The sequence below is a fragment of the Pinus tabuliformis genome, chromosome X, assembly GCF_031772625.1.
Source record: "Pinus tabuliformis cultivar Carrire ecotype Pingquan chromosome X, CPIR1, whole genome shotgun sequence".
In the NCBI taxonomy this organism is placed as follows: Eukaryota; Viridiplantae; Streptophyta; class Pinopsida; order Pinales; family Pinaceae; genus Pinus; species Pinus tabuliformis.
Window position 1 is genome coordinate 459,658,569 of NC_142308.1, and position 144,179 is coordinate 459,802,747.

The window sequence follows — 144,179 nt, forward strand, 5'->3', positions numbered from 1 at the left end:
ACTAAAAATATAGGTCCTAAAATAGATTATTACAAAAATAGATGAGGAGGTTTAAACGACCTTCCTCAGATTATGCAAAATGAAACTAAAATAGAAATAAAATAATGTGACTAACTCCTTTACATGTGATCCTTCAGATCGCAGATGTCTGTCATTGGTTTGAGTTGTGGCGGTTGGCCGATCGCAGATTTCAGTTGCCCAGTAAACACGACATCTGTCAATGCTGGCACCATTTTCTGTGTGGAAGTGGTTAGGAAACGCATGGTCATCCACTAGCTATAGGTCTTAACTAAGAATTGTCAGTATGCTTCCTAGTTCAACTTGCTCATTTGTCTGATCACCTCCTCCCTTTCCTTTGCTGCTTGTCTCCATTGCTGCTCCAGTTGATTGGAATTTGGAAGAAATCCTGGTATAGATTCAACAACCAGGTTGTCGCCCATGTGGATTTTCATTAATGGATTCAATGATGCTATTTGCTACTGCTGTCGTGACCACTGTTGCCCTTTCTGCTTGCTTGATTCAAGAATCCCAGTCTGTAAATATAATTTCTTTATGTGACTCCTCCAGTTTTGGCAAATCAACCTTTCTCCCATCTTTTGATTCTTGCCAGGTGATAAAGTCAGAAATCCTTTTATGGATTTCATCATACTCAAGCCTCATGTCAACGACTTGGCTTGTTATCTTATCACTGATCTCGCAGTAAGGATTTACTTGCGAGATTTCTTGGCACAAAAGTTCCTTTTGTTGCATTAGTTGGGCGTTAAGGCTGAGTGCTTCTTTTACGAACTGATCAATTTGTGGATTGTCCTTATACTTCTCTATCATAGCTTGAATTCGTGCGTCCTTTTCTGCTAGGCTGGCCTGATGTTGTATTTGCATCTATTCAAATTCTTGCTGTAGTTTGGCAATTTGTAACTTTACTTGTTGGTTAGATTTTTTATTGCTCTAATTGTTATTCGAACAACATGATATTTTGTTCTTTCTCTTTTAGCAGCATTTGAACCTCGGTTGCTTTATCAATAGTTTCCGTAGCATAGGATCCTGCAAATTGCAACAGTCTCGTAAGGTTCTCAGATGGGTCCATGGGTGAATCTCTCCAGACAATATCCATTGGTTCATTGTTGGGAGTGGTGACAACTGCAACATCCAACTTTCTTTTCTTCCTCTGCCTTTTGATGACAACTTTATGGGTAGGGCTATAAAACACATCTAAGGGAGGAATTTCCTCAACTCTTAAAACAATTTCAAAAGTAGGGGTGGTAGGAATGAGCTCTATATCTTGAGTACTTACAATTTTATACTCTATAACCTCTTGAGTTGATTTGTGCTGTGGAGTCTGTACTTCAGATGTTTGTTCTTCTGTATGGAGCTTTTTATTCAAATTCTTCCATTTTTTTTCTAAATCAACAACTGGAGGTTTTTCCCACTGGGTGGAGGTAGAGTGAATTTCAACCTATTCCTTCATCGAGGTTTGCTCGACTGCTTTTTCTGTAGTTTCGGCCATGTCTCTCTTAGACTCTTTGTTTTTACTACCCCCATTTTGGGACTGTTGCTCTGAGTGATGTGACTCATGGGTAGACTTCTCCTACGACTTTTCTCTGGAATTATCTTTAGAATTTTCTCTGGAGCTTTCCTCTAAGCTTACACTGGGAGTTGGCTCCCTTATTGGTTCAATCTGTAGCAGGTCCAATGGGACCCGTAATAATCTCCTCTCTTTGTATTCGTGGAAGGCCTTAAGATCATCTGGGGCAAAAAGTAGTGAAGCCATATGATTTACTTCTGAAAATGTCTCCTTTTATAGGAAGAGGTCATTGAATAGATCTTCCTCATGGGTGAATACTTTCACTTTCACCATAGTAGAGAAGTCTTTGGCGATGCCATTTAGGTCATACTGTCTTCCTGGAAATGTAGCCAATTTCAGATATTTCAAAATCTCTACTTCCTTACATGCATGTCCAAAATCGTGCAATGCAAACGCACCACATTGCAATGGAAATGTAGGCCAAATGGAATTTTTATGTTCCTTCAATCCTTTGCTCAGCCCACCTTCTCCTGATGTTTGGTAGACTATCTCCCTAGCCATTAACTTATCAGGGACATAGTATGGGAGGACATGTGGTGAAGCAATGCTCCTGAATACTCTGATATATGTAAATGTATCCTCCCTAAAACATCTGGCTACAGGTAGGATATCTACTTCAGCTTCTCTAGAAAATCTAGGGGCATTCCCGTTGTAGACCTATTTATGAATAGACAACATAACCCCTCGACAAATTCTGTAAAAGTGGGGGTGAAATTGAGACTCCCACATATTCTTATGATATATATGAATGGGAAGTGGGTCATTCACATTCCACTTCCATCCCATTATAAGAAATTTGGAACCAAAACTGATAGCGTCCATTATATAGGCACTCATGAAAAATGGAGGGTAAACCCTATAAGAGATACTCCTCTTTCTCCTATACTCTATTATGGCTTTTGCCAAATTATCAGGAAAAATTTGGGCCCAATTCATTATTGTTGCATTTACAGCTGCATCTATTAATGGCAACCATTCTGGGGAAAATTTGGTACTATCGGGCTTGTCGAACATTCTACATAGCATGGCTGCTGCAAAACTATGAGGGGGAGCTATAGATGCTGTAGAATACATACCCGATTTATCCTTTTTGATCTTGCCTTCATTTTGCGTCTAGGTTCGTGTAATGTCTGTTGGGTCTTCATTCTCCTTAGCAAATTTCTTGAGGAACTGTTTGTTGTAGAACACCTGTGGCTCTAGCAGATTGTACATAAGTTGCAGGTTTTCTGGTGAAAAGGATCCCATAACCTCCTGCTTGCTATTCTTAAATTCTCTGTCTGAGACATCCACATGATCAATTATCCACTTGACCATATCTGTATATGGAATTATCTTTGGTCTCGCGGCTATGCGGTGCAGAAATGAGCACGCCGTCTCGAAGATGGAGGCGTCTGATGAAGCATGACCATCAGCTGTGGCCTTTGTTACTAGAAGTCTTGGTTGCTCTTCTAATAAATCATACATGGTTTCCCACGTAGAGGTTCCTCTGTCTCTCTTGCATGTAGTATCAGAGAACAAAGGAGTCATTTATGATTTCTCAGACGTGGCTACCTTTCCCTTCTTTGACATTGTTCTCGACGACTCTTTCTGTGGATTTTCCCTGAAAATGGAGCAAAACAGAAGCTATCAGATATACAAAGATAAGAATGAAGAATGCAGATAAATTTGAAAAGATGACAAGAAAGAAGTTTTTATTTGAACGCAGGTGAGAAGATATCGTATCACATTAAATTGTCTTTCAAATGTAAATGCTATTAACCCTTACTAAATGCCCACTAATAGTTCCGTATCCCCAACTTTATTGCTCATTAATGCTCTGCATCATAAGTCAGGGAAGAGAGTTTTAGGGTGGCGAGCCTTTAAACTGCGAAAACACTGATTTTGCGATTGCGATGCAATATCGCAAATTACATCATTGCATCATGATTATTGAGCTTTCTTTAACGTTTCTTAAGTTTTTCGAGATGCGAGATGCGGGCCGATGATTATCGGTTTCAAAGGATAGCTTATTTGTCAGGATTTTCTATGTAAATCCCTTTTTCCTTAAGTAGCGGTTTTGAGTGCTTGTTTATAACATATTTCGGAATCGGGTCTGGGACTTCAATCGCATTTCACAATTTCACATGACGATAAGGTTTCAGGCTCCTCTTAAGTGTTCTTAATGCGATGCGATAAGGGAGATTGTGTCATTGCAATATCGCATATCACATGGTTTAAGATACTTTGTTAAGGCACGCTCCTTGTGAGTGGTGATTTGCGATGCGTGCCTCATTTTAATAAGAAATGCTTTAGAACTTAGTTCATATGGGAAACCCAATAGTTTCGAGGTTTTAGTGCGGTGTTCTTTTTTGATTGCTTTTCGCTAGTTTTGGTGGATAACAAGGCTTTTGACACGCTTGATCGTGCGATATGCGAAAAGGCGGAGATTTGCTAGCTTTTTCAAAAGGTTTTATTTTGATATCTTGCTTCATTCCAAAAAATTAACAAGAAAAATCCCTAAATGCTAAACTTATTTTTGGAAGGATTTTTTAAAGGGTCCCCATTTATTAATATAATATTGACTATCACTATTAATGAATGGGGGGTTGTTGAATAGCACAATAGTACCTTGATAGGGGGATTCACCTTTCCATTGATGTCAAAGGGGGAGAAGACAGAAATAAGGAAGAGCATTGATCGCAGGGGAAGTATATGTGTTGACATCAATGAAAAAGGGGAATATTTTTTAATGGTGTTGTCATTGATGTCAATGTCGGTTCTTGAACACTCTTAATATACATCATGATTACATAAGTGGAAACCTTCAATCGACAAATAGCCCTGGAAGGATTGCTGGAAACCCTAGTAGCCCCACACTTGTTGAATATTTTGAGGATGACTGTCAATGAATTTACTTTTGATACCTTCGTCATTTAATCATTCTCATTTTATGTTTCTGATGATAGGTTGCATGCCAGGCGCTTCCTCTCAGTTGTGGAGATATGTTAACTCAAAGTTAGGGCACCACAATGCATGGGATATTTCTTTTATTTTGGATTTCGCCAATGCCAATGACAATCAATATATATATATATATATATCTAATGCTTCATGGAAAACAAAGTAATGAGAAGCATGGTTAAAAAAAATAATGTGGGCTTTATGAATAATATGGATATGGTTCCTTGTTCAAAATCATGGTCATTGATATCAAAAAGCGTGAAATTATATTTTTGTGACCCCTAAATAATATGGCCAGATCTGAATGAATTTATAATGACTCAGGGTTTCAACTTTATTAATAACAATATGGTTAATGGTCTTTAGTCCATGTGAACCGACCCAAGAAAAACTATATAGATGAAAATTAATGTGTTGACATCATACAGACATACACCTACATCTCCTAATTGAAGCCACTCAGGGATCAATCCGACCTTACTGGAAGGTACTGTAATATAAGCATAAGTCCAAACCTATACTAATTACTGTGATTGTGTTAGTGAAGTGATATGAGTTGTTGATGTGGTCAAGAAATTTGCAAGGAGGATGGTTAATCAAGTGTCCTTGATAACATATAACAAGGTATGGTTTACAATTGTTGATTATCATAGCCACAATACTGTTATCCTATTCTGAAGGCATATTTTTAAGACTCATCTCCTTCAACAAGATAGAGGACTGAGATTAGTTAGTTGAATATTTCATTCGGTGAGGGTTGCAAAACTATTTAATTAACCCTGTGCATTAATCATCAATGACATGAATAAACAAGGGTTTGGAAGTTAAATAGGGATAGAGGCACAATATATACTTTTGATGCCTTTCTATGGAATAAGTTGTTTGTTTGCAACATGATTTTGTAGTCAGGGTTTTATGAGTAGCTCCATTGACTGAAGTATACAAAACTATAACAGTTGTATTACAAGGTATCAACATCTACAGGAAGATACATCAACATATTTGTAAGTAGTCTCATTATTATTATTGCTTGTGGAAAGTCCCAGAGGGGAAACTCAATTGGTGATCGAAGTAATGTGAAAATTGTGAAAACTAAGAGATCCAAGTTTCAAATCCCCCCAGTCGACATTCATTGTATCAAAAGGCACATATGTTCAAAAACTTCTTTGTCATTATTACTTTACAACAATTTGGAAGAAAGAATCCTTGGTCATCAGTTTGAACCTTGCAATAAGTGTTTCACTAGTGTTTCATTTTTAATAAGGATTTTAGTGTTTATTGCAGTAAGGGTTCACTGTACATTTGAAGTACATCAACAATAAGGTTTAGGGTCACTATAACATCTATTCAATAATAAGTGTTTCATGCTCACATAATCTAGCAACAATGTTTGAAGAAGTCTTGAAGACATTCTGTAGTAAGAGGTTTAGTGATAAGGGTTTCATTGTTGTCTTGCAAAGGGTTAATTGCCAAACAATTTTCATTATCATTAATTTGCAATAGTTTGTCTTAGATGTATATGAAAAAGGGAAAAGTTTGATGACATGTTCATGTTGACGACAAGCTCCAGGTTTGATCTATTTGCATGTAGAGTGCATTTGCATAAGTTCACTACAATATGATGATTTTGGTATGAACAACTAGGGTTTTGTTGCAGTCTATTGGTTCAACATCATATGATCCCAAGGTCATCAATAATACAACCTACAGTTGGGAATATGTCAGATTGGTGGCATCTAGGTCTATGCTCGTGGGCATAAGTCAACAATGGCAGTACTACAAGATTGTGATACTAGAGCATATTGTTGCAAGACATTGTGTTAATCAATTAAACATATTACTGCTAAAGTTATTAACATATATATCAATAAGACGACTAGTATTGGTAACCATTGTGAAGCTAGGGTTTTAATTGCAAAAGTTGAAGTACAACATTGCGATTGACATCTAGGGTTTGATCATTGAACATGAGAAGTTGTTACATCTGCTGACGACTTTATGCCAGTACTAAAAAATGAATAAATCCAATAGAAAATTTGATGATCATTTATTATATGGAGTAAAGGGGATACAGTCTGAAAATATATGAAACATGGTATGCTAGTGTGATTCGAAGGTTGGAGCCTTCAGGGAAAGTGGTAGCTTGTTGATCAAGGTGGCAGGGTGGTGCAAGGTAGGAGATTGGAGTCTCCTTCAGGTCAGAGCTTGAGAAAAATTCAGGGTGACAGGGTGGTGCTAGGGTAGGTTGGAGCCTGCATGGGGCGTTGGAGGGTCCTTCCGGTCGAAGCTGGTAAACAGGGTGTTGGAGCCTATAAACTAGGGCATTAGAGCATCCTTCCGGTTGGAGTTGGTAAAATAATGCATTGGAGAGTCCTTTCAGTTGTAGCTAATAAATTAGGGGGTTGGAGCCTCCTTCTAGTTGTAGCTGGAGAATTTTGAAATATGGAGCTTTCCATTGATGTAATATTGAAAAGCCATATGTTAAGAAGCGTTTGGTGGTTTTTCTCTCGGAAAGGTTTCCACCTAAAATTTTGGTGTCTGCAATATTTGATATTGTGCATTGTTGAATGGTGTTGATTTATGTATTGATCCGATCCTTATGATAATTAGTGCTCTAAAAAATAAAATTAATTAATTGAATAGAAACACTGATTCACTCCCCTCTTAGTATTTTCAACAAAATTGTTCTCGAAGAAATTTTTAATTTTATAGGAATGTGTTTTTTTTTTGAATGCATAAATGAGATTTTAGAGATATTGATAGCACTAGTATTATCACACATGATGTGCATAGGACAATCACTAGTTTCTTGAAGATCCTTGATATTTTTCTTCATTCATAAGACTTGAGTATGCCATGATAATACTGTAATATACTCTGCCTCAACTATGGATAGAGAAATAGAGGTTTTTTTCTTGCTAAGTTAGGGGACCAAACTATTGCCTAAAAAGAAGCCCCCCCCCCCACTTGTGCTCTTCTTATTATCAACACTTCCAGCCCAATCTGCATTTTTATAAGCTCTGAGAGTAAGATATGTGCCCCTTGGATACCATAAACCATAAACTATGGTGCCTTGTAGATATCTTAATATCCTTTTGATTACATTCACATGAGTTTCTTTTGAGTTTTATTGAAATTTGCCCACCAAATCTATTGCTTGCATGATATTCGGTTTTGATGCTATGAAGTAAAGAAGGCTGTCAATCATGAACTTGTACATGGCGTGATTTAATTATGGAGTCTCATCATCCTTACTGAGTTGGTATCATGTTGTAATGGGAGTGTTCATGGGTGCATAACATTCCTTATCAAATTTCTTTAATATTCCTTTAATGTACTTGGTTTGAGAGAAAAATATGCCTTTTGTTTTCTTATTGACGAACCTGGATACCAAGATAGAAAGACAATTCCCTCAGCATAGACATTTCAAACCCTTGCATGTGAGTTGCAAAACTATTTCTCATAGGGTCAACATCACTGTTGGGGAAATTATATGTGTTATAATTCCAAAGTTAAATTATCAATCCGAGACTCGTAAGCTTTGAGGCACAAGCGTAGGTAACATAGTATTAGAGTGTCTAACCTAAACTAACATCATGAAATCTGAAATCTATTCCTAAATTAAGTATGGAATTTCTATTCCTAGTTTGAAACTAATCTATTGATAAAAACATGCTCAAACAAAGGAATAAATCTAATCAAATGATGAACTAATTAAAACTTACTGAGAACTAATGAGTGCTATTTGATTCAAAACAACTCAACATGTAAAATCCTAATCTAGTTTCTCACACAACACAATTTATTAACAAACTATCTTTAATTCCATAAAATGCAAAATCAACAAATGATTAAATATGATAATTACTCTATTCAAACTAAATTCTACCAATCAACTAAAACAGAGCAATTTTGAGTACAGAACACAACTACTGGAATCCTGAGTACAGAATGCAGCTACATTAATCTTGAGTACAGAATGTAGCATGAGTACAAAATGCGGCTACAGGAATCCTGAGTACATAATGCAACATGAGTACATAATGCGACCTGAGTACAAAATGTGGTCTGAGTACAAAATGCGGCCTAAGTACATAATGCAGCCTGAGTACAAAATGTGGCCTGAGTACAGAATGCAGCGTGAGTACAGAATGTGGTTGAGTACCGAATGTAGCCGAGTGCAAAATGCGACCGAGTACAAAATGAGATCAAGTGCTTACTCCACAACATGCAACGTGAAACCAACAACAATGCACTCACTGCCCTCTACTCAAATTGCTGCCCTCTACTTAGATCTAGAAAACATAAATGAATCTAGAATATGAATTGAAGTGATGGAATTCTAAAAACTATTTAGTAAACAACTTGGAAATGAAATATAAATCTATTGAATGAAACAAAACACACTTCCTAAAACTATTCCCGGGATCACACCATAAATCAAGAAGCAATTACATAATATAAAATGCAGAAATAAATTGAGCCCCATGGGGGTAGGCGAGTTGGTAATCACAATGCGGTGAAGTTCGTTAGAAAGGCGGGCTCCGTACTGAAGGTCACGAGTTCAAATCCCCCGGACTAGCCCGGAAGCTGTGGAGAGGGGCGGGCGCAGTTTCCCAGGGGTTATAGTGGTAGCGGTCAGAATTGACCCTGTGTAACGCGAGTTGCGAGGCTGCTCCAGTTGCTGATTCCTCTATAATAAAAAAAATGTAGAAATAAATTGACAAAAAAATTAAATCTAATTCAAACCATTTTCAAGGAATAAAAATATAATAGGTAAAATGAAATAAATACTAAAATTCACACTTACATAATCTAAGTTAACCCTGCAAACACAACGGATTCAGGCGACCCTTCTTGTGCATGTGCTGTAGGTAAAATCTCAATTCAAAAAATAGACACCAAAGCTACAACAACTTCATCATCCTCATTTCATCCAAAAACAAAAGTTTAATATACAACAACCTTGTAGTTGTGCTTCCTCTACTACGTAACTCCTCTATGTGTAACCTGCAACTCTTGTGTGTAACTCTCCTCTATGTAAATATCCCTCTACATACTATGCTTTCACAATTTGAGATCCAAAACTGAAGGATCTGATATTAGCCAAATGCCAACAAAATTACAAAAATACATTTCAAATGATGTTTTTGGAATTGGTTATGCCAAATTTGTCTTGGGAAATCACATGATCCATGCATAACATGGTTGAGATATAGAATATCTGATTGCAACTTCATATATTAGCTTGAAAAAGAAACAAAATAAATCTTCAACCCGAAATATATGGAACCGTGGCTGACCCGAAATCGTGGCGGACCTGAAACCGTCAAACCCAACGATTTTGTACTTAACTCAGAATTTCGGCACCGATTATGTACTTAAGAATTGCGTTGACCATAACTTCTTCATGATGACGAATTTTGACAAATGATTTCTAGGCTACCTGAATGAGGGTACTTTTAAAAATCTCTAAGTATCAGAATCACAAGATTCTTCTTCATTTGATCACCAATTGAGATTTTAATCTACAACCATTATGTACTTAACCTGTAGAAACTAGTTTAATTGACTTATGAAGAATTTTGACAATGAACCCCTGCAGTAAATAAACTTGGAAAAACCAACATTAGGAAATCATAGAAAAGTCATCTCTAATAATTTAAAATTTAGGAAAACTAATGATAATCAACCACGAAGTGTAAGATATGAATTGGCGGCAAGTTGTGGAATTATGGTATGAAATGAGTTAAAAATATAGGAATTTAGGTTATGAATAATGGTATTGTATGGTGGAAAAATGGGCATATTTGAGGCCCAACATCCCCCCATGCCTATGGATTTTCATGTCCTCATGCAAACAAATCCCTTGCTCATTTACAGATTCTTGACATTATTTTGTAGATGCTGGTTCTTGTGGGACAACATTGCTTTAATATTTGGAGGTGTTGGTTCTTGTGGAGAAACACTGCTTGAATATTTGGAGGTGTTGGTTCTTGTGGAGCAACACTCTTCACATTTAACATATCATACTAATTTACTGAGCAATACAAATTGAGGACAAGAAAGGGATGGATGAGGAAGAGATGATGGATGAAATGAGGTGGTGATGGATATGGTAAGTATGTGGATGGGTGCTTGCATACTCTGTCATCGCAAGGCCAATGCTTATAGGTGGTTTCCTTTATCATTTCATGACAGTAATGACTTCATCCTCCGAATATAATTCTTTTTATCATGGGAGGAGAAGACACTATAGAGATTGCCTTTATTAATATATCATAAGGATTTTCTTTTAACATGGTCTTGTAATCAGAGTATAAGTATTTTTATTATGAGTGGAAAATGGAAGGAAAATAGAAGGATAATGATTTATGAAAGATAAAATGCATGGAATGAGAAGTGGTGAATCATTAAGTTTCCTAAACCTTCTAATGAATTAGAGAATCTTAAGCCAAATTTACCTCAAGTTTTACCTTTATTGTTGATGTGCTTGGTGCTGCAGGATGAAGTGGAAGATGAATTGGATGGAGCTGATGTGACTACTGATCTGGCCTGCTGAAGAAGGATGAAGGATGAAATGAAGGTCCCCTTCTCCCCCATGCCTGAGGAGTTGTATGTCCCCAAACAACTGAGGAAAGGTGACTGCTATTGCAAATGAATGGCCATGATGCTATATGGAAGCCTGTATTGAAATGAATATACTGCTGCAAATGAAAATGGAAATGTTGATACAAAAATCCAAACTGCTACAAACCTGTGTTGAGATCACAAAACCATATAGTATTCAATCGCTTCACATGCATGTGCAATCTTGCATATGTAAATAAATGGTGTTGATGTCGAACATAAGCAAGAATCATTGGATTACTGGCCATTGAGGAGATTGTTAACCAATGCGAGATATCCCACCTTTGATGTCAATGGGAATCAAGGCACTAGGTACATTCTACCATCCATTAATGGATTTTTCAAAGTTGAATGGACTGCAGAATTCATCCACCAAGAAATATTGATGTATTTCCTTAGTAGGTGACAAGGATACCCGCCATTAAGGCATTCAGGCTCCTAGTTACCTTATCTAACCCTAACCTTGATCCCAAATAATGTGTTGATGTCGATGGGACAAGGCTTGTTGATAGGTGGGCCTTAAGGGATCCCACATAAACCAACCCGAGTATAAACATAATGATTTGCAAGATACATGATTTGCAGAACTCATACAAATTTACAAACTTTATTGGGAACTTTTCCCGCCAGTTACCTGGTTTTCAAGCAAGGTTCATGCCAAGTTGCACCATACAAGCTGGTTTTCACAACAAGGCTTATTTTTCTCTTTACTATTCTATTTATTTATTACAATGCAAACTTTCCTACTCTATTGTAGAAAATAAGTCCTCCTTTAAGTGAAAGAGTACTTCCAATGAAGCCATGTGTGGATCAGGTACAAATATATATTCATGCCTAGATTTAACATATAAACTTTAGAAGGTACATGAGCATGAAAAATCAACAGTTTTGAAAGATGTGATACAAAGAGTATTTGAAGATGAGAGTGGTACTTTGAATGGATTATGATTTGGAACCAATGCTCGATGTAATCCTGATGGTATTGGTCCATTTCTTGATTTGGACCACTCTAACAACCCTCCTCGTTCATGCCAGACAAACTTGGATAATTGGTCTCAGGAATGCATACAAGGCTTGCTGTTGGGTATGGTGAAAGTTCTTCGATCTCATGTTCAACAAAATGCTCCCCATCGGATTTGGTACATGAGTTATCGATCTATTTGGTAGATAGGAAAGAGGAATCAAGAGAGACTTCCAAATCCTTTTCTGGTTGTGGAGAGATAGATAATTTCCTGAATGTGGTTAGGATGAACTCTTCCTGAGAGGCAGATATCCCCACTACCGCTAGGATTTGAGAAAGTACTTCGAGGGAAATTCTTCAAGATCTCAATAGTTCCTTGAATTTATTTTGCTAGTTGATGATCCCTGTCTTGCAACATGGATTAGTACCTGGGGGTTCTTACAACACCCCAAAAATGTTTTATCTTTAAAGAGCTTGAATTTTTAATCTAAATGAATTAAAACTAATTACAATAAAACTCACCAAACTTGCTTACTTGGACAACCAAACTTTGGAGCAACCCCACCATAGTGGATGCATGGCTCTTCACTCACGTCTTACCATACACTCTCTGCCCTCTAGTTGCCCTGCAACTAAGATCACACTGAAAACTTGTGAAAGAAACTATGCTCTAATCCCTTTAGCACCTCCCCGATAATGACGCCAAAAATGTTGGGGAAATTATATGTGTTATAATTCCAACATTAAATTATCAATCCGAGACTTGTAAGCTTTGAGGCACAAGTGTAGGTCACACAAGGTTAGAGTGTGTAACCTAAACTAACATCATGAAATCTGAAATCTATTCCTAAATTAAGTATGGAATTTCTATTCCTAGTTTGAAACTAATATATTGATAAAAACATGCTCAAACAAAGGAATAACTCTAATCAAATGATGAACTAATTAAAAATTATTGAGAACTAATGAGTGATCTATTTAAATGAGTTCTATTTGATTCAAAACAACTCAACATGTAAAATCCTAAAGCTAATTTCTCACACAATGCAATTTATTAACAAACTATATTTAATTCCATAAACAGCAAAATCAATAAATGACTAACTATGATAATTACTCTATTCAACTTAAAAAATCATGACATGCTTAATTGAAATCACACAACTTACGCTTCCAAACTAAATTCTACCAATCAACTAAAACAGAGAAATTCTGAGTATAGAACGCAGCTACAAGAATCCTGAGTACATAATGTGGCTACAAGAATCCTGAGTACAAAATGTAGCCTGGGTACAGAATGCAGCCGAGAGAAGAATGTGGATGAGTTATTAATCCAAAACCTGCAAAGTGAAACAAACAAAAGTGCACTCACTGCCCTCTACTCAAATTTCAACTCTCTACTCAAATCTACAAAACATAAATGAATATAGAATATGGATTGAAGTGCTGGAATTCTGAAAACTATTTAGCAAACAACTTGGAAATGAAATATAAATCTATTGACTGAAACAAAACACATTTCCTAAAACCATTCCCGGGATCACACCATAAATAAGGAAGCAATTACATAATCTAAAATGCAAAATAAATTGATAAAACAATTAGATCTAATTCAAACCATTTGCAAGGAATAAAATTATAATAGGCAAAATGAAATAAATACTAAAATTCACACTTAATCTAAATTAACCCTGCAAACACAATGGGTTCAGGTGGCCCTTCCTGTCCATGTTTTGCAGGTAAAAGCCCAATTCAAAAAATGGGTACCAAAGCTACAACAACTTCATCATCCTTTATTCATCCAAAAACAAAAGTTTAATATACAACAACCTTGTAGTTGTGCTTCCTCTCCTACGTAACTCCTCTATGTGTAACCTGCAACTCTTGTGTGTAAATCTCCTATATGTCAATATCCCTCTATGTAACTCTCCCTCTCTATACTATGCTTTCACAATTTGAGATCCAGAACTCAAGGATCTGATCTTAGCCAAATGCCAACAAACTACAAAAATATATTTCAAATTATGTTTTTGGAATTGGTTATGACAAATTTGCCTTGGGAAATCTCATGATCAATGAATACCATGATTGGGATATAGAATATTTGATTGCAACTCCATATAGCTTGAAAAAGAGACAAATAAATCTTCAATTCAAAATCCATGGAACCGTGGCTAACTCGAAACTGTGGCGGACCCAAAACCATCAAAACTAGCGATTCTGTACTTAACTCAGATTTTTGGCACCGATTATGTACTTAAGAATTGCGCTGACCATAACTTCTTCATGATGACAATTTTTGACAATCAATTTCTAGGCTACCTGAATGAGGGTAATTTGAACAAGCTCCAAGTCTCAGAATCACAATATTCTTCTTCATTTGATCACAAATTTAGATTTTAATCTACAAGCATTATGTACTTAACATGTAGAAATTAGTTTAATTGACTTATGAAGAATTTCGGCAATGAATCCCTGCAGTAAATAAACTTGGCAAAACCATCATTAGAAAATCATAGAAAAGTCATCTCTAATCATTTAAAAGTTAATAAAACTAATGATAATCAACCATGAAGTGTAAGATATGAATTGGCAGCAAGTTGTGGAATTATGGTATGAAATGAGTTAAAAATATAGGAATCTAGTTTATGAATAGTGATATTGTACAGTGGAAAAATGGGCATATTTGAGGCCCAACAATCACTTCCAAAAATTATTTCATCCACATAGAAACAATGATTAGAAATTTATCTTTTTTAGTTTTGATGTAAAGGTTACTACCTGTTGCCCCTGTTTTGAAGCATTGTTGCTAAAGATATTTATCCAATATGAAGTACTAGGCCCTAAGTTCCTATTTTAAACCATACATAGATTTCTTCAATATGCACACATATTCCCTATCTTATGATAGCTGAAATCCATCAGACTATCAAACACATACTTCTTCTTGTAGTTATCCATTTAAAAATGTTGATTTTACATCCATCTAATAAACTTTAAGCCCTTAAAACATGCAAAGGCCAAGAACATCTTTAGTGCTTCAAGTCTAGCTACTAGAGCAAAAGTTTATTTGATGTTCATACATTCGACTTATTTATATCATTTATATATAAGTCTTGCTTTATTCCTTACTACTTGTCCATCTTCTTTTAGTTCTGTAGTCCCATTTGGTTCCAATCACATTCTTGTCCTTAGGTCTTGGAACATATTCCCATGTCTCATTCGTTTCAATCTGATTTAGTTCTCCATTCATAGCCTTAACAGAATTTTCATCTTGACTAGCTTGAGAAAAATTTGAGGTTCTATTAAGGGTAGCATAGTTGAGTTATCATGGGTTATTGTGATAACAAGCTTCATTATGGTTTCTAGTCCTGTTTCCTTATCTCCAAGAATTTGCTTATTTGTATAATTTTTTTGAACACACTTGGATGGAGTTCTTGGATGCAATGAATCACCTTCTCTTTATTTTTCATCATTCTCTAGATAATTGGTTGTGGCTAGGTTTGAGGCAACACTTCATCTATTTTTACATCAATGCACTCAACAAACTTTCTTATCCTTTTGTTGTAACATCTATATCCTTTGCTTCTATATGCATATCTAAGAAAAATTCATTCATCAAATTTGGAATCAAATTTCCCAAAATCATCATCATTTATCTTGATATAGCATTTGCTTCCAAATACTTCGAATTGTTTGACAATGGTTGGTCTACATTTCCATAGTTTGTAAGGTGTTTTAATATCATTTACTCTGATTTGATCTAGACTATACAAGATATATATTATTTTGTGAATTTCTCCCCAAAATATTTATGGTAATTAAGTTTCAAAGGGCACGGTTCTCGCCATTTCCTACATTGTTCAATTTTTTCTTTCGACCACTCCATTTTTTTTGTAGTTCTTGCAATAGTTAGTTGTCTTTTAATTCCATGATGTTCACAAAAACTATTGAATACATTTGAAGCGAACTAACCTCCTCTATAATTTCAATGGCATTAGATTTTTAGATCAGTTTCATTTTCAACCAAAGCCTTGAAAGCTTTGATTTTTTCAAAACCATCATATTATTCTCTAAGGAAGGTAACCCATATCATTCTTATATAGTTATCAATTAACAACATGAAATACTTCTCACTTTTCAATGTTTGAGTCTCGGTTAGTTGTTATGAAAATAAATGTATAAAAATAATATAAATCATAATAAATAATAATAATGATTAATTAAATAATAATTAGTAATGAAGAGACATGTTTCTAAGTACATGACTGTTAATGAAGGGGCACCCGTCCTGGTATATAAGTGGGACCTTATTTGCAATCATATCCAAACATTCTTATACGAATATATTGTTCATTCCATGATGGACGTCCTTGTATTCCAGATAATTTGAATATTCTGTTGTGAAATGAAATTTGTTCATAACATTTGGTATCATAGATGTTTGATTCTCTAGCCGCTCAAATGTTTCACAAAACTAGTCTGATTTGGCCTTTGGCCATAATTATTTGTTAAGTTCGTTGTTGTTCATTTGAGGCTTCTAGCCACATTAATTATTGAGGTTCTAAATTCCACCATCAGGGCTTTGTCCATTAAAAAGAAGAAGAGAAAAACAAAATTATACATATTATATAAAAGAGAAATAAAAAAGAAAAAAAGGTTATTAAAAAAAATATATTATAAAAAAAAAAGTTATGTATAAAAAAACAAAAACAAAAATAAAAAATAAAACAAAAACAAAATAGAGTTAAAAAAATGAACAAACACTAGGCCATCAACTGCCTATGTAGGAAGCCCCTTCATTCCCTGCTCCACCCGACAAGCCTTCCATAGCCATTTCTACCCCATAGGAGACCGTTGTGTTATCGAAAAATACAATGCTTGATACGATAACGATGAGAGACCACTACTGTCACTCGAGACACTTCACTGCATATATTCATATGTGAACCTACTTCCCTAAATCCCTTGAATTCTTGGTTGTGGAAAAACTAACTCAATGTAATTCTTTTCGTATCCACTGTTGTCTCCATTTTTATCGTTGCTGACTGCTAATCGTACATGACCCAACTTCCCACTTTCTAGTCATTTTTATACCTAAACGACAATAGAAACTATCTCTGTGCTATTCCATAGCCTCATCCAAATAAATAGTCGTCCTTAGAACTAGGGGTCACTTCATAGGTTCATACAATCATATTCGCATGAAGAAGACAACCAATTTGTGAGATGTGACTATTGAGAAGTAGCACTTAATATAATAAATAATTAAAATTAAATTCAAAGGGTTAGAGATAATCCAAAAGTTTCAAAACAACACGCCTCTTGGTTGAAAGAAAACGAGTGATTCATATTAATTAAAATAAAGAGAAGTCACACACACACACACACACACACACATTAGAGGTTCGTAGGTGGTAGCACAATTGGGAAAAACCATGTTTGAAACCCGTTGTGTATCCAAGTGATCAAAAGTTCAATCCCCCTAGACATGTCTCGCCAGCCGAACTTAAAAAAATGGAATATATATATATATATATATAAAGAGTTAAAATGCAGTGAAGAAAAAACAAAAATATGCAATCCATAAGAAAACATGGTTTCTTTTCAAAAATTCTTTTTTTGTTCAGAATGATATTCTAATTGTCAAGAGTCATTTAGAAATGAAAATGTTGTCTGTGAAAAATGTCACAATTTTTTTACTGTAGTTGAATATAAAAGTGACACACACAAATAATTGTTAGAAGGAGATATAGAGTTTTATGAAGGGATAAAACAATTAATGGCGACACTTCAGCGACAAAAGATAGAGTTTGAGGCTCAATAATTAAACAAAACAAAATCGAATATGCAAATTGAACACCCAGCATCGCTCCTACAAGACAATGTAATCTAGTATGTCGAAAAATTGCAGTTGGAAGATAAATAGATTTCACATATTAAAAACCTAGAAGACAAAATAACCAAACTTTAGCAAAACAAGAAATCTAAAACAAAAATATAAAGATTAATAGGATATGCATTACAAGGAAGTAATAGAAAATGACAAAGAAATTTTGCACTTTAGAGGTGAGAGTGAAAAATTACTTGAACAAGTCAAGAAGGCTAAGGTTACAAAGAAATAATTCAAGAAGCAACTATGTGAACAAGAATAAGAAAATTTATGCTTAAAGAACCTTAATCAAAGCTTATTAGAACAAATCAAAATTTTAAAAGATGAGGAGAAAGATATTAAGAATAATGTCAACAATTCCAAAAAGAAGAGATTTATCATCTAAAGAATCATAATCAAAACCTACTTACATAAATAAAGAAGCTTAAGAGTGATAATAAGTCGCTAAAAGACAAGTTAGAACACACTGGCTTATTCAAGAATAAACATCAAAATATTAAAATGTGCAAATTCAAGTTGAAGAAAATGGAACAAACACTGATCTAGTTAATACCACAATTCAAAATTATCCCAATTCAGTTGAAGTGAAGATGTACTCAAAAGTTGTAGTTCAAAAGACAAAAATTTCAAATGAAGATCCAACAATTAACCAAATGACTCATTAGAGGAAATTTCAGCTTAAAAGTGTTGATCTAGGAAGATTCTAAAAGGTCAAATTTTCAAATTCATCAAAACTCAGTGAAACCTATCTCAAATCAAGGAGCTCGTTTTTTGAATCCAACAGCATGAACGACACCTCAATCCGACACCATATGCAAAAATTATGACCCAATGAAGTTTTCAACAAATAATTAATTTTTTTCAGGGTAAGACCCATAAGATGCTACATGGCAACTAACATCAGTAGTACAAATGTTGATGTCAGTAGTACGGATGATGACATCAACATGATGATGTGGCATACAATGAGTATATGACCAAGTAGGGGATGACATGTGGTAAATGATGTTAGATGTACGAATGATGATGTCAATGGCCCAATGAGCGGTATAAACCAATCAGAATGCACCAAGTGGCACCCAGTTGGCTGCTGATCGTTTCACTAACTGAGTGATGTTTTGGAACTTATCGATGGAATAAATTGACCAAATTATTGCGTGTTTAATTTATCTGGTAACCCATAAAAATCTGGTGATGGTTTTGGTGGGCTTCCATTTCAAAATAGTTGTCTATATATATATATATATATATATATATATATATATATATATATATATATATATATATATATATATATATATATATATATATATATATATAATGATCTGCGGGTCGCCCAACTGGCAGACCCACATGCCCTAGTCAAAACTATCGTATATATATAAACAATGGACACCAATGAGAGTCGAAGATAAACAACTAATTAATGACACAAACAACATCAACAAACATGGATTGAACCTAGGTATCCCTAGATCTATTTCCAATGGCTGCCAACACACCACATAGGTGGACTTTGATTGGCCTGCCCCTCAAAATTATTTAAAGATTGATCATTCGACCAACGGGGAGAGGGAGGCGAATGGAAGTGCAGGAGGCTAAGAACTAGAGAAACCAAGAGTGCCATAACAAGGTGGGTTCATAGTTCGAGATAGATTTTGTAGGGACTATTCCACAAGAATATTCCTAGAATATTATTGCATGGAATCTATAGATAATCTTTTAGATTCCCTACAACTCCAAGGAATGCAGTAACATAATTGGGTCGAATTTATATTCAAATTTCATGAAATTTCACCATGATCCAGCTGCGCAGTCTATTTTATGATTTGAGCAGTGCATTTTCAGGCCGTCCCTAGAATTGGAGGTATAAGGTGTAATTTTTTCCATGTATGCATTTTTAATTTCATTGAGATTAATGTAAAAGACCTTCCTTCTTTGAGCAGGGCCTAGAGACGTAGCCCACACTAGGTGAACTCCGTTATCAATTTGTGTATTCTCATATTTTCATGGTTACCTATGTTTATCTTCCTTTTTGATGTGTATGCACTTATGGTTATCATGCTATTTTATATGCAATTCTAAATGCATCCTTGAAGTAAAAAGATGTGAATCAAGTTTGGTATCATAACATGTCTTCTTGATGTGGATTGCATGAGTGAATTTTAACTAGGAACAAGCTCCAAAATGGTGAAGGTAAAATTAATTCCTTTGATCTAGAAGTGGGGTATATCACGAAGCCGAAAAATGGTAGATGAATATGCTTGTTTGGAGGAAGAGCAAGATTTTCTCAAAGCCTTTTCAGCATGGTCAACAAAGTTGGAAAATTGTTTGTAGAGTATGAGAATACATTGGAAAATAAGGTGAAGAAAAAACTAAACGATCGCCTTGATAAATCTAGGAGAAGGAGGAGAGCCTCCAGAACCCCCATCACTGTCTACCAGTGAAAGCTCTTCTTCTTATTCTTCTTCTTATCATTCTAACAAACAACATAGGAAAGCTTCTAAGAAGCCTTTTTTTAAGCTTGATGTAAAGTTTGATTTTTCTACATATAATGGAGAATGTAGTGTAGAGAAGTTAAACAATTGGATTAGACAGATTGAAGTATATTTCTAGATTCAACAGATCGAGGAAGATGAGGCCAAGATATAGTTAGCATCTCTTCGACCGAGTGGCACTGTTCTCGTCTTGTGGGAGGGAAAGCTTCAGAAAGGTAGTAAAAAGTTGGCTAAAATCCTTTCATCATGGTCTGATTATGTTTTTTCATTGAAAGATCAATTCTATCCTTTGGTCAAGGCAAGGAAAGGGCCAAAGTTTGTAAAGTTTCAGAAAATAATTTAAGAAACAAGATTTAAAATTTGGCATTCCATTACATTCACATGAGACTGTAACAAAGTATATTGGTGCATTACATAGTTATATTAGGCATTCTTTATTTTTGTTTGAGCCTACTACTATTGATGCAGACAGTGTGAAGGCCATCCATCTTGAAAGAAGGGGTAAACATGACAAGGAAGATCATCCCAAGAAATCATCATCCAAACCTCATAATGGAAAATTCAAAGGAAAAGGCAAGGGAAAGGACAAGAAGGAAACTACAACCAAGAAGGAAGAAGGAGGAAAGCCATCTTGTACACATTGCAAAAAGGAAGGCCACGATGATGAACATTGTTGGAAGTTGCATCCAGAGTTGAAGCCAAAGAGATTTGGTGGAAAGGGCAAGCAAAAGATGGTGGAAACTATGAAACAAGATCTTGTATCTGACTTCAGTGATGAGACATAGATCACCACAGTGGGTATACAAGGTAACCATTCTCTTCATGTTAATACAAATTATGAAATGCATTCAAGTTCAAGTTATACAAATGAGTCTTGTGTTGATGGTCGAAAGAAAAGTGAACTGTTCCAGATTAGGATTATGGTGAAACATACTAAAGTGGAAACCTTATTTGAACTAGGCTCTCAAGTAAACTTTAATTCATAATCCATTGTTAAAAAGTTAGGGTTGGAGACCAAGCCTCATCCAAAACCATACCCTCTTGGCTGGGTATGTGATAAAGCAAAACTGCATGTAACCAAGCAACACAGGGTTAGGTTTATGATTGCATCAAAACTTGTAGATGAGTTTTATCTTTATGTTGTAGCTTTGGATATCTATGGGATGGTGTTGGGGAGTCCATATTTGTATGACAGGAAATAAATTTTATTTTGGCATGAAAACAAATGCCATATCAAGAAAGGTGAGGTGGAGTATATTGTCAGGGTTCATTGTGTGAAGATCAGTGAAAATCTTGTTAGTGCAGGTCAAATGAAGATATTGATCAACTGTTGCATGATCATGGTTGTGAGAGAAAAGGATGTAGAAGCATAAGAAGCTTTCCAATGTTGTGTTCCCACTCACAAGAAATAATTGTATGAAATTATTTATAGCTATGGTGGGGTTTTTCAAGAATGAAGTGGGTTGGCTCAAAAGCGAGAGATCCAACATGAAATTCATCTTCAATAGGATGCTCCTTTACCCAATATGGGTATGTACAGGTTGTCAGTAATTGAAATGGTGGAGATCAAGAAATAAGTCCAGGAATTGTTGAACCAAGGAGTCATAAAACCTAGCTATTCTCCATGTGGTTCACCCATAATATTGGTGCCAAAGAAGGATGGTACATGGAGGATGTGTGTGGACTATTGGGAAATCAACAAAATTAGAGTAAAAAATGCTACCTCTCCCTCAAATTGATGATTTATTAGATCATTTGAAAAATATTGTCTATTTCACAAAATTGGATTTGTGCAGTGGCTATCATCAAGTTAGAATTGAAAAACAAGATCTATGGGAGATTGCATTCAAGACAAAACATGGGTTGTTCGAATGGTTGGTAATTCCATTTGGACTGTGCAATTCTCTGACCACATTTATGAGGGTGATGAATGATATTTTCGGACCTTTTCTTGATGATTTTGTGCTTGTGTATCTTGATGATATACTTGTTTTTAGTAGATATTGGGAAGATCATGTGAAACATGTTAAAAAGGTGCTTGATGTTATGCAAAAAGAAGAATTGTATGTAAAAATGTCCTAGTGTGAATTTGGTAAGACCTCTTTGGTTTACGTAGGTCATATTGTTGGAGGTGGATAGTTAAAAATAGACCCTTTAAAAGTTGATGTGATTGTGAAGTAGCCTAAGCCTACCAATGTTACAAAGGTTCACAACTTTTTAGAGGTAATGCGATATTGGAGGAGGTTCATTGCCAACTTCTCCATCATAATATCTCCCTTGCATGCTTTGACAAGTGTGAAACAAACCTTTTAGTGGGGAGGAAAGAAACATAAGGCTTTCAATACCTTGAAAGAGAAGATTAGTACTCCACCAATTTTGGCTTTGCCTAACCTCCAACAAAATTTTGAAATTGAAACAGATGCTAGTGGTTACAAAATGGGAGCAGTGTTGATGCAACAAAGGAAACCTGTATGTTACATGTTATAAAATTTCTCCCAAGATTTTGTGAATTATCCCACTTATGACAAGGAGCTATATGCTTTGGTGCAAAGTGTGAAGAGCTGGAAACACTACTTGATTGGTAAGGAGACAATCATTCATAGAGATCACCATCACTTATAGTACCTCCAATCACAAACCAATTTGCATAAGGCACGTCATTTTAGGTGGATGGAATTTCTTCAGTCGCTTTCAATGGGTAATCAAATACAAAAAGGGAACTAGCAACAAAGTAGCATATATGCTCTCTCGCCGTGCTATTTCTGTATATATTATTTTGCAAAATGATTCTTTGTCTCATGAAAGTTATGTTGAACAATATGCTATTGATGAAGATTTCAAGGATATTTATGAGAAGCTAACCCATGGATCACATGTAGACAATTATCATTTGTAGGGAAAACTTTTGTACCATCTTGGAAAACTTTGTATTCCCACCAATGAAAGAATCCATGTAATCAGAGAAGAACATACTTCTCTTGTGTCAGGTCATTTTGGTGTAGGGAAAACTTTGTGTCATTTGAAAAGGTTCTGTTATTGGCCTCACATGAAAGACATTGTATCAAAATATGTAAAGGGATGTGTGATGTGTTCTGTTTGCAAGCCCACTAATAGAAAATTGGGGCTCTACACACCACTCCCTGTTCCTTGTCGTCCTTGGGAAAGTGTGTCTATGGATTTTGTCGGTGGTTTTCCTATGTCTAGGAAAGGTCATGACTATTTGTATGTCGTAGTGGATCGATTTAGTAAGATGTGTATCTTAATTCATTGTAAGAAGTAGATAACTGCAAATCAAACTTCTCAACTCTTCTTTTAGTATGTGTGGGTCCACTTTGGGCCACCCACATCCATTATATCTGATCAAGACTCCCAATTCCTTGGGGAGTTTTGGACAAGTTTTTGGAGAATGATGAACACCGAATTGAAGAGGAGCACAACATTTCATCCATAGACTAACAAAAAAACAAAGGTTGTGAATCACATAATGATACACTTTCTTTGAGGCTATTATGGCAAGCATTCAAAGTTATGGGTTGAGCATCTTCCTTATGTGCAACATGCATACAATAGGGCCATGCATTCATCCACCCAAAGCTCACCATTTGAGACATTGTTTGGATACTTTCTGAAGGGTCCCTTAGAAATGGTCTTTGGGAACGACGAGGATCAAGTGAACAAAGTGACAGGGACAAGGCATGAAAGTTCATTCAGTTAATCCAAATGATTCACCAGGAAATGCAAGAAAACTTGGAGAAACGTCAAGCTCAATATATGGATCGACATGACAAGCACTAGGTTGATCACCAATTCTAGGTTGGAGACATGGTGTGGCTCCATATCAACAAGGATGGAATGAAAGGGGAAGGCAAGAAATTGAGGCCAATTCGATATGGTCCTTTAACCATCTTGGAGAAGATTGGAGACAATGTTTTTCATCTTGAATTGCCAGCATACACGAAGATGTATTCAATGATGAATGTTGAAAACTTGAAGCTCAATGTGTCTCCTTTGATCATGGACATTAAGAATATTGGATAGGTTCCTTCAGTGAATGATTTTTCATCAATGTACTTAGACAAGCTACCTAAAGACATCATTTTTGACAGGAGGACTATGACTTCATGATGAGGGGACGTGGAGTGCATTTGTATTTTTTTGAAGGGGATGCATCCAAGTAAGGTCCATTGGATTGAAAAGGATAAATTGAGGGAGAAATTCCCTCACCTTCAAGTTGGATGATAAGGCTTTTGGAGGCCCAAAATCTCATTAGTGGGGAGGAATGATCTAGGAGGATCCTAAGAGGCCAAATTTTCGAATTCCTTGAAAATCGGTGAAACCTATCTCAAAATAAAGAGATATTCATTCTGAATCCAAGAACATGAACGTCACCTCAATTCGACACCGTATGTGAAAGTTATGGCTTGCTAAAGTTTTCGACAAACAACTAAAATTTTTGTAGGGTGGGACCCACATGATGCCATGTGGAAATTGATGTCAACATTATAGATGATGAAGTCAATAGTATGGATGTTGAAATCATAATGATGATGTGGTAGTAGGGTCAGCAGATAGAAAATCAATGGATGACACATGGCAGATGACATCAACCATATGGATGATGATGTTAACAATCCAATCAGTATCGCAGTCCATGGTACAAACCAATTAGAACATGCCACGTGATGCCCAATTAGCAGCCAATTGTTTCACTAACTGAGCAAAATTTTGGTAGTTATCACTGGATGGAATGACCAAATTGTTTCCTATTTAATTTGTCCGGTAACCCATAAAAATCCGATGATGGTTTTGATGGGCTCCCATTTTAAAATAATAATAATAATAAAAAATATATAACAGTGGGCAGGCCACCCAACTAGAGGACTTGCGGGCACAGATCAAAACCACAATATATATATAAACAACAAACACTGGTAGGAGTCAAACCTACCCGACATGGTCACCGAAAAGTTCATCGATAGTACCAAAACCAATGCTAAACAACCAATAAATGACATAAACAACATCAATGACTACAGATTGAACCCGGGCCTCCCGTGACCTATTTCCGGTGGCTGCCAACACACCATAAGGGTGGAATTTGATTGGTTCGCCCCCCCAAAATTATTTGAAGACTAATCATTCGACCAACACGGGGAGGGAGGCATGTAGCCTTGCAGGAGGATAGGAATGAGTAGAACCAGGAGTGTCAGAATAATATGAGCACATAGTTCGAGATATATTACATATGGAATATTTCACTCCGATAGGGAATCTATAGAGAATCTCTTAGCTTCCCTAGAGCTCCAAGGATCATAGTAACATAACTGGGTAGAATGCAACTGTGTAGTCTATTTTCTACTTTAAGCAATGCATTTTCAGGCCGTCCTTGGAATTGGAGGTCTAAGGTGTAATTTTTTACCTGTATGCATTTTTGATTTCGTTGAGATTAATGCAAAAGACCTCCCCAGTTTGAGTAGGTTCGAGAGATGTAGCCCACACTGTGTGACCTTCGCTATCAATTTGTGTGTGGTCATATTTTCATGGTTGCCTGTGTTTTTCATCTTCTTTAATGTGTATGCACTTATGGTTATCATGCTATTTTATATGAAATTCTAAATGCATCCTTGAAGTAAAATGATATGGAACAAGTGCTCATGAGTTTTTAGTGTAATTTCCATGTCATAATATGTAAACTAATCAAAATCATTTAAATTTAAAAAGAGGTACATGTAAATACTGTGGAGGGAAAAAAAAAAGAAAAACTACTTTCTTTTTTAATTGTATTTTTGGCTTATCTCCTTATAGGTTTACTCAAATTTCAATTGTAGACACTCGTTGGATGTGGAATTAAATTCCAAATCTAATGAGTACCCATTATGCATACCTTTAAAAAGACCCACATTAATAAAAAATAAAGATAGATTCAAAAACGTGTTCACATTGGATGTGGAATTTAATTCTGCATCCAACGAGTGTTTACACTTTAAATTTGAGTAAACTTACAAGGAGATAAGCTAAAAATACAATTAAAAATATAGTTATATCATTTTACCTCCAAAAGTCATAATTTTTGTTTTATTATTTTTCCTTAGGAGGTCACTTTTATGCTGAAATCTCCTCTAATGGCTGCACCTGAAAGAAATCAGATACCTCTAGTAAACCAAGAAATTTCCACAAATAGTTTAAGGGGAAATCAGATCACAAGAACTCCTTACAGATGATAAAAGTAGACATCTCAACCAGTTTGGAAATCTATATCATTCAGATAAGAATCAAGTAACTTATATTTGAAAGAATATCGATGTTACTGTAATCGAGTCTTGTGATAACAATTCATCTCGAGTTTCCAGTAATTGTAAGATTCCACAAAAGATTGATTTAGGATGGTTAGATCCCTTCTTAGTTCGACAATTTTGTTGATCACTTAGTGGATCCTATCATATTGTATCAATGAAGATGAGAACCCCAAGAATTTAGAAGGATGCAAACAAATTACAAGACAAAGAAACAATGACACACTTCCTCATCAATAAGATTTGAGGACAAAGTTTTTTTAAAGGGGAAGAAAATGTTATGCAAATAAATATATAAAAATAATAATATTGATTAATTAAATAATAAATAGTAATGAAGAGGTATGTCTCTAAGGACATGAATTTTCACGAAGGGGCACTTGTCTAGTTATATAAGTGAGCCCTCATTTGTAATCATATTCCATCTCACTTGTATTCAAACATTCTTATATAAATATATTATTCATCCCATGATGAACATTCTTATATTCTAGAAATGATGAATATTATACTGCATATACAAACTTTGTTCATAACATTGGTCCATAGAGGTTTGTATGGATGAGTTCCATAGGAGTGGATGTAGAATATTCTTTTGTTTTGAAAAAGACCTTAGTTTATCTTTCCTATTGGCATGCAGATGACATAGTGTGGTTTTGATATCTTCGACATGTCCTTCACAACCCATGTTTTTGTAACCTTTACTAGATTATTAAAATTGACGTGTTCCAATCTTCTGCGCCACAGTAAACTCTCTTATATCTTTCCTATACAACATTTTTCTCTTTTTAATCCATCAATAATGTTACATTGCCTAACGTTTTGTTAGCCTTTGCCACCAAATTTCTTATATCGACACTTCTAATTTCACATATTTTGGAATTAAATGTGAGATCATATCCTTGATCATACATTTTACTAACACTCAGGAGATTATGTTCCAGTCCTTCCACATACAAAACATTATGAGCTTTATTTTTTCCATTGTCTATGTTGATTGTGCCTTTCCCACCTATTCTTGTAGATACTTTGTTACCAAGTATTACCTTGTATCCATCCTCTTCCTTTAATTTAATGAATGTATTCTGATCTTCTATCATATGTCTTAAACATCCAATATCAACATTCCATTTGTTTTATTTCTTTTTGAGCATATAACATAAGAATGCACTATTCCTGCTTCTCTTGTTCCTTTTTCTATACTATTGGACGTTAACTTCTTAGGATACATTCTTCCTTGCCTTGGTTTCGAGCCTTGTTTAGACTGCTTCTACAATCTAATTCTTTGTGCCCATAGTTGTGTCATATGTAGCATTCAATGTAATTCAACAAAGGAGAAAAATAATTGTATTTTCTAATACCTCTTTCATACGTATCTTTAGAATTGTTGTTTAAATAGTTTTTCAATGGAGTTCTAAGAGATATTTTCCTTCACTAATCTCTTCTTGCATAGGCTCCATTATCCGTTGCTTTATGACCAAAATTATTACATGTATAATAATATCCATAAAAGAAATTTTGGTACTTCGATGTGTATTACCTGCTGAAAATAACGACTCTATTGAATCTACTTTATCTACTTTCTTTTCCATAACAATGCTAATCCATAGATGTATTGGTGCCTTTTAGCATATTTGCATGATTTCCATATATATATATTTTGATTTCGTTGAATATCTCTTAGATTTTTTTTGAATGATTCAACCTTGTGGTGGTGGAAGAAGATTAATGAATTTATTGTTTCTTTAAAATGTTATTGAGTGCATCTGCATAACTAGTGGGTTTCATGCATCCCTTTTCCATTGTTGTTGAGTTGGACTCTCCCTTGATGTTCTTTGGCTTCTCTTCATAACCAAGACCTGTCTTTACTAATGGATATATTTGACAGCTGAGGATGTTATCTAATGACTCAATATCTTTTATTAGCCTTAAATTTTGGTTCAGATGATCTAATACTTTTTCTTTTCCCTTTCTCAAAAAGAAAATTTCTTTTTCCAACTTATCACAGTGTTCTTCCTTTTCTTTCAACTATTTTGACATAATTTCCTTTCTTATTTTGATTTCTTCTAGTTCAATTTTCAGAAAAATGATTGTATCTGTATCACATCCTTTATCCTTATATTCTTGCAGCTGCTATTCTAATTGATTGACGTTTTTCCCTAAACATATTAACTCTTCTATGGAACTTATGAGTTATGTATTTGTAGGTTTTAATCTTGTACATAAATTACCTGCATACGAATTCCAAAAACATAAAATAAACAATGGTAGGAATATAAAACAAATACACAAAGCTTTTCCCCTGGATCCCAAAACTGGGACTACTAGATTGATTTTTCGTTACGTTCCTTTCAATGTTCCAATACATATATATACATGCTGAAGCATTCATAAAACCCAATCCATTAACCCTGGATTAGAACATAACCGTAGTTCCCTTGACCAGATCTACAAAATACCATGAGAAGAAAACCATTATGCCCAAAACCATGTGAAAAACCCATGCACAAAACCATAGGTAGGTCTGCAGGGGGGCTACCGCCCCCCTAAAACCCCCCAACAGGGGGGGCTACGACCCCCGTATGACCCCCTTGATGCACCCAACACAATGAACAACGGGGTCTAACTCACCCTATTGTGACTCACTGCGTGTGCGACTAGTCGTGGAAAGAATATAACACACACCCAACAACCCCAAAATACACATTTTCTGTTAGGATATTCTGACACATAGGAATTAGTTAAGTACAACTTGGTCTAGTATAGAGTTAGGTAAAGTGTGTTTCTTTACTATGTACATTTTGTAACTTACAATCCGACGGTCACGATATCTAGTGATCAGACGGTTCATTCTCTCCTCGGTATTACCGACACTTGATCCGTGGCTTAACACCCGATTGGTCCATGATATCTATTTAAAGAGCATGGTGGGTCATTTGTAGGGTAATCCGTCTATGAGAGAAGCATATGTAAATTTTCATTCTTTTATTAATAAATTGCCTGAAGTGGCCGCGTTGGCTCAGGCTGTGGACTGTTTCCCTCTTTGAGGGTTTTAACCACGTCAAAATACTGGTGTATTGATCTGTGATCTGTTTGTGAGCGGTGTCCTTTGGTGTTCTGTCTGAGGAACTTACCCTGTAAATTCCTACATGGTATCAGAGCTATTTGAGGGCTGCGTCCGTTGGTGATCCAAATCTGAAGCCGGTAGAACTGCATCCGACTACCGTTTCCTAGATCTACTGTTTCTGACTGCTTTCGGGCCGAGAGGACTACTCTGTTGTGTTGGGAGCATCTGTTCCAGTGAGGAACCCCTTTCGTTTCACGCGAAAAGGTTTCCGGTAGCCCTAGCTGCGTCATTTTTAAGATCTGGAGGTATACAATGTTTATTTGCAGTTTACAGTTATTTTCTCTCTGTTTATTTCGGTTTTCAGTTTATTTAGCTTTTTTATTACCGGATCTATACCTTTCATTTCTGTGTATGCTCTTTGCCCTGCGACTCTGTGCAATCTGGGCAAATCAGAAACAGAAAGGAAGGATTTTTCTCATGCGTATGCTCTTTTCCGCTGCGCCTTAGTGTGATCTCGGAAAATCAGAAACATTGAGGAAAATATTTAGTTTCCGGCTAAAGCTAACTTCGAGCCGCAAGGTTCGTTTTTGAAAATATTTAGTTTCCGGCTAAAGCTAACTTCGAGCCGCAAGGTTCGTTTTGAAACTTTTTGTATAACTCACTTGGTGCAAAGATAATTTATGAGAGTAGAGGTCTTGGGTTCAAGTCTCCATTTTGTGGGGGCGGATTTTTCATTTCCGCACATTCCCGCACTTCGTCGGCGACTTCATCAAATTTTCTTCAAAAAGCCATGACTTCTTCATCCGGAAGTCGTTTTCAGAACCGTTTTTTTTGAAATAGCCTAATTTTTCGAGATCTTTCCATTGAAACACTTAGTTTCAGCATCTATAGCTTCAGTTTTTTTTTTTTAAATGGAAAGTACATGCCAAGTTATTCTTGACAGCACCAATTACTTCCAGTGGTGGTCCTACATTGTGGATTTACTTAGAAGTAAAGGTCTTTACAGAATAGCCACAGGCTAAAAGACCAAACAGAAAGATGAAGACAAGGCAGCTAAATGGGAAAATAGGCAAGACCAAGCACGTGGGTTGATAGGGATGTCTATTTCTCCAGATCTTAGATTCCATATTGCAGAACTTGATACTCCTGATGAAGCAATGAAACAGATTACTAAAGTATTTGGAATTAAAAATGAACTTAAAGCCCATCAACTTGAAAATGAATTGCTTACATTGGACCCCAATAATTTTCTTGCATTGAAGATTTTTTGTCCAAGTTCAAGACCCTTAGACTTCTGTTGGAAGGTGTTAAGGTTAAGAAAGAAGATAGTAGCCTTATCTACTCCATTCTTACTAAGTTGGGACCAGCCTATTCTGTGTTTGTTTCCACCTTCCATTCTACAAGAGAAGCCTTCATTTCTCAAGGACAAACCTACAAGTCCCCTTCCTTTGATTCCTTTTGTGATTCTTTAATAAGAGAACTAGAAAAACTCTTACACCTTGGTCTTCTTCATCTTGGAAACTCTTCTAAGAAAGCGTTAGCCGCCCAGCAGCAACCAAATCCAAAGAATCCTAAGAAGTTGTATCCTAAAAAGAATGGTCCTATACCAAACAAGGGTCCTAAGCAATTTCAGCCTCAAAATGAAAAATCATTTCAACAAAATGATAAGACAAATAAAAACAAAGGGAAGAAGACTGATAGACATTGCAACTTTTGTAATCGAGATGGCCACTTAGAATCCAATTTCTTTAAGAAGATGGAAGCCTTGGAAGCAGCAATGAAGAAGCATAACATCCATTTGGAGCACTCTTCAACTTCAACTTCATCTTCAGGAATGGCACTTTCTGCATGTGGTTGTCAAGCATCTCAGTTTGGCTATGCACTAAATGTATCTTCTTCTCATTCTCATGAGTGGCTCATTAATTCTGGAGCTTCTTATCACATGGCCAAAAACAAAGCCATGTTTTCTTCTTTAAATGATTGTAACACCAAAAATATATATGTTGGTGATGATAGATCTCTTAGTGTTGTAGGGACTGGAACTGTTCATCTAGACAATGGTCAGTTTAATGATGTATTATGTGTTCCAACCTTATCCTGCAACCTTCTATCTGTATATCAGATAACCCATTCAGGTGAAGGTAAAATCGTTGAATTTTCACCTCACGATGTTGTAATTAAGGACCTAAGAGATCCTAGAGAGATTTTAGCTACTGGCATTGTTGATGATTCTACAAGGCTGTATAAGTTTCAAAACTTTGGGTCATCAAATCTTCCCTCAGTATTTGTTGCTCATAATGATGAAGTGAGCAAACTTTGGCATGAGCGGTTTGGTCACTTAAACTATTGCTCTCTTTAGAATCTATGTAAAGAAAATATGGTGACAGGTCTTCCAATGGTATCTTGCAGAGATGGTGTTTGTTCCTGATGTGTACTCGGAAAACATCATCGAGACAATTTTGAAAAACGTGCCTCTTGGCACGCCTCAACCCCTTTACAGCTCGTGCATAGTGATTTATGTGGTCCACTTCCAGTTGCTTCATTCTCTGGCTACAAGTATTTCTTAACTTTCATTGATGATTTCTCCAGACGCACTTGGGTATACTTCTTAAAACTCAAGAGTGAAGTATTTAGCATGTTCTTGGCCTTTAAGACCTTTGTTGAAAAACAATCTGGACATCAAATTCTTAAGCTAAGATCTGATAATGGCGGAGAATATGTTAAAAACACATTCATCAACTTTTGCACTGAGAATGGAATTCAAATGCAACATACTGTTCCATATACTCCACAACAAAATGGTGTAGCTGAAAGGAAGAATCGCACCTTAAAGGAAATGGCTAATTGTATGCTTCAATCTAAAGGACTTAGTCTTAATTATTGGGCAGAAGCAATTAACTGTGCAAATTACATAATAAATCGCACTCCTACTAAGGTTTTAAAGAATATCACTCTAGAAGAAGCATGGAGCTCAATCAAACCAGATGTAAGTCACTTTCGTGTTTTTGGAAGTGAAGCATGGGCCCATATTCCAGATGAGAAACATAAAGCTTTAGAACCTAAGAGTGAAAAATGTATTTCTGTTGGATATTCTGAAGATGTCAAAGGATATAGACTTATTCCAATTAAGTCCAAAAATGTTATCATTAGAATAGATGTAAAGTTTGCTGAAAATATATCGGCCTGCGAGCCTAGTTCGGCGGATGTGCCACCTCTCCCTATCTCTTCTACTTTTGAAAATATTTCTTCTTCAGATGATGAAAGCGAGGATGAAACTCCTCCCCCACCTTCTCAGGATCCTCCTTCAGCTCCTCAGCTTCCAAAATGGGTCCGTGCTACTTGGGATGCAGCAGGTGATCTTGCCGGTGATCCTACAGATCAGTGACGTACATGTTCTCAGTTCGAGAGAGCCTCTTCTTTACTGGCTCAAGCTTTAGTGAATTATGATCCTGACACCTTTGCAGAAGCTTTAGGCCATCTAGATTGGGAAGCAGCTAAATGAAGAATATCATTCATTATTGGCAAATGATACATGGGATCTTGTTCCCCTACCAAGGGGATGAAAAATTGTTAGATGCAAATGGGTTTACAGAACCAAGTATGGACCAGATGGGAAAATTGATAAACATAAAGCTCGTCTTGTTGCTAAGGGTTTTTCACAAGTTGAAGGCATTGACTATACTGAAACCTTCTCCCCTGTTGCCAAAATGAACTCTATCCGCCTTATTCTTTCCCTTGCTGCCTCTTTCAAATGGGAAGTCCATCAGATGGATGTTAAATCCGCCTTCTTGCATGGGGACTTGCATGAAGAAATATATATGGAACAACCTATTGGCTTTATACAAACAGACTCTAGCCTTGTATGTCGGCTTAAGAAATGCCTTATGGTCTTAAGCAAGCTCCTCGAGCTTGGTATGCCAAAATGGATAACTTTATTTTAGAAAATGGCTTTTCTAGGTGTCTTTCTGACAATATTGTCTACACCAAGAAAGTGGGCAAGTCTCTTATCATTCTTGTTCTTTATGTTGATGATCTTATCCTGACTGGTAGTGATCCCAACCTTATAAACCATGTGAAGTCTAGCCTTAAAAGGAAGTTTGAAATGACAGACTTAGGACACTTACATTATTTTCTCGGTCTTCAAGTATTGCAATCCAAGGAAGGTATTTCCCTTTCTCAGTCCAAGTATGCCTGTGATATTCTATGCCATTTTCACATGGAAGACTGTAAGCCAGCCCCTTCTCCCTTTCAGTCTGGAGTCAAACTTTCAGTCACTTGTACTTCTCCTGAAGTTGATGCTACCTTATATCGTCAACTTGTAGGAAAACTTTTGTATCTAACCCATACTCGTCCTGACCTTTCCTTTGTCGTTGGCCTTGTTGCTCGGTTTATGCAAAACCCACATGAAAGTCATTGGAAAGCAGCTAAAAGAATACTTCATTATGTTCGAGGTACAGTTCAGTTTGGGATTCATTACAGTGCCGAAGCAGCTCCTCTATTGGTTGGTTTCACTGATTCCGATTGGGTTGGTGACGCTGATGATCGGAAGTCTACTGCAGGTTATGTGTTCACTCTTGGTTCAGGACCTATTACATGGGCTTGCAAGAAACAAGGTGCCATTTCTCTTTCTTCAGCAGAAGCAGAGTATCGTGGTGCCGTAGAAGCTAGTAAGGAAGCCTTGTGGCTTCGTTAGATCCTGTCAGAGTTTGGCTTTCAGCAGCAACATCCGACTACACTTTGGTGTGATAATCAAAGTGCCATTCAACTATGCAAAGATCCAGTCCAACATCAGCGTAGCAAACACATTGAACTGCACATGCACTTCATCAGAAAGCTCATTCATGACCATGTTCTTGAAGTGCAATATTGCTCAACAGATGATCAAGTTGCAGACATCTTTACAAAGGCTCTCACAGAGGCGAAGTTCACTAAAATTCGATTTATGGTTGGAGTTCAGGAAGTTGTCACTAAGGGGGGATAGGCTCTAGTGCCTCCTTCCTTCTCCTATTGTGTCATATTTGTAAATCCTTCAATCCTATCCCAAGTTGTTCTTAAGGGGGGATGTTAGGATATTCCAACACATAGGAAATAGTTAAGTACAACTTGGTCTAGTATAGAGTTAGGTATAGAGTTAGGTAAAGTGTGTTTCTTTACTATGTACATTTTGTAACTTACAATCCGACGGTCACGATATGTAGTGATCGGATGGTTCATTCTCTCCTTAGTATTACCGACACTTGGTCCGTGGCTTAACACCCGATTGGTCCATGATCTTTATTTAAAGAGCATGGAGGGTCATTTGTAGGGTAATCCGTCTATGAGAGAAGCATATGTAAATTTTTATTCTTTTATTAATAAATTGCCTGAAGTGGCCGCGTTGGCTCAGGCCGCGGACTGTTTCCCTCTTTGAGGGTTTTAACCACATCAAAATACTGGTGTATTGATCTGTGATCTGTTTGTGAGCGGTGTCCTTTGGTGTTCTGTCTGAGGAACTGTTTGGTCAATTTAGTGTGTTCTAAATTGCTATTTAAAATGTCAATCCGGGATTCGTAAACTGACGAAGTGAAGTGTACTATATGTACAAGATAACCATTTCCTTAGTCTTTTGTCGTTTTTGAGTTTTTTTAGTTTGTTTTTGGATTTATCTTTCCCTAATTTATGATGGCGAAAATGAAAGTTAAGTATGGATGGTAATGGTGATTTCTACAGTGATTTTCCAAACTTGAAAGTGTTCAAAAAGAAAGCTTTAAAATAACTGTAATGAAATCAATTCTTAAGAGGAAGTAAATGTATCAAACAATGAACTAATGACAATGGCCCAGTATCCTTGCTGCTGCATGAAAAAGAAAGTAAAAACTGAACTTAAGGCAACTCAAAAACTAAAAGCAAAGTAACTAATTCACACTACTTCAACTCTTCTGATCCTTTACCCTTCAGCTCAATCTACCTTATGGGAAGCAATCATGAACAAGTTAAGCAATATGATATCTAAATTGCAGGAAATTAAATTGCATAAAGGAAACTAATCACACTACTTCAACTCTTCTGATCCTTTACCCTTCAGCTCAATCTACCTTATGGGAAGCAATCATGAACAAGTTAAGTAATATGATATCTAAATTGCAAGAAAGCAAACTAAATCACACTACAATAAGTAATATTCCGATTCCTTACTAATAGAGTCACTTGACTATAGAAAGAAACCATAAACAAATGAGTAGTATGATGTCTAAGTAGCAGAAAAATAAATAAGCAAAACACAATTTGAAAAAATGACAGTGCTGGAATTTAACTTCAGAAAATGAAAATTAGCAGGAAGGACAAGATGATCTCATATGTCAGTAGTTGTCAAAAAGATGAAAATTTGCCCGGGCTACCTAAGAAAACCTGTAGAAAAGCATTGATCAACTGACAGCTATAAGAAAATATAAATGAAAATGTAAACAACAATGAATTAAAAACATCAAAACAACATGTTATATACAAGCTAATGATTATGAAAGCAGAAACATAATAAAATCAAATGAAAACTACACAGGGCTTTAGTGCGCAGGGGCCCTCTGCCACCTCAGCCAATCAACGAACAGTCACAAAAACGAGCTCAGGAAAGTAGTCTTCTCATGTATTAAAGCAACAACAAAATATGTAAAACAGAGTGCAGTGGGGTGATAATAACAACAGTTCAAAAATTACATCTCCAAAAGCTTCTACACAGCGTTTATCAACGCGTTATTTATAATGAAAAAGTGTTGTAACTAACTAACTAAATCCTATGCTGTTAACTGCGTTGCCAGAGACACGTAGATCTCCTCAGCCCGAGATCTAGCGTAATGGTCATCATGTCCATTAAATCCTCGGAGTGGTAGCTGTTGGATTCAGGTTACGGGGTTGATCTCCAGGTGTGCCTATATCTCCGCGAGTTGAGGACTGTGCCACGTAAACTTTCACGTGCTCAAAATAGAGACGTGCCACCGCTAAATTCCTTGGTTGGATTTGCCTTTGACCCTTGTTGACCGTGACCTTTTATGGATGATTTGGCTGATCTGAAGGGACACGTTCCATGTACCCGTCACCTGTAGCTTGCCCATGTGGCTCATTTCTTCATAGGACACCTGTAGCATAGCCTTTAACAAAATGGCTGCGGAAACCTGTGCTGGCTGCGGAAACTGATAAGTTTCCACAGCTGCCTGAACAAAAATCTAAACGAAACAACAGTCATAAGCATAGTTAGAAAACCATGTCAGAAGCTCTTTTTAGACTATAATGCAATGATTTAACAGCTTGGTGGATGAATTAAGTGGAAAAAGAAGGTTGAGAGGGTGTATAGGAAGGTGCAGGTTTGAGGCTCAACATACCCCCACTGTGAAGGTGTTGCATGTCCTCATGCAACCAAAATTTAGTCATTTCCCTCTAATCCATATGTTCTTAGGCTTCTACTAGGACATCTAACCCTCTTTTCTTCTTCTTGGGTGCTAACATCATCCTGGGTTTCCTGACTAGACATTTGAACTTGAGATTAATCAATGCTCTGCTTAACTTTTTGCACTTTTTCTTCAGTTTCCTGTTTTTATTTTGCCACAGTCCTAAATGGAGCATAGTGTTATCATGGACAATCTTATCTACCTTGCTCTGCTCTTTCAGTGCTTCATTTTCCTGTTTGATATGCCTATTTAGGACTTCTAATTCAAATACCTCCTGTTTCAAAGATTGAACTTGTGCATCTAGTGGCAGAGTGGTACTCGGTCCTGCAGCTGATTGTTCTAAGGATTCCAGGTAGTTATATACCTCTTGCTGATTAGGATCTACCTCAGGTGTCTTTCTCGAACTAAGCTCAAAATTTGGTGGAGGAGGAGGACTGCTCTCTCTTTCCGGCCGAAAAGGGCTTTCATCATGTGGAGGACTTGGTTCAATGCTTGGCTGAGCTGGAGATTTCTCAAGTGTCTCTTCACCTAAATCAATAAAGTGAGGCTGTTTTTCTTGGGTTTTACTCACCTTTCCTCTTAGCCTAGTGCTCCTCCTTAAGTATGGACTAGTACTCTTTTCTTGTGTACTCTGTTTTCCTTTTTGCTTTTTCTTTGCTATAGCAGCAACCTGAAGATGTACTAATATTTCTGACAGTGGTTGATAATCCTCCTCTATGGATTTCTCAGGGGATGGATAGACTTCTTGGATGGTTCTTTTGCCTTTTTCTTTCTTCTGTTTCTTGCCTTTAGCTTTATCTTCTTCTTCTTTTTGGTCAGTTTCTTGAGTTTCTATAGTAGGGGAGTCTTGGACTGTAGTGTTCTTTTCTCTCCTCCTACTTTTCCTTGGAATCTTTGGTGGACTACTTCCAGAGGCCTCAGATGGCTCTTGGAAGTAGTTTCTTATCAAGAATTGCTCCCAAGTATCTTTAGTTTTCTTCAGCTGGTCCTCAATAAGAATTTTTATGAGCCCATGATGGTATAGATGAGGTTCAATGTTGCCTATGTGTTTTTGAACTGTAATACTCATCTTTTTCAAACTTAACAGCAGAAAATGAGGCAAATTAAGAGTGTGACCCTCTAGGAAATTCATCATTAGTCTAGCATGATACATATACATAGAACCAAAACGTCCTTCACACGTGATAAATTTCTGGATAACTAACAGTAGACTAGACCATTCCTCTTTTAGTGCATGAACAGGGATGCCTCTTGTAAATACGGTGGTATCCATACCTTGGTTTTGTAGCATGATTCTCCATATCTGATCGTCCACACTTCTATTTTTAAACCACCTTTCACCTTCCTGAGGTAGGCCCGTGGCAGCTGCTACTGTGGCCTCGGTCACCGTGAACTTCAAGTCTCCAATCTCCACTGTTTGACCATCAAAAGACCGTGCAAAAGCTTTGGTCACCTCCTTGTTATGGCCTTTAAACTTTTGGATAAATTGTAACCATATGGCTTTCTTCAACAATTCCTTAGTTTGAGGATAACCTTCCAAGTATTTCGGTCCTTCTGGCTCTACTCTCAGTAATTTTCCCATCCTCTGTTTTAAATTTCAACTGAGAGCTCTTCTACGGATGAGGGTTCAGAGAAAGAAATGGCTCGGTTACAGGGTTTAGGATAGAATGTAGTGGCTGCAATAGAAAATGGAGAACAGGGAATGGAAGTACCTGAATTACCGGAGGAACAGAGGGTGAGCAGCAGTAAACAAGTTCATAAAATAAAATGCGGGTGCATGCGAGGAGTATGGTATTAATGGAGTGGTAAACGAATGGAGTAACGTCGGGATTCTTTTGAATCGGATGACTGTGTATGAAATTTTTACACGTCTCAATGGACGGCTGCGGAAAATACGGCTAAGAAGAACCGTAACAAAATAGGTCACGTCTCAAGAGTACGGGTAATAAATGAAAGTGCAGTCAGTCTTGAGTTTAAACTCGGAATAATCATGAGACCGTTGGAGAAATGAATGCAAGGTGTGTGGAGTGATATCGTGGAATAGGAGTGGTAATGGAGCCATCGTATCAAATCATTGCACATAGTAGAACTTGTTATGGTTTGATAACTATGCGTAATTATGACTTGAATTGTTATTTGATAAAATTTTTTGATCATATCTTTGGAAAACTTGTCATTTCTTGCTCAAGGCTTCTAACCAATTGCTCTTCCTTGATTTCTTGGAGATGCCCCATGTCTTTAGCTCAATTACAACTGCATTTCATGATTATTGCAATAATAGTTGACTGTAAATTTGAAAACAAAGTGATGTTGGCTGCGGAAATCGTTTCTGGCTGCGGAAACTGCTTCTGGCTGCGGAAACGGTTTCCAGGGGCGGAAACTGAGACAACACCCACTTAACTGAACAAAGATAGTTAGAGAAGAACTAACTAAATGAAAATAGTTCTGAAAGGGACTTTTATTGATGAAATGAAATGGAATGAGTGGAATGAAATGAAAGTGAAGTGGAGTGAAGTGAAATGGAAATGAGAATGGGATGGAGGTGAAGTGAAATGGCAAATGAGATGAAGTGAAGATGGAAAGAGAAGGAGAGGGGATTTTTTTTTTTTTTTTTATAGAAAATATAGAGTGTCAGGTGTCCCTGATTTTTACTCTACATTTTCTGTATAAGACCGCCAATCTATGATTGGTTTTCAGGCTTATACGATTATATATATATATATATTATATATATATATATATATATATATATATATATATATTCACTGAAAGAAACAAAGGCTAGGCTGATGGGGGAGAAGGATTCTTCTCCACCAGCCTTATTGCAGAATTCTCTTGGAACATTTTGACAAATTCCTCTTTTGAGAGTGGCTTATGATAAATTTTCAATCGATGGCAATTCACAATGAGAGGAGTTCAAAATTCATCAATGGTCTTGATTCTTACCGCTCCATTGTTAAAGACTTTGCCAATCTCATATGGCCCAACCCAATGAGTCTGAAATTTTCCTTTAAAGTCTTTAAACTTGGAATCAAACAATAACGCCCAATCTCCCTCTTGAAACTTTTTCTCTTTGATGTATCTGTCATGCCACTTAGCTCTTTGATGTTGAACTAGATCAGTCCTTAAAATTGCATCTTGTCTGATCTCATCTAGCTCATTCAGCTGCTCCATTCTGTGCTTTTGGGCTTTTGATAGATTCATCCCCAACTGGACTACCATCTTGAAAGTCTTGACTTGAAACTCAATGGGGAGCAAGACTTCTTTCCCATAAACAAGTTCATAGGGAGAATGTCCTGTTGTGTTCCTCCATGTAGTTCTGTAGGCCCATAAGGCTTCAGGAAGCCTTTCTGCCCAATCTTTTCTGTGTAGATGAACAGTTTTGGTGATGATGCTTTCAAGAACTTTATTTGTAGACTCCACTTGGCCATTTGCTTGCGGATGGTAAGGAGTAGATTTTCTGTGCTTGATTTTGTATTCTTCCATCAGCTTCTCCATCAAGTTACCTGTAAATTGACTTCCTTGATCTGTCACAATTTCTCTTGGGACACCAAAACGAGTAAAAATACCCTCAAAAAGAAATTGAACAACTGAATTTTCAGTGGCATAAGGCAATGCTTTGGCTTCTACCCATTTAGTGACATAATCAGTGCATACCAATATATACTTCTTTTGTCTAGATGGTGGATTAATGGGTCCAATGAAATCTAAAGCCCATTTTTCAAAGGGTTCGATGAGTACCTGTGGTTGTAATGGCATTTCATTTGAAAGAGTCGGTCTCCCAACTCTTTGGCAGCTGTCACACCTTCTGATATATTGTTTTGCATCTTTGAAAAGGGAAGGCCAATAATATCCTAAAGAAAGGATTTTATAGGCCGTCCTTTTGTCAGCAAAGTGTCCACCGCATGGTTCATCATGACATGCCTTGAGGATGTCAGGCATTTCATCTTCCCGAACACATCTTCTGATCACACAATTTAGCCCTGTTTTAAACAATTCATTAGAAATCCATGAATAACTTGAACTCTCCTGAATAATTTTTCTTTTTTCACCAGGAAATAGATGTGGAGGTAGCTTCCCTGTAACCAAATAGTTAGCAATATCTACATACCAAGGAGTCTTAGTAGTTACTGCAAACAAATATTCATCTGCAAACTTATCCTCTACAGGAGAATCTTCGTTAGTATTTTGGATTCTAGACAAGAAATCAGCTACTGTATTTTGTTTCCCTGGTCTATCCAATACAGTAATATTGAATTCTTGTAAAAGTAAGAGCCATCTTGTAACTCTGCCGTAAGTAACAGGTTTATTCATGAGATATCTAATTGCAGAATGATCAATATGGACAAAAGTTTCATAGCCAGTTATATAGTGTCTAAACTTATTGATTGCATGAACAACAGCTAAGAACTATTTCTCAGTCACAGTATAGTTTAACTCAGTGGGAGTCAGATTTTTACTGGTGTAGTAAATGGCATAAGGAACTAAATCCTTTTGTCCCAACACAGCTCCTAGAGCTGTATCTGAAGCATCTGTGGAAATATGGAAAGGAACTTTCCAATTCAGACCTCTCAAAATGGGTGCTTCATATATTCTTGTTTTCAAAGTTTCAAATGCAGATTGACAATCAGGATCCCATTTGAATTCACAGTCTTTTGTAAGTAATTTGAAGAGTGGAGATGCTATTTTGGTGAAGTTTTCAATAAATCTTCTATAGTATCCAGTAAATCCAAGAAAACTTCTAACATCTTTTTGACAATTTGGAATAGGCAACTTGGAGATGACTTCAACTTTTGATCTATCAACTTTAATCCCATCTCCTGAAATATGATGTCCTAAAACAATCCCTTCAGTAAACATCATAAAGAATTTTTCATGACTTAATGATAGGTTTGTTTCTTTACATCTTATAAGGACTTTTTCCAAATTCTTTAATGCCTCTTCAAACAAATTATCATAAACTGTAAAATCATCCATATAAGCCTCTACACAATCATGGATTAGATCTGAAAACATTCCTAGTACTGCCCTTTGAAATGTTGCGGGTGCATTACATAATCCAAAAGGAAGTACTCGGTAAGCAAAAGTTCCCCATGGACAGGTAAATGTGGTCTTGTCCTGATCTTCAGGTGCTACCTGAATCTGATTATAGCCACTAAAGCCATCCAAAAGTGAAAAATACTTTTTGCCTGCTAAAGTATCTAATACCTGATCGATAAAGGGTAAAGGAAAGTGATCCTTCAATGTTGCTTTGCTCAATTCTCTGTAATCAATGCATACCCTCCATTTACCATTCTTTTTAGGTACTATAACCAAAGGAGAAACCCATAGGCTATCTGAAATTGGATAAATGAAGTTTACATTAAGTAACTTTTGGAGCTCTTCTTTCACTATCTCCCTAAGGTTTGGATTCATCCTTCTCTGAGGTTGTCTGATTGGTCTACTATTTTCCTCAATGTAGATGTGATGAATGCAAGTCTTAGGGTCAATACCTTTCATATCGGTATACTCCCATGCAAATGCAGTAGAATGTTTTTGCAAGATTTTGGTTAGTTTTTCCTGTTGTGATCTTTCCAAATTTTTGTTGATATTCAATGTTTTTCCTGGAAAGATCTCAATGACGGAACTACCAAATTCTTCCATAGAGAAAAGAGACATTTGTCTAGATGATAGATACTCAATGTCAGAATCTAACTGAAATTGTGTGTGATCATATTCTGAAGATGTTTCAAAGTTTTCTAATGTGTTCAGAATTTGACTATCTTCACTAACTTCAGAAATGGTAAAGACAGGTTGTATAGTATCTTCATCATCAATCCACTCATTATCTCCTATTTCTGTAATTGATTTTGCTGGAGGATACAGATTGAATTTCTTTGTCGAATTACCATCAGAAATATACATATCCCCAGACCTACGACTGATGAAAGCATCGGCTGTGGCTAGCCAAGGTCTTCCTAGGATGAGAGGGTGTCCTCCTAAATTACTCTTGGGGGTTAAAATCATAAAATCTACTGGATATTCCCAAGAGTCTAAGGAGATTGAAATGTCTTCTAATACACCATCTGGTTTAATAATTGATCGATCTGCAAGTTGCAGTAAAGTAGGTGCAAAGAGAAGATTAGGAAGTTTCAGCTGTTCCATAGTCTGTCTACTCATAATGTTGATAGCAGCCCCTAAATCAATCAAAGTATTTGGAATTTCAACCCCATTGATATGTGTTTTGACAATTGGACTACCGGGATCTACATACTTCTGCATAGTAATTTTTCCCATCATGATGTCTGCAATTTTCCCTACCAGGTGGATTCTTCTTGTGTCTCTAGGTTTCCTTCCTGGTCTTTTAAGACTCAAATCCTTTATTGTTTTTGCTAGAATAGGAATCTCTCTAATGGCTTGTAACAAGGGAATCTTGATACAAACATTCTTCAATTCATCTAGAAAATCATAGTCAGGCAACAAGATTTGTTTTTCCACCCCTTTTGTCAATTTGTAATCTTTTAGGAAAAGGAGGTGTGGATGAAGATGCAGGTTGCTCAACTATAGGAGTTGTGGGGGTTAGCTCTTTTTCTTTTTCTTTCTGAGTGTTTGGGTTTTGAAGAGATGCTTCAGAACCCTTATTGGCTTCAAGATATTCTTCCTCATAAATGCTTTGATTTTGGGCATCTATAGAAGGTTTATCTAGAACTCTACCAGATCTGAGTTGTACATCTTTGAGAGGAACAATCATATAGGCAGGAAATTGTTGACCTTCTACCATGTAAGCATTTTGAGGGTTTTTATTATTGGGGTTTGGCAATGGCTGAGAAGGAAGTTGATTTGACTTTTGTTGGAATGGAAGCAAGAGTTGAGAATTTGGGTTTTTTTGAGAGGGTTGTTGTTGTTGAAATGGAAATGATAGTTGTGGGTTTTGATTTGGAAGTTGTGGAGCTTGTTGGTTTTGAAAAGATGGAGGATATTGATAAAATTGAGAAAATCTCCCATAAGGATTTTGCATACCTTGTACCCATGATTGAAAAGGATTTTGAGGTTGGGACCAAGGTTGTTGCCAAGGATTCCAATTTGGTGGAGGTTGAAAGTTCATAGAGTCGTTAAACCCTTGATTTTGTTGCCCCTGCCAAGGTCTCCTTGCAACAAAACAGAGAGACTCAATTGTATTTGGATCTTCTTGAAAGACAGCTTTGAGCCCAGGAATTCAAGGAAAATCCTTGGTCTCATGATTCTCTGAGCAAATCACACATGTTTCTGCAACTTTTGCATCCAAGGGACATTCCCTGAGAGCATGTTTTTTTCTACATTTTGGGCAAAAGATGGCTAAAGCTTCAGCTTCTGCTTTCTGCTTATTGTGGATCTTAAGAGTGTCTAGTTGCTCACTAAGACTCCCTAAGATATCAGTTTTGAATTCATCAAGCATATTGCCAATCTCAGCCCTACTTACTGATCCAGTTGCAGATTTGTTTGCTCTGATGAGAGAAGGATCTCTAGGCCCTTTTCCAGTTTTAGATTTTCCTCTTGAGAGATGGACACACAATTCTGCTATGTCATGAAGTGGAAGTTGAGATATGTCTCCTTTTCCCATCATGTTCAAAATATCTATCCATTCATCTCTAATGGCTTTGAATAGAAGGGCTTTCAAGGTCTCCTCATCTAAGTTACTCATTTTTGTTCTTTTCAAATTGTATTGGAATCTTTCAAGTAAATCCTCCAAGTTTTCATCTTCTCTTTGTACCATTTTAAATACTTCATCCTTGTGGTTGGTAGGCATACAATAATCCATATATCTATCCAGAAATGTTTGTTTCATATCATTCCAAGTCCTAATGGATTGAGTGAGTAATCCCATGAACCATTTCAAAGCAGCTCCTTTCAATGTTGAAGGAAACAGTTTGAGTTTTTGAGAGTCTTCCAGATAATCATAGGTTCAACACACGACCTCAAACTCAAATAGAAATGTTTCAGGATCTTCATTTCTTAACCCATGAAAGTTTGGGAGGACAGATGGTGAAATATTTTTCATTGTTGCTCGAGAATCCTCATCGACTATAGGAAATCCAAATGAGTTATCTCCATCCCTATTTCCCCCATTGTTACCTCTACTTCCTCCATTATTTCCTCCTCCCCCTCCTCTACCTCTACCTCTACCAAATCCGTTAACTCCCTCTTTTGTCATGGTAGTTTTCTCAGAGATTTCAGAGTCCTCTGGTTCCTCTACTAATGGCGAACGAGGAGGAATTTCTCCCTCTTCTTCCTCAGACGATTCTACTTCTTCAATTACAATGTGTCTCCCTGTAGAAGAAAAGAAAGGATCTTTTCCTAATTCAGATTCAATGGATGGTGAGGAAGAGTCTCCTAACTCAACTACTGTCTCTTGAATTCCAGGAATCCTAGGGCTAGGAGTGTAGGTTGGAGATGATGGAGGTGTCTCTTGTCTATTCCTTGAGGTAGAAGGAGTTGTAAAAATCGAACTCTTGGCTCTAGCTAAAAACCTTCCCCTAGAATCTCTTGCTCTATGCATGTCATTTTTTTTATTTTTCTTCAAGTCGGGCTAATAATTCTCTTTCTGATCTTCCAGGTCACTCTAGGTGCAAGAAGAGAGCATACTCAAGAAACTATTAAACCAATAACTTTCTCTTTTCTGATCCTCCAGATCACACTAAGTGCAAGAGGAGAGCATACTTTGAGAGGTTATCAATTTTCCTTCCTTGAAATTTTCTTGTTTTTTTTTTAAAGAAATTGGTTACCTAATTTCACTTCCTCGACAACGGCGCCAAAATGTTTGGTCAATTTAGTGTGTTCTAAATTGCTATTTAAAATGTCAATCCGGGATTCGTAAACTGACGAAGTGAAGTGTACTATATGTACAAGATAACCATTTCCTTAGTCTTTTGTCGTTTTTGAGTTTTTTTAGTTTGTTTTTGGATTTATCTTTCCCTAATGTATGATGGCGAAAATGAAAGTTAAGTATGGATGGTAATGGTGATTTCTACAGTGATTTTCCAAAATTGAAAGTGTTAAAAAAGAAAGCTTTAAAATAACTGTAATGAAATCAATTCTTAAGAGGAAGTAAATGTATCAAACAATGAACTAATGACAATGGCCCAGTATCCTTGTTGCTGCATGAAAAAGAAAGTAAAAAATGAACTTAAGGCAACTCAAAAACTAAAAGCAAAGTAACTAATTCACACTACTTCAACTCTTCTGATCCTTTACCCTTTAGCTCAATCTACCTTATGGGAAGCAATTATGAACAAGTTAAGCAATATGATATCTAAATTGCAGGAAATTAAATTGCATAAAGGAAACTAATCACACTACTTCAACTCTTCTGATCCTTTACCCTTCAGTTCAATCTACCTTATGGGAAGCAATCATGAACAAGTTAAGTAATATGATATCTAAATTGCAAGAAAGCAAACTAAATCACACTACAATAAGTAATATTCCGATTCCTTACTAATAGAGTCACTTGACTATAGAAAGAAACCATAAACAAATGAGTAGTATGATGTCTAAGTAGCAGAAAAATAAATAAGCAAAACACAATTTGAAAAAATGACAGTGCTGGAATTTAACTTCAGAAAATGAAAATTAGTAGGAAGGACAAGATGATCTCATATGTCAGTAGTTGTCAAAAAGATGAAAATTTGCCCGGGCTGCCTAAGAAAACCTGTAGAAAAGCATTGGTCAACTGACAGCTATAAGAAAACATAAATGAAAATGTAAACAACAGTGAATTAAAAACATCAAAACAACATGTTATATACAAGCTAATGATTATGAAAGCAGAAACATAATAAAATCAAATGAAAACTATACAGGGCTTTAGTGCGTAGGGGCCCTCTTCCACCTCAGCCAATCAACGAAAAGTCACAAAAACGAGCTCAGGAAAGTAGTCTTCTCATGTATTAAAGCAGCAGCAAAATATGTAAAACAGAGTGCAGTGGGGTGATAATAACAACAGTTCAAAAATTACATCTCCAAAAGCTTCTACACAACGTTTATCAACGCGTTATTTATAACGAAAAAGTGTTGTAACTAACTAACTAAATCCTATGCTGTTAACTGCGTTGCTAGAGACACGTAGATCTCCTCAGCCCGAGATCTAGCGTAATGGTCATCATGTCCATTAAATCCTCGGAGTGGTAGCTGTTGGATTCAGGTTACGGGGTTGATCTCTAGATGTGCAGATATCTCCGCGAGTTGAGGACTGTGCCACGTAAACTTTCACGTGCTCAAAACAGAGACGTGCCACCGCTAAATTCCTTGGTTGGATTTGCCTTTGACCCTTGTTGACCGTGACCTTTTATGGATGATTTGGCTGATCTGAAGGGACACGTTCCATGTACCCGTCACCTGTAGCTTGCCCATGTGGCTCGTTTCTTCATAGGACACCTGTAGCATAGCCTTTAACAAAATGGCTGCGGAAACCTGTGCTGGCTGCGGAAACTGACAAGTTTTCGCAGCTGCCTGAACAAAAATCTAAACAAAACAACAGTCATAAGCATAGTTAGAAAACCATGTCAGAAGCTCTTTTTAGACTATAATGCAATGATTTAACAGCTTGGTGGATGAATTAAGTGGAAAAAGAAGGTTGAGAGGGTGTATAGGAAGGTGCAGGTTTGAGGCTCAACATGAACTTACCCTGTAAATTCCTACATTTTCTTCAGTCTCTTCTTCAATGTTTTGATTGTTCATGGATATGAATAATATATCTCCTCTCTCATCATCAGACGTGCAATCATCACTTTCACAATCAATGTCTTTGGAGTAGAAACCTTTCCTTTTAATATGTCCTCTTCTTTTATGATCATGATATTTGGATTTTTCTTTATCTTCATTATCATTTGATTTTGTATAAGGATTCTTATATGCATAATGGCTTGTTCTACCACACTTAAAACACTTGAACGAAAGCTTACCCTTGAACTTTCGAGCTCCCCTTTTCAACTTTATTAAAAATTGGGATTCCTCTTCGCCTAATTCATGATTATAGTCTTCTTGGATCTTTTGCTTGTTTGTTTGTTTAGTTGCTTATATATGACTTCTATTGATCTTGACTTATCCTTTTCTGTTCTCATTTCATAAGTAGTAAGAATTCCATGAAGAGTGTCTAGATTAATATTTTGAATATATAATAATTTTTCAATAACTAAAACTTTTGGATTAAATATTGAATGAAAGGATCTTAATATTTTGTGAGCAAATTTGGATTCCTTAATTGTCTCACCAAGACCTTTGATAATGTTAAATTTTAAACTTCTGTGTTCATTTTTTGGAAAAATATGACTCGGATTATCCATAGTATCTTTTTCATCATGTCAACGTTTCGAACCCCAAAGGGGATCCATCATCAGGATAGAAATTGATAGATTGAGAGAAGAAGAATTTGCCGATCATAATAAATAAATAAATACGTTAAATTAAAGTAGAAGCCAACCAATTTATAAGACTCAAATTTATATATATATTTTATTCAATTATATTTGTTCTATTTCATATTTTAATTTAACCTAATAAAAAATACTAAATAATAAAACTAATTAATTCTAATAAATATTATAAGATTATTATTTAATTGTTTTTTAATTATAACTTAATATGGATTACCAAATATGATTTAATTTATTTTAAATTAAATTTAATATTAATTTTAATTTAATTTACATTTTTGTAACCTAATTAAATATAACTTAGTTTATTTTGATTTTAATTTTTTACAAAATAAATAAATCTAATTAATTCTTTATTTTGTTCATATTGACTAAAATAAATAAATAAATTTAATTCATTAAATATCTACTAAATAGTAATAAATAATTTAATTTAATGTATTATTTGTTTATTTAATTTATAGATTAATTAATTTAAAGTTTTTTATATTATTGCTGTTAATGTTTAAAACCTATGCCAAATAAATAAATGAGTTTATTATTTTATTATTTTTATAATTAATCATCTATATTAACTTAAAATATTCTTAATAATTATTTATTTTATAATAATCATTTATTTGTTTATTACAATTATATAATTATTAATTCTTATTATTAAAATTTTTATTTTTATTTAATTTAATTTAATTATTATTATTATTATTTAATTTTAATTAATTAATTAATTAATTTATTTTTTTAACTAATTAACTAAGAGATGTTAGTAATTAAGGAAGGGGAAGGGAAATATGAGTAATACTATACTTGGAAAGATCTGGAAGGATTGATATGTTTAATCAGGGGGAGCCAGTTTCCACTAATCTCATTCCCATTGTCCCTGTTGTGGTTATGTGGAAGCTTCATAATTTCAATGGCTTCTCTGATTTTTCTCTTTTGATAATGATCTTCTCTTGCAATAATTCTGGCATTTTCCAAACACACATGATGCTTGGTAATGTTGATAATGTTGACTATCCCATCTACACAAAGAAATAATGTCGAGGCATTCTCATCTTCATCCATTTTTATACTCTTGAACTGACTTCTATAATTTTTGAATTTAACCTTCTTTACTTTCTCATCTCCTTCATCATAGATTTGGAGCTTGTCCCAAATTTCTTTGGCTAACTTGCAATGCGTTACTTTAACAAATTCTATGTCTAATAGACCACTTAATATGGAATTTTTTACCATAGCATTATTTTTATAGAGTACTTTACCATTTTCATTAGTTGGAGGAGTTGCAAGCACTTGATAACCATTTTCAACATCCATCCAAACATTAGTACCTAAACAAGTAATGCAGATACTCATTCTTATTTTCCAAAAGGCATAATTTGATCCATCAAACAATGGAGCCTTGCTTGAAGAATATCCACTGTGATTGGCCATGTTCCTTTGTGATCTACCTTTTAGTGATTCATTGTTCCTGAAGGAACTTACATTGATACCAAATGTTGGAAATAAATTATACTAAGGAGTTGGTGAATTAGTATAATGGCCAATTTTAATTAATCCAAATACTTCAATCTATAGATAATATCAATCACAACTAAAACATAAACATACACCAAATATATAATAATTTTATTTTATTAATGACTGATTTTGCGGGCACCAACCTACTATTATATTGATTTATTGGAACCAACCAAAAGGAGGCACCAAACCCCTGAGAAAAAAAGGCACTGATATGAAATGCTTTACTGACACCAACCAGACACCAATCCCATGAGAAATAAAGGCACCAACATGAAATGTTTCATAGAATATTTTTTTTCAACTCTATTTCATACAAAATTCTGCATTTTAAAACTCGGATCCACTTTGTTCTCCCAGATTCTCCTTCTACCTTTTACTCATTGTAAAACATAAAATATTTACATCTCTTTTGTGCTCATTTGCACTCCGTCCCTTTTCTCTATTCAAACTACATCCTGCTTTCTTGCACCGCAGAGCCACTTTTGAGTTCCAATCATCACATCACTCTCTCTGGCTCATTTATACTTCACTAGATCATGAATTCATGATAGGGTCAACATAGAATTCTAATAGCATATTTTTTTGTTCCTAGAAATTTGGTCCAAATGACCCAAATTACTTTTCATATTTTATTGGCCCTTGGGGGGCATACTGATGAGCCTTAGTATTACAACAAGAATGCTGCAACTCCAAAGGCTACTGACTTTAATTATCAACCAGGGGTTCGTACAAACTTAAGAGGTATTAGAACTATATGTGCAACATACAATGTGTCCTTCCTTTGCTGTCATGATGTAATGAAGTGCATGTACTAAAGTCAAATCCTAAACCAATTGCAGAAAATGAAATGTTCGAAATAGAACCTTAACCTATTGCAAGAAAGAAAGTACAAGGAAAGAAACCTATTCTAATTGGATAAAAATCATTAACTAAATGTAAAAGAAACCTAGCTTAACCCTATTTATCGCATGTGATGATTTAAACTAACTGAGCATGAAATCGGATCTAGAGAGTACTAATTGCTGTGTGCATGTGTAAATATAAAAGAACTCATTTAAAAAAAAATCTTTTTGCTTTATAAATGCAAATGCTAATCTTTCCTTGATCTTTGGCAGGGGAGACAAGTGTGGAGCAAGAGCGTTAAAATGGTCTTGATGGCGTGGAGGTCAAGTAGAGGCCTAATCCCAGCTTCAATGATGATTTTTCTCAATTTGGGCTCAAAACAGGATTTCCTACAAGATCCCCTGATTTACTATAGGATGTTACAGATTTACTATATGAGATTATAATTTATCAAATGACCAAGAAAATCAAATCCAAATTGGATGGGACAAATTTTTTTATTGACTAGGATGTCTTAGGTCCCCATTCCAAGTGGAATCACTCAAAAATACCTCTGTTAACCCATGCTAAAAAATATAAAACATTACTAGTCGAAAATATAGATTTTCGAAAACTAGTGGGTTAGTAAATCTAAAAAATGCCTAACCTAATCAAGTGCAAATGCAGTGGGGTGATTTTTGTTATGAACTAAAATGTTTTTGTTATCTAATGCAAGTGGAACCAACTCGATTGAAGCTCGTTAGAATGCTCTAAAAATAGCAGAAATTTATTGTTCTTTGCCACAAAGGAGTTCCAAAAATCTAGATTTGGGAATAAGGAAGCTAATCCAAGTAGCTCAATGATTACTATGATCTTCTAAAGATTTTCCAATGATGAAATGATGCTTTTGATCCTGCAAAAGAACTTACATTAACCATTTAACTCATTCCTACAACAAGAAATCATTAATACTAAACGCAGAAGTAGAAGGAAATAAAACAAGAGACGCATGTGAATAAGTGAAAAGAAGGAAATAAAATGATACAAAAGGGCTCTGAGGCTCCTAGGATGACCAAGCCCAAGGAAACTCAGAGACCTATGGAGAAGAACAAGATTTAGAAGTTGAACATGACACCAATCTTCATTATTTTCATCAATACAATTACATCCCTGCAAGAAAATACAATGAAGTTGCAAAAATAAGAGTTCTCTCCACAAGAACACTAATGAAAACCTATATTTAGAGGAAAATTTAACTTGGTACTTATACAAAATGATTATGAATCATTCATCATGAATGGAGGAAGCTTTCCCCACGAAAATCCCTTGATTAGTGGATCTAGTCCCCAATACTAGGAATCTGCATTAAATGGCAGGAACACATTCCTAGATTTTCTCAATCATTGGAGATCCATAATCCGTGCCATAATTCCATAATATAGTTTTGATTTATTATTTATTATTGATCCTCCTGTAGTAGGGAGCAAGTCCCTAAATTATCTCCTCCTCGAAATCTTCATAATCTGCCCAATATTCTCATAATATTTCACAAAAGTAAATAATATTAGGTGCAAATATTCAATTATTCATAAACTTTCCTAATGAATATATTAAAGTTAAAAATACATTATCTAATGCAAGCAGAGAGGTTTAATATGCCGAAGGATGGGTAGATGGACCTTAATTTATGTTTAATTTATAGACATGGGCCTTAATTTATGTCTAATTTAGAGGCCCATCATACACCCTGCTGAAAGTGTTGCTCATCCTCTGAGCAACTTAGTGACCTCATTGTTCCTCATTCATGGCCCTGGTGGCCTCTCTCTTGTGCATTAAGAATCTTGGCTATAAGTTTTGCAAGGACAAACCCAAAAACATAATTGTGCAAAGAAAAATCATTGTTTCTTGAGACCATTAGCTTGCCTTCTTCCCCTCATTCAAGAAGGGTTCTTGAATATTTTTTAGTTTTGCAAGGTCTTCCACATCCTTATCAACCTTTTGCTACCTTGTTCCTCCATTTGGACACCTCTGAAACCTTCAAAATGTCTTTAGATGAGAACTAGGACATCTTGTAGTAATTCCTGTCAAATCTACAAGAAAAACATAGGAAACCCTGTTCAAACTACAGGAAACCCTTTTTCAGCATAAATGACATTCTGAGCCTAGGACAGGCCCTCAACTTGACTCCCATGCCTTTTCCCCATTTTTAGGCCTTGGAAAAAAGCTAGAAAGATATTGGAGACCTCTTGGAAAACATCTTTTCATCACTGTAGTTTGAGTTTTGTTTTGATGGTGAATGCCTCATTTCCTTTTGTTGCCTTCTTCTTCTCTCTTGTGGCCTAGATGACTGCCTAATGGCCTTGGAGTTCTTTGTTTTGATTAGGCCTCTCTTAAGCTCTGCCATCTTGGGGGTTAGCATAATTTGTTCATTTCTTCGTTCTTGTAGCAACATTCTGCCATATTGTAGTACTCATTCCTCCTCTTTCAGGGTCTTCTAACTGTATGGGAGTGATGAGAAATGATGAAGAGGGATTGGATCATGATGCTAGGGCTCAAAGGGAGTAGTGTAGGTTTCTGAAAATGGAGAGGATGCTTTGTTTTTTTTTCAAGAATGAAATGGAATGGATGAATGATGAATAGATAGTGAATATGAATTGGATGGAGGGCTTGGATTGGATCATGATGCTAGGGCTCAAAGGGAGTAGTGTAGGTTTTTGAAAATGGAGAGGATGCTTTGTTTTTTTTTCAAGAATGAAATGGAATGGATGAATGATGAATAGATAGTGAATATGAAGTGGATGGAGGGCTTGGAGTGCTATGGTGACTTGGCCTTTGCAAAAATTTCTTCTTTTAATTGATGTCCTCATTCTTTGAAATCATCACCCTTCATAATTTGACTTTTCAACATTGCACGAGTGAAGGAGTGAGCTGCAATTAACTAGTTGAAGGCAGCTAAGACTACTGACCCATCATTAGCTTATAAAATGGTCCAGGTGGAAATTGGTGGCCACCCTCCAATTCCACTTGGACCACCACCATTGCTTCTTTCAATTTTTCAGTTTCCTTAATTATAGCACAGTTTACTATTTTTAGCAGTTTTTCGGGTCCTAAACTTCCGGAGCCGTTTTGAGGCCCTAAACGACATTTTTTGGGAAATCTACCACTAATGATTGTTTTGCCTAAAATCATCTTTTTTGTCGTAGTCCTCGAAGAGATATTTCCAACGGGCTATCATGCACGTCAAACAGAGATAATATGACCAAGTTGCGACCCCGGGAAGTTGGTTGTCAAACTCACCCCAACGAGGCCCATAAACTCTTGGTGTTACATCTCCTCGGGTTAAGGTTTTCATTGTTTAGGGTTTTCTCTTATTGTTCAATAATAAAAAGGCCCTTGAGTCTCATTGTAAGACAATTCAAAGGCATGTAGCCTCCACATCTCTTCTCAGAGATAAGCTACCATCGCCCTAGCTGGTTTATTTCCATTCCTGTTTGTAAGCATATTCCAGTATTTTACACTAATGAAATGAAGTATTATTTCCACTGCATCTCTGTGTTTACAGTTATCTCTATAATTTGTTGCATTCCTATAAAACCTCATCTCTCATGCATTGACAACAAATTTCTAACTATAATATGCTCAAGAGAAGAGGTCAAGAATATTGCATACCTGTACCTATCTAATGGTTGTTGGAGGGACATGCATGCTGCTGTTGAGTTGATGTTGATGTGCAAGGATTGGGGGACATATATCAACCTTCCTAAAGAATATCTGACCCATTTCTCCATCATATTTCCTCTTGTAGCTTCTTCTCAGCCTTCCTGTAGATGTTGTTTGTTGGAGAGTGAAGTCCTTGCTTGTATTTGCTGCATTTTTTTTTTCTCTGATGTTTTTCCTTGGTGTGCAGGTACTGGATGGTGATGATGATGATATTGAATTTGCTGCTAAGCTCTGGAGGAGCTTCTTTGACCTCTGGATCTCCATGCTGAAGCTGACTGCAACCTGTAATTTTTTGTTTAGTGGGACAGGCTGCTACAGGATTTCCTACAAGATGCCTCTCCCTCAATTTTTTTTAATCATTTCTTCACTTCTTGAGCATGAGGATGGTTGGAATAGGTAGAGAAGGGGTCTATGGATTGATGAATGAGAGGTATATCTTTCAGGTGTTGTCCCCTTGTTCTCTGTCTTCATCCTCTTTTGTCTATTTTTTTTTTGAAAACTGTAAGTTTTTTGAAACTGACTTTATTCGATGAATGCATGGGTTATCATGGTGGAGAGAGGCATGGTGATGAGTTGGTGAGGTAGGCATTTTTTTTTTGACATAAGAAGGTCATCCCCTTTCTCTAGGGTTACTCTTTTTGGGATTCCCAAGTCACTGTAATTCCTACAGGATCATCCTATAGGTTTACAGGGAATCCTGCAGAAAATACAGAACCCTTGCAAACTGAGCTAAATGAGAAGAAAAGTGGAGGGAATGATGGAATGATGAAGGATGCGGAATGGGGAAATGAAAATATGAACTGTATAGGTCCCCTTTGATTCTCTCTTGTTGCTCTGGTCCTCTTGCTGTCCTACAAACAACTTTTTCAAAATTCATGACACCCTCTTGTAGCAAACTTGTTTTGTCCATATTTCCAAAACAGTAGAATGTTTTGACCTCAAACTTTTTGAGCATGTTGCCATCATCATTATGCACTTTCCCATAAATTTTTTTGGGTCAATGGATGCAAGGATCTCGAGAAAAACTAAAAATGGCTGAAGGTGATGGAGGCTGATTTCTTGGAAACAGTGCACTGGAATTTGCTGAGATTGTTTGAGCATGTTACCATCATCCATATGCTTCTCCCTATGAAACAGATTGGAAAATGGATGCATGGTTTTCAAGTTATGGCAAAAACAAATGTCTGCTCTATGTATTTAGTTTCCTGTAGTAAAACAAAGCCGTCCTGTAGTTTTTTAGGACAACAAACAAACTGAATGGGGAAAACTTGAGAATGATGGGTGGATGGTGGAAATAGACGAGGGTGATGGATTGGCATTGCTTTGGTCCTGTTGGCGTATTTGAGCAAAGGAGGAGAAAGTCAAAATTTGACTTCTTTTGACTAGGTTTGACCTATTTTTTCTTTTCTTTGCTGCCAACTTGTTTTTGTTCCTTGTAAATGTTGGAAAGTACCTACATTCATTAAAGAGATAACTGGAGCAAGGATTTTTTTCCCCTTTTTTTTCTTCTTCTAGGCCTACTGGCCGCCTCGAGAAGGTTTTCAACTAGTAGGTCCACCTAGGTGCCTAGAAGAGAGTTTGCACCTAGGATCATTTATTTATTTTTCAACCCATTGATCGCCCCATGGAGTTTTTCAATCAATGAGCCAAACTAAGGCGCCTTCAAGGAGGTTTTCTGTTAGGTCCCTATAATACTAGTGATTACCCCATTACTATTGTAGTTGTATCCCTTATTAATATTGTTGTGCCCCTATTGTCCCCATATTGTTATTACTGTGCCCCATAGAATCCCTTTATTTTTATTTTTGTGCCTTTATATTATTATTGTTAGGTCGGCTGGGTTATATTGTGACTCCTTAGACTCCTATATATAGAAAGGAGGTTTTGTCATTTGAATCATCAAGGAATCATTCATTTGTGTAATGCAAAAGAGGTTGCCCCCTGGAAGACTCTAAATTCTAAGGCGTTGATCTATATTTTCTATCTTTTTGTGAGATGGTTTCATAATATTTTCACTTGAGATTTTTATTTTTTCTCTTATTTTTCATTTTTTTTTACCCTACCCTACTTGAAAAACAAAATCACTTTCAAGTATAAAAATACTTCCAATGGAGCCAAGTGCACATCAAGATGATAGACAAAATGATGTGTAGGCTTGAAATGTATTCTTTGACATGTACCTAGATTTTAGAGACCAAATGATTTGACTTGGAAAGGATCAAGCATAGTTGAAGAAGAGAGTGATGCTCCATCTTGTTGATTTTCTGGTACTAAACTTCAATATAATTTTGATGTCCTTGGTTTTCTTGTTTATCTTGATCATTCTTCATGTCTTCTTCTACCATGACCTTCAAATCTTCCTCTTTTTGCTGATTGTTCTCTTGAATACATGGAGGATTTGATGGTAACCATGAAGGAGTTCTCTCGATCTCTGATTTTGATGTCTGCTCTTCATCAAGTGCATCCCATGATTATGTGGTCTTCTCATTTGAATCTTCTTCTTCTAGATGTGGTCCTTCAATGATATCAAGATAATCTCTTTTTTGCAATACTCTTCCTAAGCTATGGTGAATACCACTGATCTCAAGAGGAGATGATTGGAAGTAATGTACCTTAACATTGTAAGTGGGTTGAGCTACTTCAATGTGTGGGTTTGGAAATGGTGGTACGGGTAGTTGAATGGGAGTGGATATTTGAGATGGATGTGGTTGGGGTTGTGGTTTTGGTGGAGATGAATGGTATGGATAACATGGAGTTGGGTATGGAGGATACTGAGGATATTGTGGATGGCTCCCATAATTTCTTTGCCAACCTTGTTGCCAAGATTGGTTTTGGGGTTGAGATGGCCAATGTTACCAAGAAAAGGGTGTGTTCTAATTACTTTGAGATGGATGCACATAAGATTGAAATTGCGAATTAGGCTCTTGCATTATATCAGTTTGAATAGGCTGCCATGGTCCACTTGGAGCTACATAACATAGTTGCGTTGGCAATTGACTTGCTCCATTGTCCTCTTGGTGAACTTTCTTTAACCTTGGTAATGAGGAACAACATATAACATCATGTGATTATGCATGGACAACACAAATATCAACATCTTCTTTTTTCTCATTTTGTATGCTTAACATTTCTACTTATTCAGTTAGATTGCTAAGAATTTCTGTTTTAAAGTCATCAAACAAATTTCCTAGTTTAGCTTGACTTACCAATCTTAATGCTGATTTACCTACTCTTGCCTTTCCTTTTGATATGTGTTTGAATGTTCCACAATTTTCTTTAAATGATAATCGGTATACATCACCTCTACTCATGATATTAAGGAGATCAATCTATTCATCCTTAATTGTTCTAAGTAAGAGGTTTTTAGTGTGTCAGATCCTAAATGATGTAGTTTTTCCCTCTTAACATTATACATGAACCTCTCTATTAGATCCTCTAGACTCTCATCTTCTTTTTGATTCATTCTAAATATTTCTTCTTTAAGATCATGATCTTTATATTTTTCTAGAAATATCTTTTGCATATCATTCCATGATCTTATTGAATTAGTCCCTAAACTCATGAACCATTTAAGAGCTCTATCCTTCAATGTTGCCAGAAACAATCTCAATTTTTGAGTGTTTAACAAGTAACCATAAGATCTACAAATAATTTCAAATTCAAAGAGAAAGGTTTTCGGATCCTCTGACCTTAGACCATGAAATTTTGGAAGAAAAGATGGAGGGATGTTCTTCATGTGCACACTACCATCAGTATCTTGAATGGGAAATCCGAGAGGATCTTCCTCATTATCATCATCTCCATCCATTTCTTCTACATTCTTTTCCATCTTCTTCTTCTACCTACAAAAGTGAATGGTGATGTGGCTCTTACTGCATCACGTGATCAAATGCGGGGGTGGGTTGGTGTTGGGGTTTTTTTTTGTTTTGATGATTGAATGAAAGCACTAATGTAATGCACTTTTCTATTTTTGAAATGAAATATGTCTAATGCAATTATTTTTTTGTTTTTGCAAAAAGTAAAAAGAAATGAATCAACTAGGGAAGAAAACAATGCATACTTTGACACCTCCCCAACAACGGTGCCAAAAGTGACGAGCCTTAGTATTGAAACAAGAATGCTAAAACTCTAAAGGCTACTGCCTTTAATTACCAACCCGGGGTTTGTACAAACTTAAGAGGTATCGACACTATATGTGCAGCAGACAATGTGTCCTTCCTTTGTTATCATGATGTAATGTAGTGTATGTACTGAAGTCAAATCCTAAACTAATTGCAAAAAATAAAATGTTTGAAATAGAACTTTAACCTATTGCAAGAAAGAAAGTACAAAAAAATAAACCTATTCTAATTGCATAAAAATCATGAACTAAATGTAAAAGAAACCTAGCTTAACCCTATTTATCACATGTGATGATTTAAACTAATTGAGCATGAAATCTGATCTAGAGAGTACTAACTGCTGTGTGCATGTGTAAATATAAAAGAACTCATTTTTTAAAAATCTTTTTGCTTTATAAATGCAAATGCTAATCTTTCCTTGATCTTTGGCAGGGGAGACAAGTGTGGAGCAAGAGGGTTAAAATGGTCTTGATGGCATGGAGGTCAAGTAGAGGCCTAATCCCAGCTTCAATGATGATTTTTCTCAATTCGGGCTCAAAACAGGATTTCCTACAGGATAGTACATGATTTCCTACAAGATGCTACAAGATTTACTACAGGATGTTACATATTTACTATACGAAATTATAATTCATCGAATGACCAAGCAAATGAAATCCAAATTGGATGGGACAAATTTTGTTATTGACTAGGATGTCTTAGGTCCCCATTCCAAGTGGAATCACTCAAAAAGACCTATGTTAACCCATGCTAAAAAATAGAAAAACATTACTAAACATAGTTACCGATCAAACGGGAACTATTACCTCAAAACGGGTGCTCGAGCCCAAAAATCCCAAAAAAACATGAAAAAACAAACCCAAAAATAAGAAGTGTTGATTCTACATCACCATTCTTTTATTCAGAGTAAATTTTCAATATTTTTTAAAAATAACAGTAAAAAATAATAAAATCCATTTTGTTTGGTGCAAATAACACCTTGAAATTGAAAAGTGTTGATGTCAGAATAACGCCTTCTTTTCCAGGGTACATTTTCTACATTTTTTAATAATGACGTTAAAAATAAAATATCGTGACTATGAAAAGCTTTAAATTTCCAATGATTTTCAAGCATGATATTAACGATCAAATATCACGTTTTTGAAAAGCCTTAAAATTACAACGATTTTTAAGCATGACTTGAAATTTAAAATATCACTTCTTTGGAAAACCTTAAAGCTTAGAAAAAAATATTTATAACTGTTTTCAACCATAACATTAAAGATAAATATCATGACTTAGAAAAACATTAAAATCTTGACAATTTTTCAATCATGGAATTAAAACTAAAGATTATGACTACAAAACAATACTAAATTTCAAAATATTTCAAACATGACATTATGGAAAATTTTTATGACTAGAAAAACTTTAAAAATGAATATCTGAATGAAAAAGTTATTATACCAAGAGTAATTTAAAAAAAATGCTAAATGTATAGCGATTTTGAAATCTTAGCCTAAGACAACTTGATACATTGCAAAAAAATTTAAAAATCAACTATCAAATTGACATGTAGTGTAGATGAGCTCAACCAATTGAAATGAAAACTTAAAAACCAACCACGAAATTAAGACATTGTGGGGTAGACTCTATTCATTATAACGAAAAATTTAAAATTAACTATCAAATTGCACATAATGGGACTGGGTTGCTAGACAAGCATCGACACAGACTCTACAATATATATATATATATATATATATATATATATATATATATATGAAGACAACAATTCGAATATTGAAAAAAATAATAAAAAAACATACAAATAGAAAAGAAAAAGAATTCAAATATTGATTTTTTTTTTTTTTTTAATAATATAAAACACAAAAAACATGACAAAAAATCAAATATAAAAAATATATAGAAATGCAAAAATTCAAATATTGAAAAAAATAAAAATAAAAAATAATAACAAGTAATAAAACATAAAAAAAACATGACAAAAAAATCAAATATAAAAAATATATAGTAATGACATAAAAAAAATATAAAATGTAAAAAAATTTAATCATACCATGTAAAATTAAAAAAAAAGAGAAGAAAACAAGAAAAAAAAGAGCAAAATAAAATAAAAACGAAATAAAAAATAAAAAAATAAAAATTAAAAAAAAATTATAAAAATAAAATACAACAATAAAAAAATTTAAAAACTAAAAAAAAAATTAAATTTCCCCTACCACCCCGAGGCCCAACTAGCGAGGTGTTGCAAGGGGGCGACTCATGACAAAAAATAAATTAAATTTCATAAAAAAAAGAAAAGAAAAAAAAAAACCATAAAAATGTAAAAAAATTCAGAATTAACTTGTATATAAAAGTTAAAAATAAAAAATAAAAAATAAACATCATTTAAAAAAGATGTTAAATAATTACCAAGAAAAAAACATTAAAATTATTAAAAAAAAAAAATTGTATTATAAGATTTATATTATAAAAAAAAAAAAAAAAATTCAAAACAAATAAAAAATTTTTCAATTTAGAAATTATAAAAAATTAAAAAACAATTTCTAAAAAAAAAGAAAAAACAATTTAAAAAAACAATTAAAAAATTAAAAAAAAATAAAAAAAAAAAGAAAAGAAAAAAACAATTAAAAAAAATAAAAATAAAAATAAAGCATTAACCCTAACCCGTCCCTGCCTCTCCTTCCCTCCCCTCCTCTCGCCCTGACCCCACACCCCTCCTTCGCTCGCTCCCGCCCAGCCCCTCCCTTACCTCACGACCTCTTGGTCGCTGGCTGGGGGCTCGGGCGAGGAGAGGAGGGGAGCAAGGGTGGAGGGAGGTGGAGGTAGGGACGGGTGCGAGGTTGAGGGGAGGGGAGTGCAGTGGGTTGGTAGGTGAGGGAAGGATCTCGGATTGGGAGAGGGGAGGACTGAGGGCTGGGAGGGGAGGCAGGTGAGGGAGGAAGGGGGTACAGGCAGGGACCCGTGGTGGAAGGGGGAAGGAGGGATGGGGAGGAGATGGTCGAGTGAGGTAGTGTTGATTTTTTTTAATTGATTTTTGTTTTTAAATTGGTTTATATATATATATATATATATATATTTTTTTTTTCCACTGGAAAAATCCGTAATTTTCATTATATGGAAAATTACATATTGTAGATGCTATACGCATATGCCTGAGGTCACTATTCACAGTGTGCCTGTTAGTTACAAAAAGGATTCTGTTCATGTATATCAGATCAGATGTACCACGCAGGGTCATCTTCCAATATTCTATAAAAAACCTGTTTACAAAAATGCCTTCCGGCTTTCCTAGCTGTTCAAACATGTTTAAAGATTACAAAAAACTGTTGCTGTCATGTACAAAAAATTCATCAGATAATTTATTGCTCAGGTGCATGCTGATATCTCGGATCATTGTATGGACGATGGTAGTATTTGTACTCCTGTTGGCCTTGAACCTCTGTGATCTCCCATACTCCTCTGTCCATCATCGAGGCCTCCTTGGATAGTTTGTCAGCACTCTCGTTATGTTCCCTGTAGATGTGTGAACATGTGATGTTGTTAAAAGCTGCTTTGAGTTCAAGAACTTCATTCAATATAATGCTGAGTGTGTGAATGTGACAAATAGATATGTTGTTGAACCAATTTATGATGATTTTTGAATCCCCGAAGATGTTTATGCAAGTGAAATGATGACTCAAAGCAAAATGAAGTAAATGACGAAGGGTGATGAGCTCTGCAAAATTGTTTGTTCCCATTCCCAGTCCTGCTTTTATTTTGTAATAATGATGCTCGGTTTTGTATATGATAAAACCGCCCCCACAACTCTGCTGGTTTGCGGCCCCATCAAAATATGCCCAAGGTGTGTTTTGATCTATTCGGGGGGGCGGATGAGGATGACGCACTTGCGGGGGCGGGGGGTCTGGTAGTTCTCTATATGCTGCGATAATGCCTGCCTCCACCATTTGCCAGAATACAGGTTGGTCATTGAATATGATTCGGTTTCTAGCTTTCCAAATGTGCCAATTTACAAGAATTGGTAGGTTAATAATCTTTGTTCCTTTGTGCCGCGTCTCCCAATCTGTCCAAGCCCCAGACAGATCAGTGCCCTCCCAGTTGCCAGAGTAAGTAATGGTGTTTTTGATAGCGGTCCACAGATCTTGTATCAACCTGCATCGCAAGAATAGATGTTCTGTGGTTTCGGATGCTTCTTTGCATATCGCACACCAGGATGGTCCATGGTAAGCTCTGTGCGATAGGTTTTCTCCAGTGGGCACCTTGTTCCTTAGGACACACCAGAAGAAAAGTTTGGATCGCGGTGATGCAGTGAGCTTCCAGATGCTGTGCCACCAGTTCGAAATAACCTCTGGCTTTTTGTGACTGATAAGAAGGGCGTAACCAGCCTTTGGTGTGTAATAACCGTTCTCAGACTGGTTCCAAATTAGTTCATCCGGCCCCTCAATGATTCTGATGTGAGATTCAATCAGGGCCTCCCTGTAAGTCTGCCATGCCTGATGCCATCTAGGAGGGAGATTTAATTGATGAGCAGTCCTCCAGGCCTGATGAAAAATATCAGAGGTTTCTCTGTCTGCAATCTGGGCAATCACTTTGATATTGCGAGCAAGTAAGTGTTCAACCAAGTCATGTGGCAGAGTGTGCCTGCCTCCACTGCCAGCCCATGGGTCGATGCCAATCCTAGCCAGGGTCCCGTCTCTGATTTTCCAGACCAAGTTGTCTCTGATCATAGGCATTGAGTGAAGTAGTGCTTTCCATATAGATGATATACCTGTTCTGTTCCAATTAGGGAGCCTGATCCAATCCAGGGTGCCAAGGGGCCATATATATTTGTGGTAAGAGAGACGGGTCCATAAGTTCTGGCTAGTTATCAATGCCCAGCTCATTTTTGCTGCCAATGCTTGTGCGAACAGAGGAAGGTCTTTTAGTCCCCATCCCCCCCACTTCTTTGGGAGTGCGATCTTCTGCCAACCGATCCAGGAAAATATGCGTTTGTCTTGGCTTCCTGCCCATAGATATCTGTTGCAAATTTGTTGGAGGCGTGCCAGAGTGTGTCTTGGAATCCATGCTAGAGCCATCCAGAAAACCAGTGTTGCTTCCAGCACTGATTTGATGAGGATTAATCGGCTTGCCCTGGAGAGGTATCTTTGGCTCCAGCAGGAGAGCCTTTTTTCCAATTTTGATACCAGCCAAGTCCAATCTGCAATCTTCTGGCAAGTGGGCTTTAACCAGAAACCCAGATACTTTAGTCCCCTATCCAATGGGTGAATGATGTAGGGGAAAGCCTGCAGAGCGGTTTGAGATTCATTGACTGAGGTACGGGCCAGCGATATGGTAGATTTCTCTCGGTTTACTTGCATACCCGTGGCCTGTGAGAAGAGCTGAAGAATGCGAGAAAAAGTCAGTGAGTCTCTGATGCTACCATCCAATAGGATGAGTACATCATCCACGAACAACAGGTGTGTGAGGAAACATTCTTCCGTGATCTTGAGGCCTTTTAGGGATCCTTCCCTTGTAGCAGAGATGATTAAGCGGCTCAGTCCTTCCATGACCAATAGAAATAGAAGAGGTGATAGGGGGCAGCCCTGCCGAAGCCCCCTTTCAGAGTGAAAGAAATGGGAGGCTGATCCATTGATCAGGATGCTGAACGTAGGAGTGGTGATACAGGCCATGATCCAGTTTATGAAAGGAAGAGGGAAGCCCAGATGAATAAGGAGCATCTTAATGTATAGCCAACTGACACGGTCGAAGGCCTTTGATAGATCGATTTTCAAGAGAGTGCACTTGAGATGCTTAGACCAGATGGAGTGCAGGGCTTCCTGGGCGGATCCAATGGCTTCATGAATCTGTCTATCCTCAAGGAAAGCAAATTGCTGGGGAGCTATGTGAGTTGAAAGGATAGGTTTAAGCCGGTTTGCAATTATCTTAGATATAATCTTGTAGAGTACATTGCAGAGTGAGATGGGTCGGAAATCATCAAATGAATATGGGGAGTCAGACTTGGGAATGAGAGCAATGAATGTAGAGTCTATAGCATGATATAAACACCCAGATGATCTGCTTTCCTCTATCACACTGAGCAGGTCCCGTCCCAGCAGGTCAAAGAAGGCTAAGTAGAATTCGATGGTCCAACCGTCAGGGCCGGGGCTCTTGTCCATTTTGAACCACTTGAGAGTGCTTTCCAGTTCCTCCATTGTGACCGGGGCCGTGAGATCAGCCGAGTCATCCTCGTTTACAAATATTGGGAAATGTGAGGCCACATCAATGATCTCTGCCAAGTTTGTGCCAGGAGGGCTTCTGTACAAGCTTCTAAAATGTGATGTACCCAGCTGGGAGAGTTTATTGAAAGTGTCTGCAAGGCCCCCTTCCGGTAGGGGGAGATTCCAGATAGTGTTTGCCACTTTCCTTCCCTTAGCATAGTTGTGGAAAAATCTTGAGTTTTCGTCCCCAGCTTTCAGCCAAATAGCTCTGCTGCATAATCTGAGGGATTCCTCCCTTTGTCTAAGCAAATTTGACCTCTGATTTTCCAGCTCAATCAGTCGAGTCTTGTCCACGCCCGAGGTGAAACCTAGGTTTCGCTCATCTAGAAGGGTTCTCAACTCTTCTTCAACTGATGTGAGCTGGGCAGTTTCCTTTCTGTTCTTCTCCTTGGCCCAATTTATGACAATATGCTTTAGCTCCGAGAGGTTTTTACAAAAACCCTTTGTCAATGAAGCTTCTTTGTTTATGGGATGTGCCTTCCAGTAATCAGAGACCAATTTCATGAAATCTTGGTCTTGGAGCCAAATATGGTTGAATTTGAAAGGGGTTTTTGGCTTATGGTGAGGTCCTAGGATTTCCAGAAAAATGGGGGAGTGATCTGATAATCCCCCAGATCCAACCCATTGTTTATAGTGGTGTAGATGCTGAATCAGGGGTCCTTTAAGTAGGAATCTGTCCAGTCTTCGAGCCAAAGCTGCAGCTCCCACCCTCCTGTTCCTCCACGTAGGCATAGGCTTCTACATGGGGATATCAACAAAGTCTGTCTGATCTAGGATATTTCTCATGTAATCTGTAATGGAATCCACTTGTGCCATGGAACCCCAAGATTCACGGAAGCCCAGAGAAAAATTTAGGTCTCCCCCCAGGATGGTATGGTCCGCTGCCAATAAGGTAAGATTAAGTAGGTGCCTCCAGAATGGCTCCCTGAGGTGGCATGGGCCATAAACATTCACAATACGGAATGCTTGTCCAAGATCTGCAGCAAAAATGTCCAGTCCCATGAATCCTTGTCCACCCCAGGATGAATCGATCCTGATTGACCTAGGGTTGTATCCGAGCGCCAGTCCCCCCGATCGACCCGAGGCATCCATGGCCAAGAACTTCCATCTTGGTGCCAATGTGTGTAAGCAATGGGAGATGTCCTCTGCCGAGCCCAGAGTCTCTTGGAGGAGGATAATGTCAGGTTGCTCAATCTCAAAGAGTCTCCGGATGGCTAGTTTTTTGGGGGCACTAGCCAAGCCCCTGCAATTGAATGATAAGCACTTCATGGAGGACCGCCCCGGGGGGTTACGGCTGCTCTAAGGACCCCATCAATTGTGGATTGCCGACCAGATGCGACCTCCGCACCGGCCCTCCAGATGGCTTTGGAGAGATCAGATTTTCTACCTCTGGATGTCAGAGGTCCCAGTCCCAGAGGGACAATGCCCAGGCCTCCCTGAGAGCCCGGAAGTTGAGGACGAGGGCGAAGAGAATAAGGGTGGGAGGAAGTCCGCGAGGAGGATGATAGCGAGGAAGAGGAGGAGAAGGGTGGCACGGATGGTGGAGCAGTAGAGGCACACAGAGGAGGAGTCGAGAGAGGGCAGTGAGCCATAGTGCAAGGTGCAGATGATGTAACGAATGCAGATGAGCTACCAAGAGATAAGGAGGAAGGGATTAGAACAGTACCCGTGGCCTGTGCGGCAGCTGCAGCGGCCCGAGCCCTAGTCATAGGGGGCGATGACGGTCCCGGCCCCTTCGACCCAGTCTTCGCTGGCGAGCCCTGTACAGATGCTTCCCCCTGTGTTGGACGAAGGATTACCGGGGATGCCTCTCGAGCTGAAATGGGAGTGATCCTTGGGGAAGCCTCTGGACTCTTGTTCAACGGACAGTCCTTAAATAGGTGTCCCACTTGATGACAGCGGTTGCAGCGGAATGGAACGCCCTCGTAGTCGAGAATTTGTGTCCTGCTGTATTTTCCCCATTTCAGAGTGATCTTTTCCTCTAATCCTTCACGCGTGTCCAGGTGAACCAGCACACGAGCTAGGGTTCGCTTCTTTGATTCAACATACGTGCGATCATGATCCAGATACGTGCCCAAAGCATTTCCTATCTTGATGAGTGCTTCCTCGCTCCAATACTGTAATGGTAGTCCAGGCAATCGTACCCACAGGGGACCTGCTCCAATCTGTTCACGTTCTGGGTCAAAGAGGGGACTCCACCTCTTTAACAGAACAGGTGCGGTTTCGATGTGCCAATATTTTGCCAAGACTAAATCCGTGTAGTCCTCCTTAGTGAAATGGAGGGAGAACCACCCACGGGGGAGAACATGTACCTCTGGGAGTTCCTTGAGCAGGGCACCCCAGATTTCCTTTACCCATTGTGTCAGTCGGCTGGCTGTGTAGGCGCGTCCCCGCACATGTCCTACCAATACCGTTCGGGCCATGGACACCGCTTCCCCGAGAGCCGATGGGTCGCCAAAGGAGATAGTGATATCTTTGGTCGTCGCTTTGATACACCTGGTTTTCCTCTTCTTTGTGCGAGGTGCAGAAGGGTGGTCGACAAAGGGGTTTGTTACACCTTCAGGGGGAATGGGCTTCGAGGGTTTAACATTTACCGCCGGGGTGCTAAAACATCCAGAAGGCCGAATCCCAGAGGTCGGTAGGGTTTGAGGTCCCGTAACCGGAAAGTCCACGGCTGTAGTCGGTAGATCAGAGGGTAAGAACGGGGGCTGATCGAATGACAAAATCTGTGGTGAGAGCGAAGCGAGAAGCTGTTCCGTACCGGGCGATAGAGGTGGGGCTTCAAGGCCAGGCGGTGAAACCGGAGCGAATTCAGAGACGGAGCGGTTAGTGTGCGATCTAGAATGCGTGACCACAGGCGAGGTAACGGGGGAGCAGGGAACAGAGGCGGTTTGAGAGGCATTAACCGGCACGGCGAAATTAGGGTTTTCGAAAATAATGCGGTCCTCGAATGGATCCTCAGAATAATCCACAAGGTCCGTCTCCATGTGGCCTTCCATGACGGTAATCAGGCAAGACAGACAGTAAAACGGCTGTGGAAACGGCGTAAGGACGACTCCGATGTTCCGGTTGAGAAACGGTAGTCCGGTGACCGCGACTGCCTGCGGCTGCCAGCAAAACCTATCGTGCTTATCCTAGACCTGCGCGCTCCTGTAGCTCCATCCTTCACGGTGACATGATTGGCGTATCAATGTTTACCATGTTTCCTCATATATATATATATATATAAATTAATTTTTTAAATTTCTTTTTTTTTTATTTATTTTGTTTTGTTTTTTTATTTTATTTTATTTTATTTTTAAATTTTTAAAATTTAATTTTTCATTTTTTATAATTTAATTTTGTGTTATTTCTTTATTTTTATAATTTTAATTAAAAAGAAACAATTCTTAAAATTTTAATTTATTTTATCTCTTTATTTTTAATTTTGTTTATTTAAATTATTTAATTTAAATGTTTTTTAATTTTTAATTTTAATTAATCTTTTAATTTTTTTTTTGGTAATTTTTATTTATTTATTTTTTCTCTAATGAGGTTTTTGTTTTTGTTTGTTTGTTTGTTTTTGTTTTTGTTTTGTTTTGTATTTATTTATTTATTTTTAACTTAAAAAAAATTGTTTTTAGATTCTTCTGTGGTTCAATTTGTTTTTCTTTAAATTATATATATATATATATATATATATATATATATATATATAATTTCATTGTTTTATTTATTTATTTTTTCATTAATTTTTTATTCTACTTTTTTATTTTTATTTTTATTTTTATGAGTTAATTTTGGTTTTTTTTTTTAATAGGGGTTTTTTTTTTTTGATTTGTATTTGATTTTTTTGTTATGTTTTTTTTATTTTATTTTTACTTTTATTACTAACATGAAAATCACCAACATTTAAAAAAATTATCCACGCTTAATTCATTAGAAAATTTAGAGTATAAAAACTAAGTCGTTTAAACAAAAATGGTTGATACTCATCAACACTTTTCAAAATCAAGATGAAAATGACTAACAAAAAAAATGTTCACACTCTTTACATAAAAAAAATTAAAATGTAAAAGATAAGCCCTCTAAAACAATGTGTTGATGCTGCATCAACACTTTTCAAAATCAACATGAAAATCACTAACATTTAAAAAAATTGTTCATACTTAATACAAAAATATTTAAAGTGGCAAAAATATGTTACAAAAAAAAGTGTATTCTAAATCACCATTTTTCAAAATCGAGTGATTTTTTGCTATCTAAAAAAAACAGGTACTAGGTCATTTTTTCATTTGATCGGTAACTATGTTACTAGTCGAAAATCTAGAAATACGAGAACTAGTGAGCTAGTAAATAAAAAAAATGCCTAACCTAATCAAGTGAAAATGCAGTGGGGTAATTTTTGTTATGAACTAGAATGTTTTTGTGATCTAATGCAAGTGGAACAAACTCCATTGAAACTCGTTAGCATGATCTAAAAAATAGCAGAAATTTACTGTTTTTTGCCACAAAGGAGTTCCAGAAATCTAGATTTGGGAATAAGAAAGCTAATCCAAATATCTCAATGATTACTATGACCTTTCAAAGCTTTTCCAAGGATGGAATGATGCTTATGATCCTGCAAAAGAACTTACATTAACCATTTAACTCATTCCTACAACAAGAAATCATTAATACTAAATGCAGAAGTAGAAGGAAATAAAAACAACAGATGCATGTGAATAAGAAGTGAAAAGAAGGAAAGAAAATGATACATTGAGGCTCCTGGGATAGCCAAGCCCAAGGAAACTCAGATACTTATAGAGGAGAACAAGATTTATAAGCTGAACATGACACCAATCTTCATTATTTTCATCAATACAATTACAACCTTGCAAGAAAATACAATGGAGCTGCAGAAATAAGAGTTCTCTCCACAAGAACATTAATGAAAATCTATATCTAGAGGCAAATTTGACTTGGAGCTTATACAAAATGATTAGGAATCATTCCCCATGAATGGAGGAAGCTTTCCCCACCAAAATCCCTTGATTAGTGGATTTGGTCCCTAATACTAGGAATCTTCATTAAATGGTAGGGAACACATTTCTAGATTTTCTCAATCATTGGAGTTCCATAATCTGTGCCATAATTCCATAATATCTTGTCGATTTATTATTTATTATTGATCCTCCTGTAGTAGGGAGCAAGTCCCTAAATTATCTCCTCCTCCAAATCTTCATAATCTGCCTAATATTCTCATAATATTCCACAAAAGTAAATAATATTAGGCACAAATATGCAATTATTCATAAGCCTTGCTAATGAATATATTAAAGTTAAAAATACATTATCTAATGCAAGAAGTGAGGTTTAATATGCCGAAGGATGGGTATATGGACCTTAATTTATGTTTAATTTATAGGCATGGGCCTTAATTTATGTCTAATTTAGAGGCCCATCACTTACCTCTGCATCCACATACCTTTTTAATGTAACCGTGTTGTTAAAACATTTTAATATATATCCAAATTACCAATTCCAACTCTAGGAGCTTTATTATTATCTTTTATTTTCATGACCACATGACCAGATGTTGATTCCACATCATTATAACAATGTTGTTGACAATGTTAATCCTCTCTGCGGACAACGACAATACCTCTAGCCCAATGAGTGGGTCTAGCAACTGAAGTGACAATCAACTAGACATCTTCCTAGATTATAATTGAAAAGTAGAACGAGAGAGATGACCTACCTCGCTTTGATGCTTTTTCAATTTCCTTTGTTGAGAGCTTCGAACCACTTGTGTCACGAACTTGTTCCTGCTTCTTTCAGCACTTATGTACCTGCACAAGTGATCAAGAGACAAAAAGCATGCCAAAACCAATATCAAATCCAATAATAACCTACTTAGCTGATCAAGGAATGCCAAACTAATACATACATGAACATATATATTTTGGGAAGATGAACCAGTAGTTGTATATTATTTAAAGAATAAAGGGAAGCTTACAACCATAGTCTTGATGTTGAAAGGCTCTCCTTGAGTGGTAATCCAAGTCCAAGCCAAGAAACTCTCCAAACGCTCCTTCTCCAAGTCTAATGAATAACCTCTAAGCATAAGCTCAGCACAGGGGTGCAAATGGACATAGACCAACCATTTGGGAATGGGAGAGGATGAATTTATAGGCAAGGAGAGGGAGTTAGGACTTCTCCAAAGATATGATTAAGCCCACATCTCAAGGAGGTAGCTCATAGGGATAAGACAAAGAGGTCAAGTTAGGAGGATTCAACCTCATCTATCCGAAACCACCTCCAGCTTGCCGCTCTGGAAGCTTCTAGATCACAAATCTTCTCATCCTCTTTGGGAAAATTACCTTTTTGGGATCATCGTGGGTATGACAGGGAACAGAGCGATGCCATCGCGGGTCAAACATGGTGCAACAGGTGACCATTGCGGTTTTGAGCTTCATAAGAGCGATGACCCTCATTTTAGGGTTTTAAGAGATATTTCTTCAGGGAAAGCTCCAAACATTTTACAAGCAAAGTTAAAGGAGGGATCTGAACTGTATACATGGATGAGTATACTATATGATGGTCATGTTTCAGGCACTTCGGGGTATGTCATAGGGAAGTTCATGAGGTGTGAAAAAATAACGTGTAACAGATGCCCCTTAAAGAATGAAGGCAAAATGAGGAGTGATGGCTGAGATGCTTTACGAGTTTTTGGAAAGGACGAGGACACACACTGTAAGGAGACCTAAAAATAAAAGACACATATACATATACATATACATATGTGAGATCAAAACATGAATCCATGGCATGGACGCATCCATCCGGATGATAAGGACTTATGAAAATATCCATGGCATGGGCGTAGCCATCCAATACAGAAGGATCATCTGTAATCTAAGATCCAAGGCATGGACACATCCATCCGATATATAAGGATCATCATCATAAATATAAAGTCCCACAGTATGGTCACAACCATCCATATAGCAAAAACATGTGTAGAATCATGAATAACATATAACTCCATGCAACCTGAGTCATATCAAACAAGACTCAGGGTCTTGCGCTCCATCCCGATCTGATCAAAGTACGAATTATAACATGCGAATGAATGTGTCACAGTCGAACATGCTATAAAACCATCTGATTATTGGCCATTGATGTGGACCGTTAACAGGCACTAGAGGAACGACCCATAATGAAAATGGCTCTCAAGGTACAAAAGTACAATCCGTGAATGTGATAATGAATATGAAATCGAACACTCGTGGAATCATCCAATCAAAGGCCAATGATGAAGACCTGTTGTCAGATGCGAAGAACTTACGATTAAGGCATGCAAACTCTAAAGTACTCAAAGGGAGTTTCTAAGTCATCTTTCTGGATAGTGAGCTGAAATCGACATGAAGTGACCTGTCGAAGGAGGGTCAGAATGATTCCCTCACCATCGGCACGAAACGAGGAATAAAATGAGTATGATCCAAGACTGTAGCAAATTTAGATAATGTATAGGTAATAGACTACAGATAAGACTTCTCTTGAAGATATTGGTGACACGACTCCAGATTGTGGCAACATTAGACTCAACATAGGACCAAGGGTCATAATGATGAGGCGGAAAATTCAGATGAGAGGAAAAATGGATCACCCAAACCCAAAAGGATAAGTGAATAAGTGAGGATATCCCAAACCCAACATGAGAAACAGATGAGTGTCATGTTGAAGCGCGACATGCTGCCTATACAAAGGATGTTTCATCTTCATTTCCCCCCTGTTATTTCTAGCGAGCACCTATTTATTTTTACACAAGATTGAAGAGGATACCATATGCTTGTCATGTAAGTTTATCCTTCGGATGAATCCATCCTAGTAAGTTTTACGAGTCCTATGAAGGAGAAACTTGGTCTCATCATGGTGATGAATCTTTCGTCGTAAAATTTTAATGAGTCTGACGTAAGAATAACTCGGTATCTTTTTGACATTTAGAGAGTTTGAAAAAGAGATGAAAAAGAAAAATCCATCATGTCCCTTTTCATAATTTGTCTCTCGAATCCGAAAAGGTATAAAACAATATTTGAGAGAACCTCCTAGCCATTTGTGACTAAGGTGTTCCTTTTTTATACAATAGTCTATCTCAGTCTGGAAAAGTGTTAAACTTATACTGAGTAGACATCAATTCATTTACTTTAACGAGTTCGAAATGACAAGTACTCGACAATATTTTCATGTTTTTGGAGTCTAAAAAGAGCTGAAAGAGGACTCCACCTAGAGGAACGAGTGGTATAAAAGGATAGAAATTGGTTCCAGTAATGATGGAATTGCTCAAAACATGTAATGGTCAAGAGGCTGGCTAACAGGACCACTCATCGCAGATGTTCCTCTGACAAGGGTAAAACAACAAAGTGAAAGCATATGATTGGCAAAAGAGATGGTGATGCTGGAATGAACAAACCAAGGCTCATATGGCAAAAATCGGCTGATAAAAATGGAAATTATGAGATGTAAAGTAGGAATGGTTTCATTTTTACACAAGCTTGAAACATGAGAAACTATGCTTGAGTATACTTGAAGGTCGTTTCATTTTTACACAAGCTTGAAACAATGATAAACTATGCTTGAGATAAGGTGCATGCCCCCAAAATAATGACTCAATTCGAGGTACATGCCCCCCAAGCTTCATTTCATTCACCTAAGTAGACTACGGGTTACTAATAGGTGGATGGAGTGAAGGTTCACTTATGAGATCAAGTGAAAGACTCGATTGGAATTTTACGAGATCTAATCAAAGATTCGAATTTGAAGGGGATTTGTTTCATTTTTTAATGAGCTTGAGACATGAAAAGAACCATGCTTATGAGTCCTATTTCAATGTTTAATGAGGTTGACATAGTAAAAGAACTATCCTCATAGTCCTTATTTCATTTTTTAACAAGCTTGACATAAGACAAGGAACTCTGCTCCATATCCCTTGTTTCATTTTTTAACGAGGTTGACTTAGTAAAAGATCTATCCTCATAGAGACCTAATTCATTTTTTTAAAGAGGCTAACATAGTAAAAGAACTATCCTCATATCTCATGTTTCATTTTTTAAGGAGCTTGACACAATACAAGGAACTCTGCTCCAAACCCTTCATCACAGACCAAAAGAGGGCATGGATTCCAAGAGGTTCCCATCAGATGGGAGAAAAACACTCTAGAAGGAATACATGTCCATGGATCCAAATGAAAAATCGGGCTCCAATGCCCCCAGTACATGATGTACTACATCACCTACTATATCATCAATAGATGTGGGCATGGAACAAGTGGCCATGTAATTAACCTGTGGCAAGGGTGATACTACTTGCATATGAGCACCATTTATGAATGATAGTTCAGTGGGAGTTGATTCAGGACCAATGAATGTAAGCTGATCAATGACCACAATGTTTCTTTCATGCGGGAAACACATCACTCAAAAGAGGGAAGAGACAAGAGCTCCCATGACATAAACATAATCACGGCCAAGGAGTATATTAAAATCCAAGGGGCCTTAGACAACCATCACTTCTATATAGACAACCTTTCCTCCCAAAGTAATAGGCAACTTAGGAAGGATCCCTAACAGTTGACTGATTCCTCTATTAAAATCTAATAGATTTTGGGTGACAGGGATAAGCTGAGGAGAACCCAAAGCTTGCCAAGAAGTTGAGGACAAGATGCTAACAAATGCACCCTCATCTATGACCATGGTACATACGGCCATATGGTAAGCTTGTACTGTAATCTGGAAAGACACATAAGACGGAAGAAGATATCTTGCCAGTCGACTCCAATCAAAATAAGTGACTAAACTACACGCAGGGGTGGGGTTGTAGGAACATGAGAGATACCCTCTTGCTCAATGGGAACAAGAGGATTTACCTCCAGTTCATTTGAAACTGAAGAAACCAAAAGAACTTGAGAAGTATGAGGTTCACTCCCTACCAAAAAGGTATGGTTAACTGAAGGTGGAGTCAGGTCTACCATTTTCTCAACCAATGGTTGGTCAAGAATGGACTCAAGAAACTCATTTTCAAAGAGGGTAGGGTTAACCAAAGATGACTTTTGATCAATCACTGGGTCAACTAGTGATGGATCAGGGGAAAGCTTTCGATAACCATCCGGAATATGAGGCTGGGAAGCAGTAATGTTTTCCAACTCTTTGGAAACTTCAACCATAAAAGGAAAAAGGTGAATGGGATGATTACCTTCACAAAAATTATAGGGAAATTTGTCTTTTCACTTTTTCCCATGAGCTTTACTGTTACTAGTTGAGGGTTTTCCACTAGCATGATCGCCATAGGTTGATGAAAAAGGTCGATGTAAACCTGTGGAGCACACTTCTAAGACCTTGGGAATACCATGACAATTCCGAAGAAGGTGGCCACCCTCACATAACATGCAAGGGAATTTTACTTTCCGGGGCTCATTGGAAGATTTTTCTTCAATAGTTTCATCTGTAGCAATGACTGCTTGGTTGCCCCCTTACTTATTTTGCTTCTTCTTCTTCGTCCTCTGCGTCTTCTTAGCTTCCTGATTACTAGAATCCAAACTTTCACCAGGCAAAGAGGAAGAACGGAGTGAAGAAATAGGCGAAGAAGGCAAGGGGTCAACTTTAGGATCAACATGAGATTGATGTTGTTCAGGTGGAGGAGAACTTAGTTGAAAAACGATTTCGACACTCGGAATCACCAAGGTCGAAAAAAACCAAATTGGCAGACCAATGGTCAATCCAGGAAGGGACAATGTCGCCATATAGGGAGCACCAGTATTCCCAAAAGAAGGAAAATGAATAGGATTCCCATCAGAGGGGTTTCATTGAGTGGTAGATGTAGGTTTTAACCCCGTACAGAAATTACCTGCATACAAATTCTAAAACACAGAAAATAAACAATGCGAGAGCATAACACATAAAACACATATACACAGAGATTTTCCTCTGGATCCCAAAATCGAGACTACCAGCTTGATTTTTCATTATGTTCCTTTCAATGTTATAATACATATTTATACATTCCGAAGCATCCAATACCATGGACCGAAAACCATCGCGTCCAATACCATGGACCGAAAACCATCGCGTCCAAAAACATGTGCGAAAATCATGCACAAAACCATAGGTGGATCCGCCCAACCTAACATAGGGTTCAAAACCAAAATTTTCATAAAGTGGGGTTACGGGTATGCCTCAAACCCCTTGTGACCCCTCCTCGCTACACAATTAGCGCAACGAAGGGGGGCTCCACCCCCCCTCTAACCCCCTGGTTAACTACGTGGGCTAGTTGTGGAAAGAATATAACACAATCCAACATTTTTCCACTTGTTGTTTTCTTTCCATAGGGGGCCACAAGAGAGCTTAGTAATTTTTCCAGCCCTGAAACGCCCATTGTCTCTCTACACCAAGAGAACTTCTCAGAGCTCACAGATTTTGTCAATGCATTTGCAGTATTCTTCAAAGTGCCCACCTTTACCAGCAACACCTTTTTGTCTTCTATCATATCCCTCACAAAGTGATACTGAACATCAATGTGCTTTGTCTTTGAATGATATGTGGGGTTCTTTTCCAAGAAAATTGCACTTTGGCTATCACAGTCTATCCTTATAGCTCCCTGTACTAACCCCATACTTGAACACAATCTCTGCAACCAAACTGCTTCCTTTCTTGCATGAGTGGCTGCCATGTATTCTGCCTCTGTAGTTGATAGTGCCACTACAGATTGTTTCTTACTCATCCAACTAACTGCACCTCCAAATAGGTTAAACACATACCCACTTGTAGATCTTCTCTGATCCAGATCTCCAGCCCAGTCTGCATCAACAAAGCCACGAATATCCAACATTCTGTCCAATCCTGATCTTCCTTGGTAGCACAAACCATAATCACTAATGCCACGCAAATACCTGAAAACCCGCTTCACTGCTGTCTAGTGCTCCTTCCCTGGTTTTGACATAAACCTGCTCAATACTCCCACTGCATATGCAATGTCTGGTCTAGTACAGACCATTGCGTACATTAGGCTACCAACTGCACTTGCATATGGAACATCGGACATGTCCTCTTCCTCTTCTTGTGTCTTGGGAAATTGTTCAACAAATAACCTCACACCTACAAGAATAGGAACCTTCACCGGTTTACTATCCTGCGTATTAAACCTCTGCAGTATTGTCTCGACATACTTCCTTTGGTTTAACCAGAGCTTCCTCTTTGCCCGATCTCTTTTAATTTCCATGCCCAAAATATAGTTTGCAGCACCAAGATCTTTCATGTCAAATTTGGAGGACAACTGGGTCTTCAAATCCTGGATAATTTCTTTGTCATTTCCAACCAGCAACATATCATCCACATACAAGACCAAATAAATAACACAATCACCGATTAATTTAAAATACACACAATGATCTGCTTTGCTTCTGGTGAAGCCAAGTCCCCGTATAAATGTATCAAATTTCTGATACCATATCCTTGGTGGCTGTTTTAACCCATACAGAGACTTCTTTACTTGCATACCAGTTCTTTCTTACCCTTCACCGCAAAGCCTTCGGGTTGCTTCATGTATATTTCCTCTTCCAGATCCTCGTGAAGAAATGCTGTCTTCACATCCATCTATTCTACCTCAAAATCAAAAGTAGCAGCAACAGATAAAAGTAATCTAATAGAAGCTACCTTGGCAACAGGAGAAAAAATATCACCAAAATCAATTCCCGGCGCCTAGGAATAACCTTTTGCTACCAACTGAGCTTTTTATTTCTCCACCTTTCCTTTTGCATTTGTCTTCTTCTTGAACACCCATTTGCTGCCAATGGGTTTCCTTCTAGCCGGCAACTCCACCAGATCCCAAGCCTCATTTCTGTGTAAAGATGCCATTTCATCATCCATGACCTATTTCCAGAGTTTACCATCCTCTGAATCTACTGCTTCCTTCACAGTTCTTGGATCATCGTCAGTAGTAGATAAAGCAAAATTTGAATAGAAAGCAAATGGACTATACCTTTCTGGCGGCCTTCTTTCTTGAACTGATCTTCTCACACCCGGAGTTTGTGGCTCTTCATCTTCTGATTCCTCCTCTGATGTAGAGTCTGATTCTTCCTCCTTTAGCTCAAACTCTATCTTCTCAGGTTCCTTTGGTAGGACTTCATGTTTAATAACATCTTTCACCCCTCTGAACACCACATCTCGGTTGCACGCAACCTTCCTTGTTATTGGGTTCTAAAGCTTATAACCCTTTAAACCATCCTTATACCCAATAAAGATGCACTTTTCAGATTTACTATCCAACTTGGTTCGTTTCTCCTTTGAAACATGTACATATGCATCACATCCAAATATCCTCATATGTGAAAGAGAGGGTTTCTTACTAGTCCATACCTCTTGTGGAGTCTAATCCTCCAACGCTGATGAAGGTGACCTGTTGACCAAGTAACATGCAATATCCATCGCCTCTGCCCAGAATTCCTGTCCTAACCCGGCACCACTGAGCATGCTTCTTGCCCTTTCCATCAATGTCTTATTCATTCTTTCTGCAACTCCATTTAGTTGAGGTGTATATGGAGTAGTCTTCTATCATGCTATACCACACTTCTTACAGAATTCTTCAAATTCCTTGTTGCGAAACTCTCCACCATTATCTGTCCTCAACACCTTTATTTTCTTTTCTGTCTAATTTTCCACGAGAGCCTTAAATTCTTTAAACCTATTAGAGGCTTCAGATTTTTTCTTAAGGAAATATATCCATGTATTCCTTGAGAAGTCATATATAAATGATACATAGTACACAGATTTACCTAGTGATGTAACCTTCACAGGTCCAAACACATCACTGTGCACAAGCTCTAATATCTGTTTCGCCCTCTTACTACCAGAGGGGAAACTCACTCGATTCTGCTTCCCATATACACAATTTTCATAGAAATCAAAATCTAGAGAGCTATTACTCATACCTTCTACCATACCTTTACCATGAAGTATTCGAAGGCCATTCTCTCCAATATGTCCAAGCCTTTGATGCCACAACATGGTATTCTCTCTAGAGACCACTAGATTTTCTGCTCCACTCTCAGGAACCATAGAACTGTTGCACCCATCAATAACAGTGCTACCTTGTAGCTTGTATAGAGTTCCAATTCGAACTCCTCGCATCAATACTAGTGCTCCCTGAACCATTTTGTAGGTATCCTTCTCGAACACTGTTTTTACACCTGCATCATCCATCTTGCTTACAGAAATTAGATTTCTGGCCAATGCAGGAATATGCAGAACACCCGGAAGTGTTCTAACCCTTCCACCTTGCAAGTTCAACTTTACTTTTCCGCGACCAATGATTCTAACCTTCCTATCATCCCCTAAGAAGACATCACCACCATCGTATTTCTCATAATCGCAGAACCGCTCTCTATGGGGAGTGAAGTGAAAGGATGCACCTGAGTCAATCAACCATGGCTCATGATCTACATGTGTACTTGAAGAAGCCAAGTACACATCCCCACCTTCATCTGAGGTGGTTTTTGCCTCTGTAGAAGGAGCATCATCAGATCCCTTTCCTTTATCAGGAGCTTTAGATTTACAGTCCCTTTTGTAGTGCCCTTCCTTTCCGCATTTCCAACACACCACCTTTACAGGTTTTCCTGGAGATTTAGATCTCCCTCTAGATTTAGATCTCCCATTCGATGACTTATTTTTGTTTATATTCTGGGACCATCCTTGTACAGACAAGGCATCACCATTCTGGCTCTCCATATTTTTCCATCTCATCTTCTCCATCAGCAAGGCTGAGACTATTTCATCAAACTGCAAGGTAGTTACATTGTTACCTATTGCAATAATCAGAGTATCCCACGAATTTGGTAGAGAACACCAAAAATTGATGCACTTATCTTCATCTAAAATTTTAATATCAACAGATGCTAACTGACTTACCATAGTATTAAATGCGTTCAGATGCTCTGTCATTGAGTCTCCATCTTTCATCCTCAGGTTATACAGCCTTTTCCATAGGAACAGTTTATTCACCAGAGACTTAGATTGGTACAAAGTCCCTAACTTGTCCCACAAAGCCTTCGCCATAGCTTCCCCTGATACATTCAACAATACTAAATCTGAGACACACAATCGTATTGTGCTGTTTGCCTTCCGATCCAACTTCTTCCACTCTTCATCGGACACTGCCGTTGGTTTAGTACTCGGATCTACCACGATCCACTGATCTTTATCCACCAACATATCCTCCATCTTGAGTTTCCACAACTCAAAACTCTGACCATTAAATTTCTCGATATCTATCTTTCTACTGCTCGCCATCTTCTTTCACCACCAGAATCGATCTCGCAGATCTCCCACTGAACAGGGTCTACCACAGGCCTGAGCGAAACCCCTCAGCAACAAAGGCGTCCCCTTGAAGCCAAAACTGCTCTGATACCAAATGTAGGTTTTAACCCCATATAGAAATTACTTGCATACGAATTATAAAACACATAAAATAAACAATTTGAGAGCATAACACATAAAACACATATACATAGAAATTTCCCCTGGATCCCAAAACTGGGACTACCAGCGTGATTTTTTATTATGTTCCTTTTGATGTTATAATACATATTTATACATGCCGAAGCATCCAATACCATGGACCAAAAACCATCGCGTCCAATACCATGGACCAAAAACCATCGCGTCCAAAAACATGTGTGAAAATCATGCACAAAACCATAGGTGGGTCTGTCCAACCTAACTTAGGGTCCAAAACCAAAATTTTCCGGGGTGCTGCCCTGGACCCCATAAAGTGGGGTTACGGGTACACCTCAAACCCCCTGTGACCCCCCCCACTACACAATCAGTGCAACAAAGGGGGCTCTGCCCCTCCTCTAACCCCCCTATTAACTACGTGGGCTAGTTGTGGAAGGAATATAACACAACCCAATCGTAGACTCAAGAAATGTTGTCATTGGTATCAGCCTAAGATATAATAAGGAGTATTTCCACAGGAAGGATGTTGTTCCGTGGTCAATTAATTTTAGAATTTGAAACAAAAAATTTTCCTTTTCATGTTTTAAGAGTTGAGAAAAGGATAAAAGGTGACTCTAGTCACTTTCGTAGGTTTAGCGAGCCTGAAAGGGAAAGTGCTCGATGATCTTTTCAAATTTAAGGAGTCAGAAAAGATCAAAATGACTACTTAGGTGAATCTAGGTAAAAGGAGTACCAAGTAACCAAAAACTACAATATACACCTCAACAAATAAATTTACCAAGGACTTGACGTACATGCAAGAAATCTCCTTGAATGCTGTGTTCGGTGTATCACATTTATAGGGTGGAAGACTCGGCTTCATATGGATAAAAGTTTGCAACCTATGGGGGTCTCCCTTTATATACGTGATGCCACAAGGAGCACAAGTCCGTGTTAGCACTGTCTAATGCAAAAACGAACGAAAACTTCCAAGTTTTAAAGACGCCGGAACACGTCTCTAGCATAGACCACTAAGTATGAATGTTAATGTTTCAAATTCTTAGTCTAATTGATAGATTTTAAAATTTATCTTTAATTATGTTTTAGTTTTGAGGCTCAAAACAATGTCACCTAAACACCTATGATGCAACTACATGAGAAAAGGAATTTTTCCACTTCAATGAAAGCTAGACTAACCAATGGAAGAAATTTCAACCAATAATGTAGCAAACAAAATGCATCATGAAAAATGCCTTCCACTAACTTTCACTTTAATCTTCCAAACACAATGCCAAAAGTAAAAAATATTTCCACTTTCCACTATCCTAAATGCAACTTTTTGACAGCAAAATGATTTTGACTTTGCTAAGATGCACTTATATGAATTATGCTTTTCTTTTCGTTTTGAATGATTTGATGCTTTCAGTTTTTAGCTTTTAATCACTGAAAAAATGTAATCTATTCTCAATGATGAATCTCAAAAAATAACTTTTCAATGCAACTAATTTAATGCATTTTCACGAAATGTAAATTTCGAAATACAAGCTAAAACAAATGAAAAATTATGTTTTCAATGATTTCCACAGAAAACAACACTCAATTAATCAACAAAACAAGCATCTCATCGACACCAACAAGAAGAAAGTGATGACCAATTGACTAGAAACCCTAGAACTCAGTCAGATTTCACTTCGAAGCCAATGAGACGAATTTCGCAAATTAATCAAGGCAATCAATCAAAACATTGAAAAATCCAACCATACAGGATAGGAAAAGACCTTAGGGGCCAAGACACATTGGATTCTTAGGAAGAAACCTAAAAAATTCTCACATTCAAGGATCATCGCTACTTTATATACCCAAACCCGCGATTATTGCTACTTTGCATAGGCAAACCTGCGATGGCATCACTACGTTGTATAGAAAAAGTAGTGATGATTTTATCACGACCAAAAAATGAAGAATAATTTTTGCATCACAACTATAAAGGTTAAAACCGCGATCATCGCAACTGTAAAGGTAAAAACCGCGATGCCATCGCAACTGTAAAGGGTAAACCCACGATGGGTGAGGAATATGGGAAAAAACTAAAAAGATTCCAAGAAACAATCTAGAATTAACACTTTAAGGCAGTAATAAGTGATGGTATAAACCTAATGCAGACAAGCCAAAAAATCGACGGTTGGTCAAACTAGTCAAAATATCAGGGTGAAAGAAAAATGTTTTTGGAAACTCAATAGGAGAAGACTAGTGATTAGGAGCCCGGGGAGTGCGAGAGGAGCCACAGACAACCACGAGACTACGTGCAGCTTTAGAGCCATGGCCCCAGGAGGGGGTCGTGAAAAGGACCCACCCTTTCCACTTGAGCTCGCTGCATTCCAGGATCTAGTTGCTTCCTATAATAAATGGCCAGCAAACGAAAACCAACATAAGTTTGTTAAAAAAATTAAATCCATCCCCATAGTTGCTCTGCCGACTGAAGAACCCTAAAAAGCGGCATTAAACCTAGAAAAACGAGGGCTTATTGGTTAGTTCACAGGCTTATGGCCCTCGCCTAAGGCTGTAGATGCCTGGGTGCAAAGGAACTGGCGATATCTGGTTAAGGAAGGAATAAAAAGCCATTTTTTTGGCAAAGGCTTCTTTGTATTCGTGTTTGAAGCAATAGAAGATAGGAATCTCATATTCAGAAACAGTTCGTATTTCATGGGGCCTTAGGGTTTGTATCTGAATAAATGGACACCAAACTTCGATCCGACTCAGGATGTGCCCTTGGCGGTGCCGGTTTGGGTGTGATTGCCCCATCTACCTCTGCACTGCTAGAACCCTAAATCCTTAGAATCCATAGGCAACAAACTCGGTAAATACATCGATCGAGCAGAAAGAAGACATCAATACTCCTGTGTGAGAATTTACGTAGAAGTAGACCTGGAGGAAGGTCTCCTTGAAGCTATTAAAATCTCAATGGCTGACTGGACACACATACAAGTGCTAGACTATGAGAAACTCCCATTTAAATGTTGGCACTGCCATGGCTATGGGCATTTTGCCAAGCACTATAAAATGAAATCAGAGGAAGGAGCTGAGAAGGAGAAAGGAGATCAATGGACTCAGGTTCATAAATCAAGAACATCTAAGCAGAGCAACAAGAACAAAGGGAAAGCCTTGTCCATTGGGAGGGGTGCTCCCCCCGAAGCCCAAGCAGAAGGAAGCTCAGTCCCACCAAGAGCAGACATACTCACAAATCCCTTTGAAATACTCAACACACCAGGAAAAATTCAAGATCCAACAGGTAAAGAGGATGAAAAATAGGTTAACAACATGGAAGAAAACAAAAAGGCAAGAGGAAACATTCCCTCTCCAAAGAAAAACCCCAAAAGGTGGCTCTAGCTCCCCAACCTATGTGGATATGACAAGAAAGAATACCCCAGAGATATTGAGATCCTTAAAAGATGAAACAAATGAGAGGCCCTCGAAAAGAGTGGGGAGGAAAACTCACAGAGAGGCCAGAGAAGAAGAAGCAGAGAGACAAAAAATGCAAGGCAGCCACATCACCAGGCCTCCCAAGGGAGGTGCTTCCCCTACCCTTGCCAGTAAATAATGAGATTAGTCTCTTAGAACTGCAGAGGACTGGGGAATCCATCAAAAGCTGAAGCAGTCAAGAACCTATTGAAATCAGAACTCCCTGAGATCCTCATGCTCCAAGAGACTAAAATAGAAGGTGAAGCCCTCCTAGAACTCAACAAAGGAAAATGGAAAACAAAAGCTGGAAAAGCGGTAAGTGCCAGAGGTACATGCGGTGGGATAGCCACTCTTTGGGAGGCTGAAAAGTTTCAGCTTGAGAGCTCCTTTCAGATGCAACACTGGATTTACACTGAACTCCGACATCTCTCAAGTAAGATAAACTTTGCTCTCTTTAATCTCTATGTACCTATCCTATATGTAGAAAAGGAAAAATGCTGGAAAACTTTGACTGATTTTATGGAAGCATAATCCCTCAAAAATATAATTATTGTGGGAGACTTCAATCTAATCCTCGACCCAAAGGAAAAAATAGGAGGAACCAACAGTAGGGATCGCTTTCTTCCCTTAGTGAAAACCCTGATTCAACAATGGGATTTATTGGACTTCAAGCCAAAAAAAGGGCTTTACACATGGATAAATAACAAAATAGGGGAGGAGAACATATCAACCAGGCTAGATAGGTTCCTTCCTCTCTGAGAAGATGATCATTTCCACAAAATTTCTACCAAAGTGGAATTCAGACCATAAACCCATCCTCCTTTTGATGGAACAAGAAGAAAACCTGGGGCCAATCCCCTTTCGGTTCAACTCACTATGGGAAAACAAAGAAGGGTTTTTGGATATAGTGAATAAGGCATGGTCCATCCATGTTCTTGGATCACCCAGCTATGTTTGGGAGAAAAAGATAAAAGCCACCAAAATATCCCTGAAACAATGGATAAAAAAGCCCACAAATTCTCCCACTACCCAACGAAAACAAGGCACAAAGTAGCTGCTGGATCTGCAAATGGGCTTGGAGATGCAAGACATCACCAGCGTAGAAATTCATAACGAGCAAGAACACCAAATCAACACCCTCTAGACATTCAGAGAGGAGGAAGAATACTTGAGGCTCAAGTCACATAATCTTTGGCTTGCGTCTGGAGACAAAAATACAGCCTTCTTCCACAAGCAAATTCGAACCCATCTCTCTAGAAACCACATTGCTGAAATCACCTCGCCATATGGGGATGTTATCAAAGGCAACCTCTCATTTTCAGCTCCTCTTCAAAGAAGAAGGTGTGGAGGATGAAGAGGAAACTCATGACTTTCTCAAGCATGTTCCAAGGATGGTTAATGAGGAGGACAACGCAACATTCCTGAAGCCATTCACTGAAGAAAAAATTAGCAATGTCATTTGGAAGATGGAACCAGACAAAGCCCCAGGGCCTAATGGATTCTCCATACACTTCTATAGAATCTGCTGGGATATCATCAAGGTTGATTTGTACTGAATGATCAAAGGCTTCCTCCAAAAAGCCAAAGTGGGAGGAAGCATAAACTCCACCTTCCTAGGTCTAATTCCCAAAGAAGCCAACCTTGAGGCGTTTGATAGATTCAGGCCAATCTCGCTATGTAATGCATCCTACAAAATTCTCACCAAGTTACTTGCAAATAGAATAAAGCCTTTGTTAGAAAAACTCATCTCTACCAGCCAAGGAGGGTTTGTCAAAGGCAAGCATATCCTGGACAATGTGATACTGGTGCAGGAAATCATCCATTCCAGCCATCAACGCAAAGAGCAAGGTATGCTCATCAAACTGGACATGGCAAACACCTTTGATCGAGTAAGGCACTCTTCCCTCCTCCAAGTTCTTTTTGGATTTTGTTTTAGTTCTAAATTGGTAAAATTTATTAAACCATGCATTGGAGAACCTTGGATAGCCCCTCTAGTAAATGGCAGGCTGACAGAATACTTCAAAGATTCGAGGGGAATTAGGCAAGGTTGCCCTTTGTCCCCCTTCCTATATATTATGATGGTAGACTCTCTAAGCTGAAATCTCACAGCTAAAAATCTTAATGGGACACTTCTTGGTATTAGGGCGATAATCGGGACAACCCCAATCAATCATGCCTTGTTTACCGATGACTCTATCCATATGGGTGGAGCCTCCATTAAAATAGCAAGAGCCTTCAATGGAGTATTCCAAAGATTTTGCAGAGTCTCTGGATCTATGGTCAACAAGAGGAAAAGTGCAGTGTACCGCTGGGCAGTAGACCAACAAACTATACTCAGGATTGCCCAAGACTTGGGCTTCACCAGCTATGTCTCTTACGAAAAATTCAATTATCTTGGCCTGCATTTAACCTTGGGTATTAGTAAGGCCCCTCGTTGGATGGAAATTATCAGCAAAATCAAGGCAAAAATGACTGCTTGTGGCAGACAGTGGCTTACCACAATAGGGAAGCTCACTCTGGTCAAGTCAGTTCTCTCATCCCTTCCTATCTACCAGGCTTCGTTCCTTTTAGCTCCAAAAATGATCACCGAACAGTTAGCAAAATTGATTCGAAATTTTCTATGGCAAGGAGGAAAGGGGAACCAATTTTTTTTTCATATAGTAAGCTGGGACATAGTAAAAAGGCCAATATCTGAAGGTGGACTACAGGTAAGAGATCTTGGGTTGGCCAATTTGGCAATGGGAGGTAAGATCCTCTGGCAAATCTTCTCAAATCAAAGACACCCTGTAAGTCAAGTTCTAATTAAAAAATATCTGCACAGACTCTCAATAAAGAATATGGAAGAAGGAGCTTCCCACAAAGGAACCACGCTGTGGAAGCTGTGCAGCCAAGGCTGGAAGTTCTTTAAAGACCAGCTCTACAGAATACCAGGAAATGGGAAAAGAATTAGACTGTGGGAAGACAAGATCATGGGCCTCCAACCCCTAAATCTTGCACCGGAAATAGCAGACTTGTGTAACTAGCTCATCCAAAAAGGTATCCACAAACTTGCTGACATTTGCACTTGGGATTCAGTAGGGAATTGGAGTAATTGGGCCCTCTATCACCCCCCTAACTGGATGCTCCCTCAAATCAATCAATTACTAGTTAAAATCACTGGCCTGGCTCCTATGCATCTCCATTCGAGGGACAAGTGGGGCTGGGGGAAGACCAGATCTTACTCAACATGGTTGGGCTTTGCATCTCTACAAGAACAACAACATCAAATCCACACTTTAGAGCTTTGGCAGCATGTTTAGGACCATTTGGACTCCCAAAAATCAACTTCTTCTGCTGGAGTCTCATGCACAAAAGGACCCTCACTGGAGACAACTTAGAGAAAAGAGGAATCATTGGTCCCCACAGATGCCCTCTCTGCTTCAAGGTTCAGGAAACGATCGATCACCTGTTCATAGACTGCCCCTTTTCTCAAGAGGTCTGGTTGCAAGCAATGATGGGGCTCAACGCCCAAATCCCTGAGAAGTCTTCAGTTGTTAGTCTCTTCGCAACTTGGAAAGAATGCTATCCTCACACTCTGAATAGCAAATCAACATGGACTAAAATCTAGAATGCAATCCCAAAGTATATTTGTTGGGGAATCTGGTTGGCAAGGAATGAAGCCATATTCAACAACAGACTTCAATCCACCAACTCACTAACTACCAAGGCCAAAGCTCTGCTACTGGAAACTTTTGAAAATAGACCTCAGAAGTCTGACAATTCCCTACTCCCTGAAGAGCTCAGCTGGCTAGGTGAATCCCTAAGACGGGCCAGCATAAAAAACAATATCTCCTTGCCTAGCCATAATCTAGAGTGGTGAATTCGGACCTCTGAGGCAGAATTTAAAAAGTGGTGGAAAAATTAGGGCAAAGTCATGATATTCTTCGATGAAGCCTCCAAAGGAAACCCAGGGATATCAAGGGCAGGAGGAACAATTTAATCCATAGATGGGAACAAAAAGGATAGCTTCAATTGGGGCTTAGGTCAGAGCACCAAAAACCAGGCCTAGATTCTCAGACTGCTCAAAGCGTATCAGCTGGCTCAGAGGAACAGAGGGGAAAACCTTCAAATATTTGGGGACTCCAAAATCCTGATTAAAATCCTTAACACTGGTGACCATCTCAATAGCTCTGCTCTAAACAAGACCCTTGAAAGAATATGAAAGTTGACTCAAAATTTCACTTCCTGCTCATTCTACCATATCCTGCGAACTCTGAACAAGGAAGCTGATACAATGGCTAACAAAGGATGTATTCTAGCTCAAGGTATGCTGGCAAAGAATGATGAAGAAGCTAAAAGGCACCCAATTCCTTAACAGAAAAGGAGAGCTGAACAAGGACAGAAATACACAGAACCAAGGCTCTGGCACAGGCTGACTTTCACGGACGAGAAAGAGTGGGAAACTTCTTGATGGTTTAACATCGCACAAAGTTGACAGGTAATCAGTTTATCACAAGGGCCATTAGTGTTGGGTGTTTTAACAAGGTGTAGAATTGAATTCAAACAGAGGACAGTTTTGTAGGACATGGGGAGACGCAAGTAGTTTCTATCGCACTGCTTTTGACTGCTGGGCAATATTTCTCAATCGGATGTGATGCACCTAAGGGATTGACTCATGGTTGATCAAAACCACCCATATCGTGCGCTTCTGAGGTGTTAAAGGTCAGACAATGAGGGATGCGAAATGCATCAGATCTTGGCATGGAATGCTCTGACAGTTATCGCGTGTTGGAAATGGTGGGGTGTTAATGACGCAGGGAGTAGTAAGCAGTTTACATCGCACCGCTTCTTGCTGCTGGGTAGTAATTCATGAAATGGATGCGATGTACCTTAGGTTATGATGCGTGGCAGGACAAAACCTACCATATCATGTGCTTTTGAGGTGTTAAGGGTCAGACAGAGAGGGATGTGAAAAGTGTCAGAGCTGAGCGGGGGAAGATATGACGGTTATCACACGGTGAAATTGGTGGGGTGTTAATGACACAGGGAGTGGTAAGCGGTTTACATAGCACCGCTTCTGGTTGCTAGGTAGTATTTCATGAAACGGACGCGATGTTGTCTAACATGTGGCAGGACAAAACCACCCATATCGCACGCTTCTGAGGAGTTAAGGGTCGGACAACAAGGGACGTGAAAAGCATCGGATTTGGGTGGGGGAAGATCTGATGGTTATTGCACGTTGAATATGGAGGGGTCTTAAACTTGATGTGGGGTCGGGTACGGAAGAGAAGCTTGATTTAATGGAGGTGTGAATAGGTTAGTAAATAGACAGGTTATTTTTGGTGCGATGGACAATTTATTTTCCCGAGCCATTCTTCCCAATGAAAATTTTTATTCACATGAAAAGCAAAAAAGTGATTTGCAATACACTGTTTATTTTTCAGAGAGTTTCACCACCATGGCAGATCCAAATCCATATTTGAAGCATCCGTCGTAGACCCGGTTGTCTCACCACCATAAGTTTGATCCGGGTACCTCTACGTGTAGCTTAGAAGGAGTAGCCCTATGGAGTAGCCCGGGCCATCCAAGCGGAGTAGTCAAGCCAAGCGGCCCAAGCGAGTATCCCCGTGAAGTGGGAAGGCGTAGTTCTACTTACTTCCTTCTTTGGGAGTGGGAAGGCGTAGCACATGAGACACATCAATAGCTTATCCATCACCATCTTGTCCAACATCCCCTCCAGGTCCCCTAAAAGAAATTGTATTTAGAAGTGACTTGTACGGAATCCGAGAAGCTTCTATTTATATTGTTGGACCCAGAAATGTTCAGTTCGCTGTATCAGCCCCAATGTGGCAGCCCCTTCCTTATATATAGGATTAGGGGCGCACAGTAAGCTGATGATGGGATCCGTAGCGAAACTCTATTGTCGCGGGAATGGGTGGAGGAACCTAACTTGCCCTGTTACGAGCCATTGGACGGTCGGTTTGGAACACATCGGAATCCTGCCTGTGTCTCCGGAGCAAATGCGCTTGGCGTCCATCCTTCCCGGTTGGATGTAGTTTTTTATGGCTGGCAAAGAATCTAGATAGTTTAGCTCCATGACCAACGGCTATATAGTTTAGCTCCGAATTACCTGCGCTTATTGGATAAATAGCCAACCAAGAGGAAGTAGAAAATCCCATTAAGACTAAGGCTATGAAAAGGCTAGTTTCCATGGAACTTACTCCCTGTGGGTGGTGTAGCTACCGAAATCAATGCGGTGAATTATGTCTCTCCCCGAAGTTGGTTATCCTCTCGTAAAGCAGGGGACGGTATCAAGGATAATACTAATACTTTCGTTTACCATGGGGCACTCAAAATTCATGGGTGGACCTGTTCATAGCTATTACTTTAACATCGAAGAAATTTTCAATCCAATTTTTAATCTTTGTTTTGTTCGATTGCGAATCGACGTTAAAAGTATATTGGTTCCTTTCCAATAGACGAATACAGTGATGAAAGAATATTATTTGCTTCACTAATGATGTAACATCCAAGTAGTTGAACAACAGCCGCTATACAAGTAGATTATAGATAGGGGACTCAGGAGGACCCCAAACCCCACCTTATAAAAAGAAGCCAAATAGTTATAAACAGAATCAGCCAACACAAAGTGAGACCAAGCCAGCTGAAGCAAAGGGGAAAAGCTGATTAGCCCGTAATAAAATAGATTTCTGTGCCCCGATAAAAAAAAAGAATATCTGACCCGATCACAAATTGTTTTTATTGGACCTATTTAAAGCATATTTGGGTTGAGGAGTTCCGGGATTAGAGGATATAGTGATTGGGACAAGCGATTTTGATAGCCATACTAATAATTTGGAAGATATTTCTCGCAAAATCTTTAGCGGCCAGAGATTCCGAGAAGCAAGCCCAAAGCCCTTTAATACAATTTAATATATGCGGGATTTATTTTAAGCCAGGAAAGTTTCAAAGCAACAAAGAAAAGTGGAAGTGGAAGACGAGATACATATAAGCTAAGAGAAAAGCAAGGAACACTCAGCCATTCCAAAAGGTTCAAGAGCAATAGCTAAATCTCTGATACAAAAGCAAGAATATGAGGATTCTAAAAATCTAGAAATCTTTAAGGAATTTAGACTTCTGTGATCCATAACATTGTTTAGATAATCTTCGGCAAAATCACATAATCAATCTTTTGTCGACGCGTTTCGAACCAACCAGTGTGGTTCATCGTCAGGACAAGTTGAAGACCAATCTGGTTAAGCTGGCTTAAATAGAGTGTGCAGAGATCCCTTTGGTCATAATTAGTTGTTGGCATTATAGCCGTTGGGATCTCTGCACACTCTATTTAAGCCAGCTTAACCAGATTGGTCTTCAACTTGTCCTGACGATGAACCACACTGGTTGGTTCGAAACGCGTCGACAAAAGATTGATTATGTGATTTTGCTGAAGATTATCTAAACAATCTAGAAATCTCTCAAATGACTATAATCGAGGTTGTTTGGCCATGCCCAACCTCTTCTTATAAATAAAACTCAACCATTTCTGTTAAAAAAAAAATATCAGGGTGAAAGATTGGATGGAAAGGGTCATAGCTCCCCAGCAGAGTCTCCATTTTTTTGACAAGGTTAATCCTCTCTGTAGACAGAGATGATCCCTCTAGCCTAATGAGTGGGTCTAGCAACTGAAGTGACAATCAACTAGACATCTTCCTAGATTATAATTGAAAAGTAGAATGAGAGAGATGACCTACCTCGCTCTGATGCTATTCTGATTTCCTTTGTTGAGAGCCTCGAACCACTTGTGTCACAGACTTGTTCCTGCTTCTTTCAACACTTATGTACCTACACAAGTGATCAAGAGACAAAAAAGCATGCCAAAACCAATAGCAAATCCAATAATAACCTACTTAACTGATCAAGGAATGCCAAGCTAATACATACATGAACATATATATTTTGGGAAGATGAACCAACAATTGTATATTATTTAAAGAATAAAGGGAAGCTTACAACCATAGCCTTGATGTTGAAAGGATCTCCTTGAGTGGTAATCCAAGTTCAAGCCAAGGAACTCTCCAAACACTACTTCTCCAAGTTTAATGAATAACCTCTAAGCACAAGCTCAGCATAGGGGTGCAAATGGACATAGACCAACCATTTGGGAATGGGAGAGGAGGAATTTATAGGCAGGGAGAGGGAGTTAAGACTTCTCCAAAGATATTATTAGGCCCACATCTCAAGGAGGTATCTCATAGGGATAAGACAAAGAGGTTAAGTTAGGAGGATTCGACCTCATCTATCTGAAACCACCTCCATCTTGCTGCTCTGGAAGCTTCTAGATCATGAAGCTTCTCATCCTCTTCGGGAAAATTACATTTTTTGGATCATCGTGGGTATCACAGGTCAAACACGATGCAACAGGCGACCATCGCGGTTTTGAGCTTCGTAAGAGAGATGACCCTCATTTTAGGGTTTTAAGAGCTATTTCTTCAGGGAAAGCTCTAGACATTTTGCAAGCGAAAGTTAAAGGAGGGATCTGAACTGTATACATGGATGAGGATATTGTATTATGGTCATGTTTCGGGCACTTCGGGGTATGTCACAGGGAAGTGCAGGAGGCGGACAAGGCACCATCCTACTATTATATTGATCTATTGGAACCAACCAAAAGGAGGCACAAAACCCCTGAGAAAAAAAGGCACTGATCTGAAATGCTTTACTGACACCAACTAGGGACCAAACCCATGAGAAATAAAGGAACCAACATGAAATTTTTCGTAAAATAATTTTTTTCAACTCTATTTCATCCAAAATTCTGCATTTTAAAACTCGGATCCACTTTGTTCTCCCAGATTTCTTCTCCTTCTGCCTTTTACTCATTTTACACCATAAAATATCTATATCTCTTTTGTGCTCATTTTCACTCTGCCCCTTTGCTCTATTTAGACTACATTATGCTTTCTTGCACCACAGAGCCACTTTTTAGTTCCAATCATCACATTGCTCTCTCTCTAGCTCATTTATACTTCACTAGATCATGAATTCATGACAGGGTCAATATAGAATTCTAATAGCATATTTTTGTGTTCCTAGAAATTTGGTCCAAATGACCCAAATTACTTTTCATATTTGCTTGGCTCCTTGGGGGATTAGCTCTGCATCCAGATACCTTTTTAATGTATCCGTGTTGTTAAAACATTTTAATATATATCCAAATTACCAATTCCAACTCTAGGAGCTTTATTATTATCTTTTATTTTCATGACCACATGACCAAATTTTGATACCACGTCCTTATAACAACGATTTTCAATCTTATTTGGAAATTTGGCCCTTAACAAGAGTTGACACTATTGCATTGGTCAACCCCTGAATACCTTAATATCACGAAACTATGATTGTAGAACCTTGAACAAGATCCTAACTTTTGCCTCTTTTCTTTATATGACCAAGAGTTTGGACCAGGGCCTTAAGACCACACCAAAGTTTTCCTAGGTTAATTATCTGCCAAATTTAATGCATGCTAATTGATCTAATTATGATCGATGATAAAGACATTACTTCAAGGCCCAACTCCCCACCCCCTCCCTGTTCGACCTTTAACATGGGTGGGGGGGGGGGTCAACAATTTGTCATATATGTGATTCAAATGATCCCCAACATTTTGTTGCACCCCAAAAATTCTCATACTCCGATTAGATCCTACGTCATAGACCTCACTTTGGGGCCCCCTTGCCTTTTCTAATTTTAACTAGGGGGGTTGGGTTCAAACTACATTATCACATTTTCTCGTGCAACGTGACACCAAAAATGATATTTGGGCCCACTTGCCTATTGTTAACTAGTGTCTTATGGAAAATTGGCCATGCCATGTCCATACCATTGCCACGTGTCATGCCATGTCACATCCACATCACTGCCATGTGTCACTCAAAAAAGAGCCACTTTCCCACCCAGAAAATCCCAAATCCACTTGCTATGTGTCCTCTCCTCATGGTGCCATCTCATCAAACTACTACCTCTCTACCATGTCACCTTGCCATGTCATTCGGGTGCCACCTATGTCGGCCTATCGCTCACTTCCTGTCACTTATTTCTCATTTTGTTGTGAGAAAGTTATTTAAATTGGGTGGTTCAATAAGTGCCTAGATCTTGATTATCAACCACTGGAAGCCATCATTGCAGGTAATCCTTTGGTGATGGTTGTATATGGAAGGCAACGACGAACCCCTGTGATGTATACGTTCTGGAAACTTGGCGCCGTAGCCCACCATGTATGACATTCCCCGAGGGTTGTCTCCCAGTATATAGTCCACCTGTTAAGAAATATAATTTAGAAGATAATGATCCCCAGTAGGCCTAAAAGCATAGTTAGCGCCCCAAAGGCATAAAAAAAATTGTACTTATTGATTGTACCTGTCTTTTCGCAAGAGTACGTATCCGGGTTGGAGTAGCTATGATGTTCCCGCATCTCACCACTTGGTTGGAAACGCTCAAGTATTTTGCATAAGTAAAAAGCAGGAAAGTTGTGGATGTCGCATATTGCAAATTTCTATCACTCATGCTGAAGGGCAGCTCAAATCAAATAAGTTACCCTAGACTATATCATCTGCCAATCCAAAAAAATCTAGTACGCTCAGCCGCGGATTTAGATAAAACTATAATTTTGCACGGTGGATACTCTAAGTGAGTATTATTGGTTCTCATGAAGATTAACCTGGTGTGTGCTACGCCTGAGAGGATGGTGTTCCGGGCAAGAGAGAGCAAATGAAGTTCTCAGCATGACCCTTGTATCCCTCAAGGGACTTGAAACTTTCTGTCGAAATTTCCTGCACATCGAAGGCGACAATTGGGGTGAACAATAAGATTGCAAAACAGAATGACCATCTTATAGAAGGCAGGCATGTGAATGCTTAATCCAATATAATTAATAGTATGACATCAGGTTGTTGCATAATTTAACCTTAGCCAAAAGTGTTGAAATATACTTTCAACTGCGCGTTGCCGGAAGCTGCCAGTAAGCGGCTACTGCAAAACCACTGAAGAAAACCATGAAGACTTCCCCGCACTGCCCTTTGCCAAAAGTGGTATTTTTGGAGGGGGCTCCAATCACTCCGACTCACTGACACGTGGCCGCAGTACGTTTTCAAAACCGCCCATCCCCCGGAACGTAAAGTTCATGCAAGTGGAGCCTTTGGGGAATTGATGACAGCCATTCGATTAAATCAATGGTTGCGTATAGGCCTGAAATTGGAGATTGCGTAAAGTTCTTTTGACTGCCAGTAGATTAATTTTGAAGTACCTTTGATCAGAAATTTAATATATATCGCCATGCTGAGAATTTAATGTGGTTTGTAGATATAGGGGAAGTTATTAAGTTTATTATTTTTTGTATTCACGAAGGTAATTTTTGTTTTTACGGGACATGTAAAAACATATGTATGTCATGTTTTTTGTATGTGTTTTTTGTTGACTGGGCATTGTAATGCAATGAAAAAAAACGCACAACAGTGCGAAGAAGTAAAAAAAAGGGAAACATGTGCAGCGCGTGAATGGAGGAAATTTTACACAGCAACATGAAGTTATTTGAAAAGCAAATGGGGAATGCACAATAGTGCCAAGAAATTTTTATGCACAGCAGTGCGAAACAAAACCAAGAACAGAGCATGTAATCCTTTGTTTTTGTGCTGGAAGTTTTTTGTAATACGCATGAGCGTATGATGGAATTTTTTTTTCTTTACAGCAGTAAATCTATGTAAGAATTTTTTATTTACAATAGTAAATGTAAATGAAAAATTTACACACAGCAGTGTAAATCTTTTTAAATGGAGGCAGGGTAATTTTGTTTTTGGTGGAAGTTCTTGGTGAATCCCTCTGATAAGAGGAAGATCTTTTGTATCAGTTGTTGTTTGATTAATGAATACAAGTTTATTTTGGTTGAGAAACTCTGCTCTGCTCATAATTTTTTTTTACTTCCCTGTGTTAAAGATCCTGTGGAGAAAACAGAGCATTGTTCTCTGTTCTTTTGTGTTTGAAATTACCAGAAATTTCCAACATGGTATCAGAGCTTGTCCAGGCTCTTTGAAGGTGTCAAAGAAGCTGAAGGAAGGAGTTTTTTGCTGCAGCAGCTTCTCCAGCAGAGTGAAGAATCAATCAAAAAAAATAATCCAAGGTATTTCTCAAAGTTTTTTTTTTTGTAGCTGTTGAAGACAGTCAGTGTTTTTAAATACACAGTCAAATATTTGAAGCATAGCGGAGAGTGCAAGGAATGGCCAGCACCAGCACTAGCATGGGTATGTTTAATACTCATCTCCCACAGTTCAATGGGAAAAACTATGACTATTGGCAATAACCATGAGAGCCCCGTTTTCCTCACAAGATTTATGGGAACTTGTTGAATATGGGTTTGAAGAACCAGGAGATGAAGATGAGTTTAACAATTTAACTCAGGCACAGAAAGATCTGTTGAAGAGAAATAGGAAGAAGGATTCAAAAGCCCTCATATTTTTGTATCAAGCAGTGCATGAGAGTGTGTTTCCAAGGATAGAAGCAGCCAAGACATCCAAAGAAGCATGGCAAACTCTCAAGATATCCTATCAAGGCATGGAGAAAGTGAAGACAACAAAACTACAGTTGCCGAGGAGAGATTTTGAGAAGCTGTGCATGGAGGAGTCAGACAATATTGACTCATTCTTCACACATATAATTGGTCTGGTCACACAGATAAGGACTCATGGAGAAGTTATTGAATAAAGGAGGATTGTGGAGAAACTATTGAGGTGCCTACCCTCAAAGTTTGATGTGATTGTCACCACCATAGAAGAGACAAAGGATCTCTCAAACTTTTCAGTTGATGAGCTTCATGCATCACTGATAACACATGAGCAGAGGTTGAGTAGAAATGAAAACTCATCTCTAGAGCAAGCCTTCAAGACCCAGATGTCCTTTGGAAGAGGAAGAGGTCAAGGCAGAGGAAACAAGAGAGGAAGAGGCAGAAGCCAAAACAGAGGTAGAAGAAACAGTCCAGCAAATGCTCAAGGAAGAGGCAACAATCCAAATCAGAACCAAGGCCAATGCAGTAGTCAACAAAGTGGACAACATCATGCTCAAGGACAAAGGTATGAAAAATCCGATGTCCAATGTTATTATTGTAAAAAATATGGGCATTATGCCAATGAATGTAGGAAGAAACAACATGATATGAATAATAGATCTAGTGCAAATATCACTAGAGAAAATATGAGCCAAGATAATGTGCTTTTAGCTTGTAACATGGCTGAAACAAACAATGATGATATATGGTTTCTAGATTCTGGTTGCAGCAACCATATGACATGAAACATAGCCTTGTTTTCTGCTTTAGATCAAAATGTGAAATCACAAGTCACACTTGGGACTGATAGTAAAATTTCTGTTATGGGAAAATGAGAAGTTAAAATATTTACAAAGAAAGGGGAAAAAAACCATAGCAGATGTCTATTATGTTCCTGGAATGAAGTGTAACCTCTTAAGTATTGGACAACTTGTTCAAAGGGGGTACAATGTTTTCTTTGAGAATGATGTATGCACCATCATGGATAGAGCACCCAACAAAAGATGTATTGCTGAAGTGAGGATGACAAGGAACATGATGTTCCCTCTCAGAATAAGGGCAGATTTGAAAAACAAAGAAGAAATTGCAGCAGTTACCCAAGAGGCTTTCCAAAGCGTACCAAAGGATGAAAATTGGTTGTGGCACTTGAGATTTGGACATCTCAACTTTGGAGGTCTTAATTTGTTGAGTAGAAAAGGAATGGTAAGAGGATTACCATTGATAGAGAAACCGGACAACCTTTGTGAAGGTTGTATCTTGGGAAAACAACACAGAGAAAGTTTTCCATCAGGGAAAAGCATAAGGGCAAAGGCACCCTTAGAGATTGTCCACTCAGACTTATGTGGACCAATGCAAACTCCATCACTAGCAGGCAGCCAATATTTTCTAACATTCATTGATGATTTTACTAGAAAAACTTGGGTTTATTTTCTAAAGAACAAAAGTGAAGTGTTTGAAAAATTTCGAAATTTCAAAGCACTTGTAGAAAATCAAAGTGGGCTGCATATCAAAGTTCTAAGAACTGACAGAGGAGGTGAGTATATCTCCAAGGAATTCCTACGGTTTTGTAGAGAAAATGGAATACACAAACAATTTACCACAAGGTACACTCCGCAGCAAAATGGAGTAGCTGAAAGGAAGAATAGGACCATCATGGATATGGCGAGGAGTATGCTAAAGGCAAAGCATTTGCCAAATGATTATTGGGCTGAAGTTGTAAATTGTGCAACGTACATTTTGAATAGGTGTCCTACAAAAGCAGTCATGAATAAAGTGTCAGAAGAAGCATGGAGTGGGAGAAAGAAAGAGTCACCCACATGAAAGTTTTTGGATGTGTGGCTTATGCACACATTCCAGATCAGCTAAGGAAGAAGTTGGACAGCAAAGGGGAGAAATGTATTTTCATTGGATACAGTGAGGAATTCAAAGCTTACAGGTTGTATATCCCATCTACCAAGAAGTTTTTTGTGAGTAGAGATGTTCATTTCATTGAGGAGGAAGCTTGGGATGGAAGCATAGAGAAAACAGTGAATGTTAAAAACTGTTTGTCTCATGATGAAGATGATGAGGAGATGGCTGAAATACATCCCCAAACAGAAACACCAACACAAGGACAGCAAGAGACACCCTTGAGGAGAAATGAAAGTGCTTCTCCAAGCACACCACAAGGAGGAAATTCAAGTGCTTCTTCAAGCACTTGCACAGCAAATGAAAGAGGTAAGAAATTCAGAAATTTAAGTGACATTTATGATGAAGGTATGAACTCTTTGTTTGCTTTATATTGTCATGTTGATGACCCTATTCATTTCGAAGATGCAATTAAGGATAAGAAATGGATAGAAGCTATGGGTGAGGAGATCAATGCCATAGAAAGAAACAAGACATGGGATTTGGTTGAACTACCAAAAGGTAAAGAAGTCATTGGAGTCAAATGGGTCTACAAGACCAAGAGTAATGCTGAAGGCAAGATAGAAAGGCACAAGGCAAGACTTGTTGTCAAGGGATACAAACAACAGTATGGGAGAGACTATGAGGAAACTTTTGCACCGGTTGCTAGAATGGAAACCGTGAGAGCAGTGCTGTCCATAGCAGCACAAAACAAATGGAAAGTTTACCAAATGGACGTGAAGTCAGCATACCTAAATGGAGTGTTAATGGAAGAGGTTTATATTGAAAAACCTCCATGCTATGAAAAGAAAGGCTAAGAGCACAAGGTGTGCAGATTGAAGAAAGCTCTTTATGGGCTGAAGCAAGCACCAAAAACATGGTACAGTAGGATAGATTCCTATCTACTGGAAAATGGATTTGTGAAGTGTGAGGGAGAACCCACCGTCTACATCAAAGAAAAGGATGGTAAATTACTAATTGTTGTGTTATATGTTGATGATGTAATTTTCACAGGTAATGATGACTACCTCATTGAAAATTTCAAAGCAGTCATGAAAGAGGAATTTGAAATGACTGACATGGGTTTGCTGAGATACTTCTTAGGAATAGAAGTAGATCAAAATGAAAATGAAATTTTTATCTCACAGCAAAATATGTAAATGAAGTGTTGGGCAGATTTAATATGCAGGACAACAAGGCAGCAATCACTCCCACAGTGATGGGATTAAAACTCAGCAAAGAGGACAGCAGCAAGGATTTTGATCCTAGTTTGTACAAGAGCATAGTTGGCAGCCTAATGTATTTAACTGCAACTAGGCCGGATATAATGTTTGCTGTTAGTTTAATTTCCAGATTCATGGAGAGGCCAAAAGAAGCACATTGGCAGGCAGCAAAAAGGATTCTGAGGTATGTTAAAGGTACTAAAAGGTTTGGCATTTTATATACTGTCTCAGAATGTTCAGATTTAATTGGATACACTGATAGTGATTGGGCTGGAAGTGTAGATGATCGGAAAAGCACATCCGGTTATGTTTTTCACATGGGTTCAGGATCCATTTCACGAGCTTCTAAGAAACAGCCTATTGTAGCGTTGTCTACAACAGAGGCTGAATATGTGGCAGCTACAGCAGCAGCATGTCAAGCAGTTTGGATGAGAAGAATGTTAAGGAGCTTAGGCCAAGAGCAGGCAAAAGGAACTGTGATTTTTTGTGACAATAGCTCAGCTATTGCATTATCCAAGAATTCGGTGTTTCATAAGAGAACGAAACACATAGACACAAGGTTTCACTACATCAGGGAATTAGTAAGCAATGGAGAAATTATTTTACAACATTGCAGGACTCAGGAACAGGTTGCAGACATTCTGACAAAGCCATTGGACCAAAAAAGCTTTGAATTTTTGAGGAAAAGTCTGGGTATGACTGATAACCCAGTAGTTGAAAGTAAAGGGGAGTGTTGAAATATACTTTCAACTGCGCATTGCCGGAAGCTGCCAGTAAGCGGCTACTGCAAAATCACTAAAGAAAACCATGAAGACTTCCCTGCACCACCTTTTGCCAAAAGTGGTATTTTTGGAGGGGGCTCCGATCACTCTAACTCGCTGACACGTGGCCGCAGTACGTTTTCAAAACCGCCCATCCCCCGGAACGTAAAGTTCGTGCAAGTGGAGCCTCCGGGGAATTGATGACAACCATTCGATTAAATCAATGGTTGCGTACAGGCCTGAAATTGGAGATTGCGTAAAGTTCTTTTGACCGCCAGTAAATTAATTTTGAAGTACCTTTGATCAGAAATTTAATATATAACGCCATGCTGAGAATTTAATGTGGTTCGTAGATATAGGTGAAGTTATTAAGTTTATTATTTTTTGTATTCACGAAGGTAATTTTTGTTTTTACGGGACATGTAAAAACACATGTATGTCATGTTTTTTGTATATGTTTTTTGTTGACTGGGCATTATAATGCAATGAAAAAAAACACACAGCAGTGCGAAGAAGTAAAAAAAAGGAAAACATGTGCAACGCGTGAATGGAGGAAATTTTACACAGCAACGTGAAGTTATTTGAAAAGCAAATGGGGAATGCACAGTAGTGCCAAGAATTTTTATGCACAACAGTGCAAAACAAAACCAAGAACAGAGCATGTAATCCTTTGTTTTTGTGCTAGAAGTTTTTTTTTTTCTAATACGCACGAGCGTATGATGGAAATGTTTTTTCTTTACAGCAGTAAACCTATATAAGAATTTATTATTTACAACAGTAAATGTAAATGAAAAATTTACACACAGCAGTGTAAATCTTTTTAAATGGAGGCAGAGTAATTTTGTTTTTGGTGGAAGTTCTTGGTGAATCCCTCTGATAAGAGGAAGATCTTTTGTATCAGCTGTTGTTTGATTAATGAATACAAGTTTATTTTGGTTGAGAAACTCTGCTCTGCTCAGAATTTTTTTTTACTTCCCTGTGTTAAAGATCCTGTGGAGAAAACAGAGCATTGTTCTCTGTTCTTTTGTGTTTGAAATTACCAGAAATTTCCAACAAAAAGAACTTTGGTTCCCTCATGTTTTTCGTGCCAGCTGAATAAACTGACGTTGTCGTCAGCGCCAAGATTCTGGCCATTTGATTGAATTTAGGTGAGATATGATACGCTCCCTGAGGGTTTTGGCAACCATGCTGCTCCCCATAGTAATTCATCCTGCAAGCAAAAGAGTACGATGTCAAGAAGATCATACCATCCTTTATTACTTCACATACATTGTCGATAGATAGAGGGAGTACTCACATGATATCCGGAGTATCCCGAGTATAAGCAATAGAATGGACAAAATTTCGACTGGAGGGAGTCATTGTAAGTGCCTCTGTGTCTCTCCGCGAAATCAAATACCGTGTATTAAAAAAAAAAAAGACGGTGAGGCGAATGAAAAATGAGAATATGAGCTCTTTCAATCGTTGTTGTTATACCTGCGTTAGAGTTTGAAGGAGAAGCTGAGAATAAGTACGGTCTGTTGTGCTGAATACCACGGACGTAGCCGCAAGAACTGCAGCAGTTTCTGGCATCTGCAGTAACGTCAGAGCAACATGTTCAGCGTCTATTTTATAGACATTGCGAGGCGTTTCTATGTCTTCAGACATGGCAGTTTTTGCATGGTCGAGGTGATTTAATCCGAGAACACGCACTAAACACAACACACAGAGCACACTTGCTTCATTTGATGGCTGAACAGGTTTTTATATGGCTGAACAGGTTTTTATATACAACAAAGAAGTTTCTGGAGTCGGTGGCTTCTCCAGGAAGCTATCCAGCTCTTGAGACATCTGCTGAATTCTCCAGAAGAGACTAGCTACTGCATTTATTGCAGGTGGTTGGAATTAATGTCTTCCAACACTCCCCCTTAATTCCAACCATATGACAAATATACTATAGCACAATACATAAGATACTGTAAACATACTCTTAATTGTCATGCCTGCTGGTCTAAGTCTCAGCTAGGCTTACAATATAATCTTGATTTTCTACAACACATAACTTACTTCTACAAAACTCAAATTTTGCCTTCCCAAGAGGCTTAGTGAATATGTCAGCTACATTCTCATTTGTATTACAGTATATTAGAGAAATTTCTTTTGATTGGACCTTTTCTCTTACAAAATGATATTGTGTGTCTATATGTTTTGACCTTGCATGACATATAGGATTATTCCCCAGTTTGATGGTGCTTTGATTGTCACATCTGATCACTGTAGGTTCTTGTTGACCTTCACCAACATCTTCAAGTATTCTTCTGAGCCATATAGCTTCACAGGTGCCACTACATAATGCTTTATATTCTGCTTTAGTTGATGACAAGGAAACTGTTGCCTGTTTCTTACTGCTCCATGATATAGCTCCCGATCCTATATTGAAGACGTATCCAGTGGTGGATTTCCTGTCCAACCGAGTTAGAATCAGAATGACCTGTCAATTCAACATTACAAGCATTAGTATATTCAATACCAAAATTGATAGTTCCTTTTAAATATCGAAGGACCCTTTTTGTAGCTATCCAATGGCTTTCATGAGGCTTAGCCATGAATTGACTAAGTATGCTTACTGCATAAGCAATGTCTAGTCTCGTGGTAGTGAGATAATTCAGACTTCCCACTAATTGTCATGTTCCATTCACCTCTTTTGTTCCATCATCACTTCTTAATTTGATATTTTGTTCTAATGGAGTACTCACTACTTTACATCTAGTCATATGAAATCTCTTTAGTACTTCTTTTGTATATTTGCTTTATGTGATTTAGGTTCTTCCATCATCTCTCCATACTTCAATACTTAGACAATAGTGCATCTCACCAAGATCCTTCATCTCAAATTCCTGTGATAACTTCATTTTTATATCTGTAATTAATTTATCAGCACTCCTTGTTATTATTAGATCATCAACATATATAGAGAGCAATACTATATCCCCATTTCTATCTGTGTTGACATACAAATTAGGATCATTTTTACTCTTTTTAAATCTTTGCTGAAAGAAGAATTTGTTGATTTTCTCATACCAATATTTGCGGGCTTGTTTTAGTCCATATAAGGCCTTCTTTAACTTGCATACAAGATGTTATTGACCCTTCTTTGCAAATCCTTCCGGTTGAACAAGATAAATCTCTTCTTTTATGTCACCATTTAGAAAAGCTAACTTTACATCTAATTGATATAGCTTCCAATCATATTTAGTTGCCAATGCTCTCATTATTCTGATTGTATTCATTTTTGCAACCGGAGCAAAGGTATCTTCATAATCTATACCTTCTTTTTGTGAATAACATTTTGCAACCAATCTTGCCTTATACTTGTCTATGCTACCATCTGCATTAAATTTTGTCTTGTACAACCATTTTGATCCTATAGGTACTTTATTTTCAGGTAATTCTGTTAATTCCCAAGTTTCATTTTTCATTATAGAATCATATTCTTCTTTCATAGCTTCCATCTATTCTTTACGATTTTGGTTTCTTCATAATTTAAGGGCTCAAAAACAGTCATTACTTGAGACATTAAGGCATAATATTTATACCTAATGGGGGTTTGAATCTATTGGGTTGACCTTCTTAGAGGTTCATTACTTTGTGGAGTACCTTCTCCTTTTCTTCTCTGTGGAGTGCCTTCATCACTTCTTTGTGGACTTTGATTCCTTGATGTGTCTTTTGGAATGTCCATGTGTTCTTGTACTTGAGTTGATTCCACAACTTCTTCTTCTTCCTTAAAGTTTTCATAAGGAGACTGCCATATATTATGTTCATCTTCTTTTATTTGTTTATCTACATGCTCATGAAATATAACATCTCTACTTGCAAAGACCTTGTGAGTACTTGGATCATACATTTTATATGCTTTTTGATGAATGCAATATCCAATAAAAATACATTTGATGGCTTTGGCATCTAACTTTCTCCTATCCTCTTTAGGAATATGAGCAAAGGCCTTGCATCCAAATATCCTTAAATGACTAACTTTAGGTTTAAAACCATAAAATGCTTCAAATGGTGTTTTGTGCTCAAGATACTTAATAGGGCTTCTATTTTTAAGATATACAGCTGTGTTAATGGCTTCAACCCAAAAACTATTAGAAAGTCCTTTACTTTTTAACATACTTCGAGCACATTCAACTAATGTTCTATTCTTTCTTTCAGATACTCCATTTTGTTGAGGTGTATGTGGTACTATAAATTGTTGCATAATTCCATTTTGTTTACAATATTTGATAAAAGCTCCCAAAGTGTACTCACCCCCTTTATCTGATCAAAGAATTTTAATGCTCTTTCCTATTTTCTTTACAACCATACTCTTGAATTCTTTGAAGTATTCAAACACGTCATTTTTGTTTCTTATAAAGTATACCCAGGTGTATCTAGTGCTATCGTCATTAAATATAAGAAAGTAATATGCTCCACCAAGTGACTTAGTTTGCATTGGACCACATACATCAGTATGCACTAGTTCAAGTATTTCACGTTTTCTTCTATTTTCATGCACAGGAAATTCTTCCCTATGTTGTTTTCCTAGTGCACAACCTTCACATTCAAAGTGTTCACCATTAATAATTGGAAGACATTCTACCATCAATTTCTTTTGTGGTAACATTAGGTCATTATGATTTAAGTGTCCATACCTTTGATGCCAAAGTTCTATAGTTGACATGCCTATTGATGCCAAAGCTTGATGCCCATTCTTCATTACATCCAACTTGTATAAGCCTCCAACTCTCATTCCTTTTGCAACAACCTTGTAGTTGTCCTACACATCCTTTACCAAACAATGTGATTTCACAAATTCAACTTTTAAATGTTGATATGTGATAGTAGAGACTGAAATTAAGTTCTTCTTTAATCCTGGAACATACACCACATTTTGAATTTGCTTTTCTTGTCCATTAGGCATCATAACACTTATATTACCATATCCTCTAATTTCATGTGATCTATTATCTCCTAAATAGATGTGTCTACCATTATTAATATCATGATAAGTATCAAACCAATCTCTTTTGCATGACATATGGATTGATGCACCAGAATCTATAAACAAGCATTATCATCATCAGTTTCTGCTTATAAAGCAGCATTGGACATAAACAATTTAAGATTGCTAACATCTTGACTAATTGCTTCATCTCTATCAACATAATTTCCTAAATGCCTTCTTTGTTTAAATTGATCAGACCTCCTTTTCATGCAATTCTTAGCAAAATGACTAGGTTTTCCACAGTAATAACACACATCATCTCTACTTGATTTGGCATTTGTCCTTGGTAAAGGAGTACCTTGAAATGATTTTACCTGTGGCTTTTTGCCTTTATTTTTCTCCCATTATTTGCCTTTGAAGGACTGCTTCCTGGCCATCAACAGCAAATCTGAATTGGGAGATTTCTATTTAAGGCTTCTTCTCTGCTCTTGTTTCTGCATAAGTATACCACCAACTCATCAAAAGTAGGAGCCTTCTCTCTAGCTGAAAGACCAATGATAAAAATTTGATTTTCATCAAGCATTCCATTTAATGTCAAAGTAACCAAGTCTGTACTAGATATTGATTCACCAATGTCACCTAATTTATCCTTTAGATCTTTAATTATAGAAATAAAATCACTAACACTTTCATTTTCTTCCATCTTAATTGAAAGAAGCTTACTCTTTAAATACAATATTCGAATTGTAGTCTTCGTCTCATACAAATTTTTGAGAGTGTCCCATGTATCCTTGAATGTTTTGCACTCTCTAATGTGTGGAATAATGTTGTCCTTAACCGTCATCCGCAAAAGCACCTTTGCTTTGTTTTCCTGTCGCTCCCAATCTTGAATTGTAGCATATGTGGCTTGAGGGGACACTGGCTTAACTTTAGCTCCAGACAAAATCACCCATGTATTTTTGCCTTCCATCAAAGTTTGCAACTTAAACTTCCAATTTGCATAATTTTCACCATCTAACTTGTTAGAGTCAGATAAATAAGATTCTCCCAATACATTAGCCATGTTACTTATTTTCACCGTATCAATCACTAGAAAGAAATTACTAATTTTCACATAAAATTTTATAGCTTCTCCCCCCATTTTTTTTTAGGTGAAATTTAACCACAAATTTTTATTTAGACCAAAATTCACTTATTATTGAGTTGGAAATTTCCAAGAACTTAAATCCCAAAAAACAACCGCCACAAATTATTCTTCACTTAGAAAAACTATTTTCACCATAAACAACCCCAATTTGTAAAATATGCACATTTAAAACTTCATTTCAGAGTGCCCATCGAACGCAAATAAGAGTTTTACACACTGAAAACTTCATTTCATAGTGCCCACCGAAATCACTGTCAAGAATACCAAAAAAAATGATGGTTTTTGTAGAAATATTGCACCCAGCGTTAGCCAAAGCGTGCCCCAGTTGTTCATACACACACAAAATGATAATTCCAGCAACAAAATGAAAAGGAAAACTTTTCCCAAACTTTTCAATATTCTCCACAAAAAAATCTGAGCAGATAAAAAATCTCTTGTACCAAAAGCTCACCCCACTAGCTTGTCTTGGGTCTCCGGTGGCTCCTTCTTAGAAATATTTGGCTCCGTTTCTATGACAGCAGACAACTCCCGCTAATGAGACTCACGAACTAGTCCTCCGCACTAGATGACTCCCTCCAATGAGGCTCACAACCAGTCCTCTGCACCAATGCACTTTTACGCACACGCAGATGAACTGCAAGTTCACAACAGTGAAAAATCACACACAGGGATGCAGTAACCTCAGTCCTTCAGCTGGCTCACCCTTCACCAAAGCTTAATGTGTTGCACACAGTAACACAGGCTGAACAAAAAACACAGGACACACACTCTGCAACACACCCTCAACGACTTCAGTCTCTCACCGTTCATAGAGAACAATGACTCACACTCTTGAAACTTAACCTCGCTCTGATACCAAATCAGAGAACACACACTAAACACAACACACAGAACACACTTGCTTCATTCGGTTGCTGAATAGGTTTTTATATACAAAAAAGAAGTTTCTAGAGTCAATGGCTTCTCTAGGAAGCTATCCAGCTGTCGAGACATCCGCCGAATTCTCCAGAAGAGACTAGCTACTGCATTTATTGCAGGTGGTTGGAATTAATGTATTCCAACAGATTTCCCATGCACTCTCCAAATTCCAAAATACTCCATACTATCATGGTAGTCTGTAATATTCATTCTTGGTTTATCTATTTTATTGTGTTTTCATTAGGTCAGTTTTAGTCTTTTTTATTGTGTTTTCATTATGTCAGTTTTAGTCTGATACCGGGACAAAAACCACAAGGGTCTGATTTGTCTAGGGGATCCATCCAGGGTCCACTATTGTGTTCCAGTCTTTTTTTCTACTTTAATGAGCACTCGGGAATGCCATTGCAGAGGCTCTGATAGTTTTGTATCGGCATGTACTTTTTTTAGTTAATAATATAAATAAAATCCGCATTTCGGGATCTTATTTTATTCATTGTTTTGATTGCAAATATTTTTCATTGTTTTGATTGCAAATATTTTTCATTGTTTTGATTGCAAATATTTTTAACTAGAACCTTAAAGTGTGTTATATTTGTCTAAACTTTTAAACTTTAAGATATTACAGTAGTATCAAAATTGTGCATCCTGGAAACCCAAGAGATTTTTTTTGCAAGATTGTGGTAACTTTGGTGAGATTTCTTCTCACCCTAGCTGGCAGTTTCGAACTTCACTAGTATCTGGCATCACCCTAGTTGGTCTCTTACTTTTCAATTAATTAATTTTGAATTTTTCTTACTTCCCGTTTGAGAATTTTAGATCTGTATTGGGGCATAAGGTTCTTGGTTTAATTGCGGGAAATAGTTGATTGAAAACCACCACATTAGATTGAAAGATGGAATGATCATAATATTTTGAGGAGGATCGAAAATCCATATCATATTCGTCAGGCCAAGTTGTTATCGCACTGGCCGAAGCCATAGGCGGCGAATCAAGAGTTTATTCCTGAGAAGGACCAAGCCCCAATTAAGGCTATGTTTGTGATGATCCTACCAAGGTGCAGCGACCGAGAACAACATGTTTGGCAAAGACAAGATTTTCATAAGGCCGATGATGTACAAATCAATCGGTGGGAAAGGCTTAGAAAAAAGAAAAATATTATGCAAAAAAAATTGTGTTGATTAATTCCCTGGGAATGAATCAACACAATTTATGATGATCTTAGTGTTTGTTATAATCGCAGTAATGGCTTTTTCATAATTGCTGTGCCTATTTATGGTGAAAAGACATCCCTGATAAGTCTTGATTTACGAAAATAAAATCTTCGTGTGGGCTGCTATCACATTAATTAAATGCTTCTTCCGTGTCACTGTGCTAATAAGAATATAGTTGAAATTGTATAGTTTTAAAATAAATATAATATTTGATAGAAACACAAACAAATATATATCAAAGTAATTACATTTAAAAACGATTAGAACATAAGGTGCCTGTAATAATTTTGAAACACAAAATTCCTTTAAAGAAATTTTGAACTTTAAAATTTGAAAGGGTTGTGCTTACTTTTGGAGTCATACTTTCTTAACATTATTTACCATTCATTCTTTTGTAAATCTATCAAGGAATAGCAACAAGCGCACAAGAATTTGAACTGTGAAGAGGCCACATTTTCCAAATCACAGCTTGGTCTATTTTTTCATATTTTTTCTTGGATCAATATTTTGCAATGTATACCGTACGGAGTCCAAGCGATAATTCGTGGGGCACCGAGCCATGATTGGAAGATGTGTCCAAACTATTGTGAGTGTGTTGGAGAAATTATTTTCTTAGTTGCAGAAGTCTTTCTAGAGGCCAAGCTACTTCAGATATCGTTATTCTTCAGAGTGTCATAGGCTTATTGTATTTACATAATTTCTACTCAAATTACATTATTGAATGGGTTTGAGTTGCTTCAGATATCCTCAATCTCACCAGAGTTCCAATTCAGTTGTTATTGCAGGGAAGTTATCACTTTTGAAAGTAGAATATCAGTCCATTGAAGTGTCTATTTTCCAAGGGGAGATCGATTTCACTTCACAAGGAGCCAATTTTGAGGTTGAAATTAACTCTTAATTTGGGCCAAATGGTATTAAGGAAATTTATAATCCCAAAGGCCATGAGGGAAATCCTTTTAAACCAATTTCTGCTAAAGGATGTTGGAAATATTAATTCCAACCTTTGAACACACCGCGGAACACCATGCACTACAAAATCAAACCAATTAAATCGCCCATGCTGCGTATTAATTATTTTCTCTCTCAAGTATTAATGACAAATATGTATGTTGAGATAAATATGAATGTATAAATTTGTATGTTGAGAAAATACTTGGGGGCGATATAAACCAAAACATCAAATTAGGTAGAGTAGGTTACTTAGCAGTAGGGTCTTGCCTTAAGGTCTTTCTTTTCTTTCTTACTTTCTTAGTCCATAGAGTAAGTTCCATACTTGCCTTTAACGTATTTATAACCGCAAGCCACATCCAGAACCTTCTATTATGATGAGCAAACCAGTGACTTTGTCACAGCCCCTTCCTCTCCCGGCTGGGCTAAGCATTGAAAGCAAGGTCCCGGAGGGGCTTGCGCTTCCTAGTGCAAGGACGTTGAAATGAAAGCAAGGTCCCGGAGGGGCTTGCGCTTCCTAGTGCAAGGATGTTGAAATGAAAGCAAGGTCCCGGAGGGGCTTGCGCTTCCTAGTGCAAGGATGGTGTAATTCGAGAAGGTGGGCCCAATGTCGAACGCCTAAGCTATTGAAGGTAGTCAGTGTTGGGCATACAGGGCGAGCCCCACCCCTTTCCATCCATAGTTGAGAGTGAAATATTAGTGGGCATGTGAAAACCAATTTACTAAGTTTTACAAACATTTACTTTGCAACCCAAGTGATGCCAATTTTTTGTGTCTTTCACTTGGAGCTGCAGTCTCCATTTATCATGTGAATGTATTTTCCTATGTTTTGAAATATAATACAAAGTATGTTATGTTGCGACGTGGTCTTAAAACTTCATAAGTAAATTCACTGCAACCTTTTTGTTTATACTTTTGTTTTGTCGTGAGTTATTTCCTATGTATTATTTAAGCCTCTGTGTAGTTGCGATATTCTGACTGGACTCCTCTCCTCTTCCCCATGTAAAATTATTTTTTCTAACATGGTATCAGAGTAGGTTAAATTCTATTAGTGTAAAAACAAGTGTTTTTACACTAAGTTAAAATTATTTTGAGGACAAATTGTTTTTTAGCATATTTACCACTAGGTAGAAATTTTTTTTCTCACTTAGAAATGGAGACATCGAGCACAAGCTTGACTAATCCTCAGATACCCCATTTTAATTGAAAGAATTATGATTAATAGGCTATTACAATGAAAGCCTTGTTTTCGTCTCAAGACATTTGGGATTTGGTAGAGAATGGTTTTCAAGAGCTAGCAGATGTAACAACATACAATGCATTGTCTCAAGCACGAAGGGGTTTGTTGAACAACAAGAAGGAGAAGGATGAAAAATTTCTCTTTTACATTTTTCAAGCAGTTCATTAAAGTATTTTCCCAAGGGTTGCAACACCAACGAAGTCCAAGAAAGCATGGGACATGCTCCAGACAACCTATTAAGGAATGGCAACTTTGAAACATTTTGTATGAAAGAGTTTGAGAATGTGGACTCATTTTTTACACATGTAATTGGGTTGGTTACTCAAATCAGGTCTCATGGTGAGATACTTTAAGGAAGGAGAATAGTTGAGAAACTTTTGAGAAGTTTGCCAGCAAGGTTTGATGCCATTGTTGTGGCCATAGAAGAGACAAAGAATCTCTCACAGTTTTCAGTGGATGAGCTTCGTGCATCAATGATTTCTCATGAGCATAGATTGAATAGAGCAACAATATCCTCATTGGAACATGCCTTCAAGGCACAAGTTTCTTTTGGTCAAGGTCGAGGCTCTTATGCTAGAGGAAGAGGAAGAAGCCCACACAGAGGTGGAAGAAACAAACCTTCAAGCTCAAGTGGAAGGGGCAGCAATCAAATTCCAAGTCAAGGTCCAAGCCAAAATCAAGCACCAGGTCAGAGGTATGATAAATCTGAAGTCCAATGTCATTACTGTAAGAAGTATGGTCATTATGCAAATAAATGTAGAAAGAACCAATATGACATTAGTAACAAACCAAGTGTAAATTTTACAAAAGAAAATCAAAACCATGATAGCATGTTTTTAGCTTGTAATAGAGCACAAGAAAAACAAAGTGATATATGGTATCTAGATTTAGGGTGAGCAACCACATGTTAGGGAACATAGATATATTTTCCAATCTAGATGAAAGTGTGAAATCTGAAGTGACATTAGGGACTGGTAGCAAAGTCTTTGTCATGGGAAAAGGAAGAGTTAATATCCTAACAAAGAAGGGGGAGAAGAAGTACATCTCAGGTGTTTACTTTGTCCTTGGTTTAAAGCATAACCTCATAACCATTGGACAACTCATGCAAATTGGCTATAATGTCTTTTTCAAAAAATATGAGTGAATTTTTTTGGATAGGCCTCCATGAAGACAACTAATTGCAAGGGTTTGGATGAAAAACAATAGAATGTTTCCCCTAAATATAAGATCAGATTTGAAGGAAGAAGGTGCACAAGAACAACTATCAATGAAATCACAAGAGGATGGAAGAAAAGAGGCAGCTGTCACACAAGTGAACTATCAAGCAGAGGTCAAAGATGAAAATTGGTTATGGCATTTGAGATTTGGACATCTCAACTTTGGAGCTTTGAATTTGCTGCATAGGAAAGGCATGGTGAAGGGATTACCACTCATAGAAAAACCGAACAACTTATGTAAAGGATGTATCTTGGGAAAGCAACATAGAGAGACATTTCTAGTAGGAAAGTCAATAAGGGCAAATGCACCTTTTGAGATTGTCCACTCAAATTTATGTGGACCAATTCAGACACCATTAATTGGTGGTAGCCACTATTTATTGACCTACATAGATGACTATACAAGGAAGGCATGGGTCTATCTCCTAAAACAGAAAAGTGAATTGTTTGAGCGCTTTTGTCAATACAAAGCTCTTGTTGAAAATCAATGTGGACACTACATCAAAGTCTTGAGGACTAACAAATGTGAAAAATATATCTCAAATGATTTCCTTCAATTTTGCAAGGAGCATGATTTGCATGCAATTTACAACAAGATATACACCTCAGCAAAATGGTGTGGTGGAAAGGAAGAATAGGACCATGATGGAAATGGCAAGGAGTATGTTGAAGGCAAATAATTTTCCAAATAATTATTGGGTTGAACTTGTCACATGTGTAGTAGATATCTTGAGTAGATGTCAAACCAAAAGCGTCCAGAATGTAGTTTCTGAAGAGGCATGGAGTGGAAAAAAGCATAGTGTCACTCACATGAGAGTCTTTGGTTGTGTGGCATATGCACATATCCCAGACAAGTTAAGGAAGACGTTAGAAAGAAAGGGGGAGAAATGCATATTTTTTGGATATAGTGATGAATCCAAAGCATACAATTTCTACAATCCATCAACCAAGAAGGTCATAGTCAGCAGAGATGTGCAGCTCATAGAAGAAGAAACATGGGATGGAAGTTTAGAGAAGACAGTAAATGTGAAAGAATGTATACCACATGAGGACAAAGAGGAATTGACATTAGCAATCAATTCCTCAATACTGACTCCCTCTACTCCTATTCAAGCGTAAAAAAGCAGGCAACAAGGAACACCATCAAAAAATAATAGGACAACATCAAACACTCAAGCGAGTGATTCTCCAAGCACGTTGCAAAGCGCAACACCAAGTGACATGTCAAGACCATCTTTAACAAGCACAAGAAGACCAAAATTCAGAAATTTAAATGAAATATATGAGTAATATGAAGTTGATAGCAGTGCTGGTCTGAATTTCTTATTTGCATTATTTTGTCATGTAGATGACCCATTCCATTTTTAAGAAGCAGTCAAAGAAGAAACTTGGGTTGTGGCAATGGAGGAAGAAATAGACACAATAGAAAAGAATGACACATGGGAGTTAGTGAACCTTCCGCAAGGAAAATAAGTCATTGGAGTGAAGTGGGTCTATTAGACCAAGAGCAATGTCGACGATAAGATCGAAAGGAACAAAGCAAGTGTAGTTGTCAAAGGATACAAGCAGCGGCATGGAAGAGATTATGCAGAGACGTTCGCGGCAGTCATGAGGATGGAGATAGTGTGTAAAGTTGTGGCGATTGTCGTGCAACAAAAATGGAAAGTGTATCAAATGGACATAAAATCAATGTTCTTGAATGGAGTTCTGAAAGAGAAAGTGTATGTTGTGCAACCGCCTAGTTATGAGGTAGAAGGGGAAGAAGACAAAGTGCATCGGTTGAGGAAAGATATTTATGGGCTGAAGCAAGAACCGCGTGCATGGTAGAATAGGATAGATGCCTACTTGTCGGACAATGGTTTCGACAAATGTGACAGAGAGCCTACCCTGTACATCAAAGAGAGTGATGGTAAGATTCTTATTATCGTATGATATGTAGATGCTTTGATTTTTACGGGAGATGATGATTTCCTCATCGCTGATTTCAAACAAGTCATGAAGAATGAATTTGAAATGACTCACTTGGGGTTGTTAAGATATTTTTTGGGCATAGAATTGAAGAAAACAGAAAATGAAATTTTTATATCTCAAGCAAAGTATGTGCCAGACATTTTGGAGAGGTTTAATATGCAAAACAACAAGCCCACAACAACTCCAACTCTCATGGGGTTGAATTTGAGCAAAGAATATTGCAGTAGCAATGTCAATCTGACATTATACAAAAGTATGATAGGAAGCTTGATGTATTTGACTTCCACTAGGCCGGATATAATGTATGCAGTGTCTGGTGTCAAGGTTCATGGAGACACCCAAGGAAACAAATTGGAAAACAACAAAAAGGACTCAAAGGTATGTCAATGGGAAAAAACAATATGCCATTTTGTACACCGCAACAATGATTTCAGGCTGGTTGGTTACACTAACACTAATTGGGTAGGAAGTGTTGATGAGAGAAAGAGCACGTCAGGATATGTTTTTCATTTGGGTTCCAGAGCCATTTCATGGGCTTCCAAGAACCAGCCAATTGTTTCATTGTCAACAATAGAAGTTGAATATTTCATCGCAACAACAGCAGCATGTCAAGCAATTTGGATGAGAAGGATGTTGAGGGATCTTTGTTATGACCAAGGGGGAATGACGTCTATTTTCTGCGACAACATCTTAGCAATTGCATTATCAAATAATTATGTTTTTCACAAGAGGACCAAGCATATTGATGCTAAATATCATTTTATCAGAGAGTTGATTAACAATGACCAAATTGTGTTGTAGTATTGCAGGTCAAAGGACCAATTTGCTGATATTTTCACAAAGCCATTGGCACATGAAAATTTTGTTTATCTCAAAGATTGTTTGGGAATTTTCAATGGAGGTAGTCATTATTAAGGGGGAGTGTTGGAAATATTAATCCCAACCACTGCCTTAAACACACTGAGAAAAACCATGCTTGTCTAGTCAACTACTACACAATTGCATTTTTGTTTGCAGGCAAAATGACTAAAGTTAGAGCAGAAGTACAACACTGACCATTCTACAACACAACAAAGAGGTAACCCACTTAATGAAGCTTGGTAAATAAGTATGGGCAAGCATTCACTCCGTGAATTTTTCCCACACTCCACAACACCTAGAAGATTAGAAAACCAATTACTATGTAAAATCGCCCATGCTGCATATTAATTATTTTCTCTGTCAAGTATTAATGTCAAATTTGTATGTTGAGATAAATATGAATGAAAAAGTCATTTTATTGTTGGGAAAGTAAGAGAGAGAGAGGGTGAAAGTTTGTGAGGTAGTGAGGAGAAAACCGTGGAGGAAATATTGGTGGGTGTGTGAAAACTGGTTTTACAGACATTTACTACGCAACCCAGTGATGCGTAAATCGCAGTAAGTCTTTTGTGTTTTTCACTTGGAGCTGCAGTCTACATTTATCATGCGAATGTATTTTCCTATGTTTTGAAATATAATACAAAGTATGTTATGTTTTGATGTGGTCTTAAACCTTCATAAGTAAATTTACCACAACCTTTTTGTTTCTACTTTTGTTTTGCTGTGAGTTATTTCCTATGTATTATTTAAGGCTATGTGTAGTTGCGATATCCTTGTCGTAACATAAGACTTACCTTGCCACAACTAAATTCTGACACAGACTCCTCTCCTCTGCCCCCGTAAAATTTTATAACAGGGGATAATTCTTGTCTATTTAGAATAGGGATGAGTTTGATCTCTAAAACACAATTGATCCCAAATTCTTATTCCTAGGACGGTTGAGTTTGAACGCGTATTTTCCTCTACCTTCAGTGATCTATTCCTTTTATTTTCAAGATTGGGAGGGTTGGACAAAGGGCCACAAAGTGAGGGAATCATCCCCCATATATTCTAGAGAGAAAGAGCATAGACAATGAGGTAGGAGCCATCCGTCGTTATTGAAGAAGTTGAGGTCACCTGGCCAAGGATGACGACGTATTTAGTTGCAGATCAAATTCATAAGGTTTAGAGGACATGCATCCGAAGCACATAAGATTCTAGGGCGAGATTGTTATTGATATGTGGAACCATGCATAGGAGGCCAAGGGTGAGGTTGTTTCTTTAATGTGGGGATTGGGCTAAACATTAAAAAAAATAATACAAGGGATTGAGACACTTTGAAATTATCTTTAAATATATCCATGGATCTCTAAACTATATAGAAATCATCGTGGTGGAGACAAGTTCAATAGTCTTCGTGGTTGGGATTATTTTGGAATCATAATCTTGTGTGAATCAGCTTGGGATCATATAGAGGACCTTCAAGTTGTTATGGGAAAATGGAGACATCATTTTTTAGGCGAACGAGTGACCCCAGACCAACCGAAGGTCTAATTGAGTGAAGTGGAGGGGTTTGTGAATTTACCACACTCTGTATGCAGTCTGAAGTCTGAAGAAGTTCTGTGACAAAGGTTCAAATGGTGACCTAAGAAAATTTGAAGTATGAATTAACCTCTTGAGTTAACATCTTGGATTTCAATAGCAGGTCTAAGACCTTGAAGAAAACACAAAGCATTATTCAAGTGTATTGAGTGTACTAAGGTAAAGATAGGCCCAAGACCCTAAAGTAAATGTGGGTCCTGTAGTAGGTCTTGTAGCAGAGCAGGATTCAAAGCTGAGGTGGGAATAAAGTACGCACCACTAGCAAATAAGTGGATCTTAAGTAGACTAGATTTTGTGTAGCATCTAGAACCTCTGGTGAGGGTATTATTTTCAATTGTCAATTTTGGGTTATGTTTGTCACCATCTAACATGAACTATATTGTGCCAGACTGTTGTATGGTTTTGACAAAAAAAAATAAAAATAGAGATATAAGGGTTTTTGCTTGCATGTTTGAAGAATTAGTATTCCAACATTTTTTCTTTTCTTTGGTAGGGTAGAAGATGGGTCATATTGAAAAGACCTTGGAAAACACCCAAAAAAATCTTGATGAACTAGTGATAATATATAGTCCTTTATGCAACAATACCTCCTTAAATCAAAGTAATGGTTAAAGTAGTAGATCATTCTCAGAAAGAGTCCATGTCATTCTGCAACGAAAGCATGCATTGGAAATAGAGAATGGACAAGGAAGAGGAAATAATCTCTTCACACTTGGATCTGAATTATAACAAAAAAATTCAATCATAGACTTTCGTAAGTTAGAGGAATTAGACACATGTTTGTTCAAGGTGGGGTAGCTATAATGGAAGAGACTTAGTTGGGCACTCAAGCCATCCATGCTTGCATTGATACAACCTAAAATTTTGGATCATCCTTGTAAAGAGGCCAAGCTCACAGTGGCATCTTGTCTCAACAAGTTCATATCTTTAACATCACCACTACTGCCTTACAATAATGATATCATGAGAGAGGTATTGCAATTGATAGTAAAAACCCTTAGGGGTTGAACAACAACTAGCTTCCTACCTTTCCGAAATGATGCAAAATTTTAAAACTCATGGAAGAGTTCAATGTTGGCATCTCTATGCTGAATTTGGAATGTGGCGAATTAATATTTCAGTTACTACAAAACTTTTACACCAACATTACATCAGCTCATCCAGATTATGTCAAAAAAAGCATGTAAAAGATTGTGTGTCTATTCTTAAAAGGATATGCTGACATCTGTAAGATACTAGGATCCAAATTGTTGACCATTTGGAATAAGGAACTAAAGGTATCATCAGCTACCTATGATCTAGTCGAGAAGTTGGGCAATCAAAACATAAAATTTCTCGGGAGGGTGTTGGCTAGGAAGGAGTTGAGAACAAAATCTGCAACAAGAATGACCTAAGTAGGAGAGGAGTATGATTTATCTACAAGGGACCTTAGGCCCTTAACCATTTATGTCAAGGTGATAAGGAGGAAACAAAGGCAGAAAAATTAGAGACTCCTTCAAATCATGGTAATTCATCCATAGTTAGGTTCACTAATTTTCAAAAGAGAACCTATGAAGAATCCAAGTAGTCAAGTACAGATGGTAAGCAACAACACTATGTTTTTTATAAAAACTTTCAGGACAAGCCGGTGATAATCAATCAGCTTAACAAAGTACATGGGGAAAGGAAGGAGGTAATTCCTCGTGATGATGTGGTATTTGAGTCTATAGATATCTAGGAGAACATCCATAAAGATTATGGGAAATCAGGTGTAGATAACAGTCCACTAGAACACAATTGTTTCACAACTAGAGAGGGTGGACAACTTATCCCCACATGTGGAGAAGGCCAGGAAGAAGACATTCAAGGAGAATAAATGAGGAGATAGTAGTAATAATTTGACATGATGAGCATAATCATGCTGGGAAACATGAAAAATATAGTATGCAGGATGATCCATGTCTAGAGGGTCAGTGAAAGGTTCACGTTGAAGCTATGGCCGTGGGACATCCGGTGTAGATAGGTATAAAGACATTCAACAGGGAACTAGAATTTCTAGTAGAGGACTTTTGGGAAAGGATCATGCATTTCAAGACAAACCTTATGATATTGAAGTAGAGAGTCATGACAGTCTAAGACACTGTCTTATAGGAGAATAGAAAAATTGAGGAGCTCATAGGGGTATGTGTCGAATCAACGACCAAGTTGTCCAATGTTGAGAAATGACTCAAGTCCCTCACAAGGTAGCAAGAGGAGTAAACTTGGGAGTTCTAGAGCAGCCCTCTACATGAGTACATAGATAAGGCTTGCAACATTACAAACCTGTTGGAAATAATACTGAGAGGGGGGGGGGTGAATCAATATTATCAGATCAATAAAACTTTTCAAATTTCATGCTCAGAAACATATACGCTACTTCAGTTAAGTGAACCCGCGTGTACACGCTACTGTGTCTAAAGCAACTAGCGTATATCCAGAAATCTTATGATTCAGTTAGCTTATCTTCAGTAAATGCATCAGAACATTATTAACCACATTGACAGTAAACAGGTGCAGTATAACAGAACAGATCATCACATAAAATCCACACACATGAACACCATGATATAAGGTGGAAACCCAATGTGGGTGAAAACCACCTGCTGCAATTTGTCTCTTTCTTATTTAATAAGAAACTTCTTTTACAATGTACTGGTGCAGTCCTTTACTAGTACGCAGGCTACAACCTGCAGAGGGCTACAACCCTCTCTCGTTTTCCAACTACTTCTGGAAGGGAGCTACAACCCCCTCAGCTCTTGTACTAGCCGATCCATTTACTAGTACGTAGGTGTTGACCCTACATAAGGCTACAACCTTCTTTCCTACAGGGACCACGTTTCATCAATTTTCAGACTGGATCCATGAGTACAAAACAAACACTGCTGCAATACAATCATCAACTTATACTTGCATCATAATTCTCTAAATCACCCAATACTGAATCACTGAAACCCTGTCATCAAGAACACAGAAACACAAACCAGAGCCCAGAACTCTGCAACAACCACCAGAATCAACAGCAACCTGAAATATAAAATCTTATTATGCATACGCTACTTCGCTATACCAAAACCGCGTGTATACGCGCTTTCTCCAAAGGCAACCCGCGTGCAGATCTAGAAATAATTACTTATACCTTCGTTGTCAGATCCGACCCTTGCCAAGCGTCCCGAACAGATAACCAACAATACCAGATCTTCTCACTTCGTCAGACACACCTTTCTTCCCCATCTTTGCCTAATGATCTTCTCCTTATATAGCCTTAGGCCCTTCACAATACCACGGTCCAAAACCATAGTAACACAATACCATCAACTTCAAAACTAGGGATCAACACGACCATCGAGACACCATGGTCCAAAACCATAGGCACGACTTCCAAGGACTAATCGCCATGGACCAAAGGTACGTTTTCACATGTACGCGCTTTTACTGAATCCAACCTGCGTGTATACGCTGATTTTCCTTAATGAACCTGCGTATATCTCTTTCTTGTCCTGCTGTACTAAGATCTGTCCTCTAATTGAGTTGCCATCACTTGTACCTGCTTCTGAGTGAGTTGCCATCAAGGACAACACTTGTATCATAATGCCAACAATCTCCCCCTTTGGACTTGATGGCAACCACCACACCAAGTCACTCTCCCCCTTTGACATCAAGGGCAAAGGGCGGACCAAGATATTCTCTTCTTTGGTATACCTTCTGCTGTCCATACTCCCCCTGAGTACATGCTGAAGTTTCTGATTTGGCTCCCCTTTGTATATGCCAAGTTGTATCAATCCATCCATGCTCACCCTGAGCAGATGCAGGTTCTAAGACCAGCAATAACTATCATTTATCATATATGATCTGTACCATACGCATAAGCCTACAATACCATTCCTTTGATCAAACAACAAGATGTATCATTTAGTTTCATCAGCAACTTCTAACCATAATGCCAACAATGAATTATTTGAAGTATATGCTCCCCCTGAGCGTGAGCCAACCATGACCATTTCCTGAGTCTGTTCTGCTGCCCTTTATGCTCCCCCTGAGCCTGAGCCAACCATGACTGAAACACTTCCTGGGTCTGTTCTGCTGCCCTTTCTACATATACGTGACTTTGCAGCCTGTAACTCGCGTATATACGCGACTTGTCTTCATTATATCAGCGTATGCAAGATGGAATACTGAAATTCATCACTTTCAGATTCCCATGTGTCTGTTGTGTCAGCTGACTGAGTTATGCCACACATTTCTGTCTCTAATTCTATCTTCTTCAATTCCTGGAACTGTGATGATGTATGGTCCTCTTGTTTTGAATTTTGAAATCTGCTCCTGCATTCCCTTGCTTTATGCCCATATTTGTTGCATGTATAACATCTTACATATTTCACGTTCCTTCTATTGCAATCAATTGCTTTGTGTCCATATTCATTGCAGGCAAAGCAATATCCTCTGAAATACCTGGGATGCGATGATCTTTTATAATGGTCTTGAACCATTCTACTTCTACATCTGGCTGCAACATGTCCAAGATTATGACATACATAACATTCAACATTATTCAGAGGAGGAAATAATCGTCTATCACTTCCATAGTTAGGAGTAAAATATCTTCCTTGAGGAATTTCTTTCCTTGGTTGTTCCTTGTTCAACATTTCAGATTTCTCATTAGAGTTTCTTGCCTCACCTTGTGAACTAGATTCACCTTCAACATATTCATGAAAACCAAGACCAGTTTTGATAGCAGGAGACCTTTGACTATTAAGAATATCATCCAAGACTTTAGTACTATCTTGAAATCGTAAAAGCTTATCCTTTTTTTTTAGTTTACCTTTCAAGATATTTACCTCAACTTGATGTTGTTCTTCCTTTTCCAGATACTGATTCCTTAGGTCTTCTTCAGCTTTTCTTCCTTCTTCCACTTGTCGCTTTAGTTTGATCACTTCATGTTCTTGATCTTCAAGAGCTTCTCTGTTCTGTTCTCTTGATTTTTTAAGATCTTCTTTTAGAGAGAGGATCTTTGATTCAAGTCTCTGAATTGTTATGCTCTGCTCCTTTACTATATCCTGAAATTGCTCTCTTACCCTGATTTCTGTCTCCAATTGTTCATTTAATTTGGTAACTTCTTCAGTTTCTGCATTCTTCTTTTCATGTGCCATGAGACTTCTAATATCTTCACTATTATTGGATGAAGCATTCTTCTTTTCATGTGCCATGAGACTTCTAATATCTTCACTATCATTGAATGAACTTTTAATATGGGTATAATAGCTTCTACCATCTTCTTCAGATATCTTTCCTTTGTTATGAGGGCATCTAGCATCATAGTGACCAACTCTACCACATAGAAAACATTTGAAAGGTAGCTTACCTTTGAACCGTCCAGTTCCCCGTTCAAGATTCTTGACAAAATTTACCTCATCTTCTTCCTCTGACGCTTCGAATGCGGCTTCTGATGGTACCTCTTGTCGCATTTCAAAAGCAGTTAAGATCCCGTGAAGCTGTGACATGGTGATTTTCTGCACATTCTCCTTTTCTTCTATGGCAGATACTTTAGAATCAAATTTAGCAGACAGAGATCTCAAAACCTTTTCAACTAAGACAACTTCCTCAAATTCTTCACCCAGATCCCTCATACAATTTACAATCTCATCCATACGCAGGAAATAATTAGCTATGCTTTCATTACTATGCATCTTAAGAGTTTCATACTGGATTCTGAGAGTTTGAAGCTTTGCTCTTTTTACCTGATCATCTCCTTCGTAGCTTGTAACGATTTTGTCCCATATTTCCTTAGCTGATTTGAAATGCATGATCTTCATAAATTCTGATTGTGTCAAACTACTCAATAGGACAGTAACAGCTTTGGCATTGAGCTCATATTGCTTTTTCTCTGCTGGATCTGTAGGAGTTGCTGCTGGGCATTTGTATCCTCCTTCTACGATTCCCCAAACTTCTGCTCCAAGTGATTGTAGATATGCAGTGGTTCTTATCTTCCAGTGGGTAAAATTGTTCCCGTCAAAGACTGGTGGCCTGATGTGTGCCTCTCTTTCTGGATTAGCCATTATGATGGATCTTTTCCTTCAAGCGATCAAGCTTCCTCTGAAGGACCTGCTCTGATACCAATTGTTGGAAATAATACTGAGAGGGGGGGGTGAATCGGTATTATCAGATCAATAAAACTTTTCAAATTTCATGCTCAGAAACATATACGCTACTTCAGTTAAGTGAACCCGCGTGTACACGCTACTGTGTCTAAAGCAACTAGCGTATATCCAGAAATCTTATGATTCAGTTAGCTTATCTTCAGTAAATGCATCAGAACATTATTAACCACATTGACAGTAAACAGGTGCAGTATAACAGAACAAATCATCACATAAAAGCCACACACATGAACACCATGATATAAGGTGGAAACCCAATGTGGGTGAAAACCACCTGCTGCAATTCGTCTCTTTCTTCTTTAATAAGAAACTTCTTTTACAATGTACTGGTGCAGTCCTTTACCAGTACGCAGGCTACAACCTGCAGAAGGCTACAACCCTCTCTCGTTTTCCAACTACTTCTGGAAGGGAGCTACAACCCCCTCAGCTCTTGTACTAGCCGATCCATTTACTAGTACGTAGGTGCTGACCCTACAGAAGGCTACAACCTTCTTTCCTACAGGGACCACGTTTCATCAATTTTCAGACTGGATCCATGAGTACAAAACAAACACTGTTGCAATACAATCATCAACTTATACTTGCATTATAATTCTCTAAATCACCCAATATTGAATCACTGAAACCCTGTCATCAAGAACACAGAAACACAAACCAGAGCCCAGAACTCTGCAACAACCACCAGAATCAACAGCAACCTGAAATATCAAATCTTATTATGCATACGCTACTTCGCTATACCAAAACCGCGTGTATACACGCTTTCTCCAAAGGCAACCCGCGTGCAGATCTAGAAATAATTACTTATACCTTCGCTGTCAGATCCGACCCTTGCCAAGCGTCCCGAACAGATAACCAGCAATACCAGATCTTCTCACTTCGTCAGACACACCTTTCTTCCCCCTCTTTGCCTAATGATCTTCTCCTTATATAGCCTTAGGCCCTTCACAATACCACGGTCCAAAACCATAGTAACATAATACCATCAACTTCAAAACTAGGGATCGACACGACCATCGAGACACCATGGTCCAAAACCATAGGCACGACTTCCAAGGACTAACCGCCATGGACCAAAGGTACGTTTTCACATGTACGCGCTTTTACTGAAGCCAACCTGCATGTATACGCTGATTTTCCTTAATGAACCTGTGTATATCTCTTTCTTGTCCTGCTGTACTAAGATCTGTCCTCTGATTGAGTTGCCATCACTTGTACCTGCTTCTGAGTGAGTTTCCATCAAGGACAACACTTGTATCATAATGCCAACAAAACCCACCTTTATACACTTGGAAGAGTAGGGCAAACTTCTTCAAATTCATCATGTTGGGTGATCAAATGGAGCAGCATGAGTTGAGCATCGAGCAATATCAACATCGTAGATTTACAAGTATTCATACTTCCCAAGGCATGGATTGCCAAGAGATTATGAGTTATTGTTGGCTTGAGGGGGCTTGCACCCAGGTTCAGAGTTAGTTGCGCTAACCAACAAAACCCTACACTACCGACCCTTTCTACAACAACCCGTGTAGCGCAAGTTGCAGTCTCACCCGAGGTAGTATTGGGGGATGCTAAAACCAAGCATCTGCATCCAAAAGGCTATGTGATGTGGGGTTAAGTCGTTTCTTTAGTTTCAAACCCGATCTTACCTTTGCAAACCTTTATCCATGAAATTTTCAAACTTACAGTGATTTTTAGTTAAGCAAACTTATTACTTCGCGTAATCATCTAATTATGCATAAAATCACATATAATAGTAGATCCAGATCTTCGCGGAGAAATAAATACAAAAATACAGATAACTATCATTCAAGTGTGCGTAAATACGGAGAACATTTAAGTATACGAATGTGTAACACCCCTCCATTGTGTGTTAAATTATTGTAAACCTAAGCTGAGGAAAGCTAGGTGTGATACCCTCCTTTGTGGGTTAAACTATTTTAAACCTAAGCTAAGGAAAGCTAGGTATGATATGTAATATGAAAAGCAAATATGTGATTAAATAAATTAATAAAATAAATCACTTGGAGGGTGGAGCACCAAGAGAGATGAGATTCTTTCCAAATCCCATTGAGGAATGGAATAGAGATGAATCTTTCATGATGAAACTTTTAGATATAATTCTAGATAAGCTTTAATGGATCAGAGATAAATATCCATCGAACATAAAAGCTTTGTGCGAGATAAAGGCAAGATTTTATGAGGAAAATCCTCATGGGAGATAAAGATGAGCTTTTTTGAAAAATACCTAGGCAAATGGAAAAATCAATAAAAGCGGGACGCCACTAATGGAAACTAAATCATGAAAGAGGGTATTAAATATCGAGTGCATTGATCAATTGAAGATAGTTGATCCATGGGAAGAACCTCGGCTTGTGGGGAATTAGAGGTGATTCATGTTGGGTGGTGGTTCTCTGCTCTCCAACTGATGTTCTAGTTGGTTTCATGGTGTGTGGAATTTTTTGTACAATGTTTTCTTCCCTTCTTGTTACAAATTCAGTTAGCTTATAAAAGAAATTGCATGAGTTTTCTTAGCTATGAGAATCATTGTAGATTTACATGTGACTAATATATATGAACAAAATTTTCTATATTAGTTCGTTTTATGATTTCTCTTACATGAACACATGTGATAGTATGGCTCCTTATGGTGGACCAAGATGAATTAGTAGAGGAACTTAATATGTGAATTGATGCATTAGTGTATGCTGTCATTCATGTGCTATTATGATAATGAATCTCTATGCAAGAAAAAATATAGATAAATAATTATGTTCTAATGTTTGACACTTTATAGCCTAAGGTTCAGAATATATATGTATTTACATTATGGACAGAATGCAGTTATGGTGGGCTTGTTATGCATAAGATAACAGTGTCAGTGTTCCTCTGACAACACTGTAGGAATTAGGCAATAGCAACTACATTTCATGTGTGTTAATGTTTCTATGAAGGCTTCAAAGTACTATTAAGTCTAAATGCTTAATTTCCATTATGCCTAAAAGTTAAACCATTGATGGTGTTGAAAAATTCTTGCTATAGAATATGCTTAATAATTGAGCTGACATATAAGTTTTATTGAGGAAGTCAAAAACTACATCGCGGACCCACTTTGGGGTTGTTTAACTTTATTTAAGAATTTACATGGTTTCTTGAATGATAGTGTTCATGTAATAGTTGAACTTAATGTACTAGTGACTACTTTCAAATTCCAACTATAATAGAAACCGAATTTTAAGATTAGTGGAGCCTAATAGCGGAATTTTCGGGTAGGCTTAGGAGGTATGTTACAAATGGTTTCATAGCTTCAAGTTCAAACCTTTCAACCTATTGGCCGATCCATTTTTGTGGAATATGACTAAGGATGAGAATTAATCCAACATTTAAGAAAAAGGGTTTAAAACCTATAAGGTAAAGTAGATTGTGAAACATGGAACATGAAATTATTATTCTTAAGATAGAATCAAATATAGAAATTGAAAAAAGTTAGTAAACCTTCCATATATGAATTTTGGATTGATTCTATGTGATGTATACATGCTAGTATAAATGACGAAGCCATTCATATTATTGAACTGATTAATGGGACATAACCATCCATACAACAATCATGCAAGTAATATTTCACTTGGAACAATGGTAAAATACCAACGCATTGAAATATAGGTATTACATATACGCTTCCCAAGCATTGAATAAGCCAAACTAGAACCTGATACACAACACCAGTCACGAGAGGAGTCAATGGAAGGAGAATGCTAGGAATAAACCACGTCAACAGGTGTTCAGAGAGTTTCACATATGTGTAGGCATCGATCTGGTTTTCTTATCCTCTCTTCAAAACACTGTCCAAGGGCCAACCACTACGACTTTATCCCTGGTCCAATCCCACTTTTCTCGGACTTCCTTGGCACTCAATTACATGCTGAGTATGGGGGACTGTACAAAAACTCTGATGGGAATATCTGTTAGGATTGGTCAAACCATTGGAACCATCCAAGTGACAGTTCACTGTGGAAAGTTTTTCGATCGTGCGAACACAAAGAAGGACGATAATTACTTGTGGCTTCTGGTTGTTATGTGAGAAATTTAGGGATACTCATTTGTTTCTATCATTCCTTCCACCCTTTGTTCCGCTTCACCTCCTAAAGCACCTACAACGCAATAGGGACCAAGGAGAAGCTTGTATGTGTTGTGGGGCATCTGTTGGCCATAGAAAAAGTGTTGCAAAAAAAGTATTTTCCTGGAGAAATTGAAATACCAATGTGTGATTTGATTTATGAAGTTTGAAATATTGGTTTCAGCCACTTATTATTTATAAATCAGACTTTAGAATGTTAGAGAATACATTGTCACAAATACGAATAACTATTTCTTCCACTTAGCATAAAAAGCGTATGCGAAGGTAGAATTTGTAGACTTAGAAGTGATAACAGCGAGATTGGGTCCATATTTTATTAATGCATTGATGGATCATAATCCAACTATCTCAGAAACCTAAGCGTTGTCAAATTAGGGTGCGGTTATGCACAACTTGTCTTTAATCATTTTGATTTTATGGATTAAAACCCTTTAGTAAATGTAGTTTCCTGTTTTTGTTTTCTTTACTGCATGCGTGAAGGAACAAAGGTGTGGATAATATCATCGAGGGCATTATCATCATGAGTGGGATAGAGTATCATACAATGAATTGATAAGGATGTACGTCAGATAGTGGGTAGATTACCACACAAAAAAAATCTCGACTGTTGTTTACTAGTTGTAATATTGTTTCCGTGTTTAACTGTTCGTTGTCAGGGTAGGTGCTAAGTTGGGATGATCATTATCCTGAGTCAAATAAGGACCTAGCATGTGAGGACAGAGGATTTTAATTGTAATCTAGGAAAAAATGTAAGCCACAGGATTTTTAGTAATTGAAACTAATGGGAAAAATGCAAAAAATCATTGTATCCCTTTTAGATGTCGATTAAGTAGCTGCACTGTTCCATGAGGATTGAAGAAAATCTAGAGCTCACTATTTCCTCTATCAACCCGATGAATTAGAGGCATTATCCTTAGTCATATTAATCGCTATCCAAGCGATAAGCATAATCATGGACATGCAAAGGAAGATAACTTTTATCCCCACCTTCCACCGAGTACCCTATCTTCCAAGGTGTGGAGACTAATTATAAATTAGTGAGCAGGCTCAGTCTCTGTAGATCTCATTAGGTTATGGAAATAGCATGAGTTCTAAACCTAATGGTGTTGATGATGAGTCATCATCGGTGTATGCTTGTCGTGGGAGTAAACATGCCATTGGTTGGCACTCCATAACTCTGACTTCCCGAATTATTGTTTATAGTTGTGTTCTATCACAGGTTCCCAGGTAAGATTATGTGACACTGGTTTCGAATTTGGTTAGTTGAACTACTTTATATTATGGAGAATAAATCAACTCTATTTTAGTATGAGAAATCACTCTTAAACCCAGCCGTATGGTGAAAAAAATGAGATCTGTCAATACACATTTGTTCCTCATTCTATGCCTCTACGCTAATGGTGGAGGAAGCATTCTGTAGAGAGGATCTAAGGGCTCCGTCATCCTGAGCCAACATAATAATAGTGGTAGTATTAAAAAACCCTCGGAATTGCAGAGGATTTTGTTGTTGTGGGTGTGCCCATTTTGTTGTCACAAAAGTAGTCTTTAATGTGCATGGATTCAATATTTTTTCCATCAATGTGGGGAAGTTGTAATGTTTCATTCAACTAGATATAATAAGTTGACAATCAAAATGACCATCCTAAATGTGTATAGCGATGCTTAATTGTCTTCACCTTTGGTACTTGGATTTTCTAGAAAAAAAATCATTTGTAACATGGACGCAGATAATCATACATCCATATAACTTATGTTAACTATTATAATTTATAGTTATTAATGGTATGTTAATTGAAAGATATCTATTGATGATGTTATCAGAGAACCAAATTAAATGATTAAGAAAAGACTGACTATAATTGTTTTTTGGAAAATTTAGTAAAATATGGACACGCAGAAGCACTCGACGTTTCAAAGAGAAATGATTCAGTATGCCATGAACTAGTTTGGAGGATGGTTTGCCTTAGACGATGTTTTTTGCCAATATATATTTGTATTGACTTTTCAATATTGAATGAGGTCGTGCATGCTTAAAGTTCAAAATTTGTAGGAGAGTATTATAAAATCAGTCCCCTCTTAAATAAACTTCCTTCTTTGACCTTGTAAACTCAAGGATGGCATAACTATTTTTTCGTATGAACCAATGGAGCTGCTAGCCTCTGCATCGTTGGAGTGTGATGTAAAAACTATTGTGATAATCTTCAGATAAAAAAAAAAAAAAAAACTTAATGATGATGCTAAAAGGATCTTAGTTGTTGTACCAAATGTTGGGGTAGTGTTTTCAATAGAGTTATTGTAAGAAAACAAGAGATAGGATGAAATGCATATCACACGTTTAATAAAATTAATTTAATTACAAAATGTGCTGAAAATGTTGATCAAAATTCTGAAATTTTCTACACGGATTGAACACGGATTGAAATACTGATTCAATAAAGATATACAACTCCAGCAAATAGGAATGATTGCTTAAAAAAATGGGCAAATGGACCAAGTTAATTCATGGACCAAGGTGGACTTAATCAATCAAAGTCTAGGGAACTCTTGTAAAAATAAGTATAGTAGCATGTGGGTGTGTAATATTGTGGTATGTGTGTTGATGGTATGTTCATCATAGCATAAGAGTTTGTAGAGGCAGTGTAGATAATAGTGTATAATGGTTGATAATTCTTATCATGCTAAAGGTTGTGCACCTATTATGGTTGTGTGTTGAAAGAAGATTTCTTTAACAAAGTTATTGATTATTGTGTTTTTGTCATAGTATATTAATATAGAGATTGTTATGAAGAAGCGGCTTATCCCTGTTATGTACTGATCATAAGCCTATATTGGCTCTGTAATATGTATGGTCTATTGGTTGAATGTGGTTATTATAAGGGATAAGTGTTGAGTGTTGTCAAAATAACTAAATAAGGGATGATAGTATTGATTGAGAAAGGGTCATCCTAAGGATGTGGACTGAGAGAGCTTGTGAGTATTGTGTTGTTGCTTATTAACATTGACGTAATTAGCATATATTATCATGATATTGATATTATAGTTGGGCATAACTTGTTTTAATAGAGGGAGTCTTTCATTGTACCATTGTTTTATTGTTGTGTAATGATACATATACCCATGTATTGTCATGAATTATTTTGTATGTGTTACCATAGTTTGGCTGAGTGGTCATTCAAATACACATGTTTTGAAGAGGCTCATGCTTAATATCCATGCATAGTAATGAGTCATATGAATCTTCCATGTAAGCACTTCCTCATGAATTCTGGTATTGGTTCTGGATTCATTAGTCAACCTTATGGTCTCTTACATGTTGAAATAAAGTAAAAGTCATTGTTCAACAATCATAAAGATGTTGGTTACCCAAATGGATATTAAGGGGGAGTATGTTTTTTAGAAGGAAAGAGTGTGGTTGAGCTAATGATTATGTTCGTAAAGTAGTATGGAGTTGTTGTTGTGTTGTGACAGACTGTATATTTTATCGCTTAGATGTTGGGCATAGTTGTGTTGAGCAAGGATTGATGGTTGTGACTTGTAGAATCAATGTTGTGCTACTAGCCATGCTTATAAATATGCATAGCATGTGGAAATTTTTCTTTTCCCTCCATGTATGGGATTTGAGTTGCTTGAACTATATTGAAGTTATATTTTTGTTAGCATACATGCATGGGCTATTATGTGCCAATGATAAATAGGCAAAGTATGCATGAATAACTTATGATTATGCTTAAGAGTAAGGCTGAATAAGGAAGTTGAAGGATATTAGTCCTTACTCTCAGGGAAAATCTTATTACTAAGATGTTATAACATATCATGTGCCTTAGTGATAAAATTCCTTAAAAGTAATGTTGTTAGATTTTGTTTAAGATTAATAACAAGTAATGCATATAGAAGGAAGATATGATTACTTGAGTGGCACACTTACACATGTTTCCTTCATGTGTGAAAGAACCACACTTTTTCATAAAACTGGACTATGATAACACCAAATAAGGAATTTACCATGCTTATTAGGGAATATGTGAGTACTTGATTCTAGTTAAATACTAAACTATGATCATCATGGTATAAAAAAAACTTATAAAAAAAATGCTATGAAAGGACATAGATAAACAAAAATCCCACCTAATACGTGAGGTGATGATTATATAAAGGAATTGTTAAACATTAGTAAAAATAAAAAATTCCAAAGTGAAATTATATACCTCATGAGAGGTTGGTGGGTAACTAAGTGGGTTCCACCCTAAGTATCATACCATGGTAAAGGTTTACCTGAAATAACGTTAAGATGGTAAGGACATGTTAGAGTATAAGACTATATAACTATACAAATTGTCTTTCCATCTAATCCTTTGATTAATGCATCTATATATACGATGTGATTTGTGCTTCAATTGGAAGAAAGTGTGATTAAGGGGAACCTAACTTTAACAGATTTACCAGGACATATGCATCTTTCAATGGATATGCATAATGGAACCTATAAGTATCCTTGAGTACAAACCATAGTAATTGATGACGTAACACAAATTGTATGGACCACTGGGTCAATTAAATGGTATATAACAATCTATTTAAATAGATTGATAACACAAAAATTGAAATGCATAATTTGTACCAAGCAATTTTGGTAGGTTCTCTTATTGTATTGCATTGATAATGTCTGGACAACATAAGAAATGTTGCATGATTCAAATAGGAATTCATAAAATGGTTAACTTATCTTTTAGTTAAGGGTGATTTAATGTTAAAGAGGAGCTAACATGTAAGTACCCTGAGATCATAAACACTTACAACTAAAAGGGGTTTAGGATTGAAAGTAGTAAAAATTTTCATGTATAACTACACTAAATTATCCATGGCCAACGAGTTGTTGAGGCATAAAAGGGGAAATAGTAAATCATACGAGATGAATTAATTAAGAATGAAGTATGATCTGATGAATATTAAACTTCAAAAGCTATGAGTTAATAGTTTGCTTTAGTACATTAAGCAAAAGATATGATTAAGATGAAAAGATGTATGAATACAATACTATGCTACTAATATTGTGTTACAACCAAATGAAATTTGAAAATGATCTACACTTGGCATAAAACTTTCTTGGATTACAAAAATGAACCATGCTTATGGGAATTCCTTATAAACTAAGAATGGTTGTTCTATCTTTCAGAAATAGACAAATGAATGTTTGGAATGATTCTAACATAGTGGAAAACATGTGGTTAAAACTTATGTCATGCAGGTGATACCATGAGGATGGCATGATGGGTTGTAGCACAGATGGTACTATGTACAACAATACATACAATACCATATGATTACGTGTGTTACATGATTGAAATAGGATATGTATATCGGTGCATATAATATACCTTGTGTGCAGGTATGCATGGGTAGATGTTTGGTAGGAAACCGACTTAGAGCTTGCACAGAAGAAGGAAAGTAAGAAGTGGTTCAAGGATAAGTAACCATGGTTAATTGCAGTTTGGCATACATACGATTATGATGAATATATATAATTAATATAATGGTTATGTGAACTAATCTGTTATGACATTGCAGGCATATTGATGTGGAAAATATGCTAACAGATGTGTTGTATGTAGAGAAACTGCAAGAAGCAGGTGTTAGACAAGAACACAAAGGCTTGGAAGAATGCCAGAAGAGAACCTGCATTCTTAAGATAAAATGAAAAATGAGCAATAACTACTTTAGTAATATTGAGTAATAGATCATGATATTTATAATAGTTAAATTTATACATCTATAACTTCTCACGGTGATCCGGAATTTATCCAGGACAAAGAATTAAAGGTATTATAGACTCATGTGCATGGATGTGCCTATGTTACTTTATGCAATGGATTGATAAGATTGAAAAATACATAGACACTGAGGTAGTTAGAGAAAACATAATAGGAAAACATGTAATACAACAAGTTTAATTAGAAGTTCACCCAATACTCCTGGGCTATGTCTCCTGGTCCAGCTTTCAATGGTGGCCTCTCTATTATGTTTTCAAAGCAGAGTTTCTTTACAATAGTGAGCTCAATTTGAGTCTCACTCAACAGATATGAATCAGTAGGATTTGAGTACACAGACTCTCCTTACTGGTACTTGACCTTTACTGGTCACAGTAGTATGAGCCCAATCTGAAACTCATACATTACAGGCCTATGCCAAGGAGCTCGCTTGAACCTCTCAAGCTTTCTCTGGAGTGCACAGACTCTCTAACTCTCTCTGGCTCTGTTTGGCTCGATGCTACCCTCAAGTCATCTCAGCTTTTTCTCTCTGTTCCCCGCTCTTAGCTTTTTGTGTTTAACTAACTCCTCTGTGTGTGTGTCTGATGTCTGTCTGTCTTTGTTTATGTGTCCTCTACTTCTGTCAATTCATGGCTTTAAAGCTAGTCTGCTTTCTGTCGGTTTGTTTCCACTTTCTGACGTTTTGGTTTTCCTTCCTCTATCCATTTGAACTCCCGTGTTCTACGTCATCATCACTATGTAACGCTTCACAGGGAGGTGGCCACCTATTCTGCAACGGGTGAGTGTGTCAAGTTCCTTGGACACATTTGAATGGTCGTTATTTCCATTTGCTCCAAGATGCCCACGGAACACGAATATTTTGCCAACTCATTGTCCACATTAGACTGCAAATCCCATGTAATCTTGCTTTACAACCTTGTCAAATCTGGTAATTTATTGGGACGCACCTCCACCATTGATCTAGGCCCCCTAGATCCTACGGTCGTCATTCATATCCAGTGGGTAAGTAGCATGACGTTTACCTGTTCGATGTGAGCATTTTTCTCTCTCTTCCACCAGACGCATGTCACTCAGTGTGTGGCATCAGGCGGGACTTGGGAAAAATTGCTTACCACCTCGAGGCCTTCCAATATCCTGTCGGTTTTGTAGAATCCACGGAACCGAATTTATTACTTTTCCACATTTCATAGCCATTTGGGTATGGGAACTTCGGGGCTTTCCTTCACTGAGGGGAAAACCCTGTGATATGCGATTAGCACATCACATATCAGAAACCAACCCATTTCTTGAATTAGCCTCTACTTTTTCCAATTTGCGCCAGCACGCGTTACCATGGGCTAACAGTCTGCATGCTCGACCGAGGGTCCTCGTTGCTCCACACTGATCACAATTGCAACTGTCACGAGGATTCCTTCTGATAGCTTGATCTTTCTAAGACTTGAATCTGTTTGGCATAATTTGAATGAGTTTATGAAAACTTAGAGGGTGTTTAGGATCCAATTCAGATCATGACCTTCCCACTGAAAAAGCTTTTGGACCACCAAAAGTTTATTTTTAAGAATCAATCAAGTGAGGGTACTGATTCATCACTTGCCCAATTTCTATCCATTTCGCACTGCTTGGCTTTCAAACTTTGAGTCCAATCTTTAGGTACTCAACATCCCTTCTACGCGTAGTTCTCACCTTCCTGTCCAGAACTGTATCTTCCTACAATTCATTAAGATATTCATGCAACATATCATCAATAGAAGGCAATTGACTCTGCTCTTTGGGATCTTCAATTAACGAAGGTTCAAATAATCTCAAGTTGTCTGCGTTAACAACTGCGTAGATGTGCATGTAAGCTGGTAACTCAAGGTGAAAATCATTCTCACCAATTTTCTCAAGTATCTTGAAAGTTCCATATCTTATTGGCTTCAACTTCTTACCTTCACCTTGCACTCAGTCTTTGCTGATATACAGCCAGACTTGATCACCAACTTGGAAACTATGCTCCATCCGATGCTTGTCATGCCTTGCCTTGTACTTGGCTTGGCTCTTTGCCAGTTGTTCCTATACTGCCTCGTGAATCTCTTGGATTTGTTCAATGAACTTGGTTGCTTTGTCCACATCACTGTGTCCATCAACCGCTATGTCTTTACCAAAAACAAAATCCAAGGGATACCTTGGTGTGAAACCAAAACAGGTCTTAAAAGGAGTTCTCTGTGTAGAAGAATGTTTAGCTCGGTTGTAAGCATGCTGCACATAACATAAATGTTCATCACAAAGCCTGGGATGCTTGCTGCAATAGCCTCTGAGCAATTGGATCACTGTCCTGTTGACTACTTCTGTTTAGCCATCTGTTTACGGATGAAGGGTTGTGCTTTTCTTCAGTCTGGTGTCCATCAATTCCCACATACTTGACCAAAATTTCCCAACAAATCAGGTATCTCGATCAGATATAATGGAAGTGGGTAATCCAAAATGAACCCATACATGCTAAAAGAACAACTTTTTAGTTTGTTCAGCTGTAATCTGTTTGTTACAAGGTATTAAAATACACATTTTGCTGAACCTATCCACAACAACATATAAATAGTCATGAAATTTCCTAGATTTAGGTAGTCCTCCAACAAAGTCCATGGAAACACTTTCCCAAGGATGATAAGGAACTGGTAGTGGAGTGTACAAGCCTAGTTTTCTATTGATGGGCTTGCTTTTAGCACACACAGTACACCCTCTTACATATCTAGAAACTGTCTCATTTATTTTTGGCCAATAACAAAATCTTTGCAGTTGTGCAACTGTTTTACTTACACCAAAGTGACCTGATATTAGAGAAGTGTGTGCTTCTCAAATTATCTTTACTCTTTTTGTTTGAGGAATGCATAACTTTCCCAAATGATACAAGAGTTGGTCCTTAACATGATAATCTAATTCTTCTACATGTTTTCCATGACTTAAAGTTGCATATACATATTTAAAATCTATATCTTGAGCATATTGTTCAATGTAGCTTTCACGCAATACTGAATTATGCTTAAGTATAGTGGATGCATTTATGATTGGTCTAGACAACATATTTGCAACTTTATTGTGTATGCCCTTTTTATATCTGATGACAAGATGAAACTATTGTAGAAAACCCATCCACCTATAATGTCTTGATTGCTGCAACTTAGTTTGTGAGTGAAAATATTGAAGTGGTTGATGATCAGTGTGTATAACTGTTTCTTTGCCCATTAAATAATGTTTCCACTTTTTCACACTCTATACTAATGCATACAATTCTTTATCATATGTGGTATAGTTAACTACTGCAGAATTAAATGTCTCAGAATGATAACATATGGGTTTACCATGCTGCATCAACATTGCTCCCATGGCATAGTCACTGGCATCCGTTTCAATCTCAAATGGTCTTTGAAGATCGGGCAGTGCTAGTACTAGTGCTGTACTAATCTTTTGTTTCAAGGTGTAGAAGGTTTTCTGCTGTTTTCCTCCCCACTGAAACACCTTGTTCAATCCTGTTAAAGCATGTAAGGGAGCTGCATTAAGGAAAATTTAGAAATAAATTTTCTCCAATACTGTGTTGCTCCTAAGAAGCTTCCAACTTCGGTAGCAGATTTGGGTTTAGGCCAGTTTACAATGACTACAACCTTAGAGGGATCTATCTTCAATTCACCACCCCCTACAATATGACCCAAATAATTCAAAGATGTTTTGCCAAATTCACATTTTGAGAGCTTAACATAAATATTTTCTTTTTTCAAAACATCTAGAGTCTGTTTAACATGCTTTAAATGTTCTTCCCATGTTTTACTGAATATAAGAATTTCATCCAAATATATAATGACAAAATCATCAAGAAAATGTTTGAGTACATTACTCTCATGAAAGTAGCAGGAGCATTAGTTAAGCCAAAACGCATGACCAACCACTCATACAATCCCTGCTTTGTTTTGAAAGCAGTATTCCATGCATTTTGCTTTGCAACTCTGACCTAATGATAGCCACTATGCAAGTCCAACTTGGAAAAATAAACAGCTTCCTTTAATTGATCCAATAGATCATATATGCGAGGAAGGGGGATAACGATTTTTTATTGTTATCTTATTCAGTGCTCGGTAATCAAAGCACATTCTCCATGAGCCATATTTCTTTCTCACCAATACAATTGGAGACCCACATGATGATGTGGTAGGTTTGATGAACCCCTTCTCGAGCAACTCATGTACCTTCTTCTTGATTTCTGCATTCTCTAAAGAGGACAACCTATACATTCCGATGTTAGGCAATGAAGAATCTTGCTGTAAATTAATATCATGTACTATTTCCTTTTTGGGTTGCAGACCTTTAGGTTCTTGAAACAGTATATCATATTTTGAAACAACTTTTTCTAAATCAGCTTGCTATTTAGCATCACAACCCTCAAATACATTGGTTTTATCAGGTTTCTTTTCCTTTACAACCATCAGGAAAAGATGTTTGCATGACTTTACAATTCTTTTCATCTACCTTAAGTTTATGAGAGTATAATTATTCTTGAGTTTATGAGCTCTTACAATATATTCAATTCCATGTTTAACAAGTTGATACTTGTTCTCAGCTCTATAGAAAATAGCTTTTCTATCATACAAGTAAGGACTTCCCAAAAAAATTCCACATATATCCAAAGGAACTATATCTAACTCAACCTCATCTACAAATCCTGACCCAAAAGAAAACCTAAGTTTACATTGTCTAGTAACTTGTAGCTGTGATTTATCACATAACCAAGCTAATGGATATGGCTTTTTGTGAGGTGTGGTTAGTAATACCAACTTCTTTACAATTGCTTTAGAAATTAAATTTACTTGTGAGCCACTATAAAAAAAAAAAGTATCAATCTTTTGATGCTTGTAAATAACTCGAATATGAAAAAGCTCATTTCTTTTCCTCTCATTTTCTTCATTATCAATAGATTGTTCAGAATTACTAGTAGATGCTTCAGAATTTTTACCTTTTATACTTGTGGATGCGATTGTTGTTTCATCTCCTGAGTCTGACCCCAAATCCTTTTGAGTAGGTGCAACAATCTTCTTCTTCTTTCCCTTGAACTTCTTGGGTCTCAGCTCCAGATGCAGGATCCAACAGTGTTCATCATCATGCCCGTCCTTCTTACAGTGAGTGCATGAAGACTTGGTATTTTGTACAGTATTGGCCTTCCTCTCTTTCCATTTCTGTTTTCCTTTCTCCTTATTTTTGCTTGCTATGGATTTTGATGATCCCCCAACTTCTGGGTTCACATTCTTTCCTCTAGCCTCTAGATGTGTAGCTTGAACAGATACCTCATCTATGCTAGTGGGATTAAACATGAGAATTGTGTGTCTTAAGTAGGTGTATATACCACCTATGTACTTCAGCAGAGTTTCAGGTGAGTCTAAAGAAATTCCTAGAATCAAAGCTCTTTTCCTAAATTCTTGAGTGTAACTTTGTACACTTTTCCCTTTCAATTGTTGAAGAGTTTGCCAGCTCATCATGACTTGCTGCATATAGGCTAGTGGATAGAATTTCTTTTAATTGCAGAAACAAATTCACTCCAGATAGAAAGAATATTACCATGCTTCTTCATGTCATCTTGTGTCCTGCCTTCCCACCATACCAAGGTAGTGCCTCCAAGGCGTAGGATGGCCAGATGAATCTTACTCTTGTCTGAATCGATGCTCTACACTCTGCAATAAACATCAATCTATCTAATCCAATTATCCAGCTTCTCTGCATTCAACTCTCCATCATATATCGGTAAATCAAATTTAACATCTAATTTAATCAAAGATGTTTTCTTTTTGTTTTCAAGGATACTAGGAGGTGTGGGAAGTTTTTCTTCTTTCCCTTTGCCTTTAGAGTGGTCATGGAGGAGAGATTATTCTACTTCTTTATCTCGTTTGGAGTTTGATGCATCTTCCTCTCTACCTTTCTTAAATTCTCTATACATTTCCTCTACCATGGCTCTCATGGTCATGAAACTATCCATGAACCCAGGGTTTGATTCCAAGGGACATTCTTCTGACATTATCCTCTTAATATAGACTCTTCCAATTTCAGGGTTAGTTTCAACCAACTCTCGTTCTCCTAATTTAAGCATTGATCTAGTTAGCATTCAACAACAAAATCCAGCACAAGCTTGTCTAACCTTCGTAACCCAGAGCTCTAATACCACTTGATCTGGAATCTATCCAGGACAAAGAATTAAAGGTATTACAGACTCATGTGCATGGATGCACCTATGTTACTTTATGCAATGGATTGATAAGATTGCAAAATACATAGACACTGAGGTAGTTAGAGAAAACATAATAGGAAAAGATGTAATACAACAAGTTTAATAAGGAGTTCACCCAATACTCCTGGGCTACATCTACTGGTCTAGCTTTCAGTGGTGGCCTCTCTATTATGTTTTCAAAATAGAGTTTCTTTACACCGATGAGATCAATTTGAGTCTCACTCAACATATATGAATCAGTAGGATTTGAGTGCACAGACTCTCCTTACTAGTACTTGACCTCTACTAGTCACAGTAGTATGAGCCCAATCTAAAACTCATACATGACAAGCCTATGCCGAGGAGCTCGCTTGAACCTCTCAAGCTTTCTCTGGAGTGCACAGACTCTCTGACTCTCTCTAGCTCTATCTGGCTCGACACTGTTCTCAGGTCAGCTTGGCTTCCTCTCTCTGTTCTCTGCTCTTAGCTTTCTACGTCTAACTAACTACTCTCTGTGTGTGTCTGTTGTTTGTTTGTCTCTGTCTGTGTGTCCTCTGCTTCTGCCAGTTCATGGATTTAAAGCCAATCTACTTTTTGTCAGTTCGTTTCTACTTCCCAGCGTTATGGTTTTCCTTCCTCTGTCCGTTCGAACTCCCATGTTCTGCATCATTGTCACTGTGTAACACTTCACAGGGAGGTGGCCACCTATTCTGCAATGGGTGAGTGTGTTGGGTTCCTTGGACACATTTAAACGACCGTTATTTCCATTTTCTCTAAGATGCCCGCGAAACACGAATCTTCTGTCAACTCATCGTCCATGTCGGACTTCAAATCCCATGTAATCTTGCTTTAAAACCTTGTCAAATTCAGTCATTTATCAGGACGGGCCTCTGTCGTGATCTGGGCCCCCTAGATCCTACGGTTGTCGTTCATATCGGGCAGGTTAGTAGCATGACATTTACCCGTCCGATGTGAGTGGTTTTCTCTCTCTTTCGCTAGATGCATGTCACTCAATGTGTGGCATTGGGCGGGACTCGAGCAAAACTACTTACCGCCTTGAGGCCTTCCGATATCCTACCAGTTTTGTGGAACCCAAGGAACCAAATTCATCACTTTTTTGCATTTCATAGCCATTTCGGGTCCGGGCACTTCGGGGCTTTCCTTCACTGAGGGGGACACCCTGCAATACGTGATTAGTGTTAATCACGTATCAAAAACCACCCCTGTTTCTTGAATTAGCCTCTGGTTTTTCCAATTTGCGCCAGTGCGTGTTACCATGGGCCAACGGTCTGCACGCTCGACTGAGGGTCCTCATTGCTCCGCGCTGATCACAATTGCAACTGTCACGAGGATTCCTTCTGATTGATTGATCTTTCTAAGACTTGAATCTGTTTGGCATAATTTGAACGAGTTTATGAAACTTATAGAGTGTTTAGGATCCAATTCGGATCACACAGATGGTTTGAAAACAATGTTACAGGTAGCTATGGAAGGAGATATGCTGGGAACACTCCTTGTAATCGATGTACATTGGAAGATTTGCATCAGATGGCGGAGCCATGAGAGCTATGGATTTAGAAACCAGCTACCTGTGAATGAAGACATGATGCAATGATACACCAAGGATGGTGTAAAGTTTAAGGGTGGGAGTATGTAACACCCCTCCCCTGTGTGTTAAATTATTGTAAACCTAAGATGATGAAAGCTAGGTGTGATACCCTCCTTTGTGGGTTAAACTGTTTTAAACCTAAGCCAAGGAAAGCTAGTTATGATATGTAATATGAAAAGAAAACATGTTATTAAAAATATTAATAAAATAAATCACTTGGAGGGTGAGCACCAAGAGAGATGAGATTCTTGTCAAATCCCATCGAGGAAAGGGACAGAGATGAATATTTCATGATGAAGCTTCTCGATGTGATTCTAGATAAGCTTGGATGGATGGGAGATAACTGCCCATCGAACATAAAATATTTGCGGGAGATAAAGATAAACTTTTATGAGGAAACGCCACATGGGAGATAAAGACGAGCTTCCCTGAAAAATACCTAGGCAAATGGAAAAATCCATAAAAGCAGGACACCGCTAATGGAAACTAAATCATGAAATAGGGTATTAAATACCTAGCACATTGATCAATTGAGGACATTTGATCCATGGCAAGAACCTTGGCTCAGGGGGAATCCGAGGTGATTCATGGTTGGGTGGTGGTGCTCTACTCTCGAAGTGATGTTCTAGTTTGTTTCATGATGCGTGGAATATTCTGTACGATGTTTTCTTCCCTCCTTGTTACAAATTCAGTTAGCTTATAAAGGAAATTTCATGAGTTTCCTTAGCTATGAGAATGATTGTAGATTTACATGTGACTGATATAAATGAACATAATTGTCTGTATTAGTTTGTTTTATGATTTCTCTTATATGAACGCATCTGATAGTATGGGTCCTTATGGTGGACCATGATGAATTAGTAGAAGAACTTAATATGTGAATTGATGCATTAATGTATATGATGTCACTTATGTGCTATTATGATAATGAATCTCTATGGATGAAAAAATATAGATAAATAATTATGTTTTAATGTTTGACACTTTATAGCCTAAGGTTCAGAATATGTATCTATTTACATTATGGAATGAATGCAATTATGGTGGGCTTGTTATGCATGAGATAACAGTGTCAGTGTTCCTCTGACAACGCCATAGGAATTGGGCAATAGAAACTGCATTTCATCTACGTTAATGTTTCTATGAAGGCTTGAAAGCACTGTTAAGTCCAAATACTTAATTTCCATGATGCCTAAAAGTTAAACCATTGATGGTGTTGAAAAATTCTTGCTATGGAATATGATTAATAATTGACCTGACGTATAAATTTTTAATGAGGAAGTCAAAAACCACATCACGAACCCACTTTGGTGTTGTTTAACTTTATTTAAGAATTTACTTGGTTTCCTGAATGATAGTGTTCATGTAATAGTTGAACTTGATGTACTAGTGACTATGGTCAAATTCCAACTATAATCGAAACCAAATTTTAAGAGTATTGGAGCCTAACAGTGGAATTTTCGGGTAGGCTCAGGAGCTACATTACATAATGGAACATACAGATGCTTCAATTATTATTTATTACTTCAGATCTTCCATTTACAAACTTTCCACACCCTATGCACACAGCTGTAGGTGCTTGTGCACTCAGCTCTGGAATTAACAAGGTCTCCACGCACTTAGCTGTAGGAGCCTTCCCCTTTGCGAAAATACAGAAAAATCGTATAGACTCATAGTATATAAAAATCCCATTCTATTCATTCCCTCATTTAGACTCACTAAGAGACCCTTTTATATAATTTTTCCCATTACAATACCATGGTCCATAAATCATGGGCAGATCTCAAAACAATACAAAATCTAAGGGGCTTTGACCTTCCTAAGCCACTTGACTCCTAGTGACCTATGCTACTCGCACTCTGCTCCTCAAAATTTGGAGACTTACAATATTTTAACAAAAGTTAACCCAGGGGACCCCATCCCAATAGGCCCCCAACACAAATGTGTGACTCGTCCTCGAGTCAATCCATTGGTATTCTCTAGATATTTTCTTTTAGGCTGGTAGAAAAAGACTTCACAAGGTGAAGCGCCTCTGTTCATTGTAGTTCTCCCTGTTGAACTTAGTCAACCAATTCTTTTGTAGTCAGTCCTTCTGCTTCTAGGCCGATGGTTCGTAGCATTTGTTGCATACGCTTGATCATGTCTTCCACATTCTATGAGAGCTGCCCTGCTTCTTCTTCCCATAGTTTCATATGTGTAGTGATAATCTGCATCTTCGTCTATAGCTCCTCGATCTTTCCTTGCAAATATGTGCCCTCTTTCAAACAGGTGAACCGTTGCACAAGGACCAAGGTGTGCATCATTGCCTTCATCTTGTCATACTACAGTTGCTTATCCTGGATTGTGACTTCAATATTTTTCACCTACGTGTTCTCCTGCAGCGAGGCCCACAGTTCTAGAGTCTCTTCGAACAACTGGCTACAATCCTTGACTGCAGCGTTGAGCTTTTCCCTATCTATTCTAATGGCACCTCACGCTTCTCTCGGATCTCTAGTTGCTTGGTGGGATGAAACTTCAATTGAAGATCAATAATTTGCATCTACAGATCAAAGCAAACTTTATCCAGATGCGCCTTTCATTCTCTAAATGCATATTCTAGCTGCTACACTTTTTCTTCATAAGCGCCCTTGAACTGAATTGGGAGCTTGAGAAAATCACTGCATACTTTGAAAATGACCTTCTCTAGCTGTGCCCTTCTTGTAGTTGCCTCATCGCAATCCTGGAGAGCTTTGTGTTGTTTATTTTACTTCAGTTGACTAGTGTCTGCGCATCCGTGATCACCATGAGAGCCCGTTGCTCTTGCACCTTAAGTTCATCTGCTACACAATGGTGTAGCTCGTGCAATGTGTATAGGGGGAGCATCGCAAGGTTAATACTCACGTTCTTAGGTGGCTAGGCGGTCTCCAATTCTGTGACATCATTCAGGTGTAAGGATCCATCAAGCAGGGGTACAATGCAAAGCTCTATAGTGAGTACTGACTGCACACTACCCGATGTCATTGGTTTCTCACTCACTTAAGACTAGATCGGTTGAACCACACTCCCTTGAACTTGGCTCGCCTGACCTTGCAACTCTTTGAGGCCCTCTTGGACCTTCATCAAAATGAACTGGTACTGTTCTTCAATGAGGCCCCAAATATCTTCCGTTGTAGACTTGACAATATCTCCAATTTCATTAAGTGCCCCCTCAGTGAGGACCATAGCCTCCACGCCAGTGGACTTATTGTATTTGTGCTTCTTACGTGTGTCTCCCGCACTTGACTTTTGTCATTGTTTAACAATAAAGGGAGAATTAACATCCTCTGGGTCTACATAGAGGTCTTTGGTACCCTAATCAAGTTCTTCTATATGTTGCTTTTCTTCTTGCTCGAGCTATGGTTCCTGCATGATATTCTTTTCTAGGTCGATGGTCACCATTTTCTTTTCCTTTTGTGTCGCTTTACTTGTCCTTGTTCTGCCTTCTTTACTAGTCTCTATTACACCTTCTACACTATTTGTTAGAAGGAGCCAGTCAGTTAGCCATTGAAGGACTAGCTATGTGATACCAACTTTGGTGATCAGAAATGGAAATTCCGTCCATTTCTTCGTCAAATTGTGCCTCGCGTGGATGTATACATGGTGGAAATCAGCCTTAAACTCAACAATGTGCCAATATTCCATGAACAGACATGGTGACAACCTTGGCTTCTGGTTAATCACCATTTGCAACTCCATTTCAAACATTACCCAGAACGTCTTATTTTCAATG

At 37.6% G+C, this 144,179-nt stretch overlaps 1 protein-coding gene across 1 annotated transcript; it reads right to left on the minus strand.

Moving 5' to 3' along the window:
* Nucleotides 1–3,119: 3,119 nt before the first annotated feature.
* Nucleotides 3,120–63,598, minus strand: LOC149140601 (uncharacterized). The gene is made up of 2 exons (XM_089451018.1): nt 62,753–63,598; nt 3,120–3,182 (listed from the first exon to the last, which is right to left on the minus strand). Exons 1-2 carry the CDS (start codon nt 63,596–63,598, stop codon nt 3,120–3,122), a joined length of 909 nt encoding a protein of 302 aa, XP_089307144.1.
* Nucleotides 63,599–144,179: the final 80,581 nt, after the last annotated feature.

Bases quoted from the DNA above. Each gene is read 5' to 3' on its own strand.
- LOC149140601 (XM_089451018.1), bottom strand. From the start codon at position 63,598: ATGCCTATGATCAGAGACAACTTGGTCTGGAAAATCAGAGACGGGACC. The intron at 3,183-62,752 runs GTGCGTCATCCT...CTCCATTTTCAG, and splicing joins CAGACCCCCCGCCCCCGCAA to GGAAAATCCACAGAAAGAGT.